A 142,588-nucleotide genomic window follows, 5' to 3' on the forward strand; every position below is an offset into this window, starting at 1 on the left:
GTTATTTTCTTTAATATTCCTATTTAAATACCGCGCATTCGCGCGAGATCTATATTAGTACTAAACTACTGGAGTAGTATCCAAATAAAATAAAAATGGAAATAAAAAAAAGGCTATAAATGGTTTTAATTTAAGACCGTCTTGAGCAACATCAACCTAAAAATCAATTATCCTTTTGCATGAATGATCACATTGAATTAGAGGTGGCAATCGGGTCATTCGGTCGGTTTTGGGTCGGGTCATATCAGGCTCGGGTTATGTCGGGTCAGTGACGGGTTCGGGTCGGTTCGGTTCAGGTCGGGTCATCTTCGAGTGACAAGTCCAGTCGGGTGATTAGCGGGTCAGTGTATCAGCATATTAAGTTTTAGATGGTAATTTTATGTTTAAACAATGGGTAGGTGTATTAATTGTAGTTTTAAGTGAAAATAATTAAGTTAAATGTCAATTCGGTGTTATTTAAGCCATTATTAAGCTAATTCATTATCGGGTTGAGAAAATATCGGGTCGGGGGTCGGGGTCGGGTCTGTTTAGGTCAGGTACAGGTTGAAAAAAATAAGGCTGCTATCGGTTATCGGGCCGGTTCGAGTTGGGTAAGATCAGTTTCGGTTAGACCTGGCAAAAGCAACCCGACCCGAAAACTGACCCGAGACCCGAAGTGACCTGAACTACGTCACCCGAATGTGACCCGAAAACCCGAATTGACCCGACCCGACCCGAGCTTTCCGACTCGTAACTGACCCGATCCGAGACCACCAAACCCGAAAATGACCCGACAAAATATTACTCTAATTGTAACGAAAAGACTTGAAATGACTATTTCTCTATTTTTCATTGACCCGACCTGAAACAACCCAACCCGATTGACCCGAAACAGACCCGACCAACAAACCCCAAACAGATCCGAAACCCGAAAAGACCCGTCCCGACCCGAATTAACCCGAAATCAATAAGAGACCCGAACTGACCCGCCCCGTTGACCCGTTTTGCCGGGTTTACTTTCGGTTTACCTAATTTCCGGGTTTTGGGCGGATCGTGTCAGCGTTTTCCAGTTCTACATTGAACCACCCAAGTTTTCCAGTTCCGGGTACTCTTGCATCGGTTTTTTCCCCCAATTTAGTAAAATCCTACTAAAATTTAAAAAGGAAGAAATTAAAGCATAGATGATCTTGCTATCATTATTGTGAACAGGTATGTTCTTCTGATTATGTTAATCAGTAATCTTGCGGTCTTACCAATTTAATTTCAATTTTTTTTGCTCCGTTTTTATACGATTGCGCAAGCTCCTAAATCCCCGCTTCCCTCTAATTTTATTCCTAATTCATTGTCTCAATTGCATCTTTAAATTTAGTAATGACTATAAATGTATCGTCTTAATCATTTATTTACCTTTTATAATCTCGTGAGGAGTATCTTAATCAAATGTAAAAAGATGATTGAGACGAAGTGAGTAATATATAGACAGTTTTTGGGTCCTTCTGCAGAACTGCGGGGCAGGTTTGTTTCTAATCAAACAATGCTGGATGCATGTAGGGCATTTTTGTTCAATCTTATTGAAAATGATGAAATAGGTTCGTCTTATTTTAGAGGATCAATCTAGTTTTCTTACCTTACTGAAAAATATTAAATGTAGGCGTATTTTGTCGTTGAACTAGTCAAACAACTAGTAAGTGGCTGGATGGAACAATAGCTGGAGTGGTGGGAGCTTGAGCAGTGAGCACCACATATTGAATCGTTTATTTGTTGTCCCGGTCATTTGTTGTCCTTTTTTATTTTGGGTATCTCAGTCAATTGTTATCCTTTCTATTTTACGAATGAACTTGATGGACAATTTGATCATTCACACTCAATTTGTTCCACTTGTCATTTAGTAATTGACCTCCTTTATCCTTGTTCTTTGTGCCAAAACCAAATGACAACAATTGATCGGAACGGAGGGAGTACTAGTTTTTCTGATCGAAAATATCGTTTACTTACGCAGATTAGTTAATTTACGAAGAATGTTGGATGTGGTTAACGCCTTGTTCTTTTGAACTCAACTATACCAAATTGAACTAAACTGAAGAACAAAAAAAAGTTACATAATGAGAAATTGAATACTAGCATAATGAATATGCATATGTACGGAATAAAATAACATCGGTTCTTGTCGTTTTAAAAAGGCTATGTAAAACACAAAAAATGCCAACAGAAAAATGATCCCTTTGAATAACTTATCGTAAGACCGCATCACAGGGAGTATTGTATTTGGATAGTTTAGGTAATGTAATAGAATGTACGTGGTGTATGTTCAATTGTTCTTACTGTGTAGCATTTTCTAGGAAATGCAGTGGTCATTATTAGTCAAGGACTCATTCTATCACTTGCTTTTCCAATTTCCATCCTCCTACTCATTCTATCTACACAAATTCATTTTCTCTACTAATCTCTCATTTAACTCTGCAAAGCCATGGCTGATTTAGGCTCACTGGTTACTATTGCCGACAAGGTCTTTCAACTTTTACAATCTCCGATCCTCAAAGGCATGAACAACTGGGAATCCGATCTTGAAAAACTGAACAAGTCTGTCTCCTTTATCAAGAACATGCTCCTAGATGCGGATATGAAACCCCAGCTCTCCCATGGAGAACAGGGTTGGGTCGAGGAGCTCAAACAAGTGCTTTATGAAGCTGATGATCTGTTTGATGAAGTTATCACGATTGCTAAGCAGAAGGAACAACTCAATATTGGTGCCAAGTTCTCCAAGAAGGTCTTACATAAGGTGAGTCGTTTCTTTTCGTCTAAGAATCGTATTCTTCTTAGTTATAAAACTTCTCAAGAGGTTAAGAGCATCCAGCAAAAATTAGATGCTATAGCCACGGATCATGCTAGATATGACTTTAAGGTTGACCCTCAGGCTTCTTTGAATAAGAGGGGAGATACTTGTTCTTATTTGGATGAAACCCATGAGAATATAATTGGCAGAGATAATGATTTGAATGCTGTTATTGACATGCTGCTTGATCCTAATGTTAATGAAAATGTTGGTTTTGTTGCTATTGTGGGAGTAGGAGGGTTAGGGAAAACCACTCTTGCTCGACTTGTATATAACCACAAAAGAGTCGGAACTATGTTTAAGAAGAAGTTATGGGCATGTGTCTCCGACCAAGATGGGAAAGAATTAAATGTGAAAGCAATTTTAGGTAACATAATAGAATCATCAACAAATGAAAAGCCTAGTAATGTCTCCACTATGCAATCCATACAAACAAAACTTCAGGAAGAATTGAAAAATAAGGTTTACTTGCTTGTATTAGACGATGTATGGACTGAAGATCCCAATGAGTGGAGTAAGCTAAGGAGATACTTGACAATTGGTGGTAGGGGAAGCAGAATTATCATTACTACTCGTTCAGAAAAGACGGCCGAAGTGATATTAGGAAAATATACTCCCTCAAAAAAGTATATGTTAAGAGGTTTGTCTGATGAGAACTCGTGGCGTTTGTTTGTGTTGACGGCATTCGAACGAGATTTAGATGAAGCAACAAACAACCCTGAATTGACCAAGATTGGCAAAAAAATCTTAAAGAAATGTTCCAGTGTTCCTCTTGCTATCAAAGTTCTAGGAACTCTCTTATATGGTCAGCCTGAGAGATGGGAATCCTTTGAAAAGAACCGGTTATCTGAAATTGAAATTATGAAGAATCCAATTATGTCTATATTAAAGCTCAGTTACATCAATCTTGAATCTTCCGTGAAAAATTGCTTTTCTTACTGTGCTTTATTCCCTAAGGACTATGAAATGAAGAAACGAGAGCTGATTAGTCTTTGGATGGCGCAAGGATACATCGGTGATAGTGAGGACGCCTTTTTAATCTTACTAAAACGTTGTTTTTTCCAAGATGTGAAAAGAGATTTCTTTGGTGATATCGTCTCATTTAAAATGCACGATTTAATGCATGATCTAGCTCAAGAAGTCGCGGGAGATGAGATTGTTGTGGCAAATAGTGCGCCAAACAACTTAAGCAAAACAATTCGCCATTTATTTCATCATGAGGGCGAATGGACAAACAACTCTTTCCCTGAAAGAAATATTCGTACATATTATATGGATAGACAGGCAGACCCAACCCTGGTGAAAACCATAGTAGCTAATTGGCGTTGTCTTAGATCGTTAAGATTATATGTGCCAAAAGCCGAAAATTTGCCGGAGTCAATTGGTGAATTGTTGCACTTAAGATATCTTGATCTCTCCGGAAATATCAATCTCATGACACTCCCAAATTCAATTGTGAAATTATACAATTTGCAGAGTATAATTATGGTTGACTGTTTTTATGTTAAAGAGTTGCCAAAGGATTTTTACAAATTGGTAAATCTTAGGCTCTTGGATACAAGTGGGTGTTATGATTTGACTTTCATGCCATTAAGCATGGACCAGTTAATGAATCTACGTTACCTTTCCGACTTTAAAGTGGGTGCAGTTTCAATTGGGAAGCAATTTGGAGTACAGTTGCGAGATTTGAAATTACTTGTCAATTTAAGGGGAAAGCTTGATATCAAGCTTTATGGAAACTTTGCAAATGAAAGTGAAAATGTATGGGAGGGCGGTTATTTGGAGCCCATAAAGAATCTGAAGGTGGTAGATATATATTTTGGTGAACAAGATCATGAAACCACTAATGAGGCTGTGATTGAGAAGCTGCAGCCAAATCGTAATCTCATGGAGTTGAGGTTGACAGGATATAATGGTACTGAAATTACGAGTTGGGGAAGAGCACAGGATGACTGGTCTATTATTCTTCCTAAACTTGTCAGCATCAGCCTTGAGCGGTGTGACAGGTTGCATGGTATCCCATTGTTGAGTACTTTGAAGCATCTCAAATCCTTGTATATTTCCAGGATGAATTATGTGGAGTACATGGAGGGCTATGCAATTGGCCGTGGTGGTTCTAGGTCAAAAGATTTACCATTTTTCCCATCCCTCGAGTCTCTCAGTATTTGGGGGTTGTACCGCCTAAAAGGATGGTGGGGAGGTGTTGGTGAAGGAGGTTGGCAGCCACCATTTCCTCGTCTCTCGAGGTTAGTAATAGTAGAATGCTCCGAGTTGACTTCTTTTCCTCCTTGCCCGAGCCTAGAATTTCTTGAGGTGAAGCGCAGCAACAAGTCGTTGAGGATATTACCAGATGAGAGATATGCAAACTTAGATCTCAAAGTTAGTGTGGAAGTAGATAGTGCGGGTTATCTCACTAATCTACCTGCCAGGCATCTTACCGATATCAAGATAAAGTTCGATGATGAGTTGAAGAGCTTATCGGAAATTGAGGAGGTGTTCATCAAGAGCTCTTGTTCCTTACGAAGCCTTGATATTCAAAGGTGCAGAAGGCTCACAAGTGTTTCAGGAGTGTTGGAGCATCTCACTGCATTGGAGTCGCTATCACTTAATGATATACCTGTAGTGGACGAGGAATTCGACAATGACATTATCTGGAGATCCCTCCGTCACAATCTCCGCTCCCTCAAGTTGGAGTCTCTTGGCATTCTGGAAACGCTGCCTGCAGGGATGAAGCACTTGGCGGCTCTTGAAAATCTCTCCATCATTTCCTGTAAATTGTTGAAAGGACTACCGGAATGGATAAGCTGCTTATCATCACTTCAGTCCCTCAAGATCCGTTCTTGCCCCAACATCAAATCACTAGGCACAATTCAAAACATCACTTCCCTTCAGAAACTTGTGTACTACTCTTCAGAAACATGCTTCCCTAGAAGAAGCATGTGAAGAACCAAGCGGCAAGGAGTGGCCCAAAAACGTAACAAGTACAGAGTATCAACCTACTATCTATCTCCGTCTCAGAAATTGCCTTCATTTTTTCAGTATTTACTTATTTAAGAAATACCATCCATTTTTCCGTACTTTTCATCATTTTAAAACATGTCATTGTTTATTATTTCTACTACTACAAGCTTATAATCTCCTTGTGTCACAGGACGACAAAGGCACCCCACCGACGAGGCTTAGTTGTCAAAGATGAAGCAGTGTATAGATAGGCTCATTGCTTAAGTAAGTGGTGAATTTGTTGATCATCTCTTTTGACCCTTATGTATATCTTTCTAGCTTTCTTGATTTTCAAGGATATCCGATTTTAAGTGGATACTCAATGATGGTCTATTACTCCGGTTAGTGTACTTTCAAATACCAATACAACCGGAGGACCAAGCCAAGACAACTTTTGCTAGTGTTATAGTGTTAGGTGATAGTGTTATGTTGTTATTTCCGTTCTTTTGTTTCTACCCTCCAGGCATCGAAAGGGGTGTGTACTTTCTTCTGTAGGAGTCTCCTTTGTTTGCTCTTTCAACCTTTAAGTCCTAATAAAACCTGGCTACGCTTGCTTATCTTTCTCCCAACACATTGCGGTAATTTAATTTTTTTCTCCCCTGGACACATTGCGTACTTGCTTGTGCTTAATTGCTTACTTGTTAGTTTCAGGCTTTACTTCCGTGAAGGAAATGACTTTTGATGTACGAAATGTTGTTCCATCTAAATTAAGTGTTAACAGTGTAGGGAATAAAAAAAGCATTAGCTGATGAGGGCGAAGCAACTCTACATGTCTCAAATGCTGAATTCAAAGCAGTGACGGCTACGCAAGAGGATGTGAGCATTAGAAGATAATATTCTGGTTTAATCAGGTAAAAAGTTGACATGGTAGTGCTTGTAATGTTCTAAAGAGAACCATTTTGAAAAGACTGTCAGTTCAAATGCTTCGCCTCGATCCAAAGCAGTCTCCTGAAATACGCCTTCTTTTTTCGGAAAAGGGCTGCTTTGGTTGAATATTAATCCGTATCTAGTTTCCTGTATCTGAGTTTTAGCGAGGAACTATTCTTTATAATTACGTAATTGTTTTTTTTGCATCTCAAATTATGTTAATTTCTGTTATTTCTTATGAGCTGCATATATCATTATGGTTATTCTTGCAGTGGCAGTACCTCTTTTGGAGACAAGAAATTTGATGAGCCAACACAGGGGACATTTGACACTAGTGATGATTGATGCTGATTCGGTTTCGGGTTCCTCGAAGGTAAACTATGACCTCGATGATTACTTATGACAAAAGAATTGATTTGATTGTGTAAAAGTATAACTTCTTTTGTGAAGATCCACCTTACCTAACCTCATTATAGCCAAGTTTTGCGGAAAGTGGAACTTCCTATTTTTTTGGAAAGTTCTATTTCCTGCAATCTTGTTAACCAAAAAGAACTTCATGCGCCTCATTCATTTATTTACGTTTTTATTCTTTTTGAGAGATATTTTAATTAAAGTTAAACAAATGAATAAGACATAGTTTACCACTTCCCCGTAATACGATACTCCCTCCTATCCACTCTTTTCTTCCTTATTTCCTAAAATGGATTATTCAGGTTTTCTTCCCCTTTCCTTTTTGAGAAAGTTTTTATTAATATTATACTCTTACCTCTTTCCACTCATCAAACCCCACTATATACTTTATTAATATTTAATTCTAATTATTCCTACCTCTCTCCAATAACCAAACCCCACCCATCTCCTTTATTAATATTTAATCATAATTATTCATACCTCTCTCCAATTACCAAACCCCACTCATATATTTATCAATATTATACTCCCCACCCTTAATCTCCGTGCCCACTTCAAAGGGGAAAAAAAGGATGGATGGGAGGGAGTATAACAATAACAATACCCCATGTAAGATACGGAGTAGTTTACTTGGTTCTGTACAAGTACGTCAGAACAAATACAAAAATATGTTTGTTTTTTAGGAATATTGATGACCTGTTTGGACATGGGGAGTTTACGCCGCCTCTTATTAGAACTAGTTGATTTCAAGCTGAACGCTAACTAAAAGATTTTGCATAATGTAAATGTGTACTAAATATTGATTGTAATATTCTACTGAACTAAATACGATATTCGGGTGGGTCGCCCTCTTGAAGAGGTCCATTGATAGGTTTAAATGACTAGTGCTTAAAAGATATTGAAAGTACTAGTTATATCAACAAAGTCATTTTCTTTACTGGTTATCCTTGCAAAAAGAACTCCATAGTTAAGCGTGCTTGGAGTAGTCTTAGGATAGGTGACCTCTTGGAAAAGTTCCCGGAATGCGCATGGGTGAGAACAAAATGCGCTGGAAAGGACCCGTGTTGATCTGTGGGTGGGCCATGTAGAGAACCTGGCGAGCTACCGTGAGTGACCGCTTCCGACTCAGGGTGGGTTTGGGCTGGGGTGTTAGTGTGTTACATTGATGACTTCTTTTTGTTACCTAATCATCCGAAAACGTGAGTGCTATTGAAAATGTGTACTAAAAAAACGAGATTGTCGGTTTTAAAATGGTTACAAAAACACGTGAGAAGACAAAAGACAAGGGATCTTACAGTAGCTCAATGTAAGACCGTCTCATACAAAAAGTATTATATTCTGTCAACTTAAGTAATATGGTCTTGAAGTTAAAATGGGGGAGATGATAGTCAATTTTCCTCGGTAATGCAGTGGCAGCTGCAAGTCACATGCTTGTCCGCTTAATACGCGGTTCTTGTTTATATTAATCCATTTTCATTAATTAAAGATTAGTAGTTCCATCTTTGATTATTACGGTGGCAGCTGGAGCACTTAATTATATATAAACTGGAAGTCATTAGTCAAACACACATCCTAATCGGCTAATCTCTTATTCATCCTGCTACTCATCCTATCTCTCATTTAACTCTGCAAAGAAATGGCTGACTTAAGTGCACTGGTTACCATTGCAGACAAGGTCTTTCAACTTTTACAATCTCCGGTCCTCAAAGCCATGAAAGACTGGGAATCCGATCTTGAAAACCTGTGCCAGTCTGTCTCCTTCATCAAGACCATGCTCCTGGACACAGATATGAAACCCGAGCTTTCCCATGCAGAACAAGCCTGGGTTGAGGAACTCAAGGAAGTTCTTTATGACGCTGATGATTTATTTGATGAGGTCATCACTATTTCTAAGCAGAGGGAACTCTATTCAGGTGCTAATTTTTCCAAGAAGATCTTAGATAAGGTGAGTCGTTTCTTTTCTTCTAAGAATCGTATTCTTGTTAGTTACAATACTTCTCAAGTAGTTAGGAACATCCAACGAAAGTTGGATGCTATAGCACGGGATCGTACTAGATACGAGTTTAAGTTTGACCCTCAGGCTACTCTGAAAAGGAAAGAGGAAACTTGTTCCTTTTTAGATGAAACCCATGAGAATATAATTGGAAGAGAGGATGATGTTAAGGTTGCTGTGGACATGCTGCTTGATCATAGTGTTGAGGAAAATGTTGGGTTTGTTGCTGTTGTGGGACTAGGAGGGTTAGGGAAAACCACTCTTGCTCGACTTGTATATAATGACAAACGGGTCGGAACTATGTTTGAGAAGAAGTTATGGGCTTGTGTCTCCGACCAAGATGGAAAAGGATTAGATGTCCAAGCCATTTTAGGTAACATAATAGAATCATCAACAAATAAAAAGCTTAGTGATATCTCCACTATGCAATCCATGCAAAGTCAACTTCAAGAAGAATTGAAAAATAAGGTATACTTGCTTATATTGGATGATGTATGGACAGAAAATCCCCATGAGTGGAATAAGCTTAGAAGATACTTGACAATAGGTGGGAGGGGAAGTAGAGTTGTCATTACTACCCGTTCAGAAAAGACAGCTGAAGTGGTATTAGGAAAAGCATGGGTCCACTCGGATGTGGTGAAAACTCTAGTAGCTAATTGGCGTTGCCTTAGATTGCTACGTTTATATGTACCCGATTCTGAAAAATTGTCGGAGTCAATTGGTGAATTGTTACACTTAAGGTATCTTGATATCTCTGAAAATGCAAAGCTCAAGACACTTCCACATTCAATTGTGAAATTATACAATTTACAGAGTTTGATTATGCGTCGTTGTCGTAACTTGAATGAGTGGCCTAAGTATTTTTACAAATTGGTAAATCTCAGACTCTTGGATATACGTGATTGTCTAAACTTGACTGGCATGCCTTTAGGTATAGGCCAGTTGACTAATCTGCGTGACCTAACGGACTTTAAATTGGGTGGAGTGAATTCAAGTGGGAAACAATTTGGAGGAGAATTGAAAGACTTAAGATTCCTTCTCAATGTAAGGGGCATGCTTGAAATCACGATTAATGAAAACCTTACAAATGAGAAGGAAGATGTATGGGAAGACGGTTATTTGGAGCATGTAAAGGATTTGAAGGTGGCATGGATAAATTTTTATGAAAAAGCTCGTTTAACCAATAATGAGGCTCTGATTGCGAAACTGCAGCCAAATCGAAATCTCATGGAGTTGTGCTTGTATGGATATAATGGTACTGAAATTCCAAGGTGGGGAAGAACAGAGGACGACTGGGCAATTATTCTTCCGAATCTTGTCAAGATTGAGCTTAATTACTGTGAGAGGTTACATGGTATCCCGTTGTTGAGTAATTTAAAACATCTGAAATTCTTGTCTCTTAAGGAGTTGAAGAATTTGGAGTACATGGAGATTTGTACAATTAGCCGTGGTGATTCCGGGTCAAAGGATTCACCATTTTTCCCGTCCCTCGAGTACTTGACTGCCCTTCAAAACCTCTCCATTATACGTTGTAACTCATTGAAAGGTCTACCAGAGTGGATAAGCTGCTTATCGTCACTTCATTCCCTCAAAATCCATTATTGCCTCGGCCTCAAATCACCCGGCTCAATTCAAAACATCATTTACCTTCAGGAACTTGGTATCTTTTACTGTCCTGACCTAATAGAAGCATGTCAAGAACCAAATGGCAAGGAGTGGCCTAATATTCGACACATACGTCACATCTCCATCCTATGAAGAATAAATAAAGGTTCACTTTTTTCCTCTGAAATTTATCGTGTGGATGTTTTCGCCTGTCTAATTTCTTAATAATCATATAAATGAATATGTATACAATTTTCGCATATTTTGAGAGATGCTGACAGTCGAAATATCTCGATCTGTGAGCCAAAAGATTTTAAAACATAACAAGTATAGAGTAATGCTTGGCATTGGAGTAATTTGTCTACCGCTTCTGAATATGTCTTCACTCTTCAGCCTCATAGAGATTTAAAGCTATCCCATGGTCAAAACTCGAAAGCAATTTGAGTCCTGGAACACCGCACATATAGCTTTTCACTGATTGAGGAGCAGTCAGTAAAATGCATGATGCAGGCTTTAGCAAGGGTTCCTGAATAGGAGCGTATTATTCAGGAAGCATCCTGTAAACCCGTTACAGGGAGAGTCTCACCTAACAGGGATATTAGAAGGAAACACAACTCAAGTGAAGTGCAATTGCTTTTCTGGTTCCACTTTCCGACAGTATGTTTCATGCAAGCTGCTACTCAAACCAAAATGACAGAAATGAAGTTTTGCTTTGTATTTGATGATTTGGGAACTTTGGAAATATTTTGTACCGTATATGACGAAATAAACATAATTTTGTATTCCGCTATCCAATTGGGGTGATTTTTCAGGTTGATAACTACTCGACCCTAATGAGCTCAATGATGTTAATGCGAGTGCTTAATTTTCTCCTTTGTAAGTATTGTATATGTTTTATCCTTTTATTTAAGAACTTGATTTTACATTTACATGACCAGATCTGTCGTAAGCACGACAATGTTGAAGTAAAGCTAATTTCTAAGTATTTAGGAGGAGAGACAATTTAATTTAAGTAACTCTATGACGAAAAAAAATATTTTGTATTCCGTTATTCAATTGGGGTAATTTTTATTTTGACGAATTGCATTTGTTGTCAAGATGTACGGGTTTGGAACATTCGATAGGGGTTTATCCCTTCAATTGGGGTAATATTTATGTTAACCGTATTCTGCTAATGTTATTCGCTGTTATAAATCTGCTTCAAACGTTTGACAAACATGGTCTTAGTACTTCGTATGTCTCTTTTTTTTTTGGTACGCAAGAGGGGAGAAGCCCTGGGATTACAAGGTTAAATCGAAACTAAACGGGGAAAGCATGATGAAGATTTTAACGAAGGCACCTGAATGGGAGCATATAACACCACCAGCTCCTTCTCTCCCGCGGTTTCTTTTGGATGCTACGTCTGTATATTCTTTACAAATTGGACAAGACTTGGTGGTGACAAGGCTTCAAGCCGATTTCAGTTTGTCTGACGTTTTCGTGAAGGCCCGACCCAAATGAAGCCACGGACTCTTTATGAAGCTTTAAGCGTTTGCTATCAGTCAATCACCACCTGCTCTGATCAAGGAAATAAACTGATGGGCGATTTTACTCTGAATTTGTCTGTCACTTGTAGACCTGACAAAGCTGACCCGACCCGAATGAGTATGTGAACCTAGAGTTGGCATAAAGGGCCGCGGGCCGATGGGCGGCACGGCCAGGCACGGCCCACAGCACGGCACGGCACGGCCCGACGAGAAAATCGAGGAAGCACGGGCACGGCACGAATGGGCTTTGGACGGGCTCCGACGCGATTTTCATCAAAAATCCGTGCCTAGGCACGGTGGAGCCCGGCACGCACCAGGCACGATGGGCTTGGCACGGCCCGGTACGAAGAATGGCCCGTTTATTATTATTTATTAAATAAAAAGTACACTAACATTTAACAAAATATATATTTAAGCCATTAATCATCATTTATTAAACTAAAAGTACACTAATATTTAATAAAATATATATTTAAACCATTAATCATTATTTATTAAACAAAAAGTACTAAAAATATATCAATTATATAACCTTTTTTATTTAAATAAAAAAAATATTAAAGCACATGGGCGGCCCACGGACAAGGCACGAAAAGCCCATAGGCACGGACACCGAAAACGAAAATGGCCGTGCCTTGAGCGGGCGCGGCGTAGGTTTGATCGATGGGGCAGCACAAGACGGCCCGAGGAGCCCAATATCCGTCTTGGGCCGGGCCAATTTTGGGAAAGCGGCGGTGGGCAAGACGCGGGGCCCAAAGACGGCCCATTGCCTGCCTACTCTATGTGAACCTCTCCAGCTCCATAAATGAGTATGTGCTAATTAAGTTCCTTTTGAAATTTGAATTAACAGAGAAGTACTCTACACTTGAGATAACTAAGTACAGTTATTTAAAACTCAAGATAGAAAATTAGATTAATTCAAATCTTAGATCACCAGGTTGAATTATTTACAGCCAATATGTTCCAAGTACAATGTTACTTAGTAGTTAAGTTTAATGAAATAAGGAATACGAACTGCTCGTAAAAAATCTGTAACTCATGCACAATAATCTAATATGCTAAGTTGATAACGCACACAACTTATACCGAAAGATCTTTGGATCATGAAATCTAAATTTGTGTCAAACAGCCCATATTACATCACAACTAAATTTTGAAGCGGTAATGTATGAACACATTCCTAACCCGACAACCGTTTGTCTGAGATTAAACAAATTACATCACTTGTCTCAATCATTTTTTTGCCTTTTTTTTTTGTGAGAGATATTTTAATCAAAGACAAACAAATGATTAGGACGGAGAAAGTATTCTATGAACATTTTGTTACCAACTTCACTCATAATTCCAAATAAATACATGAACATCACTAATTCACAGAAACATTAAACCATCTTAAGATGTCGCGTTATTGTTTCAAACATTATTCATAAGCTCATAGTATGTTTGCATCCGAGTAGTTTCTATTAAAAAGTCAATCTCAATAATACTCATTAATCAAATATCTGGGTAGTTTCTATTAAAAAGTTGTCCAAGTTAATAAAATTGTAAATTTGATGACAACATGACCAATTAAAACTAAAATTAAGAGAGATAAAAACTAAATGATTCGGAAATTTCAACTTACTAATTCAGGATCAACACTTACAAACTAAAATAACCTGCATTCCAAAATCGAAAAAAACCCAGAAAACTAAACAAAGACCCCTTCAAACCTCTCACCTTCCTCAAGATCTCCCCCAAACCCTAACCCTAATTCCTCCAAAAATGGCCTTGAATCAAAACCCAGAAAACAACAACTCGAACAATTCCAACAACCCTAACCCCACCTACCGTCTGTACAACCCATACGCCGACCTCCAATTCCCAGCCCACAAACATTACGAACTCCCAACCCAACCCGAATTCCTCTTCCATGAGGAATCCATCCACCAACGCCGTTCTTGGGGTGAAAACCTAACCTACTACACCGGCTGCGGTTATCTCGCCGGCGCATCCACCGGCGCCTCCCTCGGGTTTTACAACGGCGTCCGCGCCATCGAGTCCGGTGACACTCTGAAGCTCAGACTCAATCGTGTCCTCAACTCCACCGGTTCCACCGGTCGTCATTGGGGTAACCGTGTTGGGGTTGTCGGGTTGATGTATGCAGGTCTTGAAAGCGGGTTGGTTTATCTTAGAGATACTGATGATATTTTAAACAGTGTTGCTGCTGGTCTTGCTACTGGTGCTTTGTATAAGGCCGCTTCCGGCCCAAAATCTGCTGCTATTGCTGGTGCTGCTGGTGGGATCTGTGTTGGAATGTTGGTCGGGGCCAAACAGGCTATCAAGCGTTATATTCCTCTTTGAATCAATCATTGATTTACGAAATAAAGTTGGTATCTTTAGCTTTATTTTGTGTTATTTTGTGTAATACTACTTATGAAACAAGTTTAGATAGATGGGTTAATAATTTTGAGAAATTGTTTGTTGATTGCTGAGAAATTGTTTGTTGCATCTACCAAGTTTGTGAATTCAAACAAAGGCAAATCCTGAAAATCATTGCTACAACCTGCTGCACCAATTATGTTTTGCCTTTTAAGTGTTTTCATAACCCTTTTTCCTGCCAAATGAAAAGAAACAGTCAGTAGATTAGCTGCAACAGTACAGGTATTTAAAATCAGCATTACACAATGCAGAATGTTACCTTTACCATTTCTGTGAGCTATCCACTTCCACAGCTAGAAAACTACTGAGATAATAGATACAACAAATGTACTCAAAATATGGTACAACTATTGTTTGTGGTGATGTTTGTTGAAGCAGCCGTTGCGTTTCTAATGCTGCTAAAATTGGACCTTTGAGAGGATTAGTAATTAATCAAGAGCTTGGATCAGGTAAAAATGGGTGAAAGTCCTGCAACTGTGAAAACAATTTGTGGGGATACGGTACTCGACGGGATGATGGTTGAGCGACAAGGTCGTCGGCAGGAGTGGGCCAGTGATGGGCGCCGCCAATGGCACTGGTGGCGGTGCCCGCGAGGAAGGAGGGGTGTCGTGGTGTTGGTTATGGTGGATGTAAATGTTAATTGATAAAAGTGATGGGAGAAATGGTGGGTGGACTAATTAGTAAGGGTAAAACAGACTTTTCAAGTATTTTTCTGAGATTTGGTATTAAGTTTGGGAGAAAATAGGATTTTAGGTATAATTTTTTAACAAAAGTTATCTTAGGTATAAGTTTTGAAAAATTGAATTATTCTAGGTATAAGTTATCAAATTAGCCTATTTATTATGTTGATTAGTCTTTCGGGTCATTAAACTTTTCTGTAAGGTTATCTTTGCTCCTGGCAAAAATGAGTCTGTGGGATGATCGAAACTCTGCCAAATGATAGAATTATTACCCTTTGGAAGCAAAATAAGGTTACCAGTGAACTATTTGCCTTGTGTGATTACATTTGATGACCAATAAATATTGTTTTGTTCATCAACTACTTGAACATTCCCGTCATCTGAAAGTTTGAGTATAGCAGATGAGTTTTTTAGAGGATTGTCTCTGTTGGCAACCCATAAAATCTCCAAAGAATCGTCAGAATTCCTTTTCTTGTCGAACCATATGCCAAGGGGTATCGATTTGTCGAGTTAGGTGGACTGAAGAACCCAAGCTTGAAATCGGCATTGTTAGAGATTAATGTTTCTGGGTCTTTTAGAATTTGAGGGGTGGTTATAGAATTGGATGCAGCTGAAGCAAACTTATAACTTAAGCAATATATTATCATGAATGTGTAAATAACTGCATTACAATTCATGATCATAGTAAAATTCATATTTGAGCTATGAGTTCGTGATCTTTGTAGAATTCAAATTCAAATTCAAATTCAAATATATAGTCAGTCAAAAACGATGAAACATACTGTGCAAAACTTTTTTTCTGTAAGAACTTCCAAGTTTGAAAGTTCACTTTTTTTTTACTCTGAAGAACACTGGATACAGCAACACAGAAAGCGATTTGTATTTAATTTAAGATTAAGTTCTTTTCTCGTAGGATTTTTGTAACAATATGTTCATCGGATCATTTCACTAATTTCTGTTTGTCACGTCTATTTTTAGAACAAATTTATATTATCAGTTGGTTTTGTTTAAAAGTGACATCTCTGTTTTAAAATAAATTAAAACGGGTCAATAATACCCTATTTAAATCGATAATTTTTTTTGCTAGTCCCTATGCATTATGTTTTTATAAATTAAAACGGGTCAATAATACCCTATTTAAATCGAAAATACAAAACATAGGTCAAATGGCAAAAAAGATCCGGTATACTCGGTAGTAAAGATGATATGAGTGTTACATTTTCGCACTAAATATAAGTTGTTATTTCTCCTCGGATACAAATTACCGAGTATTATTTTTCTTTTATAGTATGAAACTACAGATTATGTAATGAGAAGGATTATTATTTTTGGTCTAAACCATCCGGTAATCCGAACCACATTGGGCCGACTAATCCGGATTTCGGGACCTGTCCAAGAATCACGGTATTTAAATACCTCCCAATCGCAGTTGTGGAGGATCGATCCGTAGACCTTCCTACCAAGCGCAGACCCATACTACCACTGCGCCAACCAACAATCTCAGTTTATGACTAAAACAAAAAATGGAGATACCGTACCACACCAGCACTCGTCCACTCCAGCCAATCGTAATTTTTTTTTCCCATATCTCAAATTCTCAAATTCTCAAATTCTCAAACCCTAATTAAGCAATCAATTTCATTCTCATCATTCTGCTACTGCTTTTTCTCATTAATTATATGATTACTTAGTTGTTTAATTGATTTTTATACTAATTTGATGAATTGAATTGTTTACATTGTTCATGCATGTTCAATTTATGAGATTGTAACTTATGATTGTTCAAAAATTTAACAGAGCGCTTGAAGGAGCTGAATCAACAATGTTGCTAGCTTGAAGTAGCTTCTGGAATGTGTGCAAGTGTTGTCGTAAATCGTAATGATCGATTTGGTTCCGAAATACTGACTTCCCAGAATGCAGATTAAGGTAATTTTTCATTCGAATTATCTTCAATTTCTATGTTTCTGTTTGTTATGTTTCTGTTTTACACATGGAACTATGAAAATTCCTTTAATAATTGTGTTTTCTCTCGCCTGCAATAGTCTTTGTGCTTTTCTTTATCATTTGTTTATCGGAACTATGAAAATTTCTTTCATGGCGTGTTTTGTCGTGAAAAGCCGTCTTCCCTTGCCTTGCCTGCAATAGTCGCTTTCGAGTTCGTAGCCAAGGTAGCATGAACACTCCTCCTAACTAGCCGTCCCGTGTCCGACGCCGTGTCGGACACCTGGACACCCGACACTCATTGAACACACGCTTAAACATGTTATAGTTTACAACAAAGAATAAAATGTCAAAAGAGATTAATTAGAAGGTGAGTTTGGGTGGGAAATGAGAATTAGTTATAGTCAAGGTCAAATTAAACTCTCAAATTTAATAACAAATACTTTACAAAATTAAAATCATAAATTATTCAAATTTAATATCAAAATTAAATTTAATTAGTGTGTCCCATATCTTAAATTTCATGGATGTCGTCTGAAAAAGAGAAATACACCCTAGAATTAGAAAAAAGCACATAGGGATATCATGACGAATATTTCTAAATTCATTTACCTGAGTTTTGAACTCAAAAAATTACTCCCTTTGTCCCGGTCATTTGTTGTCCTTTTTCATTTTGGGGTGTCTCAATCATTTGTTGTCCTTTCTATTTTAGGAATGAATTTGATGAGTAATTTGATCATTCACACTCAATTTATTGCATTTGTCATTTAGTAATTGGTCATCTCCCCTTTTCTTGGTACTTGTGCCAAAACCAATGAATGACAAATGTCCGGGATGGAGGGAGTAAAATTTAATTATAAACGTTAAAGAGTTCAGAGAACAAAAATAAGTAAACTCGGTTGCTAAAAGGTCTGAGATAATAAATGAGGTGCATTTTCCCGTAAAATTCAATTATCGTTTCTGATAAATGCATCACATTGAACCCACCAAAGTTTTTTCCCCAATTTCCAGCAACTAAATCTAGTACTTGTCCATAAATCTGAAAATGAAGAAATCGCAGATGATCTTGTCTTTCATTATTATGTATTGCCTTACTGTGCCTTGTGATATGTTATTCCTGCCAATTTAATTTCAACAATTTTGCTCCTATTTTATATGATTGCCCAACCTCCTAAATCCCCTCTTCCCTTTAATTTTATCCCTAATTCATTGTCTCATTTTCTAATTTAGTAAAGAGTAACTGTGTTCATATGTACACCATCCGTTTTAATCATTTATTTATCTTTTATATTCTTTGTAAACGTATTTTAATCAATTGTAAACTAGTAATTGAGACAAAGACGGTAATATTTAGAGATTTTCCGGGTTTGTTTCTAATCAAACAATGCTAAATTCATGTAGGACACTGTTGTCCAATTTTATCGAGGCGGTTTAATAGTCAGTGACATTCACCTCTCATATCCGAGAGGATGAAATAGGTTCCTTTCTATTAGAGGATTATATGTAGGCGTGTTTCATCGTTGAACCAGTCAAATAACTAGTAAGTGGCTGGATGGAATAATAATAGGAGTGAGGGGAGCTTGAGCAATGAGCACCACATATTTTGTATCCCTCTTTCCTTGTTTTCTCATTCTATCATATTTCATTTTCTTGCTCCTATTCCATATTCAATCTGTCTCATTGTAAACGGACACTATCTGTCTAAAGCTGTAGACGAATAGTGATCCTCTCACAAAATGCAAGTGGGAGGGCAAGTGGGTATCCATTTCCCACCCACTTGCCCTATCCACTTTCATTTTGTGAGAGAGACACTATCCGTCTACACCTTTAGATGGATATTGTCCGTCTAAATTGAGAATTTGTGTTCCATATTTTGTATGATCGTTTATTTGTATATGGAGTTTAAATTCTGTACGTGACATTGTACTATATTTTTTTCTGATCGAAAATTGTGTTTACTTTAGTTCCCGCTGATTAGTTAACTTTTGAAAAATGTTGGATGTGATTAAGGGCGGCCTTGTTCTTTTGAACTTATTGTACCTAAACTAAATTGTACTAGTATTAAACTGAAGAACCTAAAAGTTGCTATTAATGATAAAATGGATACTAGCATAATGAATATTACTCACAAAAAAACGAGTTCTTGTTGGTTTTAGGAAGGATATAAAAACACATAAGGGGCTAACAAAGAAATGATCTTTCAATAACTTATTGTATGACGGCATCATACTATTGTGTTGATAGTGCAATTGTTCATAGTTTCATACATTGGAGTGACTGAGGCACTTTCTAGGAACACAAATTCTTGTTTGTGACGGACGCTATCCGTCAAAAAACAAGAAGGCAACCATTTTACCTCATAAAAATCTCCACTTTTTTCTCTCTCTCGCAACATTATTCATGTGGTCCCCTTTCTCCACTAACCGTTTTTTTGCTACCATTTTATCTCACAAAATATCCGCCACAAATCATGAATAGTAGCAAAATCGCGAGGAGACCAATTGTTCTTGGAAATGCAGTGGTCCATTATTAGTCAACAACTCACTCTATTACTTGCTTTTTTGTTATAAATCACTTGCTTTTTCATCCTGCTACTCATTCTATCACATCATTTTCTCTACCAATCTCTCTTTTAACTCTGCAAAACCATGGCTGATTTAGGAGCACTGGTTACTATTGCCGAAAAGGTCTTTCAACTTTTACAATCTCCGATCCTCAAAGGTATGAACAACTGGGAATCCGATCTTGAAAAACTGAACAAGTCTGTCTCCTTTATCAAGAACATGCTCCTGGATGCGGATACAAAACCCGAGCTCTCCCATGGAGAACAGGGCTGGGTTGAGGAAGTCAAAGAAGTGCTTTACGAAGCTGATGATCTCTTTGATGAAGTTATCACTATCGCTAAGCAGAAGGAACAACTCAATATTGGTGCCAAGTTCTCCAAGAAGGTCTTACATAAGGTGAGTCGTTTCTTTTCTTCTAAGAATCATATTCTTCTTAGTTATAAAACTTCTCAAGAGGTTAAAAACATCCAGCAAAAGTTGGGTGCTATAGCTAGGGATCATGGTAGATATGAATTTAAGGTTGACACTCAGGCAACTTTGAATAGGAAAGAGGAAACTTGTTCCTTTTTAAACGAAACCCATGAGGATATTATTGGAAGAGAGTATGACGTGAAGGTTGTTGTAGACATGCTGCTTGATCCTAATGTGGAGGAAAATGTTGGGTTTGTTGTTGTTGTGGGAATCGGAGGGTTGGGGAAAACCACTCTTGCTCGACTTGTGTATAATCACGATTTGGTCGGAGGTAGGTTTGAGAAGAAGTTATGGACATGTGTCTCCGACCAAGATGGAAAAGGATTGGATGTGAAAGCAATTTTAGCTAACATAATAGAATCATCAACAAATGAAAAGCCTAGTAATGTCTCCACTATGCAATCCATACAAGAAAAACTTCAAGAAGAATTGAAAAATAAGGTATACTTGCTTATATTAGACGATGTATGGACTGAAGACCCTAATGAGTGGAGTAAGCTTAGCAGATATTTGACAATTGGTGGTAGGGGAAGCAGAGTTGTCATTACTACCCGTTCTGAGAAGACAGCTGAAATGGTATTAGGAAAAGCTTCTCACTCTAAAGTGTATATGTTAAAAGGTTTGTCTGATGAGAATTCGTGGCGTTTGTTTGTTCTAACGGCATTCGAACGAGAATCAAATGAAGCAATTGACACTAAATTGACGACGATTGGTGCAAAAATTGTTGAAAAATGCTCAAATGTCCCCCTTGCTATAAAAGTTCTAGGATCTCTTTTATATGGTCAAACACATAGATGGGAATCATTTGAAAGAAACCGACTACCTCAAATTGAAACGACCAAAAATCCCATTATGTCTATCTTAAAGCTAAGTTACAGCAATCTCGAACCTTCGATGAAAAATTGTTTCAGGTATTGTGCTTTATTCCCTAAGGATTTTGTAATGAACAAACGAGAGTTGATTCATCTTTGGATGGCACAAGGATTTATTGGTGATAGCGAGGACTGTTTTTTAGTCTTGCTAAAACGCTGTTTTTTTCAAGATGTGGAAAGAAATGTCTTAGGTGATGTCGAATCATTTACAATGCATGATTTAATGCACGATCTTGCACTAGAAGTTGCAGGGGATGAGATTATTGTGGCAAATGGTCCGCCAAATAACTTAAGCAAAAAGGTTCGCCATTTATTTTTTGATGGGAAAGAATGCACAAAAAGCTCATTCCATGAAATAAATATTCGTACATGTTATATGGTTGGACTGGTCTACTCGGACGTGGTGAAAACTCTTGTAGCTAATTGGCGTTTCCTTAGAACGTTACGCTTATGTGTGCGAGATGCTGAAAATTTGCCAGAGTCAATTGGTGATTTGTTACACTTAAGATATCTGGATCTCACTGATAATAGGCGCCTAAAGTCCCTCCCAATTTCAATTTCAAAATTATATAATTTGCAGAGTTTGATTTTGAAGGGCTGTTGTAGCTTGCAAGAATGGCCAAAAGAATTTTGCAAATTGATCAATCTTAGGCTCTTGGATATACGTGATTGTTGGCAGTTGACTTGTATGCCTTTGGGCATTGACCAGCTGACTAATTTGCATGACCTAACCGTCTTTAAAGTTGGTAATGCAAATTCAATTGGGAAGCCATCTGGAGGACAATTGAAGGACTTAAATTCACTTCTCAATTTAAGGGGTGAGCTTGATATCGGGTTCCGTGACAATCCTTCAAGTGATAGTGAAAATATATGGGAAGGCGGTTATTTGGAGCACATTAAGAATCTAAAGGTGGTAAGGATAGATTTTCCATACATACCTGGTGAAACCATTTATGAGGCTCTGATTGAGAAGCTGCAGCCAAATCAAAATCTCATGCGGTTGTCGTTGTCCGGATATAATGGTACTGAAATTCCAAGGTGGGGAAGAGCACATGATGACTGGGCAATTATTCTTCCTAATCTTGTACAAATTGAGCTTAGTAGTTGTGATAGGTTGGATGGAATCCCATTGTTGAGTAATTTGAAGCATCTGAAATCCTTGTCTCTTCTCCAATTAAATAATTTGGAGTACATGGAGATTAGTTATGGGTCAAAGGATTTACCATTTTTCCCATCCCTTGAGTTTCTCAGTTTGTGTATTGGAAAGGCTGAAAGGATGGTGGGGAGGGGTTGTTGACGGAGATAGAAGTAGCAGCATGTCGCCTTGGCACCCAAAATGTTTTCCTCGTCTCTCGCAATTAGTAATCAAATTGTGCCCCAAATTGACATCTCTTCCTCCTTGTCCGAGCCTAGAATCTCTAGAGGTGATGTGCAGCAACAAGGCGTTGCGGATATTACCAGGTGAAGGACCTGCAAACTTAGATCACAAATTATGGGTAAAAGAAATAGACAGTGTCGGTTATCTCACTACACTACCTGCCTTCCGCGTTACTCAGGTCATGATTCGGGACGATGAGGAACTAAAGAGGTTATCGGAAATTGAGGAGGTATTCATCAAGAGCTCTTCTTCCTTAAGAAGCCTTGAGATTGAGACGTGCGAAAGACTAACAAGTATTTCAGGAGCGCTAGAACATCTCACTGCCTTGGAGTCATTATCACTGATAGATCTCCCTACTTTAGTGGACGACCCTGATGACATGCCATGGAGATCCCTTTGTCACAATCTCCGTTCCCTTAAGTTGAAGTCACTCCGCACGTGGCAAAATTTGCCGACAGGGATAAAGCACTTGACTTCCCTTCAAGAGCTCTCCATTGAAAATTGTTCTTGGTTGGAAAGACTACCGGAATGGATAAGCTGTTTATCGTCACTTCATTCCCTCACGTTGGATAATTGCCCCCGCCTCAATTCACTAGGCATAATTCAAACCATCAATTCTCTTCATTTACTTGATATCCGTTACTGTCCAGAACTAACTGAAGCATGTAAAGAACCAAATGGCAAGGAGTGGCCCAATATTCGACACATACTTCATATCTTCATCGACGATTTTGGAGAATAAATAAGGTAATCTTCATGTGGATATTTGCCCCTCACTGATTAAGCAATCATCTTATTTATGTATTCGTCACCGCTTTAGAGACACACTAATTTGAATAATGCTGAAGAGTTTATGTCATGACCCTTTTTTATCACAAAATTACGTTCTATAAATGCATATCATGATTTTCACAAGTGTGGGTAATGCTAAAAGTCGAAACAATTCTCTCTATTCATTAAACTTTATAAAATTAAAGACGACAACGATGACGTCGCTAGATTTTTCTAAAATTATTTCTACAACTACAAGCTTACAATCTCCTTATGTCACAGGATAAAAAAAGCAGAATCTTAAGGCTCATTCCTAAGTGGCCAGTGAAGTTGTTGATCATCTCTTTAATCCCTTGATTGTATGTGGATATAATGGTAGTGAAATTCCAAGGTGGGGAAGAGCAGAGAATGACTGGGCAATTATTCTTCCTAATCTTGTCAACATTAAGCTTCAGTGGTGTGATAGGTTGAACGGTATCCCATTGTTGAGTAACTAGTATAGACCCCGTGCTACAGCACGGTAACTTTTAGATATAATTGCTAGATATGTTTGCATTTAGAATATTAGTTTCAACTCATTTTCAGTTTCTTAGGGATCATATTGATAAAATTTTACTATTAAAATAAATAAAATAGGAAAGTCGACACTTTTAATCCGAATAAATTAATGAATTTTACTTGAATTACTTTGTCAACTTTATTCAAAAAATAAATATTATACTCCCTCCAATCTTATTTAATGTTCCGCTTTCCCTTTTCATCTACTTTTCTATTGTTCCCTCTTTCCCCATTTGGTATGTTTTTGGGCTGTAAAATTACAACACTGTCCTGGTTAGTTTTTGGTATTTACTGAAATTGCCATCTACTTGGCCCACACTTACTTTACTTAACCCAGCCCAATTATCCCATCCCAACCCTAATCTGTGTATGCTAATCAACCCAGCCCATCACTAACCCTAATTAACCTATAATCCCTCCCGCCCTTTTATCTCTCCAGAATATTCTAGGAAACCCTAAATCTCTCCCTAAATCAATCCCTCACTCACCTTATCTCTTCAGCCGTCTTGATCTTCATCTCTTCATACACTCTCATCTCACTCACCTTATCTCTTCAGCCGTCTTGATCTTCATCTCTTCATACACTCTCATTTTCATATTCCTTCATGTATCTCCCAGATCTTCAATTTCCTATGAAACCCTAAATCTCTCCCTAAATCAATCCCTCATTCAACTTCTCTCTTCCGCCGTCTTCATCTTCATCTCTTCAAACATTCTGAGACTCGCCCCATCTTTAGTCTTCAACCATACTTACTTCTGATCTCTTAATCACTTATATCTCTCCGTATATGGCTTGTTTTGCGTTGTACGACTATGAAGATGCACTCAAATGTTCAGATCTTGTTTTCGAAGATGCGCCTTGTTTATTTAACATGTTGAGTGTTGATGAACCAGAAATTGGTACTGATTTTGAAGATGTGGAGATTGTTAATACTGATTTTGAAGATGTGGAGGTTGAGGAGGTTGAAGCTAAGGTTGAGGATGAGTCAATGATGAAAGACTCAATCTGCAGCGTCGCTGAATCGCCTGATCTTCCATATTCTGTAATTGTTCCTGATTCTTTGGGGGATCTTGACACTTTTGTGCCTGAAACGTGTCCTGATTTCATGGAGTTTGATGCAAGGATGGAGGAACTTGATCGTGAGGCTAACAGAAGGATATTAGCGGCAGAGGAGAGAAGAAAGAGGGTTGAGGCCAAGCGTGAGACTCCTGAACATAAACGGTGGTTCATTGAGGAAATCTCCAAATATTTTCCTGCTTTTAAAATTCTTCTGGAAGATCTAGGGAGGTCGATTTCTATTCTTAATTTTTTTTTCTTATTTTACGATTTTTGTTTAACTGACGATGAATTGCATGCATTAGATGGGGTTTTAAAAAGTCCAATGATACTGTTTTTGAGGGCTTATTTCTGATTGCATGCATTACGCCACCATGTTCTATGAATATGATGAGGCTATGCATGCGATCGGGATCAAGTTTTGTTGTTTTTTAAATCGCTCTCTAAAATCTAGTTGTACGCCAAGTTGTCCATTAAATAAACTGCACCAACATCATAATTAAATGTGCAAAGTTCATACATATAGTTAATTAAAATGCAAAATATTTGACTGATATTGATCTTTTTAAGTTTCATTGTTTTCTTGATCTTCAACATCTTTGTTATAATGATCTACAAAGTGTTGTTTCCTTGATCTTCAAAATGTTGTAGTTGTGGTTTGGTTGGTTGTTGTACTACATAACATAACTTTTCCACAAAATGAGTACAACAATCAACCAAAACTAATGATGGTTGGTGTCTTACCTTCACAAAAATCTGGTTTGATGCTTGCATAATTGTTAGTTTCACTGTTGTGAACCTAACATTACTGAATCTATCAGTTCAGTAATTTGACTAATCTGACTTTCATCCCCTACATTTTGAACATACCTAATGCAATCCTTCACCACATTGATGTCTGCCTGTAAATACTGAGGTAGTCTTCCTTCTTTTGCTAACTTGGACTTGTGCATATGTGGTATCTTGTACTTATTGTGTCCTCTGAGTTGTAACACCTCTAACATACAACCCTGCATAGTAATGAACACATAATTTAGTTTTATTACTTCAAGATTATTGAATCTTTGTTATTATTGCTCCCACCTTTGATTCATCTAACTTGTAAGAATTCTTGAGTGTCTTGATGGTTGAATGGCCCTAAAGAACCCCAAATCCAATACATTCAGATCTGGTGAATTTGGGGGTTGTTGAACTAGTTGTATATTCCACCCATCGAGCTTGTCACTTTGCTCTAAAATCGCATCCGAATTGTTGATATGGGGACGTGCATTATCTTGTTGGATGTAAATAGTTTTGCTTGCATTTTTCGGCCATTTCCTCTTGATTTCAAAGACCTTACCTAGTAGCATATCCTTCACCACTTGTTTAGTGATTGATTCTATAGGTTTGGTCTCCATTGTTCCTACAACCCTATTCTTTGAATTTCTTTTGGCTGGTTCCAAATAAACAAATGGCCATATCCCAATCTTTCCATCAAAAATAACATCATTATTTTCTGAATATTGTGGTCTCCCAACAGCACACATGAACATGATTTTACCTATGAATGTTTTTGACTGAACACTTCTATAAGGATCTGGTTCAGTTTGAGATAAGTAAAACCTTTGACCATCTTTAGTTATGTAAAACCATTTTTCATCAATGTGTATAACATTACTTTGATCTTTGAACATGACTTTACTGCATATATCATCATAGTATAACTGTGACATACTGAAAATTAACCTACAAAGTTTGTTTTTATCTGTCAAACCTGGTTTTAATGCATTGGTATCAGTCTTGATCACTTTGTCAGTTACCCATTTGGACACCATTGATTGGCTACATTGCATAGCAGCAGCAACCCTTGCTTGTGTGGTTTTTTGTTCGAGATCAAGGCTTTTGAACTTTGCATCATCAAACACAAGCCTTGGTTTACACTTCTTTCCCTTTAACTTGCTGATGACATTGATAACTTCTCCTGCATCTCTTTGTTGTTTTGCTTTATTCCATAAATTAGTGATTGCTTTTCTTGTAACTCCAATTGTAGAGCAACCTCTAACATTGACCCCCTTGCTGGTTTACCATTTTTGCACTTCTCAAGTAGAATCTGAATTATCTTTTGTCTCTCTAAGTTAGTCAAATTTCTGGTTTTATACATTTGTGCATTAAATGGGTTTTGGCTGTTTGCTTATAAATGGTGATTGTATTTATTGTTTTGGGATGATTTTGTTTGTTTTCTTGTAAATGATCAGCTTGAAATAGTAACTCTTCTATATATAGTTGTTGTAAATTGCATTTTTGAACTTTGCACAAATTAATGGATGATGTTGGCACAATTATTTAAAAGAGCTGAAAATTTCAAACTGGCGCAAAACTGAAATTTTGGTGCCAAATTTGAAATTAATGTTCCACTTGTGTGTCCTCTTGATATACATATGCAGTTCTGATTAACATTGCTGCCAAGAAATGAAGAAATACCCCAAATGCAAATATGAAGTTAAAACATTTTGTACTTTTTAGATTTTAATTTGTAATTTATGGGTTGTAATTTCAGATTTTATTTTTAAACTAAGGGTTTGTAATTTCAGATTTTAATTTCTATTGTAAGGCTATGTAATTTGAGTTTGGGTATGTAATTGGAAATGTATGAAGAAAGGGAGAAAACCTGATGAATGAATGTATGATACCTTTTCAATGCAAAAAATGTTGGCCCACGTGATTACAGTTTGGGAGGGAAAGCTTTACTTGTTATTATGATTTGTTTACACTAATTAATCAAAGCCTAAGTTGGCCCACATGATTAATATTTGCCCTCAATGTGTACCTTATATTCTTTCTTTAATGTTCTCCTTAATTCTTGAGCCAAAAAGAAAAGGGAACATTAAATGAAATTGGAGGGAGTATTATTATGTTCACTAAAGGCATAAATCTCGTGAAATTTATATCCTCGGATCAAATATGTATTAACTGATGAAGGATGATTGTTCCGGGTGTAAATCCAGAGCAGATGTTTGATACCACTCGTAGCTAGTAGAATGATGTCCTTGCTAGAATCCTTCCTGCGGTCTCCTGAAACGATGAACAAACTGAGGGCTCGGCTTTGGCCGAGCGTACTCACTCCGACGCTCAAGTCAGTAAACTTAGAGAGGTAAGTCGTTGTTACTTGGCTAAGAGTGTATCGTAGAGAGATAAGGAAGATATTACCAGATGAATAGTGGTTATTAGGTCAATTTGTGGATCCTTTCCTCAATGAAGGTTGAGGAGTATTTATAGGCATTCACCTTTTGTCACGTAGTGGCCAAGTGGCCAAGTGGCTCATTAGGTGGAAAGACCGTTTTACCCTCGGCCGATGGACCTGAGGAGGCTAGCCGAGGGTCTTGGATATGAGTACGCGGATATGCGTCCCGGCCAGCTAGTTATGTCCGGCCGAGACCCAGTGTGACAGCCGATGGATTGTGTCGGCTAAATTTTAGTCGTCTAAGTCGTTGATTTTGCTATGGATACCCTTGACCTTGCTCGATATGTTGACTTGGTGGTCGGTGCGAGAATATGCCCCATCAATTTGCCCCCAGCGTAGTCTATGCCGTGGCATGGGCTCCGATGTATGTTGAGCGTATATTCTGCGCAAGTATTTTGCAAAAATTTTTGCGTCGGCTTTTTCGATGCATCGGCTTGATCATTCGTAGGCCTACTATATCCCCCTTCCATATGGATGCGTAAAGGGTATCCGATGTGGGAAAGAATGATGATGCCGCCGAGACCAGTGTGAGTGCGGTTATTTCGATTGCCCCGGCCGTGCTTCATGGGTTGGTCGATCGTGTGGCGGCGGAGAGCGGTAACTTAGGAATTTTTCGAGGGAGATGAACAGGCGGAGAGATGTGAATGGGCGTGTTGAATACGCTTGGTAATCGTAGTATTGATTGACATTCAATGTTGCAACGATTGACATTCCATGGTTGCATGTCCGACACGTGTTTGCTTGCGATTGGTTGACGCTTCATGGGTGTGCCCTGATTGGTCCTTCTTTATGGGCTTTTTCCTATAAATAGGCGCGTTATTCCGTGATTTTGGCCATTACTTTCATTTCCTCAAATTTTGAAAATTTTCTCCCAAAATCTTCATCTCTCTAAACTTTCAGGGGCTTTCTTTTCTTCAAATTCTCGATCTTCGATCCGTGAGTGTTTTTCTCTCGAGGTAAACAAACAAATTTTCTCTTATTTCGCTAGTAATTTGTTGTGAACATGTCTTCTCGCGATCGGGACCGGTGCTTCTGCGCCGGGGGTTCTCGCCGCGTTTTGAGGAGGAGGGGATACTAGATGCCGTCCCGTTAAGACATCGGGGCCCTAGGTCCCCTTCTCCCGTAGCTGATTTGCCCCTCGTGGAGGAGTTGGAGGATGAGGATGATGTTGATGTTGTTAATGATGACGGTGATGAGAGGGCTCCTGTTGGTGGTGGAAGGACGACCATCTCGGATCATGGCGAGGCTTGCACGACTGGCCTCGACCGTGTGTTTACAAATAAATTCGCAAGCAGCTCCGGAGAGACTCTTTTCGGAGATCATTTCTTCTTCGGTGAGGGGTATAAAATTGTTATCCCTAAGGAGGGTCGGGCGGTCTGCTTTGTCCTCCCCGGTCATATCGGCGTACATATTAGGCATCCGGAGTTTGGGCTCGGTTCCCTTTGAATGAACACGTCATGGCCATTGTCAAAGCTATGAACGTCGCCGTGGCCCAACTGCATCCGTTGGCCATGAGGACGATAGTCAGCTTTGTATGGACCTGTCTGTTTCGGGGGGAGGTTCCATCAGTTAACTTGTTTCGTCGCCTCCATAGCCTTCGGCCGTCAAAATCTGGCAAAGTGGGGTGGTACGGCGTACGAGACGGAACCAGGCTATGTCACCGTGAACAAGCTTACCTCTTGCAAGGATGGGGGGGCGATGGGTGTACGTCCGAGTCGGAGGACTACCCATTGCCTCGGTCTTTCCGAACCCCGTTTACTTACGGTGTGAGACCCGAGAGGAGTACGAGAGACACGTCACCCAGGGTAGCAAGGTTAAGATGGACGCTTCATTCGTCCCTCTTACCTCGGATGAGGAGCGGGCAATGCGGCTATTTGATCCGAGGAGGGTTGGTCGCCCCGACTCAGATTATTCTTGAGGATGAGTGTTATGCCGCGTCGGCCTCATACCGCCCTCACCTGGGGTGAGTGGGGTCGGTGTGAGGCCCACCTTTGCTTGTTGTGCCCCTTTCTTTGAGCTTTGTTTTCTTTCCTTTATGTAACCCTTGTTTTGATTTCTTGCAGATCGGTTTGGGCGGGATCTGTCTGAGAAGGACTTGAAGAGGCTAGGGCTTGATAAAGACGGGAAGGTTGTTACCCTAAGCATCCTACGGCCGATTCGAAAGATCGCAGGCTAGCTCCCAACGAAATCATGGAGAAACAGACGAGGGGGTTAGATCGGGAGACGGCCAGGTCACGGGTTCTTGGGGGCGTGCCGAAAAGATCGAAGAAGGCAGCGTCCAAATCGGCGGCGGTATCAACGCCAACTCCCTCTTCTACCCCGGTGGTCCAAAAGGATCATGTGGAGGTGATCAACATTACCGAGGAGGAGGCGACCGTTGCTAAGGTCCCTTCTCCGAAGAAAAGGAAAGACCCACCGTCCGCCTCCACCGCCGCCGGGAGAATCTGCCTCCACCGACCCTCCAAAAAGAGGGTCCAAAGCGGTACGGATCTAACTGCGATTCGGATTTAGCCGGTTCATTGGACGTTCGATGACAGACTTTTTCGATGTGTCCATGCACGGTGACATGGATGCTCTGTGTAAATTTTTTGTAGATCCATCATCGGCGGCGGCGTTCTCACCGAACGTCAAGCGGGGAAGCGACTGAGAAGGCGATCGAGAAGGCGGGGTGACAGAATGTCACCGTTGACTCCACACCCCTGAAGGCTACTCCTCCGAACTCGTGGCGGAGGGTGAGAGAATATACAAGAGTTTGGGGAAATGGAGCCGTCTAGCCGCCTCCCTCATCATGGAGCAGGAAAAAGCCGCGAGCAACTGGGCCACCGATTGCAAAGCTCAAGCTTGATATCTCTGCTGCGAAAGGGGAAGCCGGGAAGGCTAAGCGCGATCTCGGTCTTTGCCGAGAAGCGTGTGGAGGAGGTTGAGAGGTGCTGAAGGCCGAGAGGGCCAAAGTTGAGGAGGCGATGGTGCCACGGCCGAGATGATGGCGGAGCGGGATAGGTATAAGGAAACCTACGACGTTGTGGTTGCCAAGAGGGATGAGTGGGAGGATCATCCGGAAGCGGGCGGAGGTGCTCGGGGACACACAGGCTATCCTTGCTCAAAAGGAGAAGGATATTGACATGCTTCAAGGTGATCTCCTCCCTAAAATGTGCGCCCATTCCGGGACCGGCCGAGGGGGCAAGGAGGCAATAAGAAAGCTCGTGGAGGCGGGCTCTATCCCCGATGGCTTCCCGTGGGATAAGTATGACCATCTCCTCGATGAGATGGCCGAGGTGCGGAAACAGTGGGCCGCCGAGAAGGAGGAGCGGCGAAGGAGGAGCGCTAAGGCGGCTGTGAGGCAAAGGAGGCCGAGAAGGAGATCGAGAATGTCGGGCCCTCCTTTGGGCCGGTCATCAGAGACGCCGCTTGCCTCGATGGAGGGGCAGCATGAGGCATAGGGAGACGGGCGGTCGTCACCGGACTCACCGGCGTCTCGGATAGCCTTAGCTGTTCGGGGCCAACTATTGAGCCTTTCCTCCCGCCATCTTTTGGCGCTTCAATTGATATGCTTGTAATCTTTTGCTTTTCTTTTTCCTTGTTTGTAAACAAAACAACTTTCTTGGTAGGTTGTGTTTAGGCTTGCCCTTATGGGGACGGCCGTCGTCTGTATTCTTCTCTTAACTTTTTTTTTTTTTTTTTTTTTTTTTTTTTTTTTAACAAAGTTTATCCTTTCGGCCTCTGGCTTGGCCGAGGCATTGATCTACCACCTTTGTTTGTCCTTTTGCGTTTATTAATTGAGTGCCTTCGTTTTTGCCCTTGGTATGGCCGAGGCGGTTTGAATGCACATCTCAACTGAGTAACGTCTTTTATGTCTTCGACCGATCGTCCTTGTCGCCTTGCCAATTGCCAAGGTAACGGGGTTATGGCTCGGCAGCAATTCTTCTAGCGTACGGGTCATTGTGTCCCCGTCGCTCTCGGCCAATTGCCAAGGTAACGGGGTTATGGCTCGGCAACAATTCTTCTAGCGTATCGGTCATTGTGTCCCCGTCGCTCTCGGCCAATTGCCAAGGTAACGGGGTTATGGCTCGGCACAAAGCAATTCTTCTAGCGCACGGTCATTGTGTCCCCGTCGCTCTCGGCCAATTGCCAAGGTAACGGGGTTATGGCTCGGCAACAATTCTTCTAGCGTGCCGGTCATTGTGTCCCCGTCGCTCTCGGCCAATTGCCAAGGTAACGGGGTTATGGCTCAAGAAGCAATTCTTCTAGCGTCACGGTCATTTGTGTCCCCGTCGCTCTCGGCCAATTGCCAAGGTAACGGGGTTATGGCTCGCAGAAGAATTCTTCTAGCGTCACGGTCATTGTGTCCCCGTCGCTCTCGGCCAATTGCCAAGGTAACGGGGTTATGGCTCAAGCAAAGAATTCTTCTAGCGTACGGTCATTGTGTCCCCGTCGCTCGGCCAATTGCCAAGGTAACGGGGTTATGGCTCGCGGCAATTCTTCTATTTGGGTGGCAAACTACGGAGGGGACAAGCAGTTGGATGGAAAAACTTGGTTGTTTCTTTATTTGAGATCACGCGTTGGGGTGTCCACATTGGGTTTTGACACCTCCGCCGCTACACAAAGTACTTTCTCAAGTTGTCGGTGTTCCAATGGCTCATCAAAGGCACACCCTCCATATCATCGTCGGCCGGTATGTACCCGGCCTCATTTCTTCAACCACCTTGTAGGGACCCTCCCGATTGGCCGTCGGTTTTGCCGTGTGAATATTTCCTTTGTTGGTGGCGGCCGACTTTCTTAGGACTAGGTCTCCTACTTTTAAGTCCCTTTTGTGGACTCTTCGGTTGTAGGCTCTTCTCATACGATTTTGGTATCTTTTGCCAAATTGAGGCGTGTTGTATCCCGGCTTTCTTCGACCGGATCTAGGGAGGCTTTAAGGCCTTCCTCATTTTCGACAGGGTTAAAGGTAGTCTGTTTCGAATGTTGGCACCGTCGCCTCAATCGGTAGGATCGCTTCGGATCCATAGACTAAGTGGAAAGGGGAGTACCCCGTTGCTTCTTTCTCCGTGGTTCGTAGGGACCATAGGGACGCCGGTAGTTCGTCGGCCCACCTTCCTTTAAGGTCTTCCACTGTCTTCTTCAAACCGTTGAGGATCGTTTTATTGGTCGCCTCACCGTCCGTTGCTCTGTGGGTGGCGGACGGAGGAGTATGCGTACTTGATGCCAAGCTCTTCTAACCGATTCATTATCAGTCACTCCAAAATTCTCGGCCGTGGTCGAACACCATGACTTGGGGCAATCCGAAACGGGTTATAACATTTTCCCAGATTACCTTTCTGACGGCCGCTGTGGTCTTCGCCGGTACCGCTGATTTGGACTTCCTCTCCGACTCTCATGAGTCGGACTTCGCTGGTTCCCCCGGGGTGTGCCTCGTCGGTGTTGCGGCGACGCTGTCCTCTCCCGAGTGCGAGATGGACTTATGTTTACCACGACCACCTTGGGCTCCTCCGGCGTCTTGATATGGTCTGCTTCTCCCGGTGCTCCGTTCAAGTTTCTTGGAGTCACGTTAAGGCCCCTGTTCTCTGGGACGGCCGCCGCTTGTGTTGGTGTACTGTGTGAGTGGTGTACTCCGATCAGGTCTAGGAGTGTCTTCGGTTTTCGCTATGTCAACCAATTGTCCCATGATGGTGACCTGGTTGATGGGCGGCGGTGTGTCCGGTAATGTCGGCATTCCGAATTCCGGTTGGATTATTCCGCCGGTGGAGGTTTGCACTACTCCAGAATGGTGAAATGTATCATCTTGGTGTGGCTCGGTTTCGTCGGTCACGACTACTTGTTGCTTTGACATCTTAGCTTTTGGGGTGGGTTTTTTCTTGTGTTTTTGTTTTTGTTGTTTTGGGAATGAATGTGACTAGCTTTTAGTGTCTAATCCCCACAGACGGCGCCAATTGTTCCGGGTGTAAATCCAGAGCAGATGTTTGATACCACTCGTAGCTAGTAGAATGATGTCCTTGCTAGAATCCTTCCTGCGGTCTCCTGAAACGATGAACAAACTGAGGGCTCGGCTTTGGCCGAGCGTACTCACTCCGACGCTCAAGTCAGTAAACTTAGAGAGGTAAGTCGTTGTTACTTGGCTAAGAGTGTATCGTAGAGAGATAAGGAAGATATTACCAGATGAATAGTGGTTATTAGGTCAATTTGTGGATCCTTTCCTCAATGAAGGTTGAGGAGTATTTATAGGCATTCACCTTTTGTCACGTAGTGGCCAAGTGGCCAAGTGGCTCATTAGGTGGAAAGACCGTTTTACCCTCGGCCGATGGACCTGAGGAGGCTAGCCGAGGGTCTTGGATATGAGTACGCGGATATGCGTCCCGGCTGGCTAGTTGTCTGGCCGAGACCCAGGTGACAGGCCGATGGATTGTGTCGGCTAGGCTGTCTAAGTCGTTGATTTTGCTATGGATACCCTTGACCTTGCTCGATATGTTGACTTGGTCAGCGGTGCAGAATATGCCCCATCAATGATAATTATGGGGATGATTGCATAATAATTTTAATGCGTAATTATGGAGATTGTATAATTATATCCTAGTATCATAATATAGTGGGATGTACGTTTAACTACAATTTAGTGGGTTGTTATCCACTCATTCCAATTCCTAATGATTTAATATCCAAATAAATAGGCTCCATATGAGGATTATGCAATTTAGGCGAGAAAACTACTAAGGATTTTATTATCTTAGTAGTAAAAGGGAGAAGGGAGATTGATATGTTGTAAAGATTGCATAATATATTAGGGGTAAATGATATGATGTTATTTTTTCGGATTTTATCTCTGATAAATTGATATGAGATATTGTATATTGGGGGTAATTTATTGTGATTCGAGATATTGTGATTTGAGATTTTCGAAATAATATTGTCAGCATTGCATAATTTGTGGGGCATATTATAGTTTGTTTCCATATAGGATTATATAATTAGAAAAGTCAAAGCATCTACACACCCTGCAAAGTCTGCCCATAGGGATGGAGCACTTGACCTCCCTTGAAAACCTTTCTATTAGTTATTGTAGATCTTTGAAAGGTCTACCGGAATGGATAAGCAGCTTATCATCACTTCGTTCCCTCTTAATCGAATCTTGCTTTTACTTCAAATCATTAGGCACGATTCAAAACATCTCTTCCCTTCAGAAACTTGAGATTTGGTCCTCTCCACACCTAAAAGCAGCATGTCAGAATCAAAGCGGCACAGAGCGGCTCAAAATTTGACACATCCCTTACATCTCCATGTCCAACGGGTGAAATGATAATGCCATATTCTTTTCCATTTGATATTGGTCACCTCTTTGATTAATCCGTGTTACCTATTTTGTTTCGCTATGGCTACTACGCAGTTCTTGTACATTAATCTGTGTTTCTTTGTACCTTGTAAGTTGTAACCTCTTATTTTCGGGGTGTTGGTTTGAATATATAAATTGAAAACAAAAATAAGTTGAATTATCGGAGCCAGAGTACTACTGTCACTGTCTTTCGGTTATTAATCGGAATATTGATTTTTTAGTTGATGTTTACTCTGAAATAATTTCATGTAAAAATTCACCTAGTCACTCAATTTAGCTATCTTGTGTGTGCAAAAGCAATTCGATTCACTGGATGCTAATTTGTTTGGTTCGCCTTTCGGTTTGGTTCGGCTAACGCTGAACAATGTATAAATGGTTCGGTTAATGGTTATAACTTATAAGCAAGCACTCCAAAGTCATTAGAAGTTTTTGCTTAAATGGGGTTGAAACCCAAACTATTTAACAAAATAGGGCGGATTTCAAACTATTTACAAAAAATGGGTCCACGTCATCATTTCTTAATTTTTCAATTTTTTTCCGGATAAATTACAAATAACCACCATGTATTTACGTATTTTTACAAACAACCACCACGTATTTCTATTTTTACAAATAACCCCCACACTTTACCTTATACTCCCCAATTACCACCGTATATTTGAAACGATACTCGTTTTTCATATTTTTCGACTCGTTAATGAAAAATTTAAGCATAATACCCATATTACCCCACTTACTTACCTTCACTAACTTTACCCAAACATAACCCACTCCATATTCAATCACCTTTTCCCCAATTCCCCAAATCAATTTATACTTTCAAACCCTAAATCCCCAAATTGCCCAAATCAATTGACCATGATTACCCAACTCAATCGACTAGTCATTTACCTGCAAATAGTATAAGGTAAACTGATAAGAAGATTAACAACAGACATTGTGTCGCGTACAACATTGAATAAACATTGAATAAAGTGCCAATTTTTTTTATTTTTTTTGCAGTATAGTGAATAAGCAATCTTATGCCGATTGTGTAATTTTCATTAGTTTTATTAGATAATTGAGTGAGTGGTTTGAGGTAGAAAAGAATCTGTAACAAATGGCTTTTGGTTATTCTTTTAATCTCCAGAAATCTTTATGCTATACTATTTTTTGTTTTTGCAAATGATTGGTTGGGGGCATGTATATCGACCATTAGAACATTCAGATGTAGGAAAATGTTCATAGAATTTAACTTCTCATCCTTTTTCTACGATGGATGAATAAATTTGATTTGGGGGAATTAGTCAATTGAATTGGATCAACTGATTTGGGGATTTAGGATTTGAAAGTATGAAGTTATTTGGGGGAATTTGGGAGAGGTGATTGAATATGGAGTATGGTGGTGTGTTTGGATAAAGTTAAGTGTATGTAAGTAAATTGGGGTAATATGGGTATTCTGCGTAAATATTTCATTAATGAGTCGGAAAATATGAAAAACGAGTATCGGTTTAAATATACGGTGGTGATTGGGGAGTATATGTAAAAGTCTAGGGGTTATTTGTAAAAAAAGAAATACATGGTGGTTATTTGTAAAAATACGCAAATACAAGGTGGTTATTTGTAATTTATCCTTTTTTTCCTGAAAATTAGACTAGTCGCTGTCCCGGACAGCGACATGTTGCTCTCATATTCGGGTTCTTGACAAGCCACCTTCGTCGTCTCCGTTCTCCTTACTCCGACCACCAAATGATGAGATACGACTACCTTTCTCTTCTTCTAACTTCCCTTATTGTATTCACATCATTTCTTGAGTTATTAGCTCCATGGTTTGCGCAAAAAACGACCCGCAATATCGCCGTTCAATAACAAATTTGCTGCGAAACCATTTATACGTATTAAATTAATAACTCATGTAAAAGGATAGCTGTGAAACCAAAACCGAAATGGCTGAATGTTTTATGCTCACTATTGATTTACCATATAATGAAGAAAATGAATATGCGGGTAACAATGTGTTCCGAGTGTCTCCATTGGTAGGAGTAGTACCATCAATGTCTATGATGCGGGATTGATGAGAGGGATTCATTTCTTCGGAAACTTTCGTCGAAAGTTGAGCAATGAAGTAAATGACACAAGCAATACTTAGATAATTTGGCTGAAATGATCTGTGGTTGAACATTTTCTATAGGAGGCCAATTTTCTGTATAGTTCTCATATTTGTGGATTGGTGCGAAAGCGAAATTGTCAGTGAACGGCGATATTGCGGGGTCGTTTTTTGCGCAAACCATGGAGCTAATAACTCAAGCAACAATGTGAATACAATAAGGGAAGTGAGAAGATGAGAATGGTAGTCGTATCTCATCATTTGGTGGTCGGAGTAAGGAGAACGGAGACGAGGTAGGTAGCTTGAATATGAGAGCAACATCTCGCTGTCCAGGACAGCGACTACTCTAATTTTCAGAAAAAAAAATTAAAAAATTAAGAAATGATGACGTGGACCCATTTTTTGTAAATAGTTTGAAATCCGCCCTATTTTGTTAAGTAGTTTGAGTTTCAACCCCATTTAAGCAAAAACTTCAAGTCATTAACCGTTAAATGACCCATACCTATTTCCATTTATTAAGCGAATATTAATAAATAACGGAAATTTTTCGTGGCATTGTGTCACGGTCCGGTACTTTTGCCGGATCGTGGCGCGCACCCTTGCCCGGCTCAAGGCAAGATGCAAGCGACAAGGATCTTCGTACTAGTGAAGGGTCGCTCACTAGCGCGATACTCGGGTCTCGGCAACACTCGACAGGATTGCAACGAGAGCGTCAAGCACTAGTGTTTGTCAAGCACTAGGCATTCGTAATCGGTCTCGGGTGTGTGAGTCGGGATCCTAGTGTCGATCCCACAAACACGGCTTGTTAGTAAAGTGAAGGCAAAGAGTCGTTCACAACAAAGCAACAACAAGCAATACGAAGGCACAAGGTAGGAAGCAGATTTTCATTCACTAGTACTCCCTAAAGAGGGAAATATGATAGTTACATCCTGGTAGCAGGAAACATTGAAAGTGCAGAATAGCGATATACCTATTTATGGAAAGAAAAGCTATAAAGAAAAGCTATGCTAACTATGCTAAACTAGTAAAGTATTTACTACAAATATACAAGGGAAATATATAAAATTACATATGCATGAATAAATCTAAGGGTTCGAATGTGCGGATTGCACACATTGGCACCCTTGAATTATGGCAGATTACACATGATATCCTGTGTTTACCTTTTTCTTATCCAGAATACTCTTTGATAAGCTTCCATCATAATGTCATTACTCGTATGACCTGTGACGTCTTTTTTTTGTTATCTAATACACTAATATACTTCATCATCTAATACCCTAATCCTTATTTTATCTAATAAACTAACATTAGTAATACCTAAATAACAAAACATAAATAACACACAAATAGGGTCCTACATCCGGTTGTACAGTAGCATTGTACAACGGGTCATATATTATATATAACTATCTAAGCCCAATAAAAATAAAAATAAATTTTACGCATCTCCTTTTTCCCTAATTCTGATTTCTCTTCGATCGACAAACCCTCTTCTTTCTCTTCTCTAAATTTCTCTTAAACGACAGTCGACAAATCTCTCTTCTTCATAATTTTGATTCTAAAATGGTGAAAAGGAAGCAATTTACATCATCATCAAAGAGGAAAAACGCATCTAACAATATTTCGTGCGAGAAGCAATTTATATCATAACCAGAAAGGAAAAATGCATCTAACAATACTTTGAGGTAAATTTCTACACCAATCATACGAACCATTATTAAAAGAATACAGGCTAAAAAATACGAGCACCTATGAATACGAGCTATTAAGATAAGAATATAAGCTAATGTAAAAAGAATACGAGTTTGAAAGGATCAGGAACTTAAAAATACGAGCACATAAGAATACGAGCTATTAAGATAAGAATACGAGCTACTGTAAAAAAAAACACGAGCTTAAAAGGATCACGAGCTTAAAAACGAGCACTTAAGATTACGAGCTATTAAGATAAGAATACGAACTAATGTAAAAAGAATACGAGCTTAAAATGATCATGAGTTTTAAAATACGAGCACATAAGAATACGAGATATTCAGATAAGAATACGAGTTAATGTAAAAATAATACGAGCTTCAACTATTTTCATGCATTAGAAATTTTGGATAAAAAAATTCCTTCAAGATGATGCTTAGTTCCGCATAGTCAATTAATTATAATAATTTAAGGGAGAAGATGATTCATTAACTAGATGATAGAGGAAGATGAAGAGAAGTTAGAAAAATATGGAAATAGTCAAAGAGAGAATGAGGATTAGATTGAAAAAAGAATTACGTTACCCTTTTTTTGCAAAAATATTTGAAAAAGGAGTAAAATAACCTTGGATGTACAATGCTCATTGTTACATCCAGTTGTATAGTCACTGCAAATAACATAACATACTCAATTACTAATCTAATTACTCATAGGAGTAACGACGTTATGACGGAAATTTGTCAAAGGGTATTTTGGGAAAGAAGAAGGTAAACATTCGGGTACCATATATAGACATTTAAAATAAAGGGAACCATGTGTAATATCAAAATTCGAGGGTACCATGGAAAATTTCCGATAAATTAAATTAGGGTTATTTGAATTTGAATACATGAGAAAATTAAAACAAACAAGAATGATTTATTTTCTTTTTAGTAAGTCTCTGGAGAGACTGTCTCTCATTACATTAATGATAGACCGCCGATAAATAAAGTAAAAATAAAATAAAAATGATAACTATTTATTATGTTGGAGGTCTCTCATTAATATTAATGAGAGACCGTCTCTCTTTAAAATTTGTGTTTTTTTATAACTCAATAAATGGTTCGATTTAGTTTCCATTTTTCGAAAACATGAAGAAAATATGCATATTTTCAGTTTTATTATTTTATTTTTATTTTTATATTCAAATCTCTACCCATTTTCTCATAATTAAATTTGGTAAATAACTAAATTTTACGGAAAAAAATTCATGAAAACAGTCACAAATAAGATTTGGGCTCAGTTTGGCAAAGTACTTAAGGTAACTTATTTGATAAAAGTAGCTTATTTGACTAGAATTTCATGTAGCTTATGATAAAGCTAAAGTCGTATCACCTTAATCAAAGTAAACCTAAATTACTACTAACTAATAGCTACGGTAAGAAGGGTCGAATCCACAGGGATGCGAGGTAATTATTCTAGTTTGTTAATATTTAAGTCCGTCTTAAAGTAACAGTTTTCTCTTGAAGATTGGTTTTGTTTGATTTCTAAACTAATTGCAATAAAGTAAAAGATGAATTCAATAAGATTTAAAAGTCTAGGGATCAAGTTCACTAGATGGTTATCCGGGGGTGTGATTTAATTAATTAACAGAGCAATTTATGTTGTTTAAGATTATATGATCAGTCGATTCTAATATGCCCTTTAGATCTATCCTTAACATGTGGTCACAATAATTAAGTCAATCTATTCAATTGTCGCAGCCTATATTAGTCGTAACACAGCCGGTGAAAATCCTAGTTTGCAAGACTAATTAATTAACTCTAATCAGTAATCAATCAATTAGATTCAAAACAACAATTGAACAACTTAAAGCAATTTAACTATTAATTCATTAATTAAACCCATTCTAACAATCTAGATCCCTTTCACCCTAGAAGGAGAATTAGCTACGCATAACAATAGAAAGAACAATAAACATAATTAAAGAAAACATAAGAATAGAGATTAGAAATACCGAACAATGATTAATTGAAAGATTAAAGGCATGAACGATCTTGCAAGCAATATCATAAAAGAGTTTTAGAGAGAGAGCTAAACTAAAACTAAACTAGGATTTTTAAAATAGTGAAAAGCATTCTAATTATTGTGTAGGAGTTTCCTATTTATACTATTATATAATAATTAATTAAATTGATTTAAGAAAAGTTTCATAAAAATTGCGTCACTAGGATACTCAATCGAGTATTGACACACTCGATCGAGTGACTTCAACAACTTCGGCTTCTTCTCTTCTTGTTTTCGTCTTGCCGACTCCGCGGTGCTCCATTTTGCTCTTTTGCTCCACAAATGCATCCAATCTGCATTAAACATCAAAAGACGGAAGTATCGACATTTCTAATATAAACGGCATATAATTAACATATTATAGCACAAAACCGCCTCAAAAGCAACTAAGGGGAGGCATAAATGATTATATAATTATGACTCATCAGTTTACTTTTCTGCAAATGTTTTGCAAATAGCTAAATAAGATAACATTTAAGAAATCAGGTAACTGAACCAATTTATCTTCCTTTTGTTACCCCCTTTAATTTATGATATTAAAATATTATTATGTCCTTTTATGTAATTTTACCAAATATTAGCTACCGTTTCAAAAAATTTGTCACACATTTTTTTTACGCAATCAGTTTACCTTATCAGTTTCTAAAACCAACCCCTCTCGACATAATTAAGGGGGTGTTTGGTTCATACAAAAAAGTATGCGGTATGAGTTTGGAATGAGTCAAACTCATACCAAATGTTTGTTTGGCAAATACAAAGGTTTCATACACATACCTCAAACCCATGAGACATGAGTGTCTCATAGAGAAAAAGGATTGTGCATCAGATGTACTACATGATACTTAATGACTTTTTGAGTTTTTGTGTATTTTTTCGAATACTATAGAGTTTATAGATTACATTTTAGTTTTATGATGTCAAAAATCAAAATTTTTTTGAGCTTATATGTAATTTTTTTGAGTTATAATGTAACTTGTTGAGATTATAGTTTAAGTAAATAAACTCAAAAACTTTATAATAAAACTCAAAAAATTTAGATTAAAACTCAAAAACTTTATCTTAATGCTAAAAAACTATACCATTTGGATGTACTACATCAGAGGTATAATCCACTTATTGATGTCTCATACCCAAGAAGGATGATGAGTATGACTGTATGAGGTTGATACGAGGGGTTATCAAACTAAAATGAACAAAAATATGAAAAAACAATGTAAAACCATTTTTCTTATATACTTTTGATTAAATAATCATTTTCATAATTTTATAATATTGAAAATTATTATTTACAATATTTTAATTTAAGCATTTTAACTTTAATTAAGATTCAACACATATCACTCAAAAATGAAATAAACCCAAAATTTGAAAAATCAAGTTCCAAATCCATATCAATCTCATATCCTATCTTTATTAATTCAGGAGCATTTACTGAATGGAGAGAGAGCCACGTCATATATACAACATTTTTTTTTGGAAATTCAGTTTTTGGTGGGTCCCACTAGTGTGCAAAAGAATTTATTTCTTAAAAATGTTCTGTCAATACAAAAATGCTACAATATCTGGCTTAGAGATAATTTTATGAAATAATTATATAAAATCAGAATGAATAAATTAATTACATATAATCGGAATGAATTACATAATTAATAATAAAAGTACATAATTACAAATGGGAATGCAAAAAAAAAAAATATTCATAAAAAAACATTCATTTCGACCCAAATACATACCCGTGCAATTTTGCACGGGTTTAAAACTAGTAATTCTTAATTCCAAATCCATAACCGTGCACCAACAAACGCCCCCTCAAGTTTCCAGTCTCTCGGAAAATTAGAATTATCCTCCATGCTCTTATTAGTAATGGTGAACCGATTTTTCCCCAAAATTTCCAGCAATTGGATTGAGATTTTGATTTCTTTAATTGCAGAAGGAAGAAAGCGCACAGATGATCTTAGCTTTCTCACGAGTAATTATAAACAGGTATGCCTTCCGATATTTTCCTCTTGCGAAATTATTTCAATTCGCTCCAATTACTTAGTTTTATTGAACAATGCTGAATGTGGTTAATTGTATTGCATCTGATATGCAAATTGTTTAATCTTTTAATTAGGCATAATTCAGTATTCAGTTAGGATTACAATAATTGTTTTGAGTAAATTAGTTTGAGATCATTTCGCAATTGAAAGTGAAAGCTATTAAAAGTCGTAAAACTGTAGCGATACAAAATTGAAATTGAAATTGAAAGTAAAAGTGACTTCCTCCATTTCTTATCTTCCTTAACAAACGAAGGGGATACTTGTTTTCGCGGTCGTCAGTCTTACCGATTAGAACCGTCTGAAAGCCTGGATTTTTGGGGTTGAAGAATCATTTATTCGAGCTGCTAAAAATAGGAATGTTTATCGACATTTTAGGTATCTGATTTGGTCAAAATAACTTATTTGACCAAAATTTCAGGTACCTTAATTTTTCTCAAGGCTCACGAAAAATTATGGCAAGTAGCTTATTTAACCAAATACTACCTGAAATGAAATGCTACCTAGACTAGCATTTGAGATTTCAGGTACTCGATTTGCTTTTATTTTACTTTTTTACCCCTTAAATCTATATTATTAAATAATTATCATATCCTTTTACGTCATTTCATCAAAATCAGTTACCTTTTCAGTTAGTTTCCCAAACATTTTTTTTATATAATTAGCTACCTTATCAGTTTCTAATCTTCATCTACCTTATCAGTTACCTTTTCAGATTTCAGTTAGCTTTTCAGATTTCAGCTATTTTTTCAGTTAGTTTTATCAAACAGGTGTTTGCGTTATCCAAACGTAGAGGGTATAAATGTTATGATATCTCGAGCTGTAGGCGTTTACTTGTTCTTCTACAAACTTGAAGGCAATCATAGATATTAGACAATTAGTCATACAAAAATGCTAACTAATATGAGTGGATAATATACAAGATTATTTACAATAATTAAAATATTATACCATGGACTTTTGAAGAGCCACCAAACACATTTAAGGGTCATATGTGAACAATCCAACGAATATTCGGCTTTGCAGACGTCCGTCTTACCGTCTGATTACAAGCATTGTCTTAAAATAATTGAGTGATGGAGATATGAACTCCTCTCTCTTTTCCAATTAATCCTAATCCGTCTATTTTAATCAAAGACAAACAAATGATTGGGACGGAGGGTGTAATTGGAGTGGTGGAAACTTGAGCTTCTCATATTATATATATACGATACGATTATACACAAATCCTATTCGCTCTTTAACTCTCCTCTTCTATCCCATTCATACTCTTTTCACTCTGTTTCATTTTATCACATTTCATTCTAATCTCGTGCTTGTCTGTGCAAAGTATGGCTGATTTGGGAACATTGATCACCATTGCCGACAAGGTCTTTCAACTTTTACAATCTCCTGTCCTCGTAGACATGAAAAACTGGAAATCCAATCTCGAAAACCTGAACAAGTCTGTCTCTTTCATCAAAAACCTGCTCCTAGACGCCGATGCAAAACCAGAGCTTTCCCATGGAGAACAAGCCTGGGTTGAGGAGCTCAAAGAGATTCTTTATGAAGCTGATGACCTCTTTGATGAGGTCATCACTATCGCTAAGATGAAAGAACTCAATGATGGTGCTAAATTTTACGAGAAGGTCTTGGATAAGGTGAGTCGTTTCTTTTCTTCTAAGAATCATATCATTGTGAGTTACAATACTTCTGACGAGGTTAAGAGTATCCAACAAAAGTTGAATGCTATAGCTGAGGATCATGCTAGGTATAAGTTTAAGGTTGACTCTCACGCTACTTTGAAAAGGAAAGAGGACACTAGTTCTTTTTTAGATGAAACTCATGAGAATATAATTGGAAGAGAGGATGATGTGAAGGTTGTTGTAGACATGCTTCTCGATCCTAATGTTGAGGAAAATGTTGGGTTTGTTGTTGTTGTGGGAATCGGAGGGTTGGGCAAAACCACTCTTGCTCGACTTGTGTATAATCACGATAGGATCGGAACTAGGTTTGAGAAGAAGTTATGGGCATGTGTCTCCGACCAAGATGGAAAAAGTTTAGATGTGCAAGCAATTTTAGGTAATATTATAGAATCATCAACAAATAAAAAGCCTAGTGATTGCTCAACTATGCAATCCATGCAAAAAAAACTTGAACAAGAATTGGAAAAAAAGATATACTTGCTTATATTAGATGATGTGTGGACAGAAGATCCCAATGAATGGAGTAAGCTTAGCAGATACTTAACAATTGGGGGGAGGGGAAGCAGAATTATAATTACTACCCGCTCGAAAAAGACGGCTGAAGTAGTTTTAGGAAAAACTAGTCACTCTAAAATATATATGTTAGAAGGTTTGTCTCCTGACGATTCATGGCGTTTGTTTATGTTGACGGCAATTGATAGAGAATCAACTCAAGCAAACGATCCTGAATTGACTAAAATTGGCAAAGAAATTGTTAAAAAGTGCTCCAATGTCCCCCTTGCTATAAAAGTTCTAGGAACTCTCTTGTATGGTCAAACACATAGATGGGAATCATTTGAAAGGAACCGTTTACCTCAAATTGAGACTACCAAGAATCCAATTATGTCTATCTTAAAGCTTAGTTACAACAATCTTGAACCCTCCGTGAAAATTTGTTTTATGTATTGTGCTTTATTTCCCAAGGGTCATCGAATGAACAAGAAAAAATTGATTAGTCTTTGGATGGCACAAGAATACATCGGTGATAGTGAGGATAACTTTTTAATCTTACTGAAACGATGTTTTTTCCAAGATGTGGAAAAAGACGAATTAGGTGATGTAGTATCATTTACAATGCACGATTTAATGCACGATGTGGCTCTAGAAGTCGCGGGGGATGAGATTGATGTGGTAAATAGTCCGCCAAACAACTTAAGCAAAAAAATTCGCCATTTTTTTCTGAGTGGGGAGAATTGGACAAGAAGCTCTTTCAAGGAAAGAAGTATCCGTACATGCTATATGAACACATCGTTCCACCCAGACGTGGTGAAAAGTCTAGTTGTTAATTGGCGTTGCCTTAGATCATTGCGTTTATATGTGCCCGATGCCAAAGATTTGCCAGAATCAATCGGGGAATTGTTACACTTGAGATATCTAGATCTCTCTGACAATAGGCGCCTCGCTGCACTCCCTAATTCAATTACGGAACTGTATAATTTGCAGTCTCTAATTATGAGTCATTGTTCTAGTTTGAGAGAGTGGCCAAAACATTTTTGCAAATTGATAAATCTTAGACTCTTGGATATAAGTTCCTGTTCATGGTTGACTTGCATGCCTTTGGGCATAGGCCAGTTAACTAATCTGCGTGACCTAACCAACTTTAAAGTGGGTGGAGTGAGCTCAACTGGGAAGCAATTTGGAGGAGAATTGAAAGATTTGAAATTCCTTGTCGATTTAAGGGATGAGCTTGAGATCACCATTGGTGGAAACCTTGCAAATGAGAAGGAAAATATATGGGAAGGCGCTTATTTGGTGCACAAAAGGAATTTGAAGGTGGTAAGTATAAATTTAGTTTCCAAAGAATCCGAAACCAATAATGAGGCTTTGATTGCAAAGCTGCAGCCGAATAAAGAACTCATGAAGTTATGGCTGGACGGGTATGATGCCACTGAAATTTCAAGGTGGGGAAGAGCACATGATGACTGGGCGATTAACCTTCCTAATCTTGTCAACATTCAGCTTAAAAATTGTCGAAAGTTGAATGGTATCCCATTGTTAAGTAATTTGAAGAATCTGAAAGTCTTGTTGCTTTACAACTTGATTAGTTTGGAGTACATGGAGCCCAGTGCAGTTAGCCGTGGTAGTTCTGGATCAAAGGATTTACCCTTTTTCCCGTCCCTTGAGTTTCTCAGTATTAAAGGTTTGGAAATGCTGAAAGGATGGTGGGGAGGGGTTAATGAAGGAGATAGCAGCAGCGGCATGCCGCATTGGCAACCACCATTTCCTCGTCTCTCGACGCTAATCATTGACACATGCCCCACATTGACATCTATTCCTCCTTGCCCGAGCCTAGAACTACTTCAGGTGACGCGCAGCAACAAGTTGTTGCGGATATTACCAGGTGAAGGATCTGCAAACTTAGATCTCAAATTAAGGGTGGAAGAAATAGACAGTGTGGGTTATCTCACTACACTCCCTGCTTACCGCCTTAGTCACATGAAGATATTACGCGATCTAGAAGTGAAAAAGTTGTCCGAAGTTCAAGAGGTATTCAAGAGCTTTTCTTCCTTACGGAGCCTTGAGATTAATTGGTGCACAAGTCTGACGAGTGTTTCAAGAGTGTTGGAGCATCTCACTGCCTTGGAGTCGCTGTCACTAATAAATATCCCTGGTTTTGTGGTGGACGACCCTGAGTACATACCTTGGAGATCCCCACATCGCAATCTCCGTTCCCTCACATTGGAGTCTCTTGACAACCTGCAAATTCTGCCCTCGTGGATGAAACACTTGGCCGCCCTTCAAAAACTCTCTATTGATGTTTGTATCTCATTGAAAGAACTACCGAAATGGATAAGTTCCTTATCTACACTGCATACCGTGGAGATATATCATTGTTTTGACCTCAAGTCACTAGGCACAATTCAAAACATCCGTTCCCTTCAAAAGCTTGAAATCCTAGACTGTCCATACCTAACGAAAGCATGTCAAGAACCAAGAGGCAAGGAGTGGCCCAAAATTCGACACATCCCTCACATCTCTATCCGCCAAATCCCATTTACTACAGGTAAACTTTGTTCCTCTAAATTGGGTTTTCCTCTCCGTAATTGACTAATTTCGTCATGTTCTTATTTGAGTTTCTGTCTTTGCTGTATTCGTTTTAATTGATTGCCTATTTTTGAATGTTGTCGTAATCTTGATCTTGCAGCGGAGATTGTTCCTATATATTGACATTTTGCTTTTAATATTGATAGAATTGGGCATTTGGTGCAAGTTCTGATTATTTTTCTCCTAAAGGGTCAAATGTAGGTTTTGTCAGGCATGGATGGATGCCTTTTTGAATAAAATTGCTGAAAGGTATGTTAAAGGCGCTCTTTTTGTGGTGCAATAATCGGGATCCATTTCTAAAAATTTTAAAGCATTTAATTTTACTCGGCCGAGAAGATGATATGAATTTCGGAATACTTCTAATTTTACTTTCTTCCGTATGTGTACCGTAGGGAGCAAATTAAGACAAAGACAACACTAACAAAGGTCTTGCAAATGCGACAGGTACTTCGTAGTACTTATTGGGCGGGAATGTTGTGCAAATGCCACCATGAGTGACGACATCAACACATGAATGACAAACCTGGTGATGGAGGTAAAAATTGAGAGCGTTCGGACATCTTACATGAACCGGCGCCATTCGAGTGTTGCCGGATAAAGACGCCAGTCACACCATGTGTCCATTATCGGCAGTACTTTCAAGTTTGAAAGTAATTGCATTAAGTTATTGTAATGTCTAATTAGATAGAATATGCAACATACAATATTCCTGAAAAATATATATTAATATGATTAGCCATCATTTAAACGGAGATCTAATGCATATACTTTATCATACTTTGAGATACCTGACTACTTGTTATCGTTTCTCTACAAATAGATTTGCTGATTTAACTAAATTTTATGGAAAAAAGATTCGCCGAGTGTTTTTTTTTTTTTTTTTTTTTTTTTTTTTTTTTTTTGACAGCCGTAAAAAAAAGGTTCCTTATACATAGCACACCTGCATTTCTAAATCAGGTACAAGCACTACATTATTATTACAATAACTTAAACTAGGGGTGGGGGTTCTTAATACACGGGGTATCAAAAGATTCGCCGAGTCAGTTTCAAATAAAACTCGGTAGAATCGACCTACATTAAATGATTCAATCCAAGTTTTATTGGTTCTGAACTATGAAACATACTCGAAATTAGTCAATCCAATTTTGCTTGTTCAGAACTAGGGAGCATTTCTGTCAAAAAAAAAAAGAACTAGGGAGCATTAGAGCATCTCTGAGCTCAAAACGAGTCCATTTAAACCCGTGTAACTTCAACTGACTTATCTCATATATGACCAGAGGAACTTGAACCCGATTAACGAATTCAAAACTATGGAAGATCTAAATGCATCTAAGTGCGACAAATCGACATGGGGTGGCAAAAAAGGAAAAATTAGGGGTGCTTCTTCCTTTGGAAAAACTCACTAAATCTCATGGATATTCCGTACAAAGGGCCCAAATTTACATGGTGCAATAAAAGGAAAGATGCTGGTAGTTTGGTCTTGGAAAGGTTAGATAGAGCTTATGGATCATGGGATTGGAATTCTTTATTTTCTGATGCTGGTGTTCAACACTATCCGGTCCAAATTCTTGATCATGCCCCTATTATTTTCCTTAGCGACATGACTACTTCTAATCGTGGCAAACCTTATAAACTCGAAGCATGGAACTTACAATATGAAGATTGTATTACTCTAGTCCAAGGTTGCTGGAAGAAGTCTATTAATGGGTCAGCTTCTTATCGGCTAATGCGTAAACTGTCCCATGTTCGTAAAATCATGAAGGATTGGTCTATCCAGAAGAGACGTGAATGGTCGTCTAAATGGTCGGACTTTGATGATGTCCTAGAACAAGATCTGGAAAATGTTATTCAACATGGACGTACCAAGGACTTTGTAGCCAATCAGTCAAAAATTTTGGAGTTTGCTAAGAATTCCGCTATCTATTGGAGACAGCGTGCTAAAATTAGATGGGCTATTGATGGGGATACTTGTTCTAAATACTTCTTCAATTGGGTCAAAGGAAGATCTGGCAGAAATTTCATTTATGGTATTAAAAAACTTGAAGATGACTTGACTTTTGATGCAAGCGAAATTGGAAACCTTTTTATTAGACACTATGAAACACTTTACAAGGTGAACCAGGAGGCTGAAGATTATGAAGAATTCTTAAAGCGGGAGTCCAACCTATTTGATATTATGGAATGTCGCCTTAACGAAGATGATCTTGATTATTTGGATAAACCTTTCACGTCTAAAGAAGTTCGAAAAGCGGTCTTCCAGCTCGGACCCTTGAAATCTCCAGGACCAGACGGTATTCCTGCTGTTTTCTATCAGCGTTGCTGGCATTTTATTAAACATGATGTTATATCGGTTGATTTAAGTGTACTTAATAAGGATCACATCCTCCAAGAAATGAATAGGACCTTTGTGACACTTATCCCGAAAGGTAATTGTCCGGAAACCGTGGATCATTTTAGACCTATAAGTCTTTGCAACGTTATGATGAAGATCATTACTAAATGTATTACTAATAGACTCAGTAAGATTATGAACAAACTTGTTGGCGATTTCCAAAATGCGTTCGTACTTGGAAGGAGTATTGCTGATAACATCCTTATTGCTAATGAAATCTTCCACAAGATTAGCTCTTCAAAATTTAGAAAGAACAAAATGGCTTTCAAAGCCGATATGAGCAAGGCCTATGATAGGTTGAATTGGAATTTCATTAGAGCTACTCTTTCAAAAATGGGATTTCCGATGCGTCTTATTGCTCTTATTATGAAATGTGTTACTTCTGTTTCTTATGAATTAACTCCTCAATGGTGTTCCTACAAATAAGATCAAGCCGCAATGTGGATTACGTCAAGGAGATCCGTTATCCCCATATATTTTTGTGTTGTGTTCGGAAGTTTTGTCTCAGAATATTATATTTGAGACAAAACTCGGTAACATCAATGGTATTAAAATTAGTCGACGAGCGGAAGCAGTCTCCCATCTCTTGTTTGCCGATGATTCTACATTTTTTATGGAAGGTAGTCCGCAAATCTGTTCAAATCTTAAAAGTATTATTAAGCGGTATTGTAAAGCTTCAGATCAGGTGATCAACGACAAAAAATCGGCTATCATTGTAAGCCCGGGGTCCAGTTTGCATTTTGCTAGAAAGTGTTTCAAGCTCTTTAACGTGTCCCCAAAGGCTACTATATATGGGTACTTATCTAGGTACTCCGACGGATATTGGTATTCTGTGGAAAATCGAAAAAAGATATTTTCAATTGCCCCATCGATAATATTCAGAAGAGAGTTTCTTCTTGGAATGGTATTCTACTATCTCCGGCTGGACGACTCACGCTTATTTCTTCTATCCTTTCATCACTTTCAACCTACTTTCTATCGGTTTTTAAAATTCCGATAAGTGTGACGAGGAAGATTGATTCCTTATTGTCGCAATTCTGGTGGAATGGTAGTAGGAAATCTGGGGTTATCCACTGGTGTAGCAAACTTTTCTTGAGCCAACCTAAAGGACTTGGACGTATTGGTATTCGCAACGTCTCCTGCTTTAATCAAGCCCTCCTCGCGAAAGTTGGGTGGAACATTCTTAGAAAGGAAAATTCTCTGTTAGCTTGTACCATTGGTTCAAAATATAAACTCTCTTGGGATAACTGTGGGGCTGCGCTTTCCCATAAACGACCGAATTTGACGTGGATTGGAAAAAGTGTTCTTTGGGGCATCTCTCTTTTTGCTGGAGATTGGGCCTGGCAAGTTGGGAGGTGGTCTGAGCTTTCAGTTTGGAATTCTAATTGGATGAATGGAGTGAAACCTTCTCCTAGCAGCGATAATCTATTAGATACTAATCCGTCACTACTGAATCTTAAAGTTAAAAATCTTATCAATAGTGATGGATCATGGAATACTAACATGATTTTTAACTTTTTTGCGGAGAATGATATTACAACTATTTTGGCCATCCCAATTAGCCCCAGTTTTGATAAGGATTGGGCTTATTGGACCAAAGATCCTGAGGGAGATTACTCGGTTAAACGAGGCTACTATGAAGCTTGGTTGCCGTACTGGAATCGTATGGCCTCGGCCAAAGATCTCACTAGGATCTCCCCCTCTTGCAGAAGCTTTATGTAAAAACATTTGTGGCACTTGCCTGGTCCAAAGGTTTGGATTACCCTCCTTTGGAAAATTCTTACTAATTTTGTAGCTGTTGGAAAAGAATTTCAAAAAAGGAGCTTGGATGGTGTTTGTGTATGTTTTCTTTGTGATCATATGGAGGTAGAAACGTTGGAGCATTTATTCAGGGATTGTACTTTTGCTACAAGAATTTGGAGGGGTAGTCACCTGGGTATTAACTCTAGACAAAGACATGACCTAAGCCTCCAAGATTGGATTATCAATTGGCTTTCTCTCATGCTAAAAATGAGTGATCCTAATGAGGTAATCGTTTCGTTCCTTTGTACGTTGTGGACTATTTGGCGTGCTAGGAATAAAATTGCCTTGGGAGAGCATTCCTTTTCGATGAAAGGTGTCATTGGCATTTATGAAGACTCTCTATCTAAAGCCATCACGGCCAACAACAATCAATCAAAGTCTTTGACTAGCATAGTCTCGGACGATGATTTGGATTGCGACCTTCTAAATCTTAGAAAAGGAGACAAGTGTAAGCTTATTGGTATCAACTACAACTGTTCCCAAACTACCATCCATGTGGACGCTGCTTGGAAGGATGATAAAAGTACGGGACTTGGATGGTACGTCAACTGTGGGAATAATGAATCTTATTTCTATACCAAACGTGGACTCTTCTCTCTCTCAGCGGATCAAGCGGAAGCTGCAGCTATCCTGGAAGCCCTTAAATGGGCGTTAGGAAGAAATATATACCATATTAGTATCTTCTCTGACTGCTTACAAGTGCCCGTTCAAATAATGGACAATTCGAAGATTGGCTTGAAGACTAAAGTTCTGGTGACAGACATCCTTAACTTTTCTATGTTCCATTGTATTTCATTTTGTTTTATTCCTAAGAAGTACAATAAAATGGCTCATAATCTAGCCCAAAGAGTCATTATTATGTAAACTCACTCTTGCTAATTGTCAAAAAAAAAATCGACATGAAAGGGTCATATCCCATTAAAGTGGCGAATCTTGAAATGAAAAAAAGTGGCTAAGATTTGAACACCTAATCTCATGTGCGAATATTCACATTAATTTACCGATTAAAATGAAGTGAAGTGATCATTTTCTCACTTAAATAGACTCTGTAGTAGAGTGATAATGAGACGAGATAGCTCGTGAGAACCTCGAGCTTTGGGCTTCGCTCGATAACTGAACGAGACGAGTCAAGTTGAGCTAATGTTGACTCGGCTTGAAGAAATAATCGCAAGCGGCTCAAAATTATGTGACAAAATATAAAATAATAATGTGCTCTTATTTTATAAAAATTATTTATCATGTATCTATCTTTGTATACCATAAAATACGTTTTCATTGATTTGCCCAAGATTTTATACAACTTTTGTATCCGGCTATTTAAAAAATTGAAATGACAAAAAAAAAGATACTAACAATTATATATAGACTTGAATTGAGTTCAAACTCTCAGAGCGCAAGTTAAAATTCGCGAGCATGGTAATGAGCTCAATTTCTCAAGCTCAAGATTTATTTTTTCTCTCTCTTTTTATTAGTATTTTTTTCCCGAGCACAAACCGAGTAAAGTCAAGCTCGTGTTCGAGTCAACCCATTATCAGCCATTCACCCCTACTCTTCAGATAAACTTAAATGGTGAGCGCAAACGGAAACCCGACCCAAGTTAACTAAAGTCTCCATTCTCCAACGTCTTAAATTTCAGAATCAAGAAAGCGCGGACCTGATCTCGACTTTCTTAATTATGAACAGGTATGTCTTCTGATATTTTCCCCTCTCTTGCGAAATTACACTAGTATTCGCTCTAATTAATTAATTTATTGAACAATGCTGAATGTGGTTAATTTTATTATATATATATATATATATATATATATATATAGAGGAAGGATCAACTAAGGTCCTTAGATATAATAAGTCCATAAGTCCTATTGTGAGCCATTGGATGGAGGGAGATGGATGGCCAAGATCAAACTCCAAAAGTGTGTTTATGTACTAATATCACTCATTCTCTCCTCCTTCACTAATCCTTCTAATTAATCACTAATTCACTATAACTTCTTTTCCTCTCATCCACTTCTCTCATATATCACACAACTCATCTTCTCTCTAAAACCCCAAAAAATAAAAACCCAAAAAATCCAAATAAATAAAAAACCCATAACCCAAATAAATAAATAAAACCCAAAAATCCAATTAAAATCAAAAACCCAAAAAAAATCCAATTAAATCAAAAAACCCAAATAAATCATTCATTCTTCTCTTCCTCATTCACCACCACCCACCACTATCCCACCCGACACCAACTCACCGCCCACCACCGCCGCCACCACACCGCCGCCACCGCACCGCCGCCAATTTTTTTTTTTTTTTTTTTTTTTTTTTTTTTTTTTTTTTTTTTTTTTTTTTTCGTTTGGTCTTTATTTTCATGTTTTGAGTTGTTTTTTCCATTCATTTTTTGTTGTTGTCTTTTATTTTCTTTTATTTTGTTACTTCTCCTTTTTTATTCATTTTCTCAAATCTCTTCTTGTTATACTTTTTTTTAAGATTTCGGGTTTTAAATCTTGTTATTTGGTTTATTTTAGATTTCGGGTTTGGTTGGGTTGTTGGTTTTTTGGTTTTATTATTGTTATTTGGTTTTTTGTTTTTGTTATTATGAGTTTTTTTGGTTTTTTTATTATTTTTTTTTCATATTTTTCATATTTATTGTTTGATTTTTTTACTATTTACGACTAAAGTTATACATTTTATGACCAAAGTTATACAAAAATGCACCAAAGTTATACAAAAAATGGACTAAAGTTATACAAAAATTGGACTAAAGTTATACAAAAATGAACAGAGTTATACAAAAATGAACCAAAGTTATACAAAAATGAACCAAAGTTATACAAGAATGGACCAAAGTTATACAAAAATGGACTAAAGTTATACAAATATGGACTAAAGTTATACAAAAAAAGACTGAAGTTATACAAAAATAGACCAAAGTTATACAAAAAAAGACTAAAGTTATACAAAAATTGGACTAAAGTGATACAACAATGGACTAAAGTTATACAAAAATGAACCAAAGTTATACAAAAATGAACCAAAGTTATACAAAAATGGACTAAAGTTATAAAAAAAATTGGACTAAAGTTATACAAGAATGAACCAAAGTTATACAAAAATGAACCAAAGTTATACAAAAATCGACCAGAGTTATACAAAAATGCACCAAAGTTATACAAAAAATGTACTAAAGTTATACAAAAAATGAACCAAAGTTATACAAAAATGAACCAGAGTTATACAAAAATGAACCAAAGTTATACAAAAATAAACCAAAGTTATACAAAAATGGACTAAAGTTATACAAAAATGGACTAACTTTTGTATAACTCTGGTGCATTTTTGTATAACTCTGGTGCATTTTTGTATAACTCTGGTCCATTTTTGTATAACTTTGGTTCATTTTTGTATAACTTTGGTTCATTTTTTGTATAATTTTAGTCCAATTTTTGTATAACTCGATGCATTTTTGTATAACTGGTCAATTTTTGTATAACTTTGGTTCATTTTTTGTATAACTTTGGTTCATTTTTGTATAACTTTAGTCCAATTTTTTGTATAACTTTAGTCCATTGTTGTATGACTTTAGTCCAATTTTTGTATAACTTTGGTGCATTTTTGTATAACTTTGGTCGTTTTTTGAATAACTTTGGTTCATTTTTGTATAACTTTGGTCTATTTTTGTACAACTTCAGTCCTTTTTTGTATAACTTTAGTCCATATTTGTATAACTTTAGTCCATTTTTTTATAACTTTGGTCCATTTTTGTATAACTTTGGTTCATTTTTGTATAACTTTGGTTCATTTTTGTATAACTTTAGTCCAATTTTTTGTAAAACTTTAGTCCAATTTTTGTATAACTTTAGTCTTTTTTGTATAACTTTGGTCATAAAATGTATAACTTTAGTCATAAAATGTATAACTTTAGTCATAAAATGTATAACTGTAGTCGTAAATAGTAAAAAAATCAAACAATAAATATGAAAAATATGAAAAAAAAAAATAATAATAACAAAAACCAAAAAAACTCATAATAACAAAAACAAAAAACCAAATAACAATAATAAAACAAAAAAACCAACAACCCAACCAAACCCGAAATCTGAAATAAACCAAATAACAATAAAAAAAAAACCAAATTTAAATATCGTGTGTATAACTCTAATGCACGCAGTGTATAACTTTAATAACCAAAAAAAAATTAAAAACCAAATAACAATAACCAACAAAAATTAAAAATCAAATAACAATAACAAAAAAGTATAACTTTAATGTTTTAAGTGTATAACTTTAGCCATAAATAGTATAACTTTAATGTTTTAAGTGTATAACCAACAAAAAATTAATAACCAACAAAAATTAAAAACCAAATAACAATTACAAAATAAAGTAAATATGACAAAAACACAAAAAAACCAATAGATCTAAAAAAACAACACCACACAAAATTAATACCAAATCTCAAATAATAATAAAAATAACTAAACTATAAAAAAATAACCAAAACACAAATCATAATGTTTCAATGATACAACTTTCTAAGTAAAAAAAAACCAAATAACAAAAAAATACAAAAATAAACCAAACAAAAAAATACAAAAATAAACCAAACAAAACAAATAACAAAAATAACAAAAACCAAAATTAAAAAAAAATTAAAAAAAAAACATGAAATATGGACAACACAGCCGAGATCTAAACAAAACACAAAAAAAAAAAAAAAAAAAAAAGAAAACGACAAGGAGAAAGGAAGAGCAGGGAGGGAGAAAGAAAAAAGGAGAAAAGGAGAACGGTGAGGCGGCAGCAGGGAGGGAGAAAGGCGGCGGCAAGGAGGGCTACAAGATCCGGTGTCGGGTGGTGGTGGGCGAGTTGTGGCTGCCGGCAGAGGGTGGTCGGGATGTTGTTGGTTGTTGTTGCTGGTTGATGGAGGGAGGGAGGTGGGAAGGGAGGTCGGATGGTGGGATGGTGGGGTTGTCGGTGTGTGGCGGCAGCAAGGAGGGCGGGATGTGGGTGTTGTCGGTGTGTGGCGGCAGCAAGGAGGGCGTCGTGGGTGTTGCGGGTCGGGATCGAGGGAGGTCGGGATGTGGGTGTTGCGGGCTGGGAAGAAGGGAGGGAGGTCGTGGTGGTGTCGGGGACGGGTGGTGAGGGTGGTGTCGGGGACGGCTGGTGAGGTTTTGTTTGGTTATTTTTTTGTTTTGTTTTAGTTTGGGTTTTTTTTTTGTATGAGTTTGGTTTTTTTTTTTTTTTTAGAGAGGGTGGGAAGAAAATGAGAGAGAAAGAGTGAATGTGAGAAATGAGAGAGGATGAGTGAATGAGGAAGTGGGTTGGGAGATTAGAATGGTGGTAGAGTTGTACAAAATTAGGTAGAGTTATACACAATTAGGGAAGGAGATTAGGGAGGGAGAATTGTGACCCTTCAATGAGATGTAATCTCATCCCTCCATCCCTTCCATCCAAGGGCTCTTATAAGGACTTAGGGACTTATTAGATGTAGTGGCCAACCCTTCTCTATATATATATATATATATATATATATATATATATATATATATATATATATATACACGATATGCACATTATTTAATGTGAAAATAGCTCACATGTTCATTTGTTGCTGTTAATATGTCAATATGTGTGTAACTCTTTTAATTAGGCGTAATTTAGTACGAGTATACTTAGTTTGAGATCATTCCACAATTGAAATTGAAATTGAAAGTGATACAAAATTGAAATTGTCAAGTAAAAGCAAGTTCTTCCATCCATTATTTCAAGTTTCATATCTGAACAAAGATGGAAATGCTAGGCTTCGCGGACATCATTCTATAGGGTGTGTTTGGATAGCAAAAGTGGAGGGAAAGGGAGGAGAGGGGAGGGAGAAGGGAAAGGGAGGGAAGGGTAGGAGAGGGGAAATGAGGTACGGTTGTTTGGATACAATTTTCTTCCAAATCTTCGGAAAGATTTTGATTGGTCTTGGAGGAGGGAAAATGAATTCCCTCAAAATCCCTCTCCCTCCATTTCGCTCCACCCTTAATTGCTATGAAAATAATGAATTTTAAATCCCTACTCACCCTCCCTTTCCTTTCCCTCCAAATTCCCCCAATTGTGTGTTTGGACTTTGGATAGCAAAATTGGAGGGAAAGGAGAGAAGGGAAGGAGGGGGAATGGGGGTGTGGGTGTTTAGATACAATTTCTCTTTAAATCTTGCCTACTGTGGAGAGATTTTGATTAGGCTTGAAGGAGGGGAATTGGATCCCTCCAAATTTCTATCCCTTCATTTCCATCCACCCTTATTTGCTATCCAAATAAGGGATTTTAAATCCTCTACTTTCCTACCCTTTCTTTTCGAATTTTTTTCCAAAATAGGCTTCTAATACAAAGAAATTAACAAAATGGGACACATATGAAAGTCTTTACCCAAAATGGGTCCACGTAGGATAGGTATGCACGAACCTGTATCCGGGAATAAGTCGCTTAGCGATGGAGCGACTTGAGGTTAAGTCGCTCTCCCCCTAAGTGACCTTAGTGATTTGTTAATAAGTAAAAAAATATATGAAAAAAAATTGAGTTTGGATGAAGTCGCTCAGCCCCAAGGCGACTTCATATTAAATATAGTTGGTTTGCAAAAGTAAATATAAAAATTGTACTTGCAGGGAATCAAACCCACAATCTCGGCCCTATTATCATCATACAATAACCACCAAGCCATATTAACACTTGTAAACTAAAGACACAATTAAATTCTAATGCTAATCTGCCATACATTGAGCATTAAATGCAATTAAATGCATTTAATAAGTTGCACAGATATTATACTAATTAGTACTATTAAAACGCTAATTATGTACACAAAAATTGGCTTAGCTTGGTGTTTAATGTACATGGCTTTATTGTGTTCAGCACCGGTTCAACTCCCATATTCTACATCATTGACCTTTTTTCTTTTTTTGCAAAACTGAAATAGTCGCTGTCCTGCTAAGCGATTTTGTCCCAAGTCGCTCCCCCACTGAGCGACTTGGTTCAAAAACGCACCCCCTTAATATTAGTCGCTCCCCCACTGAGCGACTTGGTTCAAAAACGCACCCCCTTAATATTAGCTCTATTTACATGTAACCTAGGATAAGGTCGCTTAGGGGGAGAGCGGCTTGAATCCGAACCTAGCTTCGGTGATGACGTGGACCCATTTTGGGTAATAAGTTTGAAACTTACACCATTTTGTTAATTTCTTCGGAAAATTCACGTGGTACCCTCGAACTTTGCCATTTTTCACGTGGTACCCAACTTTTTAAGTTTGTGCACATGATATCCTTGAAATTTGATTTTCAAGCACAACATGTCCTTTTTATCGTTTTTAAAATTTTCAATTGAGCATAAATTATAGATCAGAAATCAGAATTGACTAATTTTTTTTTCCAAATTGATTAACTCTTCGAGATCTATAAATTGATAAAACGAAATTGGTCATTCGGAAATTTATGATCGAAGATATGTTTGATTTGAGGTTTTCCTTAAAAAAAACCCTATAAAATGTCAGTCAGCAATTTTTTTTTCTCAAATCGTAGATTATGACGAGATAATCATTTAACGAAAAAAAATTGGCCGATTCTGAATTCCGATCTAGGAGTTATGCGCAATTGAGTTTTTTTACAGCGACAAAAAGGATATGTTGTACATGAAAATCAAACACGGAGGGTATAATGTATTCCGTAATTTCTTTGATTTTTTGCCCCATTTTAGAAAAAAATTCTTTCTTTTCCCTCCAAATCCCTCAATCCAAACACACCCTAGATAACCCTAGATATTTGGCAACTAGTCATATATCAATGCCACTAATACAAGTCGATAACAACAGTTTTACAGTATTATTGACATGTTCTAATATGGAGTAGTTAGTATGGACTTTAGATGGATCACCAAACACACATAAGCTTCATATTGGAATAAATGAACCAGTCGGCTTCACGGGCATCAACCTTATCGTCTAGTAACAATTATGGTTGTAAATTAAATGGAGTGGTGGAGACATTTCATTGTTGAATCAGTCAAGCAGTTACATGGACATTTGGTCATTTATTAGCAAGTGGTTGTATTGAACAATAAATTGGACATGAGCTGCTAATGTTATATAAACACACCCCGTAATCCCTCTTTGACTCTTCCCACATTTATCACATATCATTCTCCTGCATATCTCTACAAAACTATGGCTACTCTCCAAATTATGGCTGATGTGGGAAAATTGATCCCCATTGCTAACAATGTGTTTCAACTTTCACAATCTCAGGTCGTTAAAGACGTGAAAGACTGGGAATCCAATCTTCAAAATCTGAACAAAACTGTCTCCTACATCAACAACATGCTCCTGGACATGGATGCGCAACCAGAACTCTCCCATGAAGAGCAAGGCTGGGTTGAGGAGCTCATGGAAGTTCTTTATGAAGCTGATGATCTCCTTGATAAGGTCGTCACTACCGCGAAGATGAAAGAACTCAATAAGGGTGATGACTCTGATGAGTTCTTTAAAAAGGTCGTACATGAGGTGAGTCGTTTCTTTTCTTGTATGAATTGTTTTCTTGTTAGATACAGTACTTCTCAAGAGGTTAAGAACATCCACCAAAAGTTGGATGTTATAGCCAGAGATCATGCTAGATATAAGTCTAATACTGGCCCTCAAACTCGTAGATGTGAGTTTAAGATTGACCATCACGCTAATTTGGAAAAGAGAGAGGACACTGATTCCTTTTTAGATGAAACTGGTGAGAATATAATTGGAAGAGAGGGGGATGTGAAGGCTGTTATAGACATGTTGCTTGATCATCATGTTGAGGAAAACGTTGGGTTTGTTGCTATAGTGGGAATGGGCGGGTTGGGGAAAACCACTCTTGCTCAACTTGTATATAATCACAATCGAGTTGAATGGTTTAAGAAGAAATTATGGGTATGTGTGTCCGACCAATATGGAAAAGCATTAGATGTGAAAACTATTTTAAGTAATATTATAGAATCATCAACAAATAAAAAGCCTAGTGATATCTCCACTATGCAAGCCGTGCAAACAAAACTTCAAGAAGAATTAAAAAACGAGACGTACTTGCTTATATTAGATGATTTGTGGACTGAAGATCCCAATGAGTGGGGTAAGCTTAAAAGATATTTGACAATTGGTGGAAGGGGAAGCAGAGTTGTCATTACTACCCGTTCGGAAAAGACGGCTGAAGTGGTGTTAGGAAAAGTTAATCACTCAAGAAAGTATATGTTAAAAGGCTTGTCTGATGACGACTCGTGGCGTTTGTTTGTGTTAAAGGCATTTGAACGAGAATCTCATCATGCAAACGACCCTAAATTGACGAAGATCGGAAAGATGATTGTTAGAAAATGCTTCAATGTTCCCCTTGCTATAAAAGTTCTAGGAACTCTATTGTATGGTCAAACACATAGTTGAGAATCATTCGAAAAGAACCGGTTACCGGAAATTGAAACTAGCAAGAATCCAATTATGTCTATCTTAAAGCTTAGTTATAACAATCTTGAACCTTCCATGAAAAATTGCTTCAGGTATTGTGCTTTATTCCCCAACGATTTTAAAATGGACAAACGGGAGTTGATTAATCTTTGGATGGCGCAAGGATATATTGGTAATAGTGAAGAGTGCTTTTTGATCTTACTAAAACGGTGTTTTTTTCACGACATCAAAAGAAATGGGTATGGTGACATCATATCATTTAAAATACACGATTTAATGCGCGATCTTGCTCAAGTAGTTGCCGGGGATGACATCATTGTGGCAAATAATCCTCTAAACATCTTAAGCAAAAAAATTCGCCATTTATTTATTGATGGGGGAGAATGGACAGAAAGCTCTTTCCATGAAAGAAATTTCCGTACATGCTATATGATTACAAGGATCCACTCGGGCATGGTGAATATTCTAGTAGATAATTGGCGTTGCCTTAGATCGTTACGCTTATATGTGCCAGATTCGGAAATTTTATCAGAGGCAATTGGGGAATTGTTACACTTAAGATATCTTGATCTCTCTCAAAATAAGAAGCTCAAGACACTCCCAAATTCAATTACGAAATTATATAACTTACAGTGTTTAGTTATGTGTGACTGTCCTAGGTTTAGTAACTGGCCAAAAGATTTTTGGAAATTGGTAAATCTTAGGCTCTTGGACACGATGTTTTAGGAGCGTTGGAGCATCTCACTGCCTTGGAGTCGCTTTCACTTGGAGATTACGAATCTGAAGTGGATTTGGATGACAGGCCTTGGAGCTTCCTACCTCAGAATCTCCGTTCCCTTGAGTTGAAGTATTTTCGCACGCTCCAAATAATTCTGCCCACGGAGATGAGGCACTTGACCGCCCTTGAAAACCTCTCCATTGGTTATTGTTTATCGTTGGAAGAACTACCGGAGTGGATAAGTTGCTTATCGTCACTTCAGTCCCTCACGATAGACGATTGCCCTAACCTTGAATCACTAGGCTCAATTCAAAACATCACTTCCCTTCAGAAACTTAATATCAAAGGCTGTGGAAAATTAAGGAATGAATGTCAAAATCCAAGCGGAAAGGAGTGGCCCAAAATTCAACACATCCCTCACATCTCCTTCACCGATTGGTGAATTGTGAGCGTGGTAGTTCCAGCAATGCAGCTTCCGTCCACGAGCAAGGATGCTGTTATCAGAGCAATACAGTATGCCATGACTTGTACAGAGAACTAGTTATATATTACGGAGTACATCAATTTACAAATCACTTTTATTTACTAGTTCTTCAGGCAATTCTCTCTCGTTTATTCATCTTTCTTCATTCGAGCTTTTAAGCTTTCATCAATGGCGTCTGAGATTATGCCAATTCACATGAATAAATAAAGATACTTTTCATATGGATGTTTCCCCCTCACTGATTTCTAATCATCTTATTTATGTCGACGTTGCTTTTAAAAACACACTATAATTTGAATAATACGAGTACTGAAGAGTTCATGTCTTGTACAACGAAGGTATTGGTACAACTGGTGGTATAATTCATGAATTGCAAGTCACGAGCCCCACATCATGCCTTTATTAACTAAACTGACATCTATTTTGAAACATATTTGTGCGATTTTTACATTTTTTTTAGGTAAAATTCTGAGAGTCGAAATATAATCCCATGCCTTAGTTTGTTAAACCCAACAGGATCTAAAACATTAGGAGTACAAAGCTAGTATTAAGAGTCATGGGCCTCATTTCTAAGGGGTGAAGTAGCATGTTAATCTTCTCTTTAAAGCCTTGTGTGATTTAGTGTTCATTTGTATGTATGTGTGAGATTAGTTAGGTTACAGTAGTGAAATCTTGATGAACTTGTACTCTTATACTCCCGGTCAATTGTTATCTATTTTATTTTTGGCTTGTATTACTCAATTGTTATCTATTTTTATTTTTGTAAGTTTATACAAGTGGTCGGTGCACATTAGAAGTGTGCAGTTGGACATGTGAGAGAAGTCTTTAGTTTATTACAAATGACTGAGATGGAATTTTTTTGTTCTGTTTGTATAAACAATTTTTCGATTTATTAACCCCTCTCTATATGTTTGATTGTTTGTAGATGAAACTCTTGTATAGAGCCAATGGACACAATTTAGTGTTCTAATGGACCATGCAACACTCTTCCTAATACGGATAACAATGGCAATCAATGAATCAATGTCGATGCACATGAGTGTGTATCGTAAGATAATCCAAATAATATAAACTAGTATAGATCCCGCGCTACAGCACGGTATTTTTTAGATTTGATTTATAAAGAGGCGGTCTCAATAAAATTATTTGCATAAATTAATTAACTATACTTTCAACTTAATGGTATAATGTACTAATATAATATTAGTAAGAGGTAGAAAAGAAAATAACTACTGTCAAAAGACATTTAAGTTAAGTTATGTTTGCAGTACTAATATTATTGTACTTTACTATTAAGAATTTTTTTTGACATTAATAATACATTTAATTTAAGTTAGATGTAAAATCTAATTAAACGCGTATTAGCCTCGTAAAGAAACCAGTAAAAACAATATCTATATATATATATATATGTATTTATGGTAGAGATTGAGAAAATAAGGAGTTTGGAAATATTATATTATATTATTACTAAGAAGGTAGAGATTGATGAATATTGTGTAAATCATTTCAGTATATATTTAGTTACGGTATATTTTTGCAAATTAGTGTACCTAATTAGTGGAGTCAATTAAGAGTGAGTATATTTAGAAAAGATTTGGCTAGAGTATATTTAGAAAAATAAGAATTAGTAATATAACATTGAGCGCAATTTTTCAGTACTCTTTAACATACATGAGTGGGAATTTTGAGCGGGAGTTTTCAAGATGTGTTAATCTTTTAGTATATAGGGGATGATTCAATCATTTAAATAGGTATCTTTTTAAGGATTATTTCATAAGAATAACTCATTCTATGGGCGACCTGCTTAAATTACTCCATACTTTAAGTAATTCGAATTTAATCCTCATATTCCCTCCTTCTTTCTCAGAACAAACTTGCTTGTTTTCTTGACCTGCTATAACAGGTGAAAAATGACGTGTCCACGAATATTTCATAAGAATGATTCATCACATGAATGACCTGCTTAAATTACTCCATCCTTTAATCCCTCCTAACCCGTCATGCATTTTTTTACCACCTAATCACTTAACGTTCGGCGGTTGAGGTGGCTATGGCTGAAAAAAAATGTTTGTTGATGAGAATTGAGTTGATGAAAAAGTTGGGAATAGAAATAGGGAGAATATTGGGTTTCCGGAGGTCACTCATAATTTGGATTATTCTTTTAAAATAATTAAGGTAGTTATTAACCTTAAAAACACAAGGTAACATGTTGTTTAGGTTGCCGGTCACTATAGTGTGTTTTGGGAAGGAAGGGGATATGAGGTATTAAATTCGGATTACTTAAAGGATGGAGTAATTTAATCAGGTCACCCATAAGATGGATTAATCCTACTAAAAATAACGATTTATCATTTGAAAGTGTGTATTAACAAGAAAAATAAGATGTCAAGATTATAAACAATCTTGATGGGGCATATTCTGCACCGCTGAGGCGCTGACCAAGTCAACATATTGAGCAAGGTCAAAGATATCCACAGCAAGTCAACACACTTGGACAGCCTAGCCGATGCAGCCCATCGGTCTGTCACCTGGGTCTCGGCATGGCGACCAGCCAGCCGGGGCACATATCCGCGTACTCATATCCAAGACCCCTCGGCCGGCCTGCCATGGGTCCATCGGCCGAGGGTAGAACGGTCTTTCCACCTGCTAGCCACTTGGCCACTACGTGACAAAAGGTGAAAGTCTATAAATACTCCTCAACCCTCATTGAGGAAAGGATCCACAATTTAACCTAAGAATCACTATTCATCTGGTAATATCTTCCTTATCTCTCTACAATATATACTTCGCCAAGTAATCACAACTGATCTCTCTAAGTTAACTGACTTGAGCGTCGGAGTGAGTTCGCTCGGTCACCAGCCGAGCCCTCAGTTTGTTCATCGTTTCAGGAGACCGAAAGGAGGATTCAAGCAAGGACATCATTCTACAAGCTACGAGTGGTGACAAATATCTGCTCTGGAATTACACCCGGAACAATTGGCGCCGTCTGTGGGGAAGAGATACTAGAAGCTAGTCACATTCATTCCCAAACAAAAAAAGAAACACACAAAAACCCACCCAAAAAGCTAAGAAGATGTCGAAACAACAAGAGGTATTCGTGACTGACGAACCCGAATTCTGCCAAGATGATACCGTCCACAAATCTGGAGTTGTGCAACCCTCCGTCGGCCAAGTAATCCAACCGGAGTATGTGATGCCAATAATACCAGATACGCCGCTGCCCGCCGACCAGGTCACCATCATGGGACATGTGGTTGACGCAACAAAACTGAAACTACTCCTGGACCTAATTGGTAGTACGCCGGCTCACACTGTCACACCGACAAGAGCGGCGGAACCCGTCCAGGAGACCAGGGCCCAAAATGTGACTCCGAGAAACTTGAACGGAGCACTAGGAGAAGCTGACCCTGCCAAGACGCCGGAGGAGGCCAGAGTGCTAGTGGTAGACCTGTGTACTTCCCGTACTCACGGGAGGACAGCGTCGCCGCAGCACCGACGAGGCCTGCCTCAGAGAAGCCAGAGAAGTCCGACTCAGCAGAGTCGGAGAAGAAGTCCGAGTCAGAAAAGGAGTCCTTCCCGCTACGAGGAAAGGAGCCGGACTAGGAATGCGAGGAGCCGATCGCCGCGGGTCATTCGACACGTGGTCAGACAGCCCCTCAGTGCCTATGTCCTTGAAACCGCCGTGCCAACCAAGCTAAAGTTGCCGACGTTCACATACAAAGGGGATAGCGACCCCACCGACCATGCCGAGGCTTTTGAGTCGTACATGTCGGTGTGGGAACAGCCCGATGAAGTCTGGTGCCGAGTCTTCCCAACGACCTTGCATGGGATGGCTCAGAGTTGGTACAAGGGGCTGCCCGACGGTTCGGTATACTGTTACGCCGACCTAAGGGACGCCTTTTTAGCCCAGTACTCTTGCAATAAGAGGAGGGCCGTGGAGACGTCGGATCTCCTAACGATCAAACAGGAGGGGGGCGAGTCTCTACGAAGCTATGTGAAGAGGTTCGACGGCAAGGTTCAGCAGATTCGAGAGATTAATCCCGAACTGGCGGCCTTCGCGTTGATGAAAGGCCTCCCAAGGGGAGACTTAAAAAACGAGCTCATCAAGTACGGAGGTCTAGGTTTAGACGCCGCCAGGAAGATGGTCGACCAAGCCATCAAGGTAGAGGACTATCACAAGACCTGGGTAGACCACAGCGAGGCTGGGCACTCAGAGAAGAAGAGCCACCGGGAGGACAACCCGGATGAAAGACGCCGTGACAATAATGGGTCACGGTCGACAAGTCCCAGAAAGAACTCGGCGGACGGGGAGTTCGGGACTGTACTACCGAAAGCGGTACAATGATCACACCCCCCTGGTCGTATCGGCCGCCGAGGTCTTCGCCCTGAGCAAAAACGAGGGTCAGAAGTGGGAAAGGCCCCCTAGGCCGAGGAGTGACGGTGACACGAGCCAGTACTGTGAGTACCACGGCCACACCGGCCACTTAACTAACGACTGCCGACATCTGAAAAATGCCATTGAAGAGCTAATCCGGAAGGGGAGCCTCGGCAAATATGTAGCCGGAGGCCAAAAAACAGATGCCGGCGGGTCGAATAGCAAATCCGTCTTTGAACGGATAGGAGTAATCCATGTTGTCATCGGGGGCAACGAGAACGGTGGGTCCGCTCATGGGCACAAACGGCACCTGAATGAACTATATCAGGCCATCAACTTTGTGCCCAACACAGCAACCCCCGCTTCCAACATCCCCGATATGACCATTGGGAAGAAGGACTACGAGGGAGTCATCGCTCCACACAAATGACCCACTTACGATCCCACCCGGACATAGCCAACCACTTGGTGAAGAGGTGCCCGATTGACACAGCGCCTACACAAACATTATGTACAGAGAATGCTTTCTCAGCCTCGGTCTGAAGGTTGAAGACTTGAGCCCCTGCACCAACCCGTTGTACAACTTTTCTGGGGCCGGCCTGGTACCCCTGGGGTCAATCAGGCTGCCGGTGATGTTCGGCGAGGGAAGTGCGGCCAAGAACGTTATGTCTGAGTTCGTGGTCATTGACGGTTCGTCTGCCTACAACGTCCTCATAGGCCGAGTCACTCTGAGTGAGGCCGACGCAGTGATGTCCATCCGGGCCCTGACATTAATGTATGTCTCGGACCGGGGGGAAGCGCATAAACTCGTCTCAAAGAACGAGAGGGATGAGGTAGTCAATGTCCAAATATCTGCCAGAGGGTGCAACATGCAATCCTTCAAAGTGGCGAAGGAGTCAGAGAAGGGGAAGAGCCCATCCTTGCAACAGGGGGGCGAACGCATGGATAACTCCGTCGGCATGGTCGAAGGAGCCGAGACTGAAGAGGTGGAAGTTGACCCAGGGCGCACCGTAACTATCGGTGTCAACCTGGAACCAGGATTCAGGGCCGCTCTCCTAGACCTGCTGAGGAAGAACAAAGACGTCTTCGCCTACTCAGCGGCCGAGATGCCAGGCGTGAGCCGGGAGGTAATTATTCACAAGCTGAACGTACTCCCCACCGCTCGCCCTGTCAAGCAAAGGATGAGGAACTCCTCAGCCGAGAAAGATGAGGCCATCAAAGCCGAGGTAGATAAATTACTAGCGGCGGGCTTTATCATGCCTTGTACTTATCCTGAGTGGTTAGCCAATGTTGTGATGGTGAGGAAGTCATCGGGGGCATGGAGGATGTGCGTAGATTTTACCAATCTTAATAAAGCGTGCCCCAAGGATTGTTATCCCTTGCCCCGAATAGATAGTTTAATTGACGCCACGGCAGGCTACACCATGCTGAGCCTGCTGGACGCCTTCTCGGGGTATCACCAGGTATTCATGGCCGAGGAAGACATGCCTAAATGCGCATTCATCACCGCTAACGGCACATACATGTACAAAATGATGCCGTTTGGTTTGAAGAACGTCGGTGCAACGTACACAAGACTGGTGGACAAAGTGTTCCAAAATAAAAAAGGGCGAAACATTGAGGCTTACGTCGACGATGGTATTGTAAAAAGCAAGTCTGACAGCGAGCACTTGGCCGATTTACACGAGACATTTTGTTCACTAAGGAAATACAAGATGAAGCTCAACCCAATGAAATGCAACTTCGGTGTCCGGGCAGGTAAGTTCCTCGGCGTACTTGTCGGCGCCGGGGAATTGACGCCAATCCGGACAAAGTCCGAGCAATCCTAGACCCGCGAGCCAAGGAATCGAAAAGAGGTTATGATCTTGACCGGGAGGATGGCGGCTCTAGCCCGTTTCATCTCTCGGTCATCCGACAAGAGCACCCCATTCTTCAAAGTGTTGAAGGGGAATAAAGACTTGGGTGGGGGGGAGGAACAGAGCACGGCTTTCAAGCAACCGAAAGCTCATCTTCGGACTCTCCCAACCCCGTCCTGTGCCGATCTGGGGGAGACGCTATACCTATACATAGCGATTACCTCGGCCACGGTCGTGCCGTGATCATCGAGGAAGAAGATAAACAAAGAACACCCAATCTACTTTGTCACCATACGTTGTTTGCCGAGAGAAATTACCCGCCGATTGAAAAAGTCTGCCTTTCTTTGTCGTCATCGCCGCAAGAAAACTAAAACCCTACTTCGACGCACATCCTGTGACGGTCTTAACCGACCACCATTGGAGAAAGCATTGGAAAAATTTGAGCAATCCGACAGGCTCATCAAATGGGCAGTAGAGCTATCCGGCTTCGGCATTCAATACAAGCCGAGGCCCTCGATAAAGGGGCAGGCACTTGCAGACTTCCTTGCCGAGTGCACTTACCAGGAAGAATCACACCCCGGGGTATGGGAAGTATACACCGACGGGTCCTCCACGCAAACGGCTCGGGAGCCGGCATCCTTATCATCAGCCCCAAACGGGGACGAGTTTGAGTATGCCTTGAAATTTACCTTCTCGGCCTCGAACAACGAATCCGAATACGAGGCGGTGATAATCGGAGTCGAGCTAGCCGTGAGCCGCGGAGCAGAACACATTGTGTTGAAGACAGACTCACTGTTGGTTACTAACCAAATCAGAGGAGAGTTTGAGGCTCGGGACGACGGGATGGTAAGATACCTGGAAAGGGTAAAAGCTGACATAGCAAAATTGAAATCTTTCCAAATCCAATGTGTCCCCAGGTCTGAGAACAACCGGGCCGACGCTCTCTCAAAACTTGCCAGCTCAACCATCAAGAACGTCAGCCGAACCGTGCTGGTAGATATCAGGAATGCGAAGAGCATCACTGAGACCGTCGGCATGGTGGGCGACGTGGAAGCCGAGACGACGTGGATGACTCCGATAATGAAATACAAACTTACAAGTGAGTTGCCGGAGGACCGCAATCTCTCGGCCAAGATAAAAAGGATCGCCGCCAGGTACTTGGTGTTCGAAGGGGAACTTTACAGAAGGTCCGTAATAAGACCACTCTTGAAATGTGTCGGTCCAGCCGACGCGGAGCTGATACTGACAGAGATCCACGAAGGCATCTGTGGACACCACATGGGGGCAAGAACGCTAGCCCACAAAGCTCTCCGAGCCGGCTACTTCTGGCCCACCATGCTTGAAGATTCCAGAACAAAGACCAAGAAGTGCACGAACTGTCAGATGCATACCCCGGTGATACACGCTCCTTCCCGGGACCTACAACCGGTGCTTAGTCCCCTCCCTTTCGCACAGTGGGGGATGGATATGCTAGGGCCGTTTCCAACGGCCTCCGGAGGAAGGAAGTTCTTGATCATCGCCGTTGATTACTTCACCAAATGGGTTGAAGCTGTAGCAGTACCGGCGAAGACCACAGCGGCCGTCAGAAAGGTAATCTGGGAAAATGTTATAACTCGTTTTGGATTGCCCCAAGTCATGGTATTTGACCACGGCCGAGAGTTTTGGAGTGACCTTATAATGAACTGGTTAGAAGAGCTTGGCATCAAGTTTGCATACTCCTCCGTCTGCCACCCACAGAGCAACGGGCAGGCGGAGGCAGCCAATAAAACAATCCTCAACGGTTTGAAGAAGACAGTTGAAGACCTTAAGGGAAGATGGACCGATGAACTACCCGGCGTCCTGTGGTCCCTTCGGACCACGGAGAAAGAAGCAACGGGGTATACTTCCTTCCACTTAGTCTACGGGTCCGAAGCAGTCCTACCAATTGAAGCGACGGTGCCAACATTCAGAACGGCTACCTTTAACCCAGTTGAAAATGAGGAAGGCCTGAAAGCCTCCCTAGACCTGGTCGAAGAAAGCCGAGATACAGCACGCCTCAACTTGGCAGTATACCAAAACCGGATGAGAAGAGCCTACAACCGAAGAGTCCACAAAAGGGACTTAAAAGTAGAAGATCTAGTCCTAAGAAAGTCGGCCGCCACCAACAGAGGAAATATTCATGGTAAATTGACGGCCAACTGGGAGTGTCCCTACAAAGTGGTTGAAGAAATGAGGCCGGGTACATACCGGCTGACAGACATGGAGGGTGTGCCCTTGATGAGCCACTGGAACACTGACAACCTAAGGAAATACTTTGCATAGCGGCGGAGGTGTCCAAAACTATTGTCGGCACCCCAACGCGTGTTTATATCTAATGAAGAATCATCCAAGTTTTCCATCAAAGTGTTTATCCCCTCCGTGGTCATATCGAGGTGAGCGCTGTGGGTTAATATCCGTATACTACCCTTCGAATTAAGGATTATAACGTAAAATATATATGTAGTTTATAGTCATAAAACGAAAAACATGATGAAAACGACAAAGATATAGAAATAACCTTCGGTCCTAGTGCAAAAGGCAATGAGAGATCAAGTTAGATCTCCTCCTAATCGTTGCACCCAAGATGTCCGAGTAATGCCCTTGTGCTAGAGATGATCCCCTAATTGCCTTGCAATATCGAGGGGATTGTTATGTGAGTTTGTGTTGGATGAGAGATCCGGAATTTTGGGAGGCACAATTCCCAAAACCCTAATTAATTTTAGCAAATGAGATTAGGTTAGACAAGAGGAGGAAACTCCCCTTTTGTCTTTGTGATTCTCGGCCAAACCGAGTGAGTAAGAGGAAATGGGCTTTTCATTTCCTCTTTACTTAAACTCGTGGTCCGGTCCAAAGCTTGCTAAGTGTATACGACGCGGTGCGATTATAAATCTATTATCGGTTATCGGAAATTAAGGCATCAACTAATAATACGGGTTAGTTGAATTATTAATACATGTCCGACAAAACAGTATTGTATAATTATATTCAATATACATTTAATTAAATATAAAACGCTTATATTTAATTTTACGAATTAACTGGTTAATTCGCCTTTAGCCCATGATATTTAATCCGTATTAAATATAATATCTCAACATCACATTTTGACTAATTATTAGTCAAATAACTCAGACTAACTGGTTAGTCAAAATTGGCATCTACATGACTGTATTTTCATACCGTCACATCACTCAAACGCATCCTATAGGTGTGACTTTTAGGGACCAGTTGATCACCGCATCCGTATGACAATAACGTCAAACTTATCTAGCAAGCCAACCGTTATTGATAAACGTGGATCAACTGATAATAATACCAAAAGTATGCCCTTTGATCCTTTTAGAGGTTTATAAGTCCTTGCACTAACTGTTAAGGACACCAACCCCAACAAGCTCCCACTTGTCCGTACAAGTGTATGTGCAATGACGTTATCCGCACTAACTGGAGGACACAAGCTCCAACAAACTCCCACTTGTCCGTACAAGTGTATGTGCGATAACCGATTCTCATATTCATTTAAAATTTCTCCCACTCAATGTAAAACAATTTGCGGATCCGGATCCGCAAAGGTCGTATTTTACAATCGATCTGTATCTAGAGTGGTTTCCCGACTAGAGAGTAACTTAACTGATAAAACGAATCCGTATTCGAGCATGGCCATGCATTTCGATTCTGACTCCTCGAGTGGCCCCGAGAAATATCAAGTACTGATAAAGGCTGAATATTTCCTTCAACTCGAACTCCTTCCGATCTAAGCACAGCATGAAATGACCCAGAAAAAATCTACTTGGCCCCCTGTTACGGATGACCGTGAGAAAGAAACCAAAATCACCCAAAATCTGCCTTAGTCTCAAGAGACAGTCGATAGTCAAAGAATCGACTCTTAGGATCACCATGGAAGTCCTATCCACGACCGGGCAACGAATGTTATAAAACATTTAGGACTCCACGTCGATGTCACAATTGTGTCCTACGAAATATCCGTATATATCGCCTCTGTGATTGGTCAGTCAACCGGTTGACTTATGGCTCGTTGAACCCACCATCAACCAACGTCACAAAATAATTGTCAGAGTTATCAGCTCATGAGGGCAATTAAGGACTGAAAAAATATAATGTTCGTTCAGTTCACTTTGTGGTGTTCAAAATTTGTCGTACAAATCCACATGAAAAACAAAATATATAAATATCAAAACGATGATGTTGTATAGAGTACAAAAGCGAATGAATCTAATCCATAAAAGAGTACTACAACTTAGGAACACGTTTAATTCCCATGGAATTAACGTGCCCTTCATGCTTATCTTGTCGTAATGGTTTAGTGAGAGGATCTGCTATGTTATTATCCGTAGCAATCTTTTCTATCACTACTTCCTTTTGCTCCACGTAATCCCGGATTAGATGAGCTTTCCGTTGTACATGTCTAGACTTGTTGCTAGACTTTGGCTCCTTAGCCTGGAAGATGGGACCACTATTGTCGCAATAGATGGTGATCGGGTCATTCGAACTAGGCACTACGGATAGTCCTTGTAAGAATTGACGCATCCATATTGCTTCCTTTGTAGCTTCAGACGCGGCATAGTACTCGGACTCGTCGTAGAATCAGAATCGTTTGCTTGGAACTCTTCCGGTGATGCAGCGCCATTAAGAGTAAAAACGAATCCAGATCGAGATTTCGAGTCATCTCGATCCGTTTGGAAGCTAGCATCTGCACAGAATCGGTTGCGCATAGCTTTTGAGAGCCTCCATAAGTCAATGCCCAATCTTTAGTCCTCCGGAGGTACTTAAGAATGTTTTTGACAATGAGCCAATGTGATTCACTTGGATCTTTGTTGGAATCGACTTGTCATACTCAATGCATATGCCACGTCGGGACGTGTGCATATCATGGCATACATGATTGATCCTATAGCCGAAGCATAAGGGATCCGTGCCATGCGCTCTTTCTCTTCCGGTGTCTCTGGTGCCTGAGACTTGCTCAAATGCACCCCTGGAGCCATAGGAAGGAACCCCTTCTTGGAGTTAGTCATGCTAAATCTCTCTAGGACTTTGTCTATGTAAGACTCCTGACTGAGAGATAACATCCGACGTGATCTATCTCGATAGATACGGATGCCCAGAATTCTTTGTGCCTCACCCAGATCTTTCATCTGGAAATGGTTCTTCAACCATACTTTCACCGAAGTTAAGAGAGGTATGTCATTCCCAATCAGGAGTATGTCGTCAACATACAATATTAGAAAGACAATCTTGCTCCCACTCGACTTGATATATAGACATGGTTCCTCGACAGATCGAGTAAATCCATTTTCTTTTATCACTTGGTCGAAGCGATGATTCCAACTCCTTGATGCTTGCTTAAGTCCATAAATGGAACGCTTAAGCTTGCACACTTTCTTAGGATGTACTGGATCGATGAAACCTTCGGGTTGTACCATGTACAACTCTTCCTCCAAAAAGCCGTTTAAGAAGGCGGTTTTCACGTCCATTTGCCAAATTTCATAGTCATGAAAAGCGGCAATCGCTAAGATAATCCAAATGGAACGCAGCATGACTACGGGTGCAAAAATCTCATCGTAGTGCAAACCTGGCACTTGGGTGAAACCTTTAGCAACTAGTCGTGCTTTGTAGATATCTTGTTGACCTTCCACAGAATGCTTTATCTTGTAAAGCCATTTGCATTGAAGGGGACGAACCTTAGCGGGTAAGTCAACAAGATCCCACACGTTGTTCTCATACATGGAGTCCATTTCGGATTGCATGGCCTCAAGCCATAGCTTTGAGTCGAATGGTCATGGCACCTTTATAGGTTGCGGGTTCACCGCTCGTTAAGAGTAGAACGTCATCTATGTCATGTTCCTCGACCATACCAATGTATCTGTCTGGAGGAATAGAGACTCTTCCCGACCTCCTAGGTTCCTCAGGAATGTTAACCGCAGCCGGGATTGAAGGAATAGGTTCCTCCAATAGTTGCTCGGTATTTGGTTCTGGAACCTCCGACAGGTCGAAGGTTCTATCACTCTTTGCATTCTCGAGAAATTCCTTCTCTAAGAATGTCGCACTAGCCGCAACAAAAACACGTTGTTCGGTTGGCGAATAGAAGTAATGACCAAGTGTTCCTTTAGGATAACCTATAAAGAATGTCTTGATCGATCGCGGGCCGAGCTTATCCTCGTGTCTCCACTTGACATAAGCCTCGCAGCCCCAAACCCGTATAAAGGACAAGTTAGGGACCGTTCCCTTCCATAGTTCATATGGAGTCTTGTCAACAGCTTTAGACGGACTTCGGTTAAGTATTAGAGCGGCTGACAAAAGAGCATAACCCCATAATGAATCAGGTAAGACCGTGTGACTCATCATGGATCGAACCATATCAAGTAGTGTTCGATTTCTCCGTTCGGACACTCCATTCAATTGAGGTGTTCCAGGTGGAGTTAACTGTAGGGCAATCCCACAGTCTTTGAGGTGATGATCAAACTCGTGAGAAAGATACTCGCCACCACGATCCGAACGTAGTGTTTTAATCTTTCTACCCAATAGGTTCTCGCACCCTATTTCGGTATTCTTTGAATTTCTCAAAGGATTCACTTTTATGCTTCATTAGGTAGACATAGCCATATCTACTTAAATCGTCCGTGAAAGTGATGAAATACCTATAGCCTTCTCGTGCGGTGATTGACATAGGTCCACATACATCCGTGTGTATGAGTCCTAATAGGTCGACAGCGCGCATTCCAACACCTTTGAAGGAAATACGAGTCATTTTACCGATGAGACATGATTCACACGTGCCAAATGATTGAAAATCAAAGGCCGAGATAGCTCCATGTTTGATGAGCTGTTTTACGCGTTTCTCATTAATGTGTCCCATACGGCATTGCCATAGATATGTTTGATCTTTGTCACCAACCTTTAACTTTTTATTCATTACGTGTAATATTTCCGTGGTCGGATCTAAAACATAAATTCCGTTCATGGAGACCGCCTTGCCATAAATCATATCGTGTAAAGAGAAAATGCAAGCATTATTTTCTATTACAAATGAAAAACCAAGTTTGTCAAGTGCGTAAACCGAAATAATGTTTTTCGAAAGACTAGGAACATAATAGCAATCATATAATGACAACTCAAATCCGCTAGGAAGCTGGATCACATATGTCCCCTTTGAGATGGCAGCTACTCTTGCTCCATTCCCAACACGCAGTTCCACCTCACCCTTTACGAGGGGTTCGATGTTTTGAGCCCCCGCACATGATTACAGATGAGAACCACAACCAAGTATCAAGTACCCAAGTTCCGTAACTTGCGTGGTTAATCTCAATCATATGAATAAAAGTAGTAGAGGAAGAAGACATACCAACAGGTTTAACACGACCTGCCTTTAAGTCCTCATGGTATAAGGGACATGTACGCCTCCAATGCCCAGTCTTGTGGCAATGGTGACACTCCATATTACCATCCTTGCTCTTTGTCGCGCCTGATGAGTTGCTCGACTCACCAGGACCACTCTTACCTGAACCCGACTTCTTGAACTTCGGTTTACCCTCGCTAGGTTTGCTCGAGCTTTGCCCTTACCTTTCCCTTTGTTGGACACAACGAGAACATCTTGTTTCAAGCTCCCACTGAACTTCATGTCCTTCTCGGTCCTGCACGAGAAGGGAGTGCGATTCATGGGGAGTCTTCTTCAAATCATTCATATAGTAATTCGCTCTAAATTGCGAAAAACCATCGTGGAGTGAATGAAGCATGCGGTCGATAACAATGTTCTCGCTGATGTTACAATCAAAGGTCTCCAGCTTCTCGACATTCTCAATCATGCTGAGAATGTGTGGGCTAACCGGTTGGCCCTTCTGGAGTCTCGCATCAAAGAAGCGAGTGGTATGCTCATAGGTCACGATTCTCGGTGCTTTCGAGAATTCCTTAGTGAGCGTGGTGAAAATCTTGTTCGCACCATGGGCTATGAAGCGTTTCTGCAAATTGGATTCCATTGCAAAAATGAGTACGTTTTTAATCGCACCCGCTTCCATACAGAAATCATTAAACTTGGTGATTTTCAAAGACTCTAGCCGTGGGACTGGGTTTGCCGGGAGGGGCTCTAATAAATATTTGAGCTTTCCATCGCAGCGGCAGATTCCGTAATGCCGCCTCCCGTCTCCGAAGTTGGATCCATCATTCTTCAGTCGAGTGGACTGATTCATCTGATTCATGAAGATCCGAAGCCAGGACTCACGGTCCAATGTGGCACTTGGCATTGGGTCGTTAGTAGGACCAGCCATTTGTTGTTTAGCGATTTAAAAAACGTGATCTACATCGAAAAAGAAAGAAAAACAAAACGAAATAAGCAACTCATCGAGGTGATTTAAGTCTATTAAAATACATTTTAATCGTGTAGACTCATTGCACTTGCATAATTGATCTCCCTCAAGAATGATACAAGTGATCCCAAGACTCAATTTCTGTAAATTGATAAGCCAACTGTTTAGCTAATTCTTCCGGAAGAACTCTTGGTCGATAGATTTCCGTAAATCCTATCTATAGTCCACCATAGTCACAGGATCGTACGAGTGACCATAGTGTTGAGATAAAATAGGTCAATCAGTTCCAATTTACCCGACGTAGAAGGGGTCATAGTATGCCTACCGACGAAGAAGAGACTCATTGGAGTTTGACCTATAAAGACCGTTCTCAATTTTTGTTTATACGAGGAAGATCCCATCAACTTAATTATAATTCATTTTAAGTGAACGAATAACTAGCGTCTGCGTGAATGAATCAATTTAGGTGATGGCTTAAAATCGTGTGACATGAGAATGTCAATGAAAACTAACTCGTGACCTCTATATGTGTCAGTTTTCATGCAATAATTAGGTGGTTTGGTTTTTAGGCGGAATATGATGCATGTTATCGTTACGAAAAATAAATAAATGAATGCGATACGTAAATAAAAATTCCTAGTGTGGCCTATCCTAGTAAAGAAAAACATAAAACAACTTTGGAATCCACCGTTGGACCCGAGAAGCTTGTCTTGATGTTCCATCTTGATCCATGTAGCGGGAGTGAGCATCCGGTCTCCAACTTTAGTCTTCTCAAAAATTACAATTTAAAATTTACAAATATAAACCTATTTACATTCTAAATAAAAACTGTAATTAAAAGAAATAAAATGGAGATACGAGATCTCAAAATACAACCAAGACCGTGTTCCATCATTACGGTAACACGTTCTACTAAGGCCACACTAAGTTACAACCGTTTGCAAAATAATTAAATACGTAATTAAAAGGCATTCAAAAACATTCAAAATTAACAATAACGATAAATAAAATGCATCAACTAAAAGTAAAATTATTCGTGACATAATTCCGTAATTATGTTTAATTTTTATCCAAACCACCAAAGATAATTAAAATTACATGACAAAACCGCTTTAGTCAAGTTAATTTTAATCCGAGATAATCCGTTACAATAAATCGTTTTAAAGTAACTTTATTTACGTGGGTGAACCGTTTCACTAATCAAGCGAGAGCATAAAAAAAAAACGTTTTATGCATTAAAGGGCCGAAAAAAAAACAGAATTTTTTTTTTTTTTTTTCTTCTGTACTGCTGTACGTGAACAGTACCAGGGGCCAAAAAAATTTTTTTTTTTTTTTTTTTAAATGGGCAGAAATGCCGAGAGCCTCTAAAGGCCAAAAAAAAATTTTTACACGGCTCAATTTGTGAGCAATGAAAGATCAAAACAAAACGGTTTGATTAAAACACAATTGCAATTTACTCTAATCCGGATTAAAATAAAAATACAATTGACATGTTCTTCACATTTTGTTGTAATTATCGATTAAAACAACAAATCGCTAAGAACAACACGAAAACAAGAGATCGAACGATCTAACAAAAATGTGTGGCACGCAAATCAATGCAAAAACAGAAAAAAACAGGCCGTGATACATGAAGCACGGTTTTCCAGAATTTTCGAGATAAAAAAAATTTTGCCACACGAAATTTGATGCAATCATTTTGACGGATCTTCTTTATATCGCAATGAATATCGATTACAATGCAATATGCAAAGATTAAAATGAAAAACAAGACAAAATCACAACCGTGTAAACTAGACACGGATCCCAACACAAAAAAAACGCAGCAAAATTTTTTTTTTTTTATTAAAAATGCCGAGACAAAAATAGGCAGCCGTGACCCTTTTTGAACAAAAAATTCATCGTTTCAATAATCGTTTGATGAAAAACACATATAAAAAATTACGTGGCCTCGCTCTGATACCACTTTGGGTTAATATCCGTATACTACCCTTCGAATTAAGGATTATAACGTAAAATATATATGTAGTTTATAGTCATAAAACGAAAAACATGATGAAAACGACAAAGATATAGAAATAACCTTCGGTCCTAGTGCAAAAGGCAATGAGAGATCAAGTTAGATCTCCTCCTAATCGTTGCACCCAAGATGTCCGAGTAATGCCCTTGTGCTAGAGATGATCCCCTAATTGCCTTGCAATATCGAGGGGATTGTTATGTGAGTTTGTGTTGGATGAGAGATCCGGAATTTTGGGAGGCACAATTCCCAAAACCCTAATTAATTTTAGCAAATGAGATTAGGTTAGACAAGAGGAGGAAACTCCCCTTTTGTCTTTGTGATTCTCGGCCAAACCGAGTGAGTAAGAGGAAATGGGCTTTTCATTTCCTCTTTACTTAAACTCGTGGTCCGGTCCAAAGCTTGCTAAGTGTATACGACGCGGTCGATTATAAATCACTGTTATCGGTTATCGGAAATTAAGGCATCAACTAATAATACGGGTTAGTTGAATTATTAATACATGTCCGACAAAAAAATATTGTATAATTATATTCAATATACATTTAATTTAAATATAAAACGCTTATATTTAATTTTACGAATTAACTGGTTAATTCGCCTTTAGCCCATGATATTTAATCCGTATTAAATATAATATCTCAACATCACATTTTGACTAATTATTAGTCAAATAATTCAGACTAACTGGTTAGTCAAAATTGGCATCTACATGACTGTATTTTCATACCGTCACATCACTCAAACGCATCCTATAGGTGTGACTTTTAGGGACCAGTTGATCACCGCCATCTGTATGACAATAACGTCAAACTTATCTAGCAAGCCAACCGTTATTGATAAACGTGGATCAACTGATAATAATACCAAAAGTATGCCCTTTGATCCTTTTAGAGGTTTATAAGTCCTTGCACTAACTGTTAAGGACACCAACCCCAACAAGCTCCCACTTGTCCGTACAAGTGTATGTGCAATGACGTTATCCGCACTAACTGGAGGACACAAGCTCCAACAAGCGCCACGGTTGCCACCAGGCAGTCACCCCAAGAAAAAGAAACGATATCGAGCCGTAACCCCGATTACCTCGGCCAAAGCCGAGAGCGACGGGGACACAACGACCGATACGCTAGAAGAAATGTATACTCCGTACAGTTGAGACGCAAATCTAGCCGCCTCGGCCAACCGAGGGCCTGGCAGAAGAAGCGATCAATATGTCTACAGATACGAAAGCTATCGAGCCGTAACCCCGATTACCCCGGCCAAAGCCGGGAGCGACGGGGACACAACGACCGATACGCTAGAAGAAACGTATACTCAGTACAGTTGAGACACAAATCTAGCCGCCTCGGCCAACCGAGGGCCTGGCAGAAGAAGCGATCAATATGTCTACAGATACGAAAGCTATCGAGCCGTAACCCCGATTACCCCGGCCAAAGCCGGGAGCGACGGGGACACAACGACCGATACGCTAGAAGAAACGTATACTCGCATGCAGTTGAGACGCAAATCTAGCCGCTCGGCCAACCGAGGGCCTGGCGAGAAGAAGCGATCAATATGTCTACAGATACGAAAGCTATCGAGCCGTAACCCGATTACCCCGGCCAAAGCCGGGAGCGACGGGGACACAACGACCGATACGCTAGAAGAAACGTATACTCAGTACAGTTGAGACGCAATTCTAGCCGCCTCGGCCAAACGAGGGCCTGGCAGAAGGAGCGATCAATATGTCTACAGATACGAACGCTGTCGCGCCGTAACCTCGATTACCCCGGCCAAAGCCGGGAGCGACGGGGACACAACGGTCGACACGCTAACATGTTCACAGCGGCGGTTGGGAAATGCAAATCTGACGCCTCAGCCAAGACCGAGAGTGAAAGAGGAGGCGACCAACATGCCAACATGTTTAAAAAGACGTTAAACACAGTTGAGATACGCATTCTAACTGCCTCGGCCAGGCCAAAGGTAAAAACGAAAAAGCGCTCAATTAATAACGCAAGACAAGTGAAGTATGGTGATCAAAAAAGCCCCGGCCAAGCCGAGGGCGAATAAGACAAACTTTATTGAAGATAATTGAAAGGAGAATACAGACGACGGCCGTCCCCATAGGGATAAGCCTAAACACAACCTACCAAGAGTTTTACAACAAAACAAGGAAAAGAAAAGCAGAAGATTACAAGCATATCATTTGAAGCGTCAAAAGATGGCAGGGAGGAAAGGCTCAATAGTTGGCCCCCGAACAGCTAAAGCTATCCGAGATGCCGGGTGAGTCTGATGACGACCGCCCGTCTCCCTATGCCTCGTTCGCCCTCCATCGGTAGTAGCAAAGCATCTTGGTGGCCGGCTCGGGAGAAGGCTCGACATTTTCAAGTGCCTTTAGCCTCTCGGCCCTCCTCTTGGGCCTCCTTCACCTTTGCATCATAGGTCGCCTTGGCCTCGGCCTATCCGAGCCGCCTTCGCCGCCTCCGCCTTCTCTCTCCGCAGCCCATTTGTTTCCGCAAAGATCGGCCATCTCATCCAGAAGCTGGTCAAATTTATCCCACGGGAAGGAGCCTTCGGGGAAGTCTGCCAGGAAACAGTCTGAAGCATTTTAGGGATAAGCTCAGTCCGAAGCATCTCAATATCCTTCTCCTTCTGAGCAAGGATAGCCCTTGTGTCCCTGTGCGCCTCCGACTGGGCATGGAACATATCCTTCCACTCTTCCCTTTTGGCAACCACGACGTCATGAGCGCCCTTATACCTGTCCCGCTCCTCCATCAACTTGGCGGTGGCGGCATCAGCAGCCTCAACTTTGGCCCTCTCGGCCAATAGCCGCTTCTCAGCTTCCTCCTCACGATTTCGGGAAGCAAGGAGGTCCAGCTTAGCCTTCCCGGCTTCCCCCTTTGCAGCGGAGAGATCAAGCTTAAGTCGTTCGATCAATGGCCCAGTTTGGGCCATGGCCTTTTCTTGCTCCATAATGTGGGAGACGGCTAGTTGAGTCCACTTCGCCAGCCTCTTGCATATTTTCGTACCCTCTGCCACAAGCTCGGTGGGGGGAATCTTCTAAAGCAAGGAGTCAGCGGTGGCACTTCTATCGCCCGCCTTCTCAGGCTGCTTCTCTAGCTGCCGCTCAGTGAGAACGGCGACTGCCGACGGCGGATCTACAAAAAATTTACACAGAGCATCCATGTCAACATGCATTGACACATCAGAGAGTCTGTCATCGGGAATGTCCAACGAACCAGCTAAATCTGAACCGCAAGTTAGATCCGTACCAGTCTGGACCCTCTTGAATGGAGGGCCGGCTGAGTCATTCTTCTCCCCGGCAACGGTGGAAGCAGACGGTGGCTCCTTTCTCTTCTTTGGAGGAGGAGGGCCCCTCGCAACGGTCACCACCTCCCCAGAGATATCGACGACCTCCACATGCTCCTTCTGAACCGCTGGGGTCGAAGAGGGAGTTGGCACAGACGCCGTCGCCAACCTGGACGCTGCCTTCTTTGTTCTCTTCGGCACGCCTCCGAGAACCCGTACTTGGGCCGCCGCCGGATCCAGTGCCTTCAGCTGCTTGTCCATGAGTTCGTTGGGAGCCAGTCTACGATCACGCGCGTCAGCCGTAGGATGCCGCTGAACGACCTTCCCGTCCTTATCAAGCCCCAACCTCTTCAAGGTCCTCTCAGACAGATCTTGGCCAAACCGGTCTGCAAGAAGTCAAACAAAAGTTACATAAAAGAAGTAAAACAAAGCTCTAAAACAGGAACATAACAGGAAAAGATGGGCCTCACACCGACCCCACTCACCCTGGTTGAGGGCCGGTATGAGGCCGACGCGGCAAAGCAGCTCATCCTGAAGAATAATCTGAGTCGGGGGCAGCCATCCCTTCTCAAAGATCAAACAAGTGACGCTCGCTTCTCATCCGCAGTAAGAGGGACCATCGAAGCGTCCATCTTAACCTTACCCCGGGAGATACATTTCTCATATTCTCCCCGATTCTCACACCGCAAGTAAACAAGGCTCTGGAAAGACCGAGGCAATGGGTAATCCTCCGGCACTTGGACGTACACCCACCGCCGTTGCCAGTCCTTGCAAGAAGTAAGCTTGGACACGGAGACGTAGCCTGGCTCCGTCTGCACGCTGTACCACCCCTCTTTACCGGAGATTGACGGCCGAATATGATGAAGGCGGCGGAATAAGTTAACTGTTGGGGTCTCCCCCCTGAAGAGACAGAGCCACACAAAGCCGACTATCGTCCTAATGGCCAACGGATGCAGCTGAGCCTCAGCGACGTTCATAGCTTTGACGATGGCCGAGACATATTCATTCAAAGGAAACCGGAGCCCATACTCCAGGTGCCTGATATATACGCCGATATGACCCGGGGGAGGGCAACAGACCGCCTGACCCTCCTCGGGGATAACAATTTTGTACCCATCACCGAAGGAGAAATGACCCTCGAAAAGAGGTTGGCCGGAACAACGGGCGAATTTATCGAACCAAGCACGGTCAATACTAGTCGAACAGGCCTCGCCGTGATCCAGGAGATGCGACCTCTCCCCATCAGAAGGAGTCCTCTCATCACCATCATCATCAGCATCATCATCCTCATCCTCCCATTCCTCCAAAATTTGTGGATTAACTTCGGGAGAAGGAGACTTAGGACCCCCAGACCATAACGGGATGGCGTCTAGTACCCCCTCTTCATCAAGACGCAACGGGGAACCCCCCGGCGCAGGGCTACTGGGTCCGGCGTCAGCAGAAGACATGGTAGCAATAATTAACAAAATAAGAGAAAAATTCGTTTGTTTACCTTGAAGAAAAGCACTAGCCGAGGCAACAACTCTGAAGATTAGAAGAAAAAGAAGCCCTTGAAAGTTTAGAGAGATGAAAATTTTGGAGAATGAAATTGGTGGCCAATTTCACGGAATAACTGCCCTATTTATATGGGAAAGCCCATGAAGAGGGACCAATCAGGGCACAGTCCATGAAGCGTCAGCCAATCAGCGAACAGACACGTGTCGGACATGCAGCCACGGAATGTCAATCGTTGTAACAGTTGAACGTCAATCAATGCAACAGTGACCAAGCGTCTTCAACACGCCCATTCATATCTCCGTGCCTATTCATCTTCCTCAACGAATTCCTAAATATCATTCTCCGACCACATGATCAATCAAGCTAGGTAGCACCGGCCGGGGGCAATCAAAAACAACCGGCACTCTCAACCCTGGTCTCGGCCAGCGTCACTTTCTTTTCCACATCGGATGCCCTTTACACATCCATGTGAAGGGGGGATATGGTACGGCCTAAGCAGAACCAAGCCGAGGTAGAAGAAGCCGATGCAGAAAAATTTTCGCAAATTACTTGCGCAGAATATACGCTCAACATACATCGGAGCCCATACCACGGCATAGACTACGCTGGGGGCAAATTGATGGGGCATATTTCGCACCGACCAAGTCAACATATTGAGCAAGGTCAAAGATATCCACAAGAAGTCAACACACTTGGACGACCCTAGCCGTCTGACCCCATCTACTGTCACTGGGTCTCGGCATGGCGACCGGCCGGCCGGGGCACATATCCGCGTACTCATATCCAAGACCCCTCGGCCGGCCTGCCATGGGTCCATCGGCCGAGGGTAGAACGGTCTTTCCACCTGCTAGCCACTTGGCCACTACGTGACAAAAGGTGAAAGTCTATAAATACTCCTCAACCCTCATTGAGGAAAGGATCCACAATTTAACCTAAGAATCACTATTCATCTGGTAATATCTTCCTTATCTCTCTACAATATATACTTCGCCAAGTAATCACAACTGATCTCTCTAAGTTAACTGACTTGAGCGTCGGAGTGAGTTCGCTCGGTCACCAGCCGAGCCCTCAGTTTGTTCATCGTTTTAGGAGACCGAAAGGAGGATTCAAGCAAGGACATCATTCTACAAGCTACGAGTGGTGACAAATATCTGCTCTGGAATTACACCCGGAACAAATCTAAAAAAAATTAAACTGGAATGCTACTACTCTCGTATTGAAGTTGAGTTATTATTAAGATTAAACAGTTTCATATAAAGATAATGGGTGAAGGACTGATCCAAAAGATCATCGTTGTATGTGTGAAGTTACGAAATACAGAACATCTATAAAAAGGATTAATTAACAAGAATAATTCAAACTATAGAGGGTCTTCTCAAAATAATCCTAACTTCAATAAATATCACAATAATCCGCACTTAGATTTGAAAGAGCTCAAATTAGTCCACTTAAATTTCTCAAATACATCATTTTATTTCAGATAACTTATTTAGTTAAATAGACTACTAACTGAAATTTTGGTCAAATAAACTATTTAAATATATAATCTGTATATAGAGACCCGACCCGACCCGACGTTACTAAAGTCCGGGAGAATGAATTACAATTATCCTCGGATCCTCTTGCTGAGTGATACCTCAACAACATTGAACCGATTTTTCCCCAAAATTTCCAGCAATTAAATTGAGATCGGAGATAATCTTATTATCTTTCTTAATTATGAACAGGTTTGTCTTAAATCGCGAAATTACTTTAATTCGCTCTAATTAATTAACTTGTTGAACAATGTTGAATGTGTTTAAATTGAGATTTGATTTATTAAATTTCAGAAAGAAGAAAAAAGAATTTCAGATGATCTTGACTTTCTTGATTATGAACAGGTATGTCTTCTGATATTTTCCTCTTTTTTAAATTAATTTTAACATTTGCTGCTCCCATTTTTTTATTTGTTAGAGAGATTGCACTAATTTCTGATATCGAAACAATTGTTTTGTTATTACTTTAATTCGCGCTAATTAGTCAACTTATCGAACAATGCGGAATGTGATTAATTTTATTATCCGATAAGGAAATTATCAAAAATTCTAGAATAAGACCGTCTCGCACAACAATTACAAGGCAAATTATTTAATGTGAAAATAACACTGTGAAATGCTGTTTTTATATGTGTAAGTCTTTTAATTACGCATAATTTGGTATTGCATTCAATAATATATTTATTTAAGTTAGTTAGGTTGAGACCATTCCGCAATTGAAATTGAAACTGAAAGTGAAAGCGACTAAAAGTCGTAAAATGGTAGTTGTACAATATCGAAATTTAAATTGAAACTAAGGCCTTATTTGGATAGGAAAAAAGGAGGAAAGGAAGGGGAGGGGGAAGGAGGGAAGAGAATGGAAGGGAAGGGGAGGGGAGGGGAGGGAGAATGGAGGAGATGATTTTCCCTCCAAATCTTGCCTAGGTTGTCTTCTTCCTTGAGTACTAGCATACAAGGCGTAGATTAGTACATGTGTGGATACCGGTAGAGGCATCACATTTGGTGTGCTTATTATTCGTCTGGGTTATTGGATTCATACACTACATACTTCTTATTATTGATTATTCCGCTGCATACTTTGGTGGGCTTCATTCTTTGCTTCATAGGTGGGATGGAGTGAATTTGCTCATGGTCCCTTTTAGTCCTTCTACACTCCTCCTCACTCTCATCTTGGAGAGTAGTTTGGAATGCTAAGACATAAATATAGGTTTGATGAATATGTCTGCTACGTGCCAGTGACAAGGGACATACATAGGCTTGATTATCCACTAACAACCTTGTCTCTAATGAAGTGCCAATCAACCTCTATATGTTTAGTTCTTTCATGATAAACATAATATACTTCAATGCACACATTTAAGAGCAGTTGCTTGAACCTTGGTCAAGCCTAGTTCCTTCAGTAAAGTGAGAAGCCACTCGAAGTCAAGTGACTTCTGCTTCAGCTGAGGAGCGAGCAGTGACAGTTTGCTTTTTAGACTTCCAAGATATAGGAGAGGACCCTAACAGAATGCAATACCAAGTAGTGGATCTTCTAAAGAAGGGACGGGATGCCCAGTCTGAATAACAGAATCACAATAGGCTGTTAGACGAGGAGTGGAAGAGTTGGTTAGAAGAATGCCTTGACCAGGAGAGTGTTTGGTGTTTGATGTACCTCAGCACTCTATTAGCACTCTATTTGCTGTCTGCTAACGGACACGGACACGTGATACAACATTTCATGAAATTTAGGACACGAGACGCTCTATTTAAATTTGATAAATATACTCCCTCCTAATTTAATTGTTGGTTCCCTTTCTTTTGGACACCAAAATTAAGGAAATGAATTTGGACCACACAAAACACCTTTCTCACATAGAATTGAATTTGGACCACACCAAACTTATCAAAAAAGAAAAGGGGAGCCAACGCCCGACTAGCATCGGCAAGGAAAGATGAACCAACAATTAGACTGTGAGGGAGTATATTTTATATTTATAAATAACGTATGATTTTATTTTTGTAATGCATTTGATATTAAATTTAAATAAGTGAAGGTAAAATTCGACTTTGACATTTTATTCCTCGTCTAAACTATAACATGTTTAGGTGTGTGTCCGATGAATATCAGGTGTCCGGCACGGCGTTGGACACGGGACTGCTAGTTAGGAGGAGTGTCTGGGACTGCTAGTTAGGAAGAGTGTCTGTGCTACCTAGGCTACCTGCATGTGATCAGAAGTAAGGGCCTTTAGCATGCTGCCTGCATATTGTAGTTGAGTTATTAAGATTAAACAGTTTCATATAAAGATCCTCTAGAACATATTTATCCAAAGCTCGAAATGAGTTCAATTAGATTTGAAAGAGCCCTAGGTAAGGTTGAGCATCGATCCAAAACCGGACTAGACCGAAACGGAAAAAATAAATTTGGTGGACCGACGCGATCTAATCTTTCTCAATTATAAAAAAGTATGTCTCCTGATATTTAACCCTTTCTTGTGAAATTACTTTAATTTGTCTAATTAATTTACACATTGAACAATGCTGAATGTGGTTAATTGTATTATCCTATATTATGCACATTACTTAATGTGAAAAGAGCTCACATGATCATTTGTTGTTAGTGTGTGTGAGTAAGTCTTTTTTTTTTTGAAAGAGTGAGCAAATCTTTGAATTAGGTGTAATTTGGAGTACTTATTTTGAGATCATTCCGCAATTGAAATTGAGTTGAAATAAAAGCTATTAGAAGTCGAAAAAGGGTAGCGATACAAAATCGGAAATGAAACTGAAATTGAAAGTAAAAGCAAAAGCGACTTCCTCCATCCATTATTTTAAGTTTCATATCTGAACCAACGAAGGGAATGCTAGGCTTCGCAGAAGTCAATGTTACTGTCTAGTACAGGCTGATAGACGCGGATCGACGACTTGTTCTTATACAAACCAGGAAGCAATCATAGATATTAGGCAACTAGTCATATAACAATTCTAACTAATACTCGCTCCGTCCCGATCATTTGTTTACCTTTGGTTTTGACACAAAACCAAGAAGAGAGGAGAAAATAATTTGTGTGCGTTGTTATTGAGTGACAAGTGGACAATATAATGGGGAATTGGGGATGATCAAGTTATCCTCTAAGAATATTCCTAATACCGAAAGATAAATAAGTAAATGAGACACCTATAAATAGAAGAAGTAAACAAACTACAACTCGATGTACATACAGTAAGATTGTTTATACTAACAAAAGTATTGTTGACTATTGACATGTTCTGAAGGGCCACCAAACAAACACACACATACAAGGGTCATATTTGAACAAACAAAAGAACAAATACTCGGCTTCACGGGTGCCGGACTTGCCGTCTAGTTACAATTATTATTGTAAAATAATTGGACGGGTGGAGACGTGAGCTCCTCTATTCCATTTCATCATTGGAAGTTGGAACCAGTCCAACAATTAGCAAGTGGTTGTATTAATAAAATATAATTGGACCGGTGGAAATGGAAGCTCCTTATAAATATTACTATACATCTAGTTGTATAATAAGCATTGTACAACCAACAAATATTTATCTGAGCTTACGTGTAATGTTTCTAAGTTTTCTAAAAGTTTATTTCTTTTATGTTTAAGCGTGTGAGTTCAGAAATTACAGCATAACTCTGATTATTTAAAACAAAACTCGAAAACTTTAGTATATAACTCGGATTCTACCTCATACAACTGATGGTATAGTCTACTAATTGGCTCCTCGTGTTATATAAGCACACCCATTGATCCTTCTCTCTTTCACTCAGCTCACATTTTATAACATATTAATCTCCACCATATCTCTACAAAACTATGGCTGATTTGGGAACATTGTTCACCATTGCCGATAAGGTCTTTCAACTCTCACAATCTCAGGTCATCAAAGACGTGAAAGACTGGGAATCCAATCTCCAAAACCTGAACAAGTCTGTCTCGTACATCAAGAACATGCTCGTGGATGTGGACACGAAACGGGAGCTATCCCGTGAACAACAGGCTTGGGTTGAGGAGATCAAGGAAGTTCTGTATGAAGCTGATGATCTTTTTGATAAGGTCATCACTATTGCTAAGATGAAACAACTTGATGAAGATGAAGGTAATAAGTTCTTAAAAAAGGTCTTACATAAGTTGAGTCGTTTCTTTTCGCCTAAGAATTCTCTACTTTTTAGTTATTATACTTCTCAAGAGGTTCAGGGCATCCATCAAAAGTTGGATACTATAGCCAATAATCATGCTAAATATAACTTTAAGGCTGACCCTGAATCTCGTAAATGTGAGTTAATGGCTGACCATCAGGCTGCTTTGAAAAGGAGAACAGACACTAGTTCCCTTTTAGATGAGAATATAATTGGGAGAGAGGATGATGTGAAGGTTATTGTGGATATGTTGCTTGATCCTAATGTGGAGGAAAATGTTGGATTTGTTGTTATTGTGGGAATAGGGGGTTTAGGGAAAACCACTCTTGCTCAACTTGTATATAATCACAATATGATCCAACCGATGTTTGAAAAAAAGTTATGGGTATGTGTCTCCGACCAAGATGGAAAAGAATTTAACGTGAAAACAATTTTAAAAGACATAATAGAATCATTAACTAAAAAACCATGTTCTCTCTCCACCAAGCAATCCTTGCAAATAGAACTTCAAGAGGAACTGGAAAAAAATAAATACTTGCTTATCTTAGATGATGTATGGACAGAAAATCGCGAGGGGTGGAATGAGCTAAGAAAATATTTGACAATTGGTGGGAGGGGGAGCAGAATTGTCATTACTACCCGTTCAGAAAAGACAGCTGAAGTGATATTAGGAAAAGCTGTTCACTCAAAAAAGTATATGTTGAAAGGTTTGTCTGATGAGAGTGCGTGGCGTTTGTTTTTATTGACGGCATTCGAAGGAGAATTCGATGAAGCAGAAAACCATGAATTGACCAAGATTGGCAAAAAAATTGTTAAACAATGCTCCAATGTTCCTTTAGCTGTAAAAGTTTTAGGAACTTTTTTAGATGGTCAAACACATAAGTGGAAATCATTTGAAAAAAACAGTCTACCTGAAATTGAAACTGCCAAAAATCCAATTATGTCTATCTTAAAGCTAAGTTACGATAATCTTGAACCCAACATTAAAAATTGCTTTAGATATTGTGCTTTGTTTCCCAAGGATTTTGTAATGGCCAAGCGGAACTTGATTAGTCTTTGGTATGCACAAGGTTACATTGGTGATAGTGAGGACTACTTTTTAATTTTACTAAATCGGTGTTTTTTTCAATATGTAAATAAAAATTATTTTGGTGACATCATATCAGTTAAAATGCACGATTTAATGCACGATCTTGCTCGAGAACTCGCGGGGGACGAGATAATTGTGTCCAATAGTCTGCCAGACATCTTAAGCAGAAAAAATCGCCATTTATTTTTTGTTGAGGGAGAAGGTAAAGAAGGCTGGCTTGTTGATAGGAATGTCCACACACCCTATAGGAATACAGTGGTGAAAACTCTAGTAATTAATTGGTATTGGCTAAGATCGTTATGCGTAAATGTGCAAGATTCTGAATTTTTATCGGAGTCGATTGGGGAATTGCTACACTTACGATATCTTGATCTCTCTGAAAATAGGAAGCTCAAGACACTCCCAAATTCAATTGCAAAATTATATAATTTGCATTGTTTAGTTATGCGTGGTTGTAGTAGCTTTACGGATTGGCCAAAAGACTTTTGCAAATTGATAAACCTTAGGCTCTTGGATATAGAATGGTGTAAGCAGTTGACTTACATGCCTTTAGGTATATGCAAACTGATTAACCTGCGTGACCTAACCGACTTTAATGTGGGTGGAGCGAGTATCTTTGTGCAGCAATTTGGAGGAGAATTGAAAGACTTAGAATCCCTCGTTAATTTAAGGGGCGAGCTTTTGATCACAATTCATAGATACCTTGTAAGTGAGAACGGAAATGTATGTGAAGACGGTTATCTAAAGCACATTGAGAATCTGAAGGTGGTCGACATACATATAAAGTACACAACTTACGGAAACGATCAAGAATCTTTGATTGCAAAGCTGCAGCCAAATGAAAATGTCATGCGGTTCAAGCTGAAGGGATATAATGGTACTGAAATTCCAAGGTGGGGAAGAGCACATGATGACTGGTCTATTATTCTTCCCAATCTTGTCACCATTGAGCTTCGGGGTTGTGAGAGGTTGGATGGAATCCCATTGTTGAGTAATTTGAAGCATCTCAAAGGATTGTGTCTTTCCGTGTTGAATAATTTGGAATACATGGAGACTAGTGCAATTAGCCATTATAGTACTGGGTCAAAGGATGTACCATTTTTCCCATCCCTCGAGGAACTTCATATTTACGGTTTGGAAAGTCTGAAAGGATGGCGGGGAGGGGTTGCTGAAAGTGATAGCTTCAGCAGAAAGTCACATTGGCTACCACCATTTCCTCGCCTCATAAGATTAAGCATTCATTTGTGCCCCAAGTTGACATCTTTTCCTCCTTGTCCGAGCTTAAAAACTCTTCGGGTGACGGGCATCAAAAATTTGTTGGGGATATCACCAGATGGAGAACATGGAAACTTAGATATCAAGAACTTTTCTTCCTTACCAAACCTTCCGATCAGTGAGTACAGAGGACTGACAAGTGTTTTAGGAGCGTTGGAGCATCTCACTGCCTTGGAGAAGCTTTCACTTGATGATAGATATTCTGAAGTGGACTTTGATGACATGCCTTGGAGATCCATAAGTAAGAATCTCCGTTCCCTCAAGTTGGAGTTTTTTGACACCCTAGAAATTCTGCCCTCGGGGATGAAGCACTTAACTGCCCTTCAAAAACTGTCCATTCAAAGGTTTGAGGAGTTGGAAGAACTGCCGGAGTGGATAAGCTGCTTATCGTCACTTCACACCCTCAAGATCAAATCTTGCCCCAAGCTCAAATCACTAGGCACAATTCAAAACATCACTTCCCTTCAGAAACTTACTATCGGATACTGTGAACGCTTAAGCAAAGAATGTCAAAAACCAAGCGGCAAGGAGTGGTCCAAAATTCAACACATCCCTCACATCTCCATCACCGATTGGTGAATAAATAAAGGTAATCTTCATATGGATGTTTACCCCTCACTGATTTCGTAATCATCTTATTTCTTTCTTCGACATTCTTATTGAAACACATTAATTTGAATAATGCTGAAGAGTTCATGTCTTGTTCTATATCATGTCTTGTTTTATCCATGTATGGTAAATTCGAGTGACTCCATCTACAAATATTGATTCTAAATATTCTCAACCCGATTACTTTGTCTTTTCTTATGTACGTAGTACATAATTTGTATTCATGTTTGCAAAATATTTAAATGCATATTTATACGATTTTGAGATTCTTTTAAGTAATGCTAATAGTCGAAAATTACTCTCCATCTCAATTTGTTAAACCAAACACGATTTTAAATATAACGAGTACAATTGTGTACAATGTATCATGCTAGTATTAAGTGTTTTCATTTAAAAATGTGACCATGTTGATTGTTTCTACAACTACAAGCTTATAATCTCCTCATGTCACAGAATTAACAACACACAAATGAGGCTTCAATGGTGACGACGAAGCAGAATCTCAAGGCTCAATGGCCTCATTCCTAAGTGGTGAAGTCGCTTGTTGATCTTCTCTTTAAAGCCTTGTGTGATTTATTCATTTGTATGTTTGTGTGATTAGTTCGATTTCATGAGTGAAATCTTGATAAACTTATATATATTTCATCTTTTCTAGTTTGGCTTCGGGTGTTAGAAAAGACTAAAAAAACAAGCATTGTTTTTTTGTCGATGTTTGTGTAAACAAATTTTTCGATTCATTTACATTTTATTTATGTTTGATGACTTGTATAGAGCCAATGGACCATGTAACACTATTCCTAATATGGATTACAATGGCAATGCAATGAATCAATGATGATGCACATGAGTTTAGATCAGAAAAAAATAATCCTAACTTCTGATCTAAGAAGAGAGCCATAGAGGAGCCACAATTACCAAATATCATAAGATGGTTCACAAATAATACAAATGATTCAATCGTTTAAATAGGTATCTTTAAAAATAATGATTTATCATTTGAAAGCGTGTGTTAGAACACACTTGGTTTATGATGCCAAGTTTAATTGTTATTTGATTGTTTACTTTTAGTTCAAATTGATTAGTGTTTGAATCAATTAAGAGACGTCCCATGAAAGCTCAAATGATCAAGATTGAAGACAAAGATGTTTCATAGCCTAGTTCAAAACAAACTAAGCTTGTGGATATACGTACATTATGACAGTTGGGAGGTTATACTTATGCATTTGAATTCATATACGTACTCGTATATGAGTTTTCCTATTGACTTGACAGTTGGGAGGTTATACTAAACAACCGATTAATCCATAAGACGTTTATGAATGAAAATTCAATAATTTTGTGTCAAGTATTTCATTAATTACAAAAGGCTAAATCATCAATTACTCCCTTTTATAATGCACTTTTTCAAAATTACTCCCTTTTAAAAAAAAATTTAAAAATTACACCCATAAGATTGTAAAAATTTTGAAATTGCTCCCGAATGCCTATATTTCTACTTTTATGACGAAAATGCCCTTGATTTATTTTCTTCTCCTTCTCCTCCTTGTCTGCCTATTTTCTATTCTCCTTTTGTCTTAATCCCTATACACCGTTCAACCACAACAATCACTGTCTTTCACCGCCAACCACCACAATCACCCACTCTCTCTAAACTCAACCTTTCAATGATGAAATGAAACCCAACAACATATCTAATAACAAAATAATCAACAAATTAGCCGAATCAAACGATATGAACCAAGTAATAAAACAAATAAGCAAGAGAAGGGTAGAGAAGACAAAGAAGAATGGAAAATTGGAAATTAAGGAGAGAAAGAAGAATGAAAAAATAATATGAGAATCAAGGGCATTTTCGTCCTAAATGTACAAAAATAGGGATTTGGGAGCAATTTAAAAATTTCAGCAATTTTCTGGGTGTAATTTTTAAACTTTTTTTTAAAAGGGAGTAAGTTTGAAAAAGTGTACTATAAAAGGGAGTAATTGATGATTTAGCCCTTACAAAACAGTGATGGCGTCTTATAGCAATTTACCAATTTAACGGTAGGAAACTACAATATATGAAATTTCCGGCGAGATTTTTGCCGGAGAAAAAAGTAGGGTTTAATTTCACTTAAGAGCAAAGTTAAGGGGGTAAATTACAACAAAGTAAACTTACGGGGGTTAATTTTACTATCAAGCAAAGTTAAGGGGGTCATCTACTACTTTCTCAAGTATTTTTCAAGTCAAAAGTTTCTGTTTTTATTAAAGTCTTCACTCGGTTTTTAATAAGCAAAACTCTCCTTGAATCAGTCTGTGGTACTGTGGCATTTAAAGCGTGTTCGGTGACTTATCAGTAATCTTCAAAGTTCATTTGATTGAACACTGAGATTCTAGACTTTGTAAACCAAGAGATAGAACTATACTCTTAAAAGCTTAGTTGCTTTAAGTTTGAGTGGCAACCGAGTTTGGTTGAAGTAGTTATTTTGATTGTAACATTTAGTTAAGTTTGAGTAAATTTCTAAACAAGCAATAAAATAATTTTTTGATTATTTTATCACCATGAAAATTTTGGTAACTATGGTGAAACCTTCCTCGATTATGGCGAGAATGTCAAAATCCAAGCGGCACGGAGTGGCCCAAAATTCGGCACATCCCTCACATCTCCTTCCTCGATTGGTGAATCAGTAAAGGTAATCTTCATATGGATGTTTCTACAACTACAAGCTTATATTATCCGTCTTCAGCTTGTGACGGATAGTGTCCGTCTTCAATAAGAATTTGGGGTCACAGATATATTAGCATTTCTCAATATGGCTCGCTTCATGGATGATAATTAATGAGGTAGCGGAATCTTAAGGCTCATTGGCCTCATAGCCCTCATTCCTAAGTGGTGAATAATACTGAAGAGTTCATGTCTTGTTCTATAATTGAATGCACGATCTTTTTCAAGAAGTCGCCGGGGATGAAAAACACTTATAACTCTTCATATCACAGGATGAAAAAACTTTATGCAAAAGAGGCGCTGTTATTGACGACAAAGCAAGATATTGTGGCTCATTGCTAGGTGATGATGAAGTTGTAGACCATCTCTTAAAACCCTTGTGTGATTCAGTCATTTGTATGTTTGTGTACTTTAGTCGGATTTACATGACTGAAATGTTGATCATTCTTTTTAGTTTTGTGTGTCAGTAAATGGTAAAAAAAATTAACATTATTTTTGTTGATATTTGTTCAAACAATTTTTTGATCCATGTACACTTTCTGTTCTTTATGTTTGTTGATGAAAGTCCTGTATAGGGCCAATGGACACAATTTAGTGGAGTAGTGGGCCATGTAACTTTCTAATATGGATTACAATGGCAATCGAGGATGATTACAAGACGACTAGCTTGCAATTTGTCTAAAATTTCTTGCCACACTTCACGAATATGAAAAATTAAAGTATGTTTGAAAGCGACACCTGTTTTACCAAAAAAGTGATTGATGATCAATCCAAAAAATAAATGGAAAGAAAATTGAAAACGGGAGAGTATTATTTTCGTCTAAATATCTCTTACCTAGACTTAAAACCGTTGAATAAATGAACGAGACGGAGTAAGTATACAATTTATCTATCAGCTAGTCTTGTTATAGACGGATATATCCGTCTATAGCTAAAGACGGGTCAAATAACTTGAAAGTGGTGACATTTTTTGCCCCCACCACCTCACTTGTTGTTTGTCCTATTAAAAATGTGGTATTGTATTTGACCCGTCTTTAGTTATAGACGGATATGTGCCGTCTATAATTAGATTTTGTATTTATCCAAATATGGAGGACAAGAGACATTGAACACTTGAGCAGCAAATAATGACACACATGACACATTTACAGTTGATAGTACTCGGTAGTTAAATCCCATTTATTTAGATACTTCCAAATTCCTATCTAAGCAAGAATCCAAGCTTGCCTAGCCATTAATGCTACAACAAAAAATCCACCATTAAAATCCAACTTGGTATCCATAAAGTTGCTGCCTTTCCTCTCTCTAGAAGGTTCCTCAGGATTCAACAACATACAAAAATGTTCACTTTTGTTTTTTCTTTCAGCAAAAATGGTGGGTTTTTGTTTTCCCAGTTAAAGATTTAATCTTTTTTCCTTATTGGGTTTCATTTAATTGTTTAATATTGTGTGCTTAATTGTTTAATTGTTTGATTCTTGTCTCTATTTAGTCACCTACTTACTTAGATTTGCTTGTTCAATAATCTATTCACTTCATTATTATACTACTGTAATACTTATTTGGCAGTTACTTGTTTCTGCAAATATCCGTCTCAATCATTTGTTTAGCTTTGATTAAAATACTCTCGCGAATTATAAAAGAAAAGTAAACAAATGACGGGAACTAAGGGTCTTTTTCTGGATTGAGTATAGTGGGTTTTATGTCAATTTCATGAAACTTTATATTAATTGTACTCACAAGGCTGAAATGATCATTTCTTGTTCTTCTAGATTGAGCATATCCAAGGCTTCTTGTTAATTGCATGATACTTTATTAACTAATTTTGTCTTTTTAAGGCCAATTTTTAGCTTTTTAGCATATTGAGCTAAAAATTGTCCTTTATGCTTTAGGAACAACATGTTTGAGTATTGCATCTGTGTTTTTAATTTCTGGGTTTGCTTTTCGGTTGCCTAGATTTCGACATTTCACTAGATTCTTGTGCCCTCAATTAAGATAATTTAATTTAATGTAGTTTAATGCTGTATTACATAGGTTTGAGGTTACTGATGGAGGAAGAAATCTGATTCCTAAAAACACAAAATAGTTAATTAAAGGGTAATTCAGGAATAAGTGTGATGCTTTTTTGAAGTGAAGCATGCAAATTTGGTTCATTTCGGACGTTGAGGCCAGTTTCATATCTTGTTCATAATGAAACTTGGTCAAATTGCGCGATGGATTGGAGTTCTGTATATCATAATTTGTCTGGAAGAAATCTATGGGTTAGAGCAAGTGAACATAGGAGCGATATTTGCCTTGGGTACAGCCAATGGCAAGGTTGGCGAGATAGCTATGCAGGCAGCTGTTGATGATATAAACTCTGATGCAAGCGTACTTGGCGGTTATAACCTGTCTCTCCAAGTTTATGATACCAAATATAGTGGCTTCCTTAGCATCATGGGAGGTAAACTTCCTAGAAATGATTTATGACTGCTTATATAGTTGTGGATACTTTTCTTTGCTCAATTTGTTTGCTTATTTTCTGCATCTTGTCCTGTACTTCGTACTGTACTTCTGAAATATTAGTTTTGGGAAAATGAACACTCACTAAAGTAAGTGACAGAAAACTGTCAAACCCCTTTGAACATAATTTGCAAGTTCTTGAAATAAGCCCAATTTTATATATAACAAAAAAAAAACAATGTTACCTAGGCTTCCGTTTCTAATGAGGCAAGGGAGACTCGGATGTATGTAGTCTTACTCCCCTGTGTTGAAAGCACGGAGAGGCTGATCATATATAATGTGAATATTGCACAATAAATCCCCACCAATTTTATATGCAAAAAATACTTTTATCTATGTTATCCAGTCTTAGTATTGCTATTATTGTTTGTCCATTCATCACAGCGTTGCAATTCATGGAGACGGAGGTTGTTGCTGTTATTGGCCCTCAGACATCTTCAATGGCGCACGTTCTTTCCCACCTAGCAAATGAGCTCCATATTCCATTTTTGTCATTCACCGCGCTTGATCCTACACTTTCCCCTCTCCAATACCCATACTTTTTCCAAACGGCACCTAGTGATCTATTTCAAATGACTGCCATTGCTGAAATTGTTGGCTACTTTCAGTGGACTCAGGTCATCGCCATTTATACTGACGATGAACAGAGCCGAAATGGGATAACTGCATTGGGTGATAAACTTTCAGAGAGGCGCTGTAGGATTTCTTACAAGGCTGTACTCCCTCCTGATCTTAGAAAAAAGAATGACATGATTGAAAAAGAATTAGAAAAGGTGAAAATGATGGAATCGAGGATTCTTATTGTTCAGACTATGGCTTCTTATGGGCCTATGATTCTCAAAGCAGCTGAGAAACTTGGCATGTTAGGAGATGGGTTTGTTTGGATAGCTGGTTCATGGTTGCCCACCATCTTAGATTCTACTCCGACCCCGGAAATTTACAAAATGTCCCAAGGAATACTCACACTTCAGCTTCACACTCCTGACTCTCAGAGGAAAAGGGCATTTGTTGCTAGGTGGAACAACTTGAGCAATAACTCAATTGGGTTGAATGTATATGGCCTGTATGCCTATGACACTGTTTGGTTGATTGCCCGCGCAATGACGACATTTCTAAATCATGGCAACAATATTTCTTTTTCCAATGATCCAATTTTAAATGTTCTTGGAGGAGGGAATTTGAATCTGAGTGCATTGAGTATCTTTGATGGAGGAAATCAGTTGACTAGAGATATAATGGAAGCAACTATGACCGGAGTAACTGGCCCAATGTGGTTCACTCCTGAGAGATATATTGTTGATCCGTCTTATAATGTTATCAACATATTAGATAACCAAATGAAGCAAATAGGTTACTGGTCTAACTATTCTGGCTTATCAGTCGTGGCACCGGAGAAACTTCGTAGTAAACCACAAAACCATTCAAGTGCCAGTCAGAAGCTGAACAGTGTAGTATGGCCCGGAGGATCTAAGGAGCTGCCTCGGGGATGGGTTTTCCCGCGTGATGGAAGGAAATTGCGAATTGGTGTTCCTCGAAGGGTTAGCTTTCCATATTTCAGTTATCAAGACAATCAGACTCATGCTATCCAAGGATATTGCATTGATGTTTTTGAAGCCGCCGTAAAACTTCTTCCTTATGGAGTTCCTTATGAATTTGTACTATTTGGAGATGGACTTCAAAATCCTAACTATTCAGACCTTGTACGCAGAGTTGCGACCGGTGTAAGTAGAAACATTTCTTTTGTATTTTCTTCCTTTACTTCGACTCTTCACTTGTGGGGCTGAACCTCCCGTCCCTTTTCAAGTACCAATCCGACTCCTCACCTAGAAGAGGTAAAAGGGGAGGCCTGATTTTAAGCTTCATCTCTGTAAAATCTCTCTTTTTTACTTTCAAGGCCGTAAACATTTAAAATTTGTAATATGCTTTGTGTTTTGTGGATGGGTCCCAGCACCTATATCCTCATTATTTTTAAACAGAGTCCCGGTGTTTCATGCTTGTCCGACACCCATACAGCCATTTCTGAGTCCCAGTAACAAAGTATTCTAATAGAGAAAAAACAATGTAATGTCTTTGATCACTGATAGTATCGGTGGTTTGTAGGAGTTTGATGCTGCTGTAGGTGACATTGCAATTGTGACTGATCGGACGAGGATTGTAGACTTTACTCAACCATATACAGATTCAGGATTAGTTGTGGTAGCCCCGGTTAAAAAACTGAGCTCTAATGCTTGGGCATTTTTGAGACCATTTACTCCGTTCATGTGGGCTGTCACGGCTGTGTTTTTCATTATTGTTGGTGTTGTTATTTGGATCTTAGAACACAGATTTAATGATGAATTCCGCGGTCCGCCCAGCGACCAATTCATGACAATTCTTTGGTATGTTTTTTTATCCGAGTTTAATCATGAATTCATTGCGGTCTCTTCCCAACAGTTCTGATAGATTTTCTTCACAAAAATTTCAGGTTCAGCTTCTCAACTCTGTTCTTCTCTCACAGTAAGTTTTTTTGTTCTTTCTGACTGATAAACTCTTGGACATTTGCTTAAAAACTTGTATCTAATGTCGTTCATGGGTGGGACAAGTCGGACAACCCGTTGGATTTCACTTGTTTGGTCCACAAAAGAAGTGGGTATGAACAATGCATTTTCAGCAACTCTCCTATAGGACCGTCTTATACTCCTATAGCATAGGACTGGCCTAAAAGATGGAATAGCTCAAAGTTCACATTTAATTATTTTTATATTTTAACTTTATTTTGATAACCTGATATTATATGATGAATACTAACATATTTAAATATGCAAGTTATCGATATGAAATGTTAAGTTATCAATATACAAGTTTATCAATCTAATTTAGCTGAGCTTTTCATTTATTGGGCCAGACTTATCTATAAAATGGTTTCATGCAACAAATTGTGATGCATTTTTAATATTTTACACAGGCCCGGCCCATTACCCAGATCAAACCCGTTTGCATACTTGTCTGTCTTGGGTCATTCACTAAAGGCTTAATTTGATGATCTTTGTAAATTCTGTCAATTTGTAGGAGAAAATACAGTGAGCACCCTTGGTCGGATGGTACTAGTCATCTGGTTATTTGTAGTGTTGATCATCCAGTCAAGTTACACGGCTAGTTTGACGTCTTTTCTCACCGTTCAGCAACTGTCATCCTCTATAAAAGGAATCGACTCATTAGTTACAAGTACTGTGCATATAGGATACCAAGTAGGATCGTATGCAGAAAAGTATCTTAATGAGGAATTGAACATCCCGAGATCAAGGCTTAAAGCTCTCAAGTCACCACAAGAATACACTGATGCCCTTCGTAATGGAAGAGTTGCTGCTGTGGTTGACGAACGACCTTATGTAGATCTCTTCCTTTCACGTCACTGTCAGTTCGCCGTTGCAGGGCAGGAATTCACCAAAGGCGGCTGGGGTTTTGTAAGTTTCTGTAATTTATTATATTTTCAGTTTTTCCTATTCACAAAAACTTACATTAGTCGATCCTCATATGTGAGACCGATCCATTAAACATCTAGGGGGATACTAAGAACGAATTCACACGGATTTGGGTTGGTCGGGCCTGGCAAAGCTTACCCGAGACCCAAAAGTGTGACCCGAACTAACCCGGCCCGAAAGTGACCAGACCTGAAATGACCTGACTTGAAGTGACCCGAAATGACCCAATAGACCTGAAATGACTTATTTTAAGCAAAACCCTGACCTGAAATAACCCAGAATGGCCCGACTCGAAATGACTCGGCACGGAGTGCCCCGATCCAAAAATGACCCAACCAGCTGACCTGATAAATGACCCGATAATTATTGACCGCAAAGTGACCTAACCTAAACCTGACCCGAATGACCCATTTGGCAGGTTTCACACGTGTGAGACCTTCTCATACAAGAGTCAAGACTCATTGTTCCGGTTGCATTTCCTCTTGCCATCTTACTCTGGTCTTATATTGCTGAAGATATGAAACTTTTGTAAAAAAAATTGAATTAGGTTGAGAAGAAATAGTGCATTGGTGATTCATTTTGCATGCTGATAACGTCATCGGAAAAAACTTGTATAGGACGGCCTCAGTATAAGGTTATGAATTATGATCAAACCTGTATATTCGAATTTTGGCCTATTGATGTTACTATGCCTAGATGTTGACCCAATGCCTTATGCCTCCATTTACTTCAAATGAAAAGATTTGAAATTGGTTTTAAAGTAACTTGTTTTTATAAAACTGAAACAATCATTCATTTATCTTGAAATTTCCTAGGTCTGACCATGATTCGAGTTTTATTTGTGTCTCAGGCATTTAAGAGAGACTCTCCCTTAACTCTAGACATGTCGACTGCCCTGCTAAAGTTGTCAGAGAATGGCAAACTTCAAAACATCACCGAGACTTGGCTTACAATAAAGCACTTTCATAACTCTTGTAAGTCACGGTTCGCTACAAATGATTCAGATCAGCTTAAGATAGACAACTTCATCGGCCTATTCCTCATCAGTGGCATCGCTTGTATCCTTTCTCTTATCATATACTTCTCCGTGATGTTGTACCGGTTCTATCAGCATTTGCCTCCAAAGTCAGACCCTTCAGTCACTGACAGCTCGCATTCTGTACGTCTAAGGACGTTTTTGTCATTTGCTGATAAGAAGGAAGACGCTTCAGAGAGAAGGGTCAAGAGGAAGCGGTTTTCTGAGTCAATGCCAATTGATGGCAGTGAAAGTTTTGAGGCTGACTCGAGGAAAACATCGTCTCAAAGAGAAACTGTTGACATTGGGGGGAGTAACCATAGCCATAGCCGGAGTTTGAAATGATGAATGATCAAATAGAGGTCTAATTTTGAGGTTCAGATGTAGGTACTTCTCTTTTATAAAACAATATACATGTAATGTAGAGATTTATGTATGCAACTGTATATGATGTAAACTGAACAAGACATCTCGCGCTAATTAATTCATTTCTGTATTATAGCAACTGGCAAAACATTATTCATACCATATTATTGAATAATGAATATACTTTCTTCAATTCCATAATTTGAATAATTTGGAAGTATGATGGCTCTCGTCTTCCCGAGCATATTTTCTTGATGTGGATTGTAAAAGAAATAATAATCTGTGTATTATGGATATGTTTAGCATCGATGAAGTGAGCACAGAGTGACGATTACTCCAGTTATCGTGTTGTGCAGCTCCATTGATGCTCATATCTGTGTACTTAGAACAGAATTGTTCCGAATTTGAGTGAAAAATTAGAATGCTTGCAGAAATAATACATAGTAAGTACTCGTAACTCTGAACGATTTCTGATTTTCTGGAAATGCACAATTCTCAACTGAGACTCTGTCATGATAAAATTCCTACGCGACTGACCCAAATCAAGGCACTCGTCAAAATTCAGCATTTTAGGGGTTGATGGGTATACGGGTGGGGATTTTAATTAGTAGAGCGGAGTCAAAATTTGAGAATGTTTTTCCGGAAGACTAACTTCCGGGAATTCAGATTTGTTCAGGTGAGATAGGCATGCATCATCAGCTGCTAATTCTTAGAATGACTGAACTTTCTGCTGGTTAGTTTTGCTGCAAGTCTGAAGTTTAAGCTGATATTGTGTGCATTGTATTAAAAGCTGTCCACAGACAAATACAGACTGTCTCCTGTGTTCTTTTCATGATCCATGAATGATGATGTTACGTATTCAAGGTTGTCTGGCAACTACACTATAATAATATTACTGTCCCGTAATTCGCGATTAGGTACAGCAATTAGTTTACAGTGCAGTACCATATAAGACTTGACAGTCATCCAACTCCTGCAGAAAACCTTAAAACTATCCTAAGTCAATGAATGGGTGGTATTTATCAATGGCGGCCTTCGTGGGTCCCATTTACCAGCTCTGCCTCCACCTCCGCCGGGTCTGAAGAAATCCGCCTTCAAGTTATTGCCTTTGACTACTTACAGTACTGAGGTGGCGGTTAAGGAGGCTAAAGACTGTGCCATCTGTTTGACAGAGTTTGCTGAAGGGGATTTGATAAGAGTCTTGCCACAGTGCGGTCATCTGTTCCATGTCGTCTGTGTCGATAAATGGCTTAGGACTCACTCGTCTTGCCCCTCGTGTCGCCAGTTGGTTGCTGTGATCAGTACCAAATCTTCTGCAACTACTGCGTCTCAGATCGTTTGATGATTTTTTTAGGGCATTGTTATGAAACAGCTTTTCTTCTATATTTTTTATCAGAATATTCGAGTACAGTCGGGACATTTCTAGCAATATTAGGCAAAAGAAATTGCTGATTGCTCAATTCTTTTGTAAATCATTTTCTCCGTCTTAGTAATCGTGTAAAATTAGCTTTTCTAATAACGAGTTTAATTCAATTTCGCAATAACTGCCGTGTGACAGCATGTCGTATAATATTTCTTTTGGGTCGTTCTAACAAAAAACGGTATACATTTCTTTTACGGGTATATTTTTATTTATCTAAACTGAACAAAATGCCCGAAATGGCCTTAACTCGACCTGCCCCAATGTTCAAATTAATTAGAGTTACGATGGCATGAAACTTTTTTTTTTTGACGGCAGATGGCATGAAACTTGGCTCGCAACTCACTTGCATTTTTCGTCCTAAAACCACATTTCACGAGCAAACGTATACAATTTACTGAAAGAGGACTCAAATTTCAGTCATTGTAGAAAGAACAATAGCGAAGCGTCTTGGTCCCATATATCCTTACCCTTTAAAAATAGAGAAGTTGCGTTACTGTAGCAATGAATAGTGGCTGGGTATTGTGCACCGTCGATTTCCTGTCTTCAATCTCATCCTTCCATTAAACTTGACCTATTCTTCACTCCTTCATTCATTGTTTTGCATTTGCCTCATCTTCTTCTGCGATCCATTTCTTCTTGCTGCTCACTCTGTCTAACTACTTTACACCTTTACCATCAACAACTCTCTCCCCAATCCTCATCTTCTTCGATCCTCAACCACTGCTTCAATAATTTACCTATGCTTTATTTTATTTCATTCTCCTCATTTTCATCCGTCTCTTGCTTCTCGGTCGCGATCCATTTCTCTAATCAAGACCTAGGTATTTAATTCTAATCTTAAATCCTATTAGTGTCCACCGTTTCTTTTCATCGGTTTTCTTCTTTTCGCTTTTTTTTTGTTTAGCAATTTGATTTTTGATCTTCGTTTTCTAGGTTTTTGGTTCGTTTTCAAGGTTTTTGGCTCATATATTAAGTTGGTGTCCTGTTCAATTTGAGGGGCTTGTTTGGTTTCAGTGTCTTATTTTAGGCTTTCGTTTATCTTGTTTTTTTTTTTCGGTGCTGCCATGTTGAATTTTAGGATGTCTACCATTTTGAGTGGATTTTTGTGTGTATACCAATGTGAGTTTTGAACTTTTTTTTTGTTCTAACGTTGCAGCTTTCAGCACCTTATTGTTTATTATTTTTTTTATTTTCCCGGGCTGCATTTAAATTGCCTGCAATTGAATTGGTTAGGGTTCTACTGTAGTAATACGTTGTTTGTATGTTTCTTTACGAGGTTATACATTTATTTTTCATTTTAGATTGATTTTATTTAATAGGTAAAGACTTGTTTGCATTTTTCCGCTGCTTATAACTTAGTTTTTGGTTGGTCTTGTTGCAGTTGTTTCTAAGGGCTACAAAAGTCGGCCCGGAGTTCAGGTTATAAGTATGTACAACAATTCCTTTTACAATAAGAATTTGGCATCAATTTCAATTAGCTCTTTCTGTTAACATAATTTAGTTGCTTTTATATATGTAGATTGCTTTTGTTGTAGGTGCAGTTTTCTCGGGCTGCGCGAAGTGAGAGTTTGAGCTTAGAACAAGAAGTATTGATTCTAAGCCTAATTAATTTTATTTTTCGTATTTCCTTTTGCGTCGTTCCGTCTTATCGTATTTTGATCATGGTTTTCTGGGTTGGTGGCTTAAAGTTTAGACGTTTTAATATGCAGGACAATCTTCCGTTTGTTTGGAATGTCTCCCTGTTATTTGTGACGACTCTAGATTTCTTAGGGTTTTAGGGTTACCATTTCCCCTGCAATTAATAGGTGATCCATTCGGAACTACTATCTTCCTTTCATTGATTTTATATATTTTAGATTGTCAATATTGTGGTTGCAGTTTTGCGGGCTGTGGAGTGAACGCCTCAGCTCCAATCTGGGTTTTAAAATCCGTTGAAACCCATATTGGAATGGTTCTCAGTAATAAAGTTTCTATCTTTTTCTCGTTTTTGATGTTGTTTTTGTTATTGTTTTTTGTTGTAGGTAGACGCGGCTCCTTCTACTGATATCGAATCTGCGAAGAAAGTTAGCTTTGGATCATTCTTATTGTTTCTGGTTATGTTCTTCTAATTGAATTTGTTGTTAATGTGCTTTATTTTTTTATTGACCGACTTTAATGTGATTGAACTTTGTGAAGCAGACTGTTAATGTATCCTTTATTTCAAGTGGCAGTGCAGGAAAAATGGCCGCCACTTTCTAAAGACAATATAAAGCTCCAGTTTGTGATAGCATACTTAGGTATGGCGATACGATCTGGACTTCCCACGACGTACTCATATGGTAAGTGAAATTAGATCATGAATGTCATTTCGATTCTATATTTCCACGTTTTTTTTCATGGGCATTTTGATAGTCCATTTTTATGAATCTTGCCTCTGCAAAGCTGCTCTGGACATAATAGGACACAATAGGACATTAGGTTTCATGGTGGGGATATCATTATTGGGGTAGCCTCCCCAACTATCTGGTATTGATTAAAGTGGCTGCCCCCTAATTAGCTAACTAATACGCTGACTACAGAATTGTATGTATAACTTGTAATTAGTCGCTTTAGTATGTTGTAAGGATAGGAATACGCCTTTAATCGCCGACTTGCTACTGCTAATGTCCTAAAATTGTCTTAAAACCATAGTTGTTCACTGATGGGGAGGGGGCGTTTGTGCAGAGAAGTTGTTGTAGGGCTCAAGAGTCATAGACAATTTGGGGTGTAATGAACTTGGGAACTCAATACGTCAAGCTTTTGATTATATGCTATCATTTGTCTCAAACATATGGATTATAATGTTTCTTTACGTTTTAAGAAAAAAGGAGGAGAGGGGAGTGGGAGGGAGAAGTCGAGTAAGAAAATGGGAAAGATGGTAATTTTGGGGTAATTTTAATCATTTTTCTCATCATTGTTCTTGACTATTACATTTATTTCTTTAATGGTTCGTTTTATTTTCATTTTATTTCCACCGTTATCTAATTGTTCTTCTGCTGGGAGTCTGTTCTCTAATCCTTTGTCAATTGCTACGATGAGGCCGCCTACACGAAAAAGCGTAGGGAATATTTTCTTACTCCACTTTTATAGATTTCATAGGTCTCAGCTGTCATGGCTTTTGACTTTCATGAAATTTATCCGATCCCAGACCTAGAGTGATAAGTAGCTCAGTGCCGGACTGAGGTTGGGGTTGTACTTTAGGTAGAGTTGTCAGAGGGATGTTACCTTTATCATCACTTAGGGTATATAGTTGAGACATTACATGTTCTCACATCTCGATAATACGAATACTGGAGTATATTTGGATTTATCATAACATTGAAAAAAGAGTATGTAACTTGGGAGTGTTGAACGGTCATACGTTAGACAATTGTTCATGTATGGTCATGTTTTGTTTTTTTATTGTAAATTCTTTATAACTGACCTAACTCTCTTTTGCAGCTTCTGAAGAGTTCATGGATCTTATCAAGAGTGCATTATTGGCAGCTGTGTAAGGTTAGGGTGGAAATCCTTGTGTGGTTCTTTTTCTCTTGATTATTGCTGATCGGGTTTAAATATATCTTGCATCATTTTCAACAGGAGCATTATTTGTGTGGACATTTTTGCTGTTACAAATGAGTATACAGATTTGGCATCCCTGAAGTTTCTTAGCATTGAAAGTGAGGGTTCCTTGTTCTTTTATCAAAGCACTGATGATTCTACACTTCCTCGGGACATGTGAGTGCAAATTTTATCTAGAGTGAGGAGCTTTAGTTTTATTTTAATAGATGTCCCTACTCACTGTGTTAATTTAATAGATGTCACCACTCGGTACTTATTGTGTTATTTTAGTAGATGTCACTAACCACTGCAGGGGATGGAATTGTGGGCACGAGCCTGGGGCTGTAGTTGCTTTTAATTCTCCTAAAAGATTAGCGAATTAGCGGCCCATTTATTGCTGTTGTTAATGTAATTTTTGTGATTATTGATATTTTTGAAGATCTCATTGTTTGCGGGCAGGGGGTTAAGACGTTGAGTTGTAGGTTAAGTGTTTTAGAAACACTTGGTAGATATCATAGAGGTATAGTGTTGTGCTGTTTTGGAAATGCACAATGATGTCGGAGATTCAGAGGTGTGTTTGAGTTGTTCTTTGGGTGTATAGATAACTAAGCTAAACTTTCGTCGCGACGCCCTTTACATTAAAAGAGAACATCTAATAATGACAATATTATAGATGAGGTGTAAAGCTAAGCTAAGTATTAATTCCCTCTTTTTTTGTTTTTCGAGTGTGTTGTTTACTTGAGTTGGATTACTATTTATATAAGCGACTAGAGGGATGGTACTCATTTAATTGAGTCGAATAGTTTAAATTATTGAGTAAGCATGTGGGGGGGAGAGTACCGACTTACTGTCTCAATGTCTTTTAAAAGTAATCGGACTTAAGGTTAGAGAAGTTCCAAAAATAATGTCCTGGAACAGTGTCTTTTGTGCTCTTCATGTGCCGAGCACTGTTATAAATGTGCTTCTTTTTAACTCTTTCTCACTTCCCTTGAGTAGTTAAGTTGACATACTCTTCCTTTTCAACGATCTCCCTGCTACCCAGTTTTTGTTGTTCAAAGTAAGGTTAACGTTGCATATGTTGGTTGCCTTTTTGTTAGCATGTCTTATCTCTTCTCCCACGCTTCTGTTAAACTGGTGGTATGATATTTAAATTTTTTTATTAGGCCGGGCTGGGCGTAGATGCTTTCTGAATGTCGTTGGAGAGGCCCTTGCCTACTGAGGAAAACTTGGTGGGTCATTTGGTTGGTTATTGTTCTTTGAACCCTGTGTCTTAAACTGTTACAAAGTGAGGTAATTTAGTACGCCATCACTTTTTCATACTGGGACGCTGGCGGAGTCGATATCCTTTAGTGAGGGGTACTGTGATTCATGTTTTCCTTGTGTGGTATTCACGACTACTATGTGACTGTTCTTTCTGCTTCTGCTTCAAACAGGCAATTTAGCTACTCTAAAACATTTAGGCCTATTTTGTAAGGTATTCCAATAAGTTTGTTAGGAGTCGGATTATGTAAGGTATTCCAATCATATTGCTGAGTGCATTTAGGAAAGATTTCTCTTCTTCAAATACGCCCCTATTAATTAGATTGGGGCACCTCGGCCGTTAGGGAGCTTTTTCTAAGCAAAATTTGGTAATTGTCCGTTATCTCGTTCTTTATTTCAATTTGCATTGGGTACCCTTTATATATAGTTTACGTTTTGTTGTTCTTTGTTTAGTTTTTGGGGTTAGTGGGGTTTAGATCTTTGTTTGTGTGATTAATTAAAATATGTGGTTATTTTATTACTTCCTTCGGCCCAATCATTTGTGTACTATTGATTAAAATAAGCCCCATAAAAATATAAGAGGTAAACAAATGATTGAGACGACACGGGGGGAGGGGGTATGGTTTTAGTTGAGTCAAATTTAGGGAAGTGGGGGATAGATTAATTGCTTATTTGCGGAAAAATTATAGCCTTTGGTGAAGGATTGTGGATTTCTATAACAGATTTAAATGTTGGCGTACAGTCTACTAATAAGAGTAATTATCGTGTAATGCCTGAAGACGGTTCTTTTATGTATGCAAACACTCAATTATTACTAAAAGGACCGTCTCATGTTGTAAGACACTTGAATTCTATAATTTGTTATCTGCTAAAGGTGCTTGAAAGATGGGTGATTGAATTGGTTCATCCTGGTTGGAGTGACTATGGGAGTGTTGTTCATTGTTTTCATGTTGAAGTTAGTGGCATAAGTTGGAGTTTTGAGATGATGGTTATTTTGATGGTAGTGATAGTGTTGCAGCCAGTTAGACTAATTTCGATAGAGCTGTACCTCTGACAATCATGGGGTCCAAATTTACTACTTTGTTAGCCTCTTGTACCGATGTATCAGACATTGGCTTGTTGTCAGAGCATTTTTTTTACGGTCTTCCTAGCACATCCATCCTAAAAAAGCTCACTACTGTCTTCATTATTCATCGTGCTCGTCATTTTAAATAGTAGATTGCATCAAAATCCCCATATTGATCTCTGATTATTTAAGGCGGCCAGGGTTTCGCTGGGATCTATTTGTTGGGACTTTGATTAGATTAGATGGTTGGATTGCCAGCTTAGAGACGGGATTGTTTCTAATCTTGGAGTCTTTCATGTGGCCATATACTCCGGTACAGTTGGCTTTTTTCAGTTTGTGGTATTGTTGCTTCTCACCGACACACCGTACCAAAGATTCTTACTTTATAGGTGTTTCTAAGCCAGCTGCTTGTCCTGCTGATTGTTGTTTAATTCGTTTTTTTCGTTAGCTGAGAGTGTTGCTAGGTGCTATGTGTCGGACGGCGTTTGTGCGAAGTTGATGGTGAGTTTTTCGACTTAGTAAGGGTTTTACTTTAACGGGTTTCATTAGTCTTTGTTGCCCGTCATTAGTATAGTGTGCAACTGGACTATTCATATGTGTACACTTCGTGTCTCCTCACTGAACTGTACTGAGTTCTTATTTGCTGATTACTAATTGGGGCACAGCCCACAGGCTAGCTGGTAATTTTTGTTCGGGTTGGGGTTATTGGGTTATTCCCTCCAATATATTGAAGTCCATTACTTTTACCGCGTGACATTCGTTGTATCTGCCTACAATAAAGTAGTGTGCAATTGACCTGTTAATGACATTGTAAAGATCTGAACGATGTTTGATGGCATCTGCATGTATGGTACCTTATCCTAATAGGGTTACAATGCGTGTCGAATAAGCTTGTTGTTTTTCCCATGTTTAAGTTTCACTAATTGCAGATGTGCCTTACTTTCATTTAGGTTCTCTCCGTGGGATTGCTTGCATGGAATGCAAGTGCCGTGGTTTCGGGCTCGGGAAGGTGTCTCAGCTTCTATGCTTTGTATATTGCAGGCTTAAAGCTTTAAAATAATAGCGAACTCAGCAATAAGCTGGGCAATGCAGGTCAACGATGTACAACACCCAAGGTTGGTTTGACTCCTTTTATCTTCCTTCAACTAGAACACTTAGATTTATGCATAGGTTGCGACGATGGTGGTGAAGGAGGGCAAGGTTGAGAACGGTATGAAGTCGTCGCACGGCTGAGAAGGCAGCAAAGTAGGGTAATTTGATAGTTGAAGGAAGTGAGGGGTGCGAGATGATGAGGTAATATAGTAATATAGAAAACTCTGAAAGATGGTAAATCCTTATAAAATCCTTTCAGTCTATTTCACTTACTTTATGTTTGTAGTTTATGATAATCAGATTGATGCTTAAATTCCATGTAGTATGGTAACACATTATTATTTAGTTCTATTGGTTGGCTGAATCGACTCCATTAAATCCGGTTAACGTATTTAAACTGACAAGTGACAACGTATGCGATGGTATATATGACAGTAGGAAGGGTGTAGTGTAGAAATGTTAGTTGAGCGCTCAAACATCATAAAATAGTTCAATCCGTTTAATTCTTTAGCCTCAAACTAATTGTTTGCCAGTCAAATGACATGTTAGGTGAAAAGGGCTGGAAAATATTGGAAAATCGTAAGAATGACATGTAAGATGATGTGTGTTCAAGAGGCTTCAGGATTGAAAAGAGGGCATTAGGTGTAGATTTTGTGTTCATGCATCTGATGACTTGTACAAATTAGTCAGTATCATCAGAATTTTCATTTGTGTGCATTGCATGTCTCAAGGAAGTCTGGCAAAGGTATTTTCTGGATTCATTTTATTAAAACACTGCCACTTTTGTATTCAGCTGTACAGTCAGAAATTGGAGTATGTTTTGTGTAAATTTTACAACTTACATCTTCTCCAGCTTTCTAAACCAATAACCACAATCAGACATTCTGTTTATGATAGATGTGGTCACATACGTCTCAACCGCAAAAGGGGTTCCCTGGCCTTTAGCAACCTAACGAGAATTCCAGCTTGTACAATATATGTCCATTATCGGCTGCAACTCACCATAAGAATTTCCGTCGTATATGCAGGAAAATGAGGGATACCTTGGCTACATTGAAGACAAATTAAAAGATACTAAGGTGTACGTCGAGGTTGTGCCGACCACGGCTCTTACCCGAACTCAGGAGCTGAAGTAGGTGCTCCGATAGGTCTCTCTAATCTAATCACCAACAATAGGTCTCCCTTGCGACGGGTCGGATATTGCGACGGGTATTATGTGAGTGGAAATGGGTAGAGGGGACAAGGTGGGCACCCACCTCATGTGCTCTCTCTCTCACCCCCATGGGTTTTGTGTGAGACAAAATGGTACCCGTCGCAAGTTTGCGACGGGTATCTCCGTCATAAGGGAGAATTTGTGAATCACCAAAGGGTCTGTGGCAACATTTAAAAGAATAAGAAGGAAAAGGCTAAACTGAATAGCTATATTTATGATGTAGCGGAAGCTTAGTAACATATGCCAAATTGCCAACTATACAAGGCTGCATTTTTTGTTTAAGTAATTAGCAATTTTGCAGAACTGTGTCTTGCTCATGACATGAATTTCTTATTTTCACCCATTTGAATCCTATCTACTTAGTATCGAGGCGTTGTTTCCTTCCTCTATTATGCCAATCGGGTGTTGCAGACTTTAACCGGACTTGTTATTCAACTGTTAGCCCTTACATTCTGGACCCAAAAATGTGCACAAGTAGGACCGTTAAACAGCCAATGTGTCTGAATTGTTTCGCAACAAATGATGTAGTTAGAATGTTATTCTAAAGCCTTGTAGGTGATACCCAAAACACAATCCTATAAACCTTTCGACAACGGATACCAAAAATCGGGGCTCCGCGCCCGGGAGGGCGCGGCGCAACGACTAGTGTAAATAAAATCCTGGACAAGAATACGCCTTTCGTGCAAAATACTGCAATTTTTGTCGGTTTAACCAGGAAACGCGTTTTTGAGCATCACAGTCTTTACATGCAATGACACAAATCTCATGACTCTTCAGAAAATTTTGCAGTTTCATAAACATATATGGTCTCTTAGCAGGAAACAAATTGCCTTCCACATCGCGTCGTTTCCGGTTTCACAAACAAAACATGCTTCTCTCTATCATATAGTAGTACTGCCAAATTAACAGCTGTATTAACAGAAGAATTACCAGAAAAAAAATGCCTGCATCAATCAATAGATGAATAGCCGATAAATTAGTCAGTAATCTTCTTGGCACCGAGAGCAAAGAACTCTGTAATAACTTCAAGAGGCATGCCCTTTGTTTCCGGAACCTTTAGAAAGATGAACACCCATGCAATCACAGCAAACACGGCATATATTCCAAAGACGCCAGCGATTCCAACAGAGTTGAGAAGCAAAGGGAGGGTGTCGGTGACTATAATGTCACTTATCCAGAAAGTAAGGGCACAGATGGCAATGCAGACACCGCGGACTCTAGTTGGGAAAATCTCGGCACAAAGGATGTTAGGGACGGGAGCAAAGGCCATCATAAAGAAGCAGATGTAGAGTAATAGTGAGACTGTCGACATCACTGCGTGAACTATGGAGCTTGTTTCGATGAGGTTTACGAGGACTAAAACAAGGAGGGATAGTATCAGTGGAGGAATTGTGGTTAGCAGCAAAGTCCTGCCCATAAATAAAATTTAAGATCGAAGCGGTTAGCAGTGAAGCCATTTGCCAAAACTACAGGGATTACTACAATTCAGTTTGCTCATAGTAAAAACCGACTAACAATGCAGGAATTCAGGAAATCCGTAAAAAGACAAACAAATGACTATAACACGCGAAAGAAGATATACCTCCGTCCAGAAACGTCCATAAGCCTCATAGCTACAGCTATGGAAGGAAGCATGAGAAGAGCTATGAATCCACTTAAAAGCAATGAAGCAGATGCAGGCTCAAGACCTAAGTTTGAAAGCATATCACTAACTCCGGCCTGCTGTAGAATTTGAGGCGTGTATGAGAGAACCCCGCTTATTCCTGAGAACTGAACCATACACATATATTTATGTCAGTATCATAGATGACAAAACAAAAATATATGCACAAACATTATCGATGTTAAATTCTAGACACTGCACGCCCTTAAAGCAGACATCAATTTAATGTGCAGCACCCTGTATGCCCTCCATCCAAACAAGGCCTATACGCATTCAGAAGCAATGAAAATGTTGAAACTGTTATTACGCCTCAAATAGCTAAATAATTAGATTACACCTAATGACCACGATGAAAATTGTGTCGATAATGCAGAAAAGGGTTATATAGATTAAAAGTAATGAACTCCTAAAAGAGCTGTTTATTACCTGCTCAAGAAATTGAATTCCAATACCAACAACTAATGCGCGTCGAACACCAGGCTCCATAAGATCCCTCCAGCTACTTCCTCTACCAACAGATTCTGAAGGGTGAGCCATGGATGGTCCAATCACATGTTGGTCGGTCAGCTCCTTAGGTGGACAGACCGCAGGTTGACTCACTAAGGCAGCAGCCCTGAAAGATTCATTCTCTCCAGTGACATCGCCACCAGGAACTGATACTATAGATCCTCTCTTAGAATCAGATTCCATTTCTTGATGAAGATAGATTCTCTTAAATCCTCCTCCTCCCTTCTTCCCGTTTACACCCTCATTCTCGGTCCATTGCCAAGCCAATTGCCAACCACCACCAATGCCACCACCGTCGACAAAACTACCGCCTTTGATACTGCCAAACATGCTACCACCGGGAGTAGCATTAGTTTTTCCCATACTTGTTGTCTGACGAGACATCAATGGAGTTTGTATGTTCTCCTCATCACGAACATAATCATCATCATCATCACGAGCGTAGTCATCATCATCATCTCGATGGATATTCTCCACATCCCACTCTTCGTTTTTGGTGTCCTTGCCTCCTGTACTAAACATACTACCGAAATTTAGGAAGTTGCTCCCTTGGTCTGGAAGCCTCTCATGTACACTACCAAAAAGGGTTACTAGGGGATCCACCAGTGGAACATTCGGGTTTTGTATGCTTCCATGACGAGATGCAATCCCTAGCATGCTCTGGCCTGTCACGGGCCTGGCAACCCAAGTATGACCTTCTTCAGATCCATATAACTTGATCTCATCTTTAGCAGCTGCTGGATCATGATCATCAGTCAGGCCAGTGTCTGGCTCAATAATGTACTCCTCTACTGTTGCATCTGTTCCAACCTGGAGACCCTCGACGAGTAGAGCTAACTCAGCTGTTCATAAAACAACATGCATTTTGTATTATACTTTCTATCATGTCAAGAGGCATTCATGAGTAAGCTAAACAAATTGTTCGGTATGTCCAAAAGTTAACAACAAACATTACTCCAGTGCCTCAAGGCCCAAGGGCTCCACAAATGGCGGGATAGGAGGGGGTCAAATGTACGCAGCCTTGAGCCTAATTAACAAGGAGGATAGATTGTTTCTACATGGGTAATACTTCACAGTAAAGAAGCGCAGTCTGTTTATTGAGTCATTTTGTTTTATTCCATCATAACTTGGAGCCAAAGAAAATGCAGTCTTTGGCTCCATTACGAGTTGATAGAACAACAAGGTAACTGAAAGAAAAGAGAATGCTTGATAAGGGAACATGTACAATACTAACCAGAGACATCTTCCATTCCCCGCAATTGCTGAAGAACCTTTTTAGCCTCTGCCATTCGCCCTTTACTAACTAGCCAACGAGGAGACTCGGGCAAGTAGAATACAGCCAAAACGAAATAAAGAACAGACGGAATAACAAGAACGCCAAGCATCAATCTCCAGTTAGGTGTCTCAGCTAATGACATCCCGAAAACCATACAATACGATAAAAACATTCCAGTTGAAACCGCAAACTGAGGAAATGTGTTCAATAAACCCCTTGTTTCAGTCGGAGCAGTCTCAGATATGTAAAGAGGAACAAGGGTGACAGCCAAACCACCCCCAAATCCATCTACTAGACGCGCCAAGAGTAAAACATAGATATTGGGGGACCATAACATTATCAATCCACATATAAAGAAGCAAATAGAGGAAAGAATCATCATTATTCGACGACCAAGCCAATCTGCAACTGATCCAGAACAGGTTGTGATGACTGTGGAACCAATAAGTGACATGGCCAAAAGTAAGCCTTCCATTTTCGGATCACTCTCCAAGTTGAATTCTTTCTTGATATATAACACTGCCCCTGCAAATATCCAAACAAACCCCCAACAGGAAACAAGTTTCGAGTTATCATCTCAACTGAGCTAAATTCATGAAATTCGAACATAAAATTTTAGTTCCTAACAAGTCTTAAATTTTAGATTTAGGAAATTAGAGCATGAAATAAATGCAATTGTCGACACAATTTTCTTTTGAGCCACACATTCATTTTGTGACTAAAGCAGGGTAAGACTGTGTACATCCGATTCCCCCTATTTTGCAATTCGCGGGAACTCTTGAGCCACTTGGATAAGGTAGTTGTTATTGTTGTAAGTTATTAAACTTTTAAGAAACTACAACATAAATCTACGCAATTTTCATCTAGTGTCACATCATCATTGTGTTGCTAACACGGAGATAAGGCTACATACTTCCGAACCCCTTACTTGCAACTTGTGGAACCACTTCGATAAGGGGGTTCTTATTGTTGTAAAGTCTTAAACTTTGCAAATTGGGGAATTTTATATTCAAAAGAACTGATAAAAAAGCTCCATAACAGTTAATCTACAATATTGGGAACAGAAAAGACAGCAAGGAAACAAAAGCTACCAAATTTATATATAAAAATTGCAAAAAAACAACAAAAGTACCAGCAATTGTAGCATTATCCCATCCTTGTAGAAAATTTCCAATTGTTGCAGCAATTGCAACCCACACTGCTCCACCCATTTCCACCCTCAATGCTTGTTCACCTTCTTAATTAAACTGTCAGAAACATCAATATCACATTAACAAAGAAAAAACAGCATTTAATTTTACGATAAGTAAACAAATGATTGGGACGGATGGAGTAGTAAAAATCGAGATTGATTAATGAGAATTAGATAACAACTCGAGAACTAAAATCATATGTTCAACAAACACTCAAAAATACAGAAATAAAGTGAAAATTTACATGATTTAGCAGAAATTTGACGGAATTAAACAAAATTAAACACAACCCAGATAAGATAATTGGAATTTAAGAAAACCCAGATGAGAAAGATGCAATCTTTCATCAAAATATAACAACTCATCTAAGATAAGACAATCAAATGTAAAATCTACAAATAATAATATTAAATTATTCTAACCTCTAGGAATTAATTACGTGGCTAATTATTGTTCTTCCCGCCCCAACATAAAACACAATGATTGACAAATTAGTCAGAGAAATCTAATATTTAATAATTTAAGTTGATTTGAACCAAAAATAATTTAAGTTTATTTACAATATTATTATTATATGAATATATTTATGTGATATTCTTAAACTTGTATGAAATTCACAGGTTATCTGAATTGTGAAGTATCAGCAGATTGTCAGCCATTTGGTGACCTGGATATCAATCCCATATTTAATGTAGAGCCGTACAATTGTTTTATTTGTTACATCATGTGATTTAATGAACAGAAATTTTAGAATAAGACGGTCTTACACCATTAAACGATTTTTTTTATAAAACAATTTATTTAATACTAATAAATAAGTTGTCCTTTTGTATAATGGGTCCGTTTCACAAGGTGAGACCGTCTTACGCAAAAAATTACTATTTAATTAATACTGTTTATTTTGATAAAAATGTGTGTAAATGAAAATTATAAATTATTGTTGGTATGATTGGGAGGAAAATATGTTTCACTACACTGGCTAGTGGATCAACTAGTACGGAGAACCATGGAATTTTGCTTTTTAGGAAATTGGCTGGGGATATTCAAACAAAAGGTATCCTATCAAAAAGATAACGAAAGGTAATCTTATTTTTATTAATTATTTTTATTAATTCAGAAGACAATACTCAATCGAGATTAAGTCACGTCATTTGTACAACCCTTATTTTTATTTTATTTTTTTGGAAATTCAGGTTATGATGGGTCCCGTTAGTGTACAAAGAATTTATTTCTTCAAATCGTGTGCCAATACAAAAATGCGACAATTTTAGTCTTAGAATGTTTTTATGAAATAATTACATACAATAGGAATAAATGAAATTAATTGCATGTAATCGGAATGAATTACATAATTACAAAATTAATAATTAGATTATTATAATATAAATGCAAATGAAAAAATTCATCAAAAAAACATTCATATCGACCTAAATACATACCCGTGCAATTTTGCACGGATTTAAAACTAGTAAATATCTTTATAAGTCGATTTTACGTGAATGTTACTCCATTTATTCAACTTTTATCACCTCGCTTCAATATAATACTCCTTACAGACTCATATATATTGGAGAAGTGGGGGTGATAAAAGTTGAATGGAGGGAGTATTGTGAAATTTGGTGGTGGTTTATGTAATTGTCCTTATAGAATATACTCGGTAATTATGAAGTGAGAAATAAAACGTATTTGAAGGGGTACTACTAGTATTATTAATACAAATGTAGCGTTTTGGTATAAAAATTACGGTGATCACATTCACATAAATTTTCACTGAGAGATATCAAGTAGAAATAAGATAATTCAAGACGAAGCACATATTTCCAATGATCCAATTGATCTTGAATAGACATGAAAGTGGTGGAGGTACTAGGAGAGGATTAGGAGGGGCGCTCGCCTTCACTAGATGTCTGGATTGGATAATAGAATTTGAAAATTTTAGTTACAATTTTCGAGTTGATGTTATACTCCCTCTATAAGAAAGTGTTCTTCCTATTTCTTTGATATATGTAAATAGTATTTTGTTGAAATGGGAAGAACATAAGTGTGTAGAGGAAATATTATTTTTTGTTAATCTTTGCTGAAATTTTTCGTTCTTACCAAGTTTAAATTCTAACTCTAACACCCCATTCAATAATTTTTACCCGCGATTAGGACTACACTTAACACTTCCAACTAAGTCGGAGTATAAATCCTAACCTAATGATGCGATTAACCGATCACGAATTGTGTCGCTTATACAAGTATGGAGTATTCCACATCTCGTTTTCCTTCTTTGTTTTTTTGTTGATATAATCACTTTCCTTCTTTGTAGGGACGTAGAAGTGTGTGATAGACTGATAGTACGTGACTACCGACCGACCGACGTAGCCCAACTTGTGTCAAACTAATTGTTTTTTGCCTACAAACATCCGAATTATGTAATAGTTTTAGTATGACGATACAGACCATACAGTTTAATTAATATTTGTGTGGATGGTGACAAAATTAATTAATTCAAATTAAAATAATATGGACGAAGCTAGCAACGGAATAAAGATTTAAAATTAAAATGATCGAAAGTATAAAGAAAAGCATCACTCTTCAATTAGTTGACTGTTTGAATCTTTACTTTCTAAACAAGATCTTTAGAGTTTAAATATCATCACTCATTATTTTTGAGGAAAAAATGCAAAATCAAACATTCTTTTAGTAAAAACAAATCCGATCCCCTTCCCAAGTAAAATCCTGCGTCAACTCCTGTAAAATATAGCTAAAAATTCAAAATTTGACTTAAAAAATATAATAGCAGTAGAGGTGATCATGGGCCGGGCCAATGCGGGCTTGAGCCGGGCCTTTCTAATAAAAACGGCCCATTTTGTGGGCCGGGCCGGGCCAAGTGCGTGGGCTTATTTAGCAAGCCCAAATCCGGCCCTTATGGGCTAATGCGGGCTTTTGGGCCTAAATGGGCTTTTCGGGCCCTAAAATTTACGACTTATCCTAGGAAATAATTTGCGCAATACCTTCAGGTACAACTTTTAAAATATACATAGGGTATAAAATTGTACAAAATATGATGAAATGCATATGAATTGCTCTCTAAAATAAAATAAAAACAAACATCGTCACTTTAGAATGATTAATCATGCATTCGTAGATATGATTTATATTATGTATACCTTGTTTTATAAATCTAAAAAAATATACTTGAGTTTGTAAAGAGTTGGGTATAACTTTAACGCTACTTTAATAGGTTTTATTAGAAAAAATATTCATTATTAATAAATATGGGCCGGGCCGGACCAAAATTAGGGCCAAATGCTTGGCCTAAACCTGGCCCCAAAATATTTTGGGCCTTTTTAGGCCGGCCCATGGGCTGTTTTGGGCCAAAACTAAAGGCCCAAACCCTTCAAAAAAGCGGGTCGGACCGGGTAGGGCCAATAGGCTTGAACCATTTGATCAGCTCTAAATGGATAGTGATAGGGCGCCACCGGGTGACGCCCAAATTGGGTGCCACCCTCTCACAACAATTGTTTATTGAAGGGGTCCCCACTCACCCCATGTGAGAGGGTGGCGCCCAAATTGGGTGTCACCCGGTGGCGCCCTTTCATTTTCCGCTCTAAATAGCAGGGTAGACTCCTAACATAAGGAACAATTTATGAAAATTTTATGGATCCGCCAAAATCGATAAAAAGTCTTTACTTTTTCCGTTTCAATCATTCTTTTTTCTTTTATGAGTTACATTTTGATCGTGTTAGCTGAACTAGAGGTGGCCAAAGTAACGGGCCAGTCCGGCCCGACCCGCTGCATGAGCCTCCTCTGACCCGACATGTGGTTTGCTTTACTCATCCAATATACCTGGTCGGGCCTGGGCTTGCCATATCAAACCCGTCCCGCCATTTTAGGAAAAAAATATAAAAAATAATTGTAACTAGGCCCGCCCCGCCCTCTGTGCGCCACAGGCCTGGCCCGGGTCACACCAGCAGCCAACCCGACCCGGCCAAGCCGTCCCCTCCAGGCTCCAACGGGTCAGTTCAGGGCCTGACTAGAGGAACCCGGTCCGCCCCCAAGTTAGCCAAGCCCGACCCGCAGCTGAACCCAAATCATTTTGGGATCAAGGTTCTGATGTTGTTGTTGTTGTTGTTGTTGTGAATGATATTTTAATCTAAGATAAGCAAATTACTATTTGGAGAAAGGGAAAACTTCTTATTTTGTTTAGATTTTACTTTTTATTATTTACTATAGTTAATATTTATTTTAGATTTTTAAATTACTAAGGTGTATAATAATACAGAGTACTATATTACATCTAGGTGTCATTGGTTGCCATTCGGAAACTAATTTTCCATGACTTTGCAAAATACATGAATTGGACAAACCTTGTTTGAGTGACATTCAGGAATTGAATTCCTACGAGTGTTTTCAATTACATAGGAGGGGCTAGGTAATTAAACTCCTCTATCATGAAAGAATTGGCAACGCCTAGAAAATTACAATTCATGTGATTTCGGTAAACAAATAACCTCCATTTTTCCAATTCATGTAAATTTCCAATTCACCGACTTTCAAAGGAGAATGGATCCTCTCCATTTATTTTTCTCGATTTCCTTTCCATTTCCTCTCTTAAACTCATTTAATAATATTTTTCCCACAAAACCTCATTATCTGTTTATTTTTACCCATAAATTTTGAGTCGTTCGATGATGCCAGAATTCAATCTAGACCATTGAAAGGAAATGACCTCTCCATTTCTTTTTAGGAAATGGAGAGAAACTCTCCTCCTTTCAAAGGGACAACCAAACAACAGTCTAATCGACATAAGAATTTCAGATTTCTCATAGTTAAATATAGAGAAGGCATAATGCCACTCCAAAACTACTAATACTACTCATGTTTGTGAGGCGATAAATGACCAAATGGTCCTTGTTGTCATTACCTATTTACACAATGTACCATATATTAGCCTACAAAATCCTACTTATATCAATAGGTGGATTATACACCTGATGTATTACAACCAATTCTATAGTTTTTGAGCATTATAATGAAATTTTATAAAGTTTATGAGTTTATTCACTTAAACGTTAAGCTCTAAAAAATTACAATAAAACTTAAAAACATTACATATAAAATTAGTAAAATTTGAGTTTTGATGGAAAAAAAAATTAAAATCTAACTAATAAATTTTAATAAGCTTAAAAAAAATACAAATATGCTCAAAAACAAAAAAAGTTTGAGGTAATAAGCTCAAAAAATATACATATATGCTCAAAAACAAAAACAAAATTGGAGGTAATACATCTCATGTATGTTGCTTTTTTTCTCTACTTCTATCTATACCACCACTAGCTTAGTCTTTTTTTATTGCTAAAAATAAGCCCACTTGCTAGCTTAGTCTTTTTTTAATTGCTAAAAATTGGTTTACTTCCTCTTACTTTTTTTTACCTTGGTTGTTCCATCAAAAGTAAAGGGGAACATCAAATAAAAATGGAGAGAGTAATATATTTAGGATGTTGATTTTCGCAGTACAATTTTTACTCACGCAGTACACCTTTTCCCAAATTACCCCTCTCATTTCCCCTTCCAATTTTTACACCTCTAAAAAAGTGTACTGCACACAAACAAGAAAAATACGAATACCAAAACAACCACCCCATCCCACCGCCCAACCACCCTATTCCACCACAGATCTTCCCATGTGCAGTCCCTCTCCCACCGCCGGCCGCCGACAAACCACTGAAAGCCTCACTACCATGGCTGCGCTACAACCACCCACACTGCTACTCGCGCTTGTCCTGCCACACACACGCCGCCATCACTTACGTGCCCTCTCCACTCGACGCCCTACACCCACGTCGCCACTTCAAAGAAACCCCCCCCCCCTCCTCTCTCCCCCAACCCCAACAACCAACCACTGGCCCCAAGAAATTATAAACCCTAAAAAACAAACCCCAAATTTTAGAAATATGTAAAAAGAATGGTTAATTTTATCAATTTATGAATCAAATAGTTGGTCTTCAATCAAATTAGGATTGTTATCAAATAAATTTGATAGATTTGAGATGTTGAAGTTGTTCCGGGTGTAATTCCGGAGCAGGATTATGACCACTTAAGCTTGTAGAATGACGTCGTTTGCTTGTCTCTTCCTTTCGCTCTCTCCTGTAAAGATGAACAAACTGAGGGCTCGGCTTGGTACCGAGCGTACTCACTCCGACGCTCAAGTCAGTAAACTCAAAAGAGATAAGTTGTGTGTTAACTTGGCAAGTTGTATTGTAGAGAGATAAGGGAGTTTTATACCAGATTATTAGGTGTTTTTCGGATAGTTTTTGGATCCTTTTCTCAATGAGAGAAGTGGAGTATTTATAGACTTTCACCTTTTGTCGCGTAGTGGCCAAGTGGCTAGCAGGTGGAAAGACTGTCTTACCCTCGGCCGAGGGACCCATGGCAGGCCGGCGGGCCTGGTTGACTCCATGCCGAGGGGACTTGGATGTGAGTATGCGGATATGCCTCTCGGCCGGCTAGTTGCCGGGACCGAGACCCAAGTGACGGGCCGACAGGCTATGTCGGTTAGGCAGTCTAATACGTTGACTTGTTGTCTTTTGGCTTTGACCTTGCTCAATGTGTTGACTCGGTCAGCGGGTGCAGAATATGCCCCATCAATTTGCCCCCAGCGTAGTCTATGCCGTGGTATGGACCTTCGATGAGTGTTGAGCGTATTCTGCGCATGTTGAACTTCTTCCTCGGCTTGGTTCTGTTCAGGCCGTACCATATCCCCCCTCCACATGGTTGTGTAGTGGACATCCAATGTGGAAAAGAAAATGGCGCTGGCCGAGACCAAGGTTGAGGATGTCGTGTGCTTTTGATTGCCCCGGCCGTCTTCGCTAAGCTTGGTTGATCAGGCGGCCGTTGGCAAGTAGATACCAAGGAGCGTGTCGAAGAAGATTTGTCCGTGTGTCGATTGACATTCCGTGGCTGCATGCTCGACACGTGGCCTGGTGCTGATTGGTGGACGCTTCATGGGCTTTGCTCGATTGGTCATTGAATGGGCTTTGCTCTATAAATAGAGCAGTTAGCCCCTCATTTTGGCCATCAAACTTCATTTTCTCAAAAAATTTCCTCTCTCTAGTTTTTTTTTTCCGAAGAAACTTTTCTCTAGTTTTCGAAGCGTTACTCGGCGTAACACTTTCTTCAAGGTAAACAAACAAATTCTTCCCCACCTTTTTACTTGTTAATTAACTGTTGTCACCATGTCTGCTGCTGATGCTCTTCCTAGTACACTACAAGGAAAACACGGTAAAGTGACGGACGAATCCGTCACTATATAGCATTTCCCGTCACAAAAAGCGGGTTTGTGACGGATTATCCGTCACAAACCGTCGTCACTATATATGGTCACAAAAAGCGGGTTTGTGACGGATAATCCGTCACAAATACACCTGGGACGGATTTGTGACGGCTAATCCGTCACATAGTTTATCAACAGTGACACGTGTAATCCGTCACAAAACTGATTTTTGTGACGGAATGTCCGTTGCAAAATTGATTGTTTGTGACGGAATATCCGTTGCAAAACAGTTTTTTGTGACGGACTATCCGTTGCAAAACAGATTTTTGTGACGGACTATCCGTTGCAAAAAAGATTTTTGTGACGGACTATCCGTTGCAAAAAAAGATTTTTGTGACGGATTTGTGACGGCTAATCCGTCGCAAATCAAAACAAACATTTTTAAAAAAAAGCAGGTTTGCTATCGGCCACAATGCACGTAGCATTGTTTGATAAAACCCGCAATATACAAAGAACCCCGTCGACCGCAAAGCGGGAATATATGTCAAGTCGACCGCAAAGCGGGAACCAATCAACAATACGTTTTAACTAACACCAACACCGAATCATAAAGTTAAAGGTTGTCTTTTATAAATAAAATCTACCATAATTAAGTTAGTGGTTTACATAAACTTCATCAAATCTACCAAGGTTCAAGATTTGATTTTTATTTAAGAAACTAAGAGTTTACCTAATCGGGGTAACGTCGACTACCAAATGGATGACCGTCATCCGTGAAATCGTCTCTACCAAATGGAGGCGGGCCACCTGAGCATGTAGGGGGGGGAGGGGGAGTCCATCCATACTTCTCGAACAAGAACGCCTCCATGCTATCTCCTTTGTACTTTTGGGTCATCATCTCTCCCTCCATCCTACCGATTTGCTGTCGCAATTGTGAATTTTCCATTGTGACTCGAGAAAGCAAACTAGGTGAGTAAGAAGAAATCGAGTGACGGGCAAGCCTATTAGCTGGAGGATCGTACAACTCGGTGCCGTGACCCCATACCCCACACGCGCATCTTCTCATTATAGCCTCCTTTGGCGAGTTAAGTAGGACTCGTTCGGATCGGTTCCGGTCCCTCGGGCATTGGGTGGTTCATAAGTCGACGGTAACCAACCTGAAAAAGTAATAAGTAGGAAAAAAGTGTTAGTTAAAATTTAAATTAAATAATACCTTACTAATTTATAAAATAACATAAGAAGGCTAATTAAATCGATTTTTTCTAATTAAAGAAACTTACATCGGTCTCTTCTGCTCGAGGGTTAATCCAGTTGCCATGCTTATCTTTCTTGGACTTCTCCATGAGCTTGTACGGTGTGGCTTCAGCACCCTGAAAAAAATATTACTCCGTATTATAGATCGATAATCGTTAATTCTTTGTTATGAGAAAACTAAGTGATGAAATACACTAAAAATCAATACTTAAATGAAATAAGAAATTTATAAATTTGGGAACTCAAATGTACTTACCAATTCCTTAAAAGCCAAAACTGCATTCTTCCTTCCGAGAGTGTGGGTTGCTAATGCTTTCCCATCTTTCGATCCCGACCTTCTATTTACCTTATTTATTTCCGAAGTTTTAGCAAATTCGGGATTCTCTATTGGCCTTTTCTTCAATTTCTCCCAATTTGTGACGGTAAGCCACTCCGGCTTTTTCTTTGCGGTGACGACTTGGGCGATAATCTGGGTAATACGCCTCTTGATCCGACTCTCCCACTCAGTCCTAAGGGGATATCCTGGTTCGTGGGCCCGAACACTACCCTGAAATTAAAAAAAATATGAATTGTTATTAGTAGATAAATAAATTTAATTATATTATTAAAGAATGAAAATATTATTAAAGAATTAACCTCAAAATATTGCCACATCCTCTCTCACGCTCATGAGTCATCTCTCGACCAATTGGTGACGTACTCCACGTACGTATGAGTGAATGACTTGGTCAAATAATCGCGGACCGGCTTGTCCTCCCACCTTGAAATAAATGACATATATTAGATCAGGTGATTTAAAATGAAATTATTAAAGGAAAAATTGCAAAATATTACCTATTATAGTTGATATTTTTCAAAATATCACATATTATACTTATATTTTCAAAGTATAATATATAGGATTTTGAAAAATATTGACAATAATGGGTAGTATTTTGAAATGCGTCATTATTTAAATAATATACAAGAAAGTCAATAAAAAATAAAAAGGGAAAGCATTACTTACAAGGATCCTATGGCAGGATCCTCTGATAGAACAACTCGCATGTCCTGTGGCTGCTGCTGCTGCTGCTGGTGTGGCTGTGGCTGTGGCTGCTCTACCTCCTGCTCCTCCTCCTCCCGGTCATGTCGTCTACGACTACCACTTCCAAACATCCGTCTAATTATGTTTCCACGACCTACCATAATTACTAACTATAAACATTCCAAATTGTTAGTCAAATATGTGATACATAACGCAGTATATGTCTAAATCACACAAGAAAGTCAACAAAAATAAATCACACAATAAATTGTCTTAAAATTAACCTTAACTCAAAATAAACATCATAGTTTTACACAAATGGATTAACATTATTGTTAACCAAAAAAATTGAATAAAATTACAGCTAATCTCCATCACTATCACTATCACTACGAATTAAAAGAGCTTCATCTTCTGAAAAAAGCATTCCGACTTCGTGCACTTCTTCCTCATTTTCCCAATCTTCTCCCTCTTCTTTTTCTTCATCATTATCTTCATCCTCTTCGCCGCTTTCTATAACCACTTCGTATTCATCTTCACTCCGGATGTCTTCCACTAAAATTGGTGAAATGGAATGATCATTGACAACGTCAACATCTTCTTGAAAGTCAATTTCTTTAACAGGAGCGTCGACATGTGATCTAGCCTTGATTTTAAAAACCGCAGACCATTGATTATCTTGCTTAGTGGTTGGATAAGGAGAATAACAAACTTGATCGACTTGATAGGCTAACACAAAAGGATTATGTCCACGAAGTCTCTTTGCTTGGTTTACATCTACAAGTCCGTAAATCTTATGGATATTGAGTCCTTGTGGAGAATTATCAAACCAATCACATTTAAATAATATGACCCTATAAATCCTTGGACCGGTATAATAAGCAAGCTCAATTATTTCATTTAGAATTCCATAGTAGTCCAACCCTTCTGTGGAACTTACACAAACTCCATTGCTTAATGTAGCTTTTGGAATATCAACCTTCTTCTTAAAAGCACGAAATTTATAACCATTGATAGAATATCGTCTCCAAGTCCTCACCATGTTACTAGGACCCATTGCTAGAGTCTTAATTAAAGGATCCTTCAATCTATAAGCCTATTCAATAAGAAATGTTTTAACGTGTTATAATTTATCATTCTTAAATAAGTAATGTGTTAGTTGTCTATTTTAAATAAAATGTATAACTTACTTCATTCCTGAACCATTTCGTAAAACTTTTGTCATGTTTGCTCCAAACGTCATCCGACGAAACAACGTCAGGAAATGTTAGTTTGATATGTGTCTCAAACTCCCTATATCAATAACATGTTTTTGTTATATATTATTTATAATTTAAGCCAAGCATAATAATTAAGAATGAATTTAGTAAATAAGACGTAACGTACTCTTCATAACGCTCTAACAATTTTTCACAATTCCTTAGCACATAAAAGTGAGCTTCTTCGAACTCTTTCTCATCCAAGAATCTCTCATAACATTTCCCGGTTGTAGTTCCCATGTCATCATTGAATAACGTGGGTAGGTTTGAATTTAGATGATCTTCTAAATTCAAACCAACATCCAAGTCTTTCGCTTTTGTGTCAATATGATCTTCAAAATATAAAGAACGAGAAATTGGAAATTTCCTCTAACAAAAAAGCGTTGCATATGGAACCTTCCACGCGGGCTTTGTTGGTAATCTTTTTTTTCAAATGATTAAGGAACCTAAAAATATATTGAATTTGTAAATTAATAATTAGTTATTATTGTCAATCCAAAATAAATGGTTACAGGAGTAAATAAGTGATATATTACCTCTCAAATGGATACATCCATCGATATTGAACAGGTCCTCCAACTTTCGCTTCATAAGGTAAGTGAATGGGCAAATGCTCCATGGAATTGAAGAAAGATGGGGGAAATATCTTCTCTAACTTGCATATTATTTCCGCAATGTTTGCCTCTAAACGTTCCATAGATTCAACCTTAATTGTAGATGCACATAAGTCTCTAAAAAATTGGCTTATCTCCGTTATTGCATTCCAAGAAGCCGTCGGGAGTAAATGTTTCAAAGCAACAGGTAATAAACGCTCCATAAAGACATGACAATCATGACTTTTCATCGAATGCAAGATCAACTTCACATGATCGACACACCTACTCAAATCCGAAGCATAACCATCCGGGAATTTCAAAGAACAAACCCAATCACACAAAGCCTTTTTTTCAGCAGTTGTTAAAACAAACCTAGATGTTGTAGGCCGTTTATAACAATTTTCAATAAAGTCAGCTTTACCTTTAGGTCCAAATGTAGTTTTCTTTGGTACATTCATCACCATGTTGATGATCTGTTCAAAAAAGTTTTTCTCAATGTGCATAACATCTAAGTTGTGTCGAATCAACAACGTTTTCCAATAAGGAAGTTCCCAAAATATGCTTTGTTTCCACCAACCTTCCTTCTTGTCTTTCAATCTTTTTAATTCTTGATCAGAAGCATCAATTACTTTTGGTAAATCTTTTACCGTATCCCACACCTCGTCACCGGATAGTTTCACTACGGCTATGCGGGTTACAATTTTCTTCTTCAAAAAATGCTTACAATTATTGCGGAACGGATGATCAGGTTTTAAGAACTCACGGTGACAATCGAACCAAGAAACCTTGCCACTATGTTTTAGCCAAAAAGATTTATGGTCTTTTTCTTGACAATAAGGACAAGCACGGTACCCAGTTGTAGACCAGCCGGAAAGCATACCATATGCAGGGAAATCGTTGATCGTCCACATTAATGCGGCCTTTAATTGAAAATTTTGTTTCTTAGAGACATCATAGGTGTACACACCAGTTTCCCAAAGTTCTTTCAACTCTTTGATTAACGGTTGGAGGTATACATCTAAATTTCCCTTAGGGTTCTTAGGACTGGAATGAGCACGAGATAAGATCATAAATTGTCTCTTCATGCATAACCAAGGAGGTAAGTTGTACGGAGTGACAATCACGGGCCAACATGAGTAATTCCTCCCAAATTGCCCAAAAGGGTCAAATCCATCTGTACACAAACCCAGGCGAACATTACGAGGCTCACTTGCAAATTCTGGATGTTCTCTATCGAAATGTTTCCAAGCTTCTCCGTCACTTGGGTGTGCCATTGTCCCACTTTCTCTTAATCTAGAGTTTTTATAGTGCCAACTCATCTCACTTGCTATGTGCTTGGTTGCATATAGTCGTTGTAACCTTGGTGCAAGCGGGAAATAAGTTAGTGGTTTACAAGGAATTCGTCTCCCGCTTGAATTCTTTGCACTCTTATACCGATCTGCATGGCACTTTGTGCATTTCTCAAGATTAGCATTTTTCCTCCCAAAAAGCATGCATCCAGAGGACATGCATCAATCTTCTCATGGGGTAGTTGCAATCCCTTAAGCACCTTCTTAATCTCATTAAAATTGCGCGCCATTTGATTATCCTTTGGAATAATGTCACCAACGAACGACATAAAACCATCAACGCATCTAAGAGATATGTTGTTCTCACATTTGAGTGTTGCCAACCTAGCGGCCGCTTGTAATGCAGACTCATATTACTTCCCTTATACACTGGTTGTTCGGCTTGTTCTAGCATTTTAAAGAAGGAAGAAATTTGAGGGTTTGGGGTTTCATAACGCACTTCTTCATCGCTAAGGTCGTCGGGATTAAGTTGATCTTCCAATATTTGTTCAATATTATCGCGTAATGCATTTTCTACCATCTCCTGGTAAGGATTTCCACTAACTACACTACTCGTACTTTCTTGGATAGGCAAATTCTCACCGTGGTGCGTCCATACATAGTAATTATCGGCAAAACCATACGAGTAAAGATGACTTAGAACATCCCTCTTTCCTCTATAAGCTACATTCTTACATTTCTTACATGGACACTTCATTTCACCTACATCCTTATACACGGTACTTTGTTCCGCGAATTCAATAAACTCCCTCACACCCTTTGCAAATTCAACCTTAGGTTTCTTTTTTCATCTAATCTTTCATACATCCACGCTCGTTCTAATCTTTTCATGTTATGTATCTACATTTCAATATATCTATGTTATAAACAAACAATAGTAAAATAAGAATAATAGCAACCAACAATACACAATAAATATTATCATACAAATATATAATTATTGTCAACAAGTACTCCATCTTTGAATTGGGTCCTTATCACTCCAACCTAAACCCGTCAATGTACGTTTCAAGTCACTAGTAAACACACACCTGTTATTTATTAATGAGGAAAAAATTCGGCACAATTCCCCTTAGTTCTCCAAATACACAATGTAGAATAAATAATTATTCCACATATGTATTTAGAGAACATTAAAGGAATCGTTACCAAACTCTTTCGTCATTAATAAATCACAAGTACGTGTTTACTACCTAAGTGACTTGAACGTACAAAGACGATCCCAAACGGGGACTATTCAAGAATTGCTCCTAATGAGAAATTCTTGAACGGGTACTAGGTCGATCAACATCAAAACAAACAATAATTTGAACATCAACAATAAAAACAACGGCTACTAATTTTAAACCAATTTCTAACTTACAATTTATATTCTTTTAATTTCTAACTAGCATAACAATTTGTAAATGACATTTTAAACCAATTTCCATCATTTGACATTAGTTTATAATCATATCTAACTTTACATTTTAAACAAATTTCTAACTTACAATTTATATTCTACTAGTATACTACTAATTTCTAACTTATATTTTTAACCAATTTACAACATTTTTTACCGATTTAGAACATTTTACTAATATATTAACTTTTATAACTAACATAACAATTTACAAACTATTAATATACTACAAATTTCTAACAAACATAACAATTTCTAACTTACATTTTTAACCAATTTCTAATATTCTACTAAAATATTAACTTTAACAATATCAACAACAATAATTTCTAACTTATATTTTTAACCAATTTACAACATTTTTGACCAATTTACAACATTTTACTAATATATTAACTTTTATAACTAACATAACAATTTACAAACTATTAATATACTACAAATTTCTAACAAACATAACAATTTCTAACTTACATTTTTAACCAATTTCTAATATAATAATACACACAACATCAACTATAACAACATAAACAATAACAATATCAACAACAACAATGGCTACTATCCTAGAGTCATTAACATAATTTAAATAATAATTAGTAATTTTAAAAGATAATTAGTAAGAAAAGATTACCTAATTAACTAAAACTGAAAATGGTGGTTGTTGATTCGGTGCGGTGGAGGAGGAGGCGGCGGCGGCAGGAGGGTGGTGGCGGCAGTCTTGACAGGTGACGGTGGTTGATGGGGTGAACAATGGTGGGTGGTCGATGTTTTGGGGTAAATATTTAGGGAAATTGATTTGGGGGAAATGAGAAAGGTAAAGGGGGACGCGACTTGGTTTTATCAGAAAAAAAAAACTTGTGACGGACTAGCCGTCACAAATTCCGTTGCAAACCCGATTTTTTGAATTTTTGTGACGGAATATCCGTCACAAGTTTTAATTATTCCGTCACAGGTATGCTTTTTAGATTCCCTCTGTAAGAGGTGACGTGTGTCAGTTAAAGAAAACTTGTGACGGACTAGCCGTCACAAAGTCCGTTGCAAACCCGCTTTTTTTTGAATTTTTGTGACGGAATATCCGTCACAAGTTTTAATTATTCCGTCACATGTATACTTTTTAGATTCCCCCTGCATGAAGTGACGTGTGTCAGTTAAAGTAAATTTGTGACGGAATATCCGTCACATATAGTTGTTTTTGTGACGGAATATCCGTTACAAATCTTTGTTTTTGTGACGGATCACCCGTCACAGACTTTGGCGCCCTTGTTTTTTCAACGCGCCAAATTCTTGTGACGCTATGTGACGGCTAGTCCGTCACAAGTTTTTGTCCGTCACAAATCCGTCACAAGTCCGTTGCAAACCCGTGTTTTGTGACGGGATTTTCATCCGTCCCTACTGTTCCGTCACTATGCCGTGTTATCCTTGTAGTGGTACCTCTACTCCGGGGGGCGAACTGTCGCATCCTGATGAACAGGAACCACTGGTTGTCACCCCGATAGGGTTCGGGGGGCGCTTGTCGCCTTCTCCTGAAATTGATGAGAAATTTTTGGAGGGTATTGATGATGATGATGAGAAAAGGACCCATTCTGACGTAGAGAGGCCGCATTATTCATGGCACGGCGATGCCTGCTCGATCAATCCTGATCGTGTTTGGACGAACAAGTTCGCTAGTTGTTCCGGGCCTGATCTTTTTGAAAACCATTACTCCTTTGGCAGGGGGTATAGAATCATTGTTCCTGAGGGTGATCAGGCAGTCTGTTGCCCTCCCGAAGGCTGTATCGGCGTGTACATCAGACATCTGGAGTATGGGCTCCGATTTCCTCTTAATGAACACGTCGCCGCCATAATCAAAGCCATGAATGTCGCCGTGGCACAACTGCATCCGTTGGCCATTAGGACTATTATTGGCTTTGTATGGTTATGTCTTTTTAAAGGGGAGGCCCTGACGGTGAACCTCTTCAGCCGGCTCCACCATCTTCGGCAGACTACCCTAGGCGGCTCGGGGTGGTACAGCATACAGACCGAGCCGGGTTACGTCACCGTCTCCAAGCTGACGTCTTGCAAGGACTGGAAGGGGCGGTGGGTATATATTGAGGTTTCGGAGGACTATCCACTGCCCCGGTCCTTTCAGAGCCGCGTCAATTTGCGGTGTGAGAGTCAGGGGGAGCATGATAGATATGTCTCCCGGAATAAGCTTAAGATGGACGCCAAGAAGGTCTATCTTAAGGAGGACGAAGAGCGGGCAATGAGCCTGTTCGAGGCTGAGAAGGATGGCACGCCGAAGGGATGGATGCCCCCGACGCAGATCGTCCTTCAAGACGAGCCGCTTTGCCACGTCGGCCTCATACCGGCCCTCGGCCAGGGTGAGTGGGGTCGGTGTGAGGCCCACCTTTGCTTTTATGCTTCTGTATTTGAGCCTTGGTTTATTTCTTTTGCTTAACTGTTGATTTTGTTTCTTGCAGATCGATTTGGCCGTGATCTCCCCGTCTCCATCCTAAACAAGTTGGGGCTTGACCAGGACGGGAGAGTTGTTGAGCTGCATCCTAAGACCGCACCACGTGATCACAGACCGGCCCCGCACGAGCTTATGGAGCAGGCGATGAAGGCAATGGATGTGGCGGCGACTCAAGCGGAGATCGGCGGTAACGTGCCGCGCCGGAGACCAAAAACAACGTCTACGACGGCTACGACGTCGACCCCAACTCAATCTTGAATCCCGCAGTCCAAAAGGATCAGGTGGTCGTCAATGTTGACGAGGACGTCATCGTTCTGGATGGTCCTCCTCCTTCAAATAAGAGGAAGGAAGCAACGCCTGCTGCTGCTGTTACCGAGGCGGGGAAAGAAAAGGGGTCAGCCGGCCCTCTGCCCAAGAAGGCTAGGACCGGTACGGATCTAACCCACGGCTCGGATTTAGCAGGTTCCTTAGGCATTCCTGATGACAGGCTTTCTGATATGTCGATGAATGTTGACATGGATGCTTTGTCTGGATTTTTTGTAGATCAGCCATCGCCAGCTGTTATTCTCACTGAACGGCAATTGGAGAAGCAGCCTGTGCAGACAGGCGATCAAAATGTCACCGCCGACTCCTCATCCCAGAAGTTTTCCCCCGCTCAGCTTAGGGCGGAAGACATAAGGTTGTCCAAGAGGCTGGTGAAGTGGGCTGAACTAGCCGGCGCTCATATTATCGAGCAAGAAAAGCTCATGGCTCAAGCAGCTCCTGCGCTCGAACGGCTTAGGCTTGAGCTTGCCGCTTCCAAAAAGGAGGTCGAGAGGACGAAGAAGGATTTCCAGGCCGCCATGAAGGACTTCCTCGCTGAGCGAAAGCTTAAGGAGGAAGCCGAGAAGCTGGTCCTGGCCGAGAGAACCAAGGTTGAGGCTGCATTGGCTGATGCCGCTAAGCTGCGGGAGGAGAAAACCAAATTTGAAGGCGGCTATCAGGCTATGGTTGATCAGAGGGAAAGATGGAAGTCCCTGCATTCGGCCGAGGCGAAGGAGCACAAGGACACAAAGGCTATCCTTGCTCAGAGGGAGAAGGATATTGAGGTGCTTAAAACCGTCATCATCCCTGACATGTGTGCTCGGTACCGGGACCAAGCTGAAGATGCTACCAGGGATGCGATCAAAGAGCTCCTTCCAGAAGGCACCTTCCCGTGGCAAGATTTTGACCGGCTTCTGGATGAGAAGGCCGCTGCTGCGGAGGCCAAGGCCACGGATGAGGCGAAGGCCGCTCAGGAGGCTGCGGAGAAGGCGGCCCGGGATGCTAAGGTGAAGGAGGCCAGAGAGGAGGCTGAGAGGGCAAAGGCAAGTGAAGCTGCCAAGCTTTCCTCTGGGCCGCCCACCGTTGGTGATGCTGCTACTGCTGCCGGTGGCGAGCAGCAACAAGCATAGGGAGACGGGCGGTCGTCACCAGATTCACCCGGCCCTTCGGATAGTTTCAGCTGTTCGGGGGCCAACTATTGAGCATTTACTCCCTGCCATCCTTTTGGCGCTTCAAGTCTTAATGTTTGTAACCTTTTGTTGTTCCTTTTTTTGTTAAACTTTGGTAGGTTGTGTTTAGGCTATCCCTATGGGGACGGCCGTCGACTTTGTTTTGCCCCACCTGTAAACATTTTTAATAAAGTTTGTCTATTTGCCTTCCGCTTAGCCGAGGCTTTGATCTCATTCTCCATTGAGTTGTCTTCTTACGTTTTTAACATATTGAGCGCTTTTTCGTTTTACCTTCGGCTTGGCCGAGGCAGTTAGATTGCGTATCTCAAATGTACTTAAACGTTTTTAAACATGTTGGCATGTCGGTCGCTTCCTCCTCCACTCCCGGTCTTAGCCGAGGCGGTCAGATTTGCGCTTCCCAACTGCTGTTGTGAACATGTTAGCGTATCGGTCGTTGTGTCCCGTCACTCCCGGCTTTGGCCGAGGCAATCGAGGTTACGGCTCGACAGCGTTCGTATCTATAGACATATTGATCGCTTCCTCGCCACTCCGGATTGGCGGGGCGATGATTTGCGTTCTCAATCGTACTTATACGTTCTTAATCATGTTGGTCGCTTTCGCGAGTATCAATCGTGCATTTGTATTTGCCCCGGTGGCGTCTCCTAAGCATGTTGGTCGCTTTCGCGAGTATCAACTGACATTGTAGTGACTGCCCGGCTTTGGCCGTGGCGTCTACTAGTGACTGCTCGGCTTTGGCCGTGGCGTCTACCTTGGTACGACTACGGAGGGGACTCTTCATTTTGATGGAAAACTTGGAACACTCTTCATTAGATATAATCACGCGTTGGGGTGCCCACAACGGTCTCGAACACCTCCGCCGCTATATGAAGTATTTTCTAAGGTTGTCTGTGTTCCAGTGGCTCATTAGAGGCACTCCCTCCATGTCTGTCAGCCGGTATGTCCCCGGCCTCATTTCTTCAACCACCCTGTAGGGTCCTTCCCAGTTGGCCGTCATTTTACCATGGATGTTTCCTTTGTTTGTTGCGGCCAACTTTCTTAGGACTAGATCTCCTAATCTTAAGTCTCTTTTGTGGACCCTACGGTTGTATGCTCTTCTCATTCGGTTTTGATACACTGCCAAGTTGAGCCGTGCCGTATCTCGACTTTCTTCGACCAGGTCTAGGGAGGCTCTCAGGCCTTCCTCATTTTCGACTGGGTCAAAGGTTTGCGTTCTGAATGTCGGCACCGCTGCTTCAATTAGCAGGACGGCCTCAGACCCATAGACTAGGTGGAACGGACTGTACCATGTTGCTTCTTTTTCCGTGGTTCGAAGTGACCACAGGACGCCGGGTAGTTCATCAGCCCATCTTCCTTTTAGGTCTTCAACCTTCTTTTTCAACCCGTTCAGTATTGTTTTATTAGCTGCCTCCGCCTGCCCGTTGCTCTGAGGGTGGCAGACGGAGGAGTATGCGAATTTGATACCAAGCTCTTCCAGCCAGTTCATCGCCATGTCACTCCAAAACTCTCGGCCGTGGTCAAATACCATGACTTGGGGTAACCCAAAACGAGTTATGATGTTCTCCCAAATCACCTTTCTTACGGCCGCCGTGGTCTTGGCAGGTACCGCGACAGCCTCGACCCATTTGGTGAAGTAGTCAACGCGACGATCAGGTACTTCCTTCCTCCGGAGGCCGTCGGAAATGGTCCTAGTAAATCCATCCCCCATTGTGCAAATGGTAGGGGACTAAGTACCGGTTGCAGGTCTCGGGAAGGTGCATGTATTACCGGAGCATACATCTGACAATTCTTGCACTTCTTGGTTTTGGCCCTGGAATCTTTCAGCATGGTAGGCCAGAAGTAGCCGGCTCGGAGAGCTTTGTGGGCTAACGTTCTCGCCCCCATGTGGTTTCCGCAGATGCCTTCGTGAATGTCAGTCAGTATAAGCTCCGCGTCGGCTGGGCCGACACATTTCAAGAGTGGTCTTATCACGGACCTTCTGTATAATTCTCCTTCGAACACCAAGTACCTTGCGGCGATCCTTCTTATCTTCTGAGAGAGACTGCGGTCCTCCGGTAATTATTTCGTCAGCTTATATTTCATTATCGGAGTCATCCACGTCGTCTCGGCTTCGATGTCGCCCACCATGCCAACGGTCTCAGTGATGCTTTTAGCATTTCTGATATCCACCAGCACGGTTCGACTGACATTCTTGATGATTGAACTTGGCAAGTTTTGAGAGAGCGTCGGCTCGGTTGTTCTCAGACCTTGGGATGCACTGTATTTGGAAAGATTTCAATTTTGCGGTGTCAGCTTTTACCCTTTCCAGGTACCTTACCATCCCATCGCCTCGAGCCTCATACTCTCCTCGGATTTGATTAGTTACTAAGAGCGAGTCTGTCTTCAACACAATGTGCTCCGCCCCGGCAGCTCTAGCTAACTCGACTCCAGTTATCACCGCCTCATATTCGGATTCGTTATTTGAGGCCGAGAAGGAAAACTTCAAGGCGTACTCAAACTCGTCTCCGTTAGGGCTGGTGATAAGGATGTCGGCTCCTGAGCTGTTCGCCGTGGAGGACCCGTCGGTATACACTTCCCATACCCCGGGATGTGATTCTTCTTGATATGTGCACTCAGCCAGGAAGTCTGCAAACGCTTGCCCCTTTATCGAAGGTCTCGGCTTGTACTGAATGCCAAAGCCGGAGAGCTCCACTGCCCATTTGATAAGTCTGCCGGATTTTTCGAATTTCTCTAACGCTTTCTCCAATGGCTGGTCGGTTAAGACCGTCACGGGATACGCGTCGAAGTAAGGTTTCAGTTTCCTTGCGGCAACGACGACGCCGAGGGCTGCTTTTTCGATTAGCGGGTAATTTCTTTCGGCGGCCAGCAGTGTATGGCTGATAAAGTAAATTGGGTGTTGCTGCTTATTTTCTTCCCTGACGATTACGGCACTGACCGTGGCCGAGGTAACTGCTAAGTATAGATATAGCGTCTCCCCCAGCGTCGGCCTGGACAGGGTCGGTAGTGTCAGAAGGTGAGCTTTCAGTTGCCTGAAAGCTTTGCTCTGTTCCTCCCCCCCAGCTGAAGTCTTTATTCCCTTTCAGCACTTTAAAGAAAGGAGTGCTCTTGTCGGCCGACCGAGAGATGAAGCGGGCGAGAGCCGCCATCCTTCCGGTCAGCATCATAACCTCTTTTCGATTCCTCGGCTCCGGTAAGTCTAGTATTGCTTGGACTTTCTCTGGATTGGCATCAATTCCCCTGGCGCTGACAAGCACGCCGAAGAACTTGCCGGCCCGGACACTGAAGTTGCATTTCATTGGGTTAAGCTTCATCTTATATTTCCTTAGTGAACAAAATGTTTCGCTCAAATCGGCCAAGTGCTCGCTGTCAGACTTGCTTTTTACAATAGCATCGTCGACGTAAGCCTCGATGTTTCGCCCTTTTTGATCTTGAAACACTTTTTCCACCAGTCTAGTGTAAGTTGCGCCAGCGTTCTTCAAACCGAACGGCATCATTTTATACATGTATGTGCCGTTACCGGTGATGAATGCGCACTTAGGCATGTCTTCTTCGGCCATGAATACCTGATGATACCCTGAGAAGGCGTCTAGCAGGCTTAGCATAGTGTAGCCTGCCGTGGCGTCAATTAAACTATCTATTCGAGGCAAGGGATAACAATCTTTAGGGCACGCTTTATTAAGATTGGTAAAATCAACACACATCCTCTACGCCCCTGACGACTTCCTCACCATTACAACATTTGCTAGCCACTCAGGGTAGGTACAAGGCATGATAAAGCCCGCCTCTAATAATTTGTCTACTTCAGCTTTGATGGCCTCATCCTTCTCGGCCGAGGAGTTCCCCATCTTCTGCTTGACAGGGCGAGCGGTGGAGAGTACGTTCAGCTTGTGAACGATCACCTCCTGGCTCACGCCTGACATCTCGGCGGCTGAGTATGCGAAGACATCTTTGTTCTTCCTCAGCAGGTCTAGGAGATCGGCTCTGAATTTTGGCTCCAGGCCGACCCCGACAGTTACGGTGCACCCTGGGTCAATTTCCACTTCCTCGGTCTCGGCTCCTTCGACCATGCCGACGTTGGTGTTCATCGGATCACCCTCCTGCTGTAAGGATGGGCTCTTCCCTTTCTCTGATTTTTTTCGCCACTTTGAGGGATTGCATGTTGCATCCCCTGGCAGATACTTGGACATTGACTATTTCGTCTCTTTCGTCCTTTGAGACGAGCTTTTGTGCTTCCCCCCGGTCCGAGACGTACATCAATGTCAGGGCCCGGATGGACATCACCGCATCGGCCTCGCTCAAAGTAACTCGGCCTATGAGAACATTGTAGGCAGACGAACCATCAATAACCACGAACTCAGACAAAACATTTTTGGCCGCATCTGCTTGGCCGAACATCACCGGCAGTCTGATTGACCCCAGGGGTACCAGGCCGACCCCATAGAAGCTGTATAGCGGGTTAGCGCAGGGGCTCAGGTCTTCAATCTTCAGGCCGAGATTAATAAAGCACTCCCTGAACATGATGTTCGTATAGGCGCCTGTGTTAATCAGGCACCTTTTGACCAAGTGGTTGGTTATGTATAGGTGGACTACGAGCGGGTTGCTGTGCGGGGCGACGACTCCTTCGTAGTCCTTCTTTCCGATGGTTATATCGGGGATTGTGGAAGCGGGGATCGCTGTTTTGGGCACAAAGTTGATGGCTTGGTATAGCTCATTCAGGTGCCGTTTGTGCCCATAGCTGACCCACCGTTCTCGTTCTCCCCGATGACAACCTGGATCACTCCCCATCCATTGGAATATCGATTTTCTATTCGCCCGTCGGAGCTTGTTTCGGGCCTCCGGCTATATACTTGCCGAGGTCCCCTTTCGGATCGCTCTTCGATGGCGTTCCTCGATGCCGACGGTTGTCGGTCTTATGGCTCTGGCCCGGCCGTGGTACTCGCAAAAAGCGGCTTGTGTCGCCGTCCCCCTCGCCTTGGGGGCCTTGCCACTTCTCGCCCTTCATTCTTGCTTAGGGTAAAGACCTCGGTGGAGATTTGACCGGGGGGGTGAGACTACCGTACCGCTTCTGGGTGTATGGTCCCGAACTCTCCCCGGCGCTCGCCGAGTTCTGTTTCCTATTAAATCTCTCAGGCCGTGACCTATTCACGTCACGACGACCTTCATCTACGTTGTCCCGGCGGCTCTTCCTCTCTGGGTGCCCAACTTCACTGTGGCCTACCCAGGTCTTGTGATAGTCCTCCACCTTTACGGCTCGGTCGGCCATCTTTCTGGCGGTGTCTAGGTTGAGGTCCTCGCACTTGATCAGCTCGTTTTTAAACTCGCTTTCGGGAGGCCTTTCATCAGTGCGAAGGCCGCCAGTTCGGTGTTCAGCTCACGGATCTGCTGAACTTTTGCGTCGAATCTCTTCACGTAGCTCCGGAGAGACTCGTCCTCCCCTGTCGGATAGTGAGGAGATCTGATGTTTCCACGACCCTTCTCTTGTTGCAAGCGTACTGGGCTATGAAATTGTCTCTTAGGTCGGCATAACAGTATACCGAGCCATTAGGTAGCCCCTTGTACCAACTCTGAGCCATCCCATGCAGGGTCGTTGGGAAGACTCGGCACCATACCTCATCAGGTTGCTCCCATACCGACATGTACGACTCGAAAGCCTCGGCATGGTCGGTTGGGTCGCTATCCCCTTTGTACGATAAGGGCGGCAGCTTTAGCTTAGTCGGCACAGAGACTTCGAGGACATAGGCACTGAGGGGCTGTCTGACCACGTGCGAATGACACGCGGCGATCGGCTCCTCGCAACCTTAGTCCGGCTTCCCTCCCTCTGGCGGGAAGGGCTTCTTGTTGTCCGACTTTGGAGAGTCGGACTTCTTTCATTCCTTCGGGGCGGGCCTCGTTGTTGCCGTGGCGACGCTGTCCTCCCGCGAGTGGGGGAAGGACTTAGGTCTGCCATGGGCTCCGCCGGCGTCCTAGCATGCCCAGCTCCTTGTATTGCTCCGGACAAGTTGTTCGGAGTAACTTTATGGGCCCTGGTCACCTGTGGGTGCGCTGCCGTCACCGTCGTCATGACAGGGGTGACCGGCGTACTACCCATCAGGTTCAGAAATAGTTTCAGTTTGGCTGCATCGACCACATGTCCCATGACAGTGACTTGGCCGGGGCGCGGCGTTCGGCTCTTTTGGCATCCCATACGCCGGTTCGATGACTCGGCGGTGGGGATCGCCCGATTTGAGAATTAGGGAACGTGTCATCCCGGAAGAATGCGGTTCCTTCACTCATAGTTTCTTGTTGCTTTGACATCTTCTTAGCTTCTTTGAGTCGGTTTTGTTTTTGTTTGGTTTTTTTTTTTTTTGTAAGGGAGGTGACTAGATTTTAGTATCTATCCCCACGAGACGGCGCCAATGTTTCGGGTGTAATTCGGAGCAGGATTATGACCACTTAAGCTTGTAGAATGACGTCGTTTGCTTGTCTCTTCCTTTCGCTCTCTCCTGTAAAGTTGAACAAACTGAGGGCTCGGCTTGGTACCGAGCGTACTCACTCCGACGCTCAAGTCAGTAAACTCAAAAGAGATAAGTTGTGTGTTAACTTGGCAAGTTGTATTGTAGAGAGATAAGGGAGTTTTATACCTATTAGGTGTTTTTCGGATAGTTTTTGGATCATTTTCTCAATGAGAGAAGTGGAGTATTTATAGACTTTCACCTTTTGTCGCGTAGTGGCCAAGTGGCTAGCAGGTGAAAAGACTGTCTTACCCTCGGCCGAGGGACCCATGGCAGGCCGGCGGGTCTGGTTGACTCCATGCCGAGGGGACTTGGATGTCAGTATGCGGATATGTCTCTCGGCCGGCTAGTTGCGGGACCGAGACCAAGTGTGGCCGACTGGCTATGTCGGTTAGGGCATCTAATACGTTGACTTGTTGTTTTGGCTTTGACCGCTTTCGATGTGTTGGCTCGGTCGGGGTGCGAGAATATGCCCCATCAGAAGTATTTAGGCCTAGGGAGAAATAGTTGTTCTTCAATCAAAGAGTTTATTTTAGCCAAGGGTATGCGAATGGAAAATATCGCGTAAAAAGTACTGGGTTGAGTAAAATTTATACTACAAAAATAAATTGCTAAATTTAACTTATATTATTATGACATTAACAAAAAGTATAATGAGGCTATTCTCCCGTAAATATAAAACGATTCATTCATTCATATAGCGACGAAGATACTCATTGAAGTTAGAACATGGTTCAGGTAAAGCCACAACTTTGT

The 142,588-nt window shown here is 39.8% G+C and overlaps 10 protein-coding genes and 1 long non-coding RNA gene across 43 annotated transcripts; 8 read left to right on the top strand and 3 right to left on the bottom strand.

The window, feature by feature from the left end:
* Nucleotides 1-1,064: 1,064 nt before the first annotated feature.
* Nucleotides 1,065-11,744, top strand: LOC141648365 (putative disease resistance protein RGA1). 9 transcript variants are annotated; one of them, XM_074456950.1, is made up of 8 exons: nucleotides 1,065-1,188; nucleotides 2,445-5,793; nucleotides 5,964-6,037; nucleotides 6,534-6,663; nucleotides 6,952-7,052; nucleotides 8,761-9,035; nucleotides 10,015-10,854; nucleotides 11,082-11,744. In XM_074456950.1, the coding sequence occupies exon 2, from the start codon at nucleotides 2,447-2,449 to the stop codon at nucleotides 5,753-5,755; it is 3,309 nt and encodes a 1,102-aa protein (XP_074313051.1). In that variant the 5' UTR covers nucleotides 1,065-1,188; nucleotides 2,445-2,446; the 3' UTR covers nucleotides 5,756-5,793; nucleotides 5,964-6,037; nucleotides 6,534-6,663; nucleotides 6,952-7,052; nucleotides 8,761-9,035; nucleotides 10,015-10,854; nucleotides 11,082-11,744. The 9 variants fall into 9 exon arrangements, with proteins under 9 accessions (XP_074313051.1, XP_074313057.1, XP_074313050.1 ...); XM_074456956.1 differs by having other exon boundaries at nucleotides 2,460-5,793; XM_074456949.1 differs by lacking the exon at nucleotides 1,065-1,188 and having other exon boundaries at nucleotides 1,250-5,800.
* A 2,073-nt stretch (nucleotides 11,745-13,817) lies between these two features.
* On the top strand, nucleotides 13,818-14,767 carry LOC141648367 (mitochondrial import inner membrane translocase subunit TIM23-2-like). The gene has a single exon (XM_074456957.1). The coding sequence runs from the start codon at nucleotides 13,979-13,981 to the stop codon at nucleotides 14,555-14,557; it is 579 nt and encodes a 192-aa protein (XP_074313058.1). The 5' UTR covers nucleotides 13,818-13,978; the 3' UTR covers nucleotides 14,558-14,767.
* Nucleotides 14,768-16,794: 2,027 nt separating this feature from the next.
* Nucleotides 16,795-23,886, top strand: LOC141648368 (putative disease resistance protein RGA1). Of its 2 annotated transcripts, XM_074456959.1 has the most exons (4): nucleotides 16,795-16,883; nucleotides 17,113-17,241; nucleotides 19,918-23,288; nucleotides 23,595-23,886. In XM_074456959.1, the coding sequence occupies exon 3, from the start codon at nucleotides 19,980-19,982 to the stop codon at nucleotides 22,458-22,460; it is 2,481 nt and encodes an 826-aa protein (XP_074313060.1). In that variant the 5' UTR covers nucleotides 16,795-16,883; nucleotides 17,113-17,241; nucleotides 19,918-19,979; the 3' UTR covers nucleotides 22,461-23,288; nucleotides 23,595-23,886. The 2 variants fall into 2 exon arrangements, with proteins under 2 accessions (XP_074313060.1, XP_074313059.1); XM_074456958.1 differs by lacking the exons at nucleotides 16,795-16,883; nucleotides 17,113-17,241 and having other exon boundaries at nucleotides 19,767-23,288.
* A 1,826-nt stretch (nucleotides 23,887-25,712) lies between these two features.
* Nucleotides 25,713-36,406, bottom strand: LOC141649922 (uncharacterized). Its single transcript, XM_074458589.1, has 3 exons — nucleotides 36,360-36,406; nucleotides 26,088-26,982; nucleotides 25,713-25,937 (listed from the first exon to the last, which is right to left on the bottom strand). Exons 1-3 carry the CDS (start codon nucleotides 36,404-36,406, stop codon nucleotides 25,713-25,715), a joined length of 1,167 nt encoding a protein of 388 aa, XP_074314690.1.
* Nucleotides 36,407-43,083: 6,677 nt separating this feature from the next.
* Nucleotides 43,084-48,883, top strand: LOC141648369 (putative disease resistance protein RGA1). Of its 3 annotated transcripts, XM_074456963.1 has the most exons (5): nucleotides 43,084-43,278; nucleotides 44,662-44,971; nucleotides 45,980-48,059; nucleotides 48,290-48,349; nucleotides 48,545-48,883. In XM_074456963.1, exons 1-4 carry the CDS (start codon nucleotides 43,244-43,246, stop codon nucleotides 48,331-48,333), a joined length of 2,469 nt encoding a protein of 822 aa, XP_074313064.1. In that variant the 5' UTR covers nucleotides 43,084-43,243; the 3' UTR covers nucleotides 48,334-48,349; nucleotides 48,545-48,883. The 3 variants fall into 3 exon arrangements, with proteins under 3 accessions (XP_074313064.1, XP_074313063.1, XP_074313062.1); XM_074456962.1 differs by having other exon boundaries at nucleotides 44,662-48,059; nucleotides 48,493-48,883; XM_074456961.1 differs by having other exon boundaries at nucleotides 44,662-48,059.
* An 11,597-nt stretch (nucleotides 48,884-60,480) lies between these two features.
* On the top strand, nucleotides 60,481-61,719 carry LOC141649923 (putative disease resistance protein RGA3). The gene has a single exon (XM_074458590.1). The coding sequence runs from the start codon at nucleotides 60,481-60,483 to the stop codon at nucleotides 61,717-61,719; it is 1,239 nt and encodes a 412-aa protein (XP_074314691.1).
* A 24,161-nt stretch (nucleotides 61,720-85,880) lies between these two features.
* Nucleotides 85,881-93,710, top strand: LOC141648370 (putative disease resistance protein RGA1). Of its 5 annotated transcripts, none has more exons than XM_074456967.1 (5): nucleotides 85,881-86,038; nucleotides 86,141-86,191; nucleotides 89,616-89,944; nucleotides 91,151-92,938; nucleotides 93,412-93,710. In XM_074456967.1, exons 3-4 carry the CDS (start codon nucleotides 89,662-89,664, stop codon nucleotides 92,926-92,928), a joined length of 2,061 nt encoding a protein of 686 aa, XP_074313068.1. In that variant the 5' UTR covers nucleotides 85,881-86,038; nucleotides 86,141-86,191; nucleotides 89,616-89,661; the 3' UTR covers nucleotides 92,929-92,938; nucleotides 93,412-93,710. The 5 variants fall into 5 exon arrangements, with proteins under 5 accessions (XP_074313068.1, XP_074313069.1, XP_074313065.1 ...); XM_074456968.1 differs by having other exon boundaries at nucleotides 91,628-92,938; XM_074456964.1 differs by having other exon boundaries at nucleotides 89,616-92,938.
* Nucleotides 93,711-96,772: 3,062 nt separating this feature from the next.
* On the top strand, nucleotides 96,773-103,217 carry LOC141648371 (glutamate receptor 3.1-like). 7 transcript variants are annotated; one of them, XM_074456970.1, is made up of 7 exons: nucleotides 96,773-97,033; nucleotides 97,763-98,099; nucleotides 98,543-99,879; nucleotides 100,259-100,536; nucleotides 100,623-100,654; nucleotides 101,207-101,601; nucleotides 102,470-103,217. In XM_074456970.1, the coding sequence occupies exons 2-7, from the start codon at nucleotides 97,847-97,849 to the stop codon at nucleotides 102,977-102,979; spliced, it is 2,805 nt and encodes a 934-aa protein (XP_074313071.1). In that variant the 5' UTR covers nucleotides 96,773-97,033; nucleotides 97,763-97,846; the 3' UTR covers nucleotides 102,980-103,217. The 7 variants fall into 7 exon arrangements, with proteins under 7 accessions (XP_074313071.1, XP_074313076.1, XP_074313072.1 ...); XM_074456975.1 differs by lacking the exon at nucleotides 102,470-103,217 and adding an exon at nucleotides 102,167-102,268; XM_074456971.1 differs by having other exon boundaries at nucleotides 96,798-97,033; nucleotides 97,753-98,099.
* Nucleotides 103,218-104,900: 1,683 nt separating this feature from the next.
* LOC141648372 (uncharacterized) lies at nucleotides 104,901-112,996 on the top strand. Of its 11 annotated transcripts, none has more exons than XR_012546006.1 (11): nucleotides 104,901-105,244; nucleotides 105,805-105,849; nucleotides 105,959-106,009; nucleotides 106,133-106,228; nucleotides 106,445-106,741; nucleotides 107,883-107,936; nucleotides 108,021-108,158; nucleotides 109,145-109,210; nucleotides 111,258-111,422; nucleotides 111,949-112,144; nucleotides 112,428-112,996. It is a non-coding gene; the product is annotated as an uncharacterized LOC141648372 (long non-coding RNA). The 11 variants fall into 11 exon arrangements; XR_012546007.1 differs by lacking the exon at nucleotides 109,145-109,210 and adding an exon at nucleotides 110,756-110,808 and having other exon boundaries at nucleotides 104,904-105,244; XR_012546008.1 differs by lacking the exon at nucleotides 109,145-109,210 and having other exon boundaries at nucleotides 104,913-105,244; nucleotides 105,943-106,009; nucleotides 106,445-106,516; nucleotides 106,634-106,741.
* Nucleotides 112,997-113,384: 388 nt separating this feature from the next.
* On the bottom strand, nucleotides 113,385-117,954 carry LOC141648373 (monosaccharide-sensing protein 2-like). Of its 2 annotated transcripts, none has more exons than XM_074456976.1 (6): nucleotides 117,674-117,954; nucleotides 117,191-117,305; nucleotides 116,017-116,583; nucleotides 114,702-115,624; nucleotides 114,195-114,382; nucleotides 113,385-114,021 (listed from the first exon to the last, which is right to left on the bottom strand). In XM_074456976.1, the coding sequence occupies exons 2-6, from the start codon at nucleotides 117,267-117,269 to the stop codon at nucleotides 113,589-113,591; spliced, it is 2,190 nt and encodes a 729-aa protein (XP_074313077.1). In that variant the 5' UTR covers nucleotides 117,270-117,305; nucleotides 117,674-117,954; the 3' UTR covers nucleotides 113,385-113,588. The 2 variants fall into 2 exon arrangements, with proteins under 2 accessions (XP_074313077.1, XP_074313078.1); XM_074456977.1 differs by lacking the exon at nucleotides 117,674-117,954 and adding an exon at nucleotides 117,496-117,623.
* Nucleotides 117,955-125,597: 7,643 nt separating this feature from the next.
* LOC141649925 (uncharacterized) lies at nucleotides 125,598-126,951 on the bottom strand. Its single transcript, XM_074458591.1, has 5 exons — nucleotides 126,773-126,951; nucleotides 126,511-126,526; nucleotides 126,023-126,313; nucleotides 125,793-125,882; nucleotides 125,598-125,669 (listed from the first exon to the last, which is right to left on the bottom strand). Exons 1-5 carry the CDS (start codon nucleotides 126,949-126,951, stop codon nucleotides 125,598-125,600), a joined length of 648 nt encoding a protein of 215 aa, XP_074314692.1.
* Between the last annotated feature and the right edge of the window lie 15,637 nt (nucleotides 126,952-142,588).

Source organism: Silene latifolia, chromosome 3 (assembly GCF_048544455.1).
Source record: "Silene latifolia isolate original U9 population chromosome 3, ASM4854445v1, whole genome shotgun sequence".
NCBI lineage: Eukaryota > Viridiplantae > Streptophyta > Magnoliopsida > Caryophyllales > Caryophyllaceae > Silene > Silene latifolia.

Excerpts from the sequence above, each read along its gene's own strand:
- LOC141649925 (XM_074458591.1), bottom strand. The coding sequence starts at position 126,951 with ATGGTAGGTCGTGGAAACATAATTAGACGGATGTTTGGAAGTGGTAGT. Across the intron at positions 125,883-126,022 it reads TTTTGGCTTTTAAGGAATTG|GGTGCTGAAGCCACACCGTA; the intron begins GTAAGTACATTT and ends TATTTTTTTCAG. Across the intron at positions 125,670-125,792 it reads CTCGAGCAGAAGAGACCGAT|GTTGGTTACCGTCGACTTAT; the intron begins GTAAGTTTCTTT and ends TTACTTTTTCAG.
- LOC141649923 (XM_074458590.1), top strand. The coding sequence starts at position 60,481 with ATGGCTACTCTCCAAATTATGGCTGATGTGGGAAAATTGATCCCCATT.
- LOC141648371 (XM_074456970.1), top strand. The coding sequence starts at position 97,847 with ATGAAACTTGGTCAAATTGCGCGATGGATTGGAGTTCTGTATATCATA. Across the intron at positions 100,537-100,622 it reads CAATTCATGACAATTCTTTG|GTTCAGCTTCTCAACTCTGT; the intron begins GTATGTTTTTTT and ends CAAAAATTTCAG. Across the intron at positions 100,655-101,206 it reads AACTCTGTTCTTCTCTCACA|GAGAAAATACAGTGAGCACC; the intron begins GTAAGTTTTTTT and ends GTCAATTTGTAG.
- LOC141648368 (XM_074456958.1), top strand. The coding sequence starts at position 19,905 with ATGGCTGATTTAGGAGCACTGGTTACTATTGCCGAAAAGGTCTTTCAA.
- LOC141648365 (XM_074456950.1), top strand. The coding sequence starts at position 2,447 with ATGGCTGATTTAGGCTCACTGGTTACTATTGCCGACAAGGTCTTTCAA.
- LOC141648373 (XM_074456976.1), bottom strand. The coding sequence starts at position 117,269 with ATGGGTGGAGCAGTGTGGGTTGCAATTGCTGCAACAATTGGAAATTTT. Across the intron at positions 116,584-117,190 it reads GGATAATGCTACAATTGCTG|GGGCAGTGTTATATATCAAG; the intron begins GTACTTTTGTTG and ends GGATATTTGCAG. Across the intron at positions 115,625-116,016 it reads GGGAATGGAAGATGTCTCTG|CTGAGTTAGCTCTACTCGTC; the intron begins GTTAGTATTGTA and ends TTTTATGAACAG.
- LOC141649922 (XM_074458589.1), bottom strand. The coding sequence starts at position 36,406 with ATGTCTGTTGTTAATCTTCTTATCAGTTTACCTTATACTATTTGCAG. Across the intron at positions 26,983-36,359 it reads TTACCTTATACTATTTGCAG|CAAGGGGGTCAATGTTAGAG; the intron begins GTAAATGACTAG and ends ATGGTAAACCAG. Across the intron at positions 25,938-26,087 it reads CAAATTCACCAGATCTGAAT|GGTTGTATGTTAGAGGTGTT; the intron begins GTATTGGATTTG and ends ATTACTATGCAG.
- LOC141648367 (XM_074456957.1), top strand. The coding sequence starts at position 13,979 with ATGGCCTTGAATCAAAACCCAGAAAACAACAACTCGAACAATTCCAAC.
- LOC141648369 (XM_074456962.1), top strand. The coding sequence starts at position 43,244 with ATGATCTTAGCTTTCTCACGAGTAATTATAAACAG. Across the intron at positions 43,279-44,661 it reads TCACGAGTAATTATAAACAG|TATGGCTGATTTGGGAACAT; the intron begins GTATGCCTTCCG and ends GTCTGTGCAAAG. Across the intron at positions 48,060-48,289 it reads CCAAATCCCATTTACTACAG|GGTCAAATGTAGGTTTTGTC; the intron begins GTAAACTTTGTT and ends TTTCTCCTAAAG.
- LOC141648370 (XM_074456964.1), top strand. The coding sequence starts at position 89,662 with ATGGCTGATTTGGGAACATTGTTCACCATTGCCGATAAGGTCTTTCAA.